The sequence below is a fragment of the Microtus pennsylvanicus genome, chromosome X (genome assembly GCF_037038515.1).
Source record: "Microtus pennsylvanicus isolate mMicPen1 chromosome X, mMicPen1.hap1, whole genome shotgun sequence".
In the NCBI taxonomy this organism is placed as follows: Eukaryota; Metazoa; Chordata; class Mammalia; order Rodentia; family Cricetidae; genus Microtus; species Microtus pennsylvanicus.
The window spans coordinates 56,267,956-56,412,134 of NC_134601.1; the positions used below are offsets into that span (position 1 = coordinate 56,267,956).

At 41.7% G+C, this 144,179-nt stretch overlaps 2 protein-coding genes across 4 annotated transcripts in view; both read right to left on the reverse strand.

Annotated features, from left to right (window-relative positions):
• Positions 1 to 4,972: 4,972 nt before the first annotated feature.
• Positions 4,973 to 66,075, reverse strand: Il13ra1 (interleukin 13 receptor subunit alpha 1). The gene is made up of 11 exons (XM_075957616.1): positions 65,759 to 66,075; positions 51,629 to 51,768; positions 47,552 to 47,690; positions 44,539 to 44,659; positions 36,408 to 36,592; positions 33,327 to 33,478; positions 26,671 to 26,718; positions 26,264 to 26,396; positions 22,201 to 22,297; positions 18,791 to 18,875; positions 4,973 to 5,609 (listed from the first exon to the last, which is right to left on the reverse strand). Exons 1-11 carry the CDS (start codon positions 65,835 to 65,837, stop codon positions 5,517 to 5,519), a joined length of 1,272 nt encoding a protein of 423 aa, XP_075813731.1. The 5' UTR covers positions 65,838 to 66,075; the 3' UTR covers positions 4,973 to 5,516.
• A 37,969-nt stretch (positions 66,076 to 104,044) lies between these two features.
• The window catches only part of Dock11 (dedicator of cytokinesis 11), a 195,427-nt gene continuing 155,292 nt past the window's right edge, over positions 104,045 to 144,179 (reverse strand). For 2 of the 3 annotated variants that reach the window (XM_075956582.1, XM_075956581.1), the window contains 12 exons: positions 142,166 to 142,279; positions 139,843 to 140,058; positions 139,702 to 139,759; positions 134,594 to 134,700; positions 122,976 to 123,098; positions 121,297 to 121,410; positions 119,735 to 119,881; positions 113,647 to 113,857; positions 113,113 to 113,303; positions 112,561 to 112,661; positions 110,463 to 110,601; positions 104,045 to 104,510 (listed from right to left, as the gene is read on the reverse strand). In XM_075956582.1, the coding sequence (XP_075812697.1) occupies positions 104,391 to 104,510; positions 110,463 to 110,601; positions 112,561 to 112,661; positions 113,113 to 113,303; positions 113,647 to 113,857; positions 119,735 to 119,881; positions 121,297 to 121,410; positions 122,976 to 123,098; positions 134,594 to 134,700; positions 139,702 to 139,759; positions 139,843 to 140,058; positions 142,166 to 142,279 (1,641 nt within the window). In that variant the 3' untranslated portion in view covers positions 104,045 to 104,390. Of the gene's footprint in view, positions 104,511 to 104,673; positions 104,692 to 110,462; positions 110,602 to 112,560; positions 112,662 to 113,112; positions 113,304 to 113,646; positions 113,858 to 119,734; positions 119,882 to 121,296; positions 121,411 to 122,975; positions 123,099 to 134,593; positions 134,701 to 139,701; positions 139,760 to 139,842; positions 140,059 to 142,165; positions 142,280 to 144,179 lie in introns of all 3 variants that reach the window. The other variant, XM_075956583.1, reaches the window with a different exon arrangement.

The window sequence follows — 144,179 nt, forward strand, 5'->3', positions numbered from 1 at the left end:
AATGTGTATTATACAGAGTCTGGTCTGTGCTTCAAAGAAATATGCTCTAAAATCATCTGACGGCTTTAAGAAACATTCGCTAGTCACAACCTTGGCTGGGCCCCAGCCAAAAGGCTTGACTTGGATGAACAACAGAGCTCCTCCAAGGTATCAATTCCTTTGTTCTTCACATTCCATTAAAGGGCCTGCTCCTCTGGTTGCTTTTGGCATTTCCCACTTATAGCAAGCTGGAGTAAATGATGATAAACATGTTTTCTTGATTTATAAGGCTACAATTGTATTAGTCCCTATTGCGTGTCAGAAGCAATATAGTAAATGTAGTGCAAGCTCTTAACTTCACAGACGAAAACACCGACTCTTCAGAAAGGAAGCAGATCCAGCCAGGGAGCACTATCTGCCCAGCATCCTTGGGAACTCCAAAACATTAATTCAGCTTATTTTTTTCTCACAGAAAGTAGCCTGTCCTTGACTAATCAGCTATGGACTACAGAGCCAAACATTATTCACTTCCAAATTCCTTTTCTTCAGCACACCCTACCTGGCACACTCATCAGTGATTGCACAATGAACCTTGAGATCTTGCAAATGCTCACTTTATAATGGAATGATCTGGATTCTCAAAGTCTTACAGCTAAAGAGCAATTAGGCAGTAACGTGAAATAAGGTGTCTCTTCTTTTAGTAGCTGCTGCTTAGGGACAAATCAGAGCACCACGGTTGCACCGTACAGCCTTACAAGTCGGGTGGACTTGTTTTCTTCTTCTGCCTCACTACCCCACAACCGTATGGGTTTCCAGAGCTCAATCAGCCTCGACTGTCTGCGTTGGGAAAGGGCAGGTCACGCAGCCAATCTCAGGAGACCGGTATGGGGAATCAGGGAAACAGCACTTGCGTTTATAACTTGAAACAAAGTAGAGACTACCGATTTTCTCTTTCATTTACTAGTCTACCGAACAAATGTTGAGAACCAGCAGTGAGACAGTTTCCTGCTGCTGAAGATGCAACCACTGGGAAAGATGGTTAGAAGCCAGAAAAGTCAAGGGAAAAAAAATCATCTTAAGGATTGATGTAAAAAAACAAATAGTGTATCAATATCAATGAAATTTCTCCCTTAGTGAAACCAAAAGCATTCCAAGATTTTAGTTGATATATATATATCTTTACACACACAGATATGTTAAGATTGTTTTGCCTAACCATAAGTGTGGAAGAAAAACATTTCTGAAATAAAAGGGTTTTTAAATTTTTATTATTCTTGCTGGGCAGTGGTGGTCCACGCCTTTAATTCCAGCACTCAGGAGGCAGAGGTAGGTAGATGAATTACTGTGAGTCCGACGCCAGCCTGGTCTACGAGAGCTAGTTCCAGGACAGACACCAAAACTACACAGAGAACCCCTGTCTCGAAAAAACAAAAGAAAACAAAATATCATTGGGTGGGGTGAGTGTGCATGCACACGGGCACATGTGTAGAATGTGGATATGGACATGCACACTACAAGATGTGTGGCAGTCAGAGAACAATGTTATGGAGCCAGTTTTCTCCTCCCACCTTTGATTGGGCTCTGGGAAGAGAACTCAGGTCTTCAAGTCTACAGGCACCTTTATTTTACATGCCGAGTTGTCTTTCCAGGCAAAATAAAAGTGTTTGTTTCCGTGTTTCCCTCTCAAGGTGCTAATACTTTCTAGTGAGTCTGACGTGGTAGTGCATGTCCATAATTCCAGCGATATGGAGGCTGAGGTAGGAGGATTGTGAGCTCTAGACAAGGCTGGGCTTTGTAATAAGCCCAAGCCACCCTGGGTAATATAACAAGATCTAATCTCATAAAAAAAACCACCACCCCCAATAAAAGAAAAAAATAAAATCACCAAACAAAGCAAAACGAAACCAAAAGCCTAGTAACACAATTCACAATTCACATAAGCACGACCGTGCACTGTTCAAAGAGCAGTTCATGGTCGCGATGAGATGGCAAACAAGCTGAAAAGCAAACATGCATAGGTCATTCTGGCTTCTCTCTCTCCGAGATGAGGTGAGCATGCTTGTGGCTACAGGAATTTATGATTTCCATGGATCTCATATAGATTTACAATCTCAACTCCAAATCGCCAGCCGTCATGTTAGAAAGCTAGGAAGGGTGGTGCCCCATGCCTCCAAACCCCAGCAATGTGAAGGCAGAGACAGGAGGATCTCTGCAGCCCATTGACTAGTTAGTCTTGCCCAGTTGGTGAGTTCTAGATTCAATGAGACCTAACAACAAAGGAGGAGGGCAGTAGAGAAAGACTCCCAGCACTTGACTTCTGGTCTCCAGATACATGTACACACACGTACACCCCTGCCCTAAGCATGCAGACATACATAAGCATGTACACACACACACACACACACACACACACGTACATCACAATACAAATAAAAGTTTAAAAAAGAAACTATGAAGCTTATAACTAAGCGGCTAGATAGATCTTTAGAGGTCAGCTACTGAAAAACAGTTTTCTTGGTCTCATATATAAGCAAATATTCATAACATAACTAGAGGTCTTCTATGACAAAGGCAATGATAGCTGTGTATAATATCATGTGCACATTACATCTAGGATGACAATAAGTCCACTGTGTTCTGTTTCCTGCTTAATATTGCAAAAGACCAGATCGGTTTCCATTAATTTTTTTTAGATAGCTTTTTATTTGTGTATGAGTGCACGCATACAGCTGTACGTGTAGGCACTGTATGTGTGGAGGTAATAGAATAACTTGAGGGAGTTGGCTCTCTCCTTCTACCATGTGGGGCTCGGGGAATCACACTCAGGTCATTAGACTTGGCAGCAAGCATCTTTACCTGGTGAGTCATCTTGCTGGACCACTATTCATCTTTGCCGTCACAATTTATCAAATACTTCCGTCTTTTAAGCTGACGCCTGGAAAGGCTGCCCTAACATAAAACTAATTTTACATGTGTGTCCTCTTCAGAAAACTGACACAACCAGACAACAGGGAAACTTGTAACAAATGTTTGTTAAGACGAAATAGCTGCCTTGGAATTAATGGTATAATGTTTATTGTTTCAAATGTCATTTTCTCTACCATCCACTCCCAACAACACGCTCCCAAAAACAAGGTCAAAAGAAAGCATTTAGGTGACATACAAAAAAAACAATATTTATTTTACTTTCTTATAAGAAGTTAAACAGAAAGACTCCTAGTTGAAGACATTACCAAAAACATTAACATTATTTCATGTATCCCTTCAGTGCCCAGATTCAGAAAAAGGTTATCTGAATGGAAGAAAAGAAATTGTTCTCCTTACACTGGGTTTACTTATATATGTAGGTGAAAACAATCCATATACCTTAGTCAAAATAATATATGAACCTACAAGTTTCCAATAAGCAATGTACTTATGAAGAGTTCCCAAGTCCTGGAGATTGCTCTTGTTCATTAAAACAAAGGTATTCCTATCATTTACTATCGCCTTTCCCCTCTGCTACTGAACTGCTTAAAGAGGAGGTTGGAAGCAAAATAAGATGTCCTTGTTCCCAGGCTGCATGACTATCAGAATGGGTGCTCTCGGGGCATTTCAAAGCACCGTCTTCATCACCATCCACATAGGCCAGCAGGAAAAGTGGCCCTGTGCAAGGCATTTAGGTGCTTTCCTTCCCAGAACTATGAAATCCTGGGGAAGGAGTGGTTTCACTCTTCTACAGGAAGCTAGGTCTTCATTCTAGTGGACAGTAGGAGAAACTCGGAGACCTCCGATGCCTGTAGCCCAGCAGCAATCTGACACCCAAAATAAAAGCACCGGGAGATGACACCCATGAGTCACATCACTCACCCTCATTTCCTAAAATGTGAGGGCACAGTGCTCCTCTACTGCCACTACTCCTACGGAAGCAAGACTCCCCTTTGTCCCGGCCTGTGGAGATCAGGGGTCTCTTATCTTCCCTGCTTAAGGACAAGAGATGCAAGAAGCATCATTTGATTGATACGAACTGGGAAATGCCTGAAGAATTTGTGATATGAAGTTCTTCAGTCCTTGCTAGTGATCTGTAGGTATGAGAAGAGAAGTGGGGTACCTCTCACTGTTTTGAATTTACGGGAAGCAGGCAGAATAGGGGATACACATATGCATATATCGAGGGAATGGGTCAGAATGGAAACCCAACATATGCAAAAATCTAGTACATAGTTGGAGCCCCACTTGGCTCCCTCTCAATAAAACACAGACCATTTGAGTGGACAGAACCATTTGCAGCATGGAAAATAGCCATCCTAAGGCCTGTCTTACAAACAAAGAAAAACAGACACTAATCTTTACCCCCTCAAGCAAATAGAGCCTAAATTCTAAGCGAAGAAAAGACATTATCTCTATTAGAAAATACACAAAGAAACACCAATTGCTCGAAACCCTCAACTAATTGCAGACTCACAGGGAAGTAACAAAACCTGTATGAATTAGTCGTTGTTGTTCAGAATACTCATCTTTTACCTGAGATGCAAATTATTCCCTGCTCCACTAGATAGTCTAAGCAAATCTGTACCCTCACTTTCACTAAAAGTCGAAAGGCTATACGAAATAGAATGCGGGAGTAGGCATAGCAGGGACTAAGCATAGACGATGAGAAGTTCAAAAGTCTGGGAAATGGCTGGCTATCTGAAGATAAAGAAAGTACTAAGAAATAAGGAGTCCCAAAATTATATAAACCCAGGAGTGGGGTCCCATCCCTCACACTAGATACAAGTACAAGCTAGATACATAGTCCATACTTGATTTGAGTAGCAGAAGTGACGGGGGGCAGACATATTTCCAGACTCCCTGACTTCAACTCTAATACTAGGTCATTCTGCCTCCACTATCCCACAAAATCCTGCAAGGACATAAACAGCCTTGGTGGAGAAGTTGCCTCTGCGTTTTTTTCTACATGTCATCACCGTGGCCACGATGACTTCTGGGAAATTCAAGGCAGAGGGATATGCTATTGAAGTGGATAATGATAGCACAGTTTAATCGCCACAAACATTACTCAGTAGGTTCCCGAACAATAGGCAGCAGATTGTATCAGTTTTGTTTGTTATATGTTCTCTGGGAATCAAGTTCAGCACTAGCATACACACCCCAAGTGAGTTTCCTCACAAGTAAAATTTCGTGGTGTTAATCCACACAAAGAATACAGAGCAAGCAGAGATTCTTTAAGGAAGTCATCATGACTCCTGATAAGATGAATCCATGCTCATTGTCCCCTTTTCTTTGTCATCCTAGTTTGGACACTTGGCAAAGGACATCTGCTTTTAAGAGTCAACGAGAACAAGAAAGGCTCTGCTCTCGTCTTGAAGAGCTCCATTAGTTTGGGTTTTTCGGTGCAAAACTGACATGAAAAAGCCATGGCTCTCTTAGGAGCTGCCTGCGCTTCAAGGGTCCAGTAGTTTCGATTTCTATTTAACAAGCCCTCGGGTAACAGATGGAGCGTGCAGTGGATCTTCACAGGGTCACATTGATAGAAGACCAGAAGTCAGTTCTCCCCATCACTGAGCTGCTTTCTTCAGGTTTTCGATCAGCACTACAGAATCCGTTTCCTCTTTGGATTGCTTCTCGTAGATGTCATACTTCTTCCAGTGCTGCAAGGAAGAACAAGAACACGCCCGGTGACTTCACAGCCACATTCTCTCCCCGGGCACTGGGAGTCAGCGCTTACTTTTAAGTTTGTACGCACAAGAAGAGTAAGAGCAATGCTTTCCTGCTTTGGGTCTTCTGATCTAAGAATACTCATCGAGTGGGACAATTAATGGAGCCAAACAATCAAGAATGAACATCAAAGACAGGAAAAACATGGGATTGTTACATAGCGTTTAGTGGCTGTCTGAAGAGATAAACAAATTGAGATATTTGCAGAACTAGAAACAGTCTTTGAGAAATAAACTAAAAGGTGGCCCACTTTTCCAACTGTCGTACTTGAGATTTTATTTTCTTACCACTCACATTGGACCGCTGCTCCAGAAACATCACAGGCTCCCAAAAGTTAATTACCGTCTAGTTAACAAGACCCTGGATATCTTGAAAGTCTGAGTCCTAGCAGATGTGAAAATCTTTATACTAACCCTTTATTTAACATCATTTGCCAGACGGACCGATTTGTTAGACATTATGTGTAATGGATTCATTATACAGAGCTTCTCCTGAATGGGATCCAAGCATATTTTCATAGTAAAATGCCAACATTCTGGTCCTTTGGCCATCTTTGGCAGTCTGGGGAAGGGATGAACTCTATTTATTTATTTATTTATTATGTATACAATAGTCTGTCTGTGTGTATGCCTGCAGGCCAGAAGAGGGCACCAGACCCCATTACAGATGGTTGTGAGCCATCATGTGGTTGCTGGGAATTGAACTCAGGACCTTTGGAAGAGCAGGCAATGCTCTTAACCACTGAGCCATCTCTCCAGCCCCAAAGAATGAACTCTAAACTCAGTTCTGTCATCTGTAAAAAAAAGCTGCCAGAGAAAAGTATAGGCAAAGTATGAGGCACAGACGAGCCTAGCTAACTGCCTGTGTGAGGAAATCAAGTTTTTATTGAAAGAGAATCACGTGTTTTTGTATTGCCTATAGATGTTTTCATTCTGTAAGCTTTAAATTGTTGCAGAGAGTGAAATACTTTATGAATAAAACAAGAACCCTTTGCAGAAATAAAGCCACACCACTCCCTGCACAGGCTTGGGACTGGGCTCCCTTTCTCCTTGGTGCTCTACCGTTCATTGAGCTTGCGGGAAGATGGGGAAGTCAGAGAGACAGAAACAAGAGCAGCCTGTTTAGCTGTGGCGGGCTGCGGCACTCAGGAAATAGGAGCAGTAGTAGTAATGGTAGTGTATGGAGCTAAAAACTGGGAGATGCTGTTTAAAATAGCCATTTTTTCCTAAATAAAATATTTAACGCTAGCATACCTGACAGAGTTGTGAAAGTTAAAGATATTGGTAAGTGAAGTGCTGCCGAGGATGCTGAGGAATCTGATTGGTCACGTATTTTTGGAGGGAATGTAAACTAGTGGTCACTCTGTGAAACAGCCTTGTAATTGTGTAACTCTGAGCATACACTTAGCATAGGACCCTAAAGTCCTGCTCCTGTGTATTTACCCAGAAGAAAGGAAAACACGTCCATACAGAGACTTTATTTACATTCACAGCACCTTAACCCCTAACAACCCAACGATGTGTAGTCCTGATGTCCTTATACAAGACAACGTTAAATAAACTATGGAGTATTTCTTAGCAATACAGAGAAGTAAACTGTTGTTGGCATATGCAATGATATGAATATTTTCTTACTACATCATTACTAAGTGAAAGAAGCCAGACTCAGAAATCTATGTATCTTAGGATTCCATTTGTTTGACACTATGGAAAAAGAAAGATTCTGGGAACGGAAAACAGATCAGTGGTTGCAAGGGACATGACCCGTGGTTTCCAACTTTGGTCATGCTTCAACCCTTTAGTACAGTTCCTCATGTTGTAGTGACCCCCGAATATTTTTCTTTGCTACTTCACAACTTTAATTCTGCTACTGTTATGAATCATAATGTAAATATCTAATATGCAGGATATTTGATATGGGACCCCTGTGAAAGGGTTGTTTGACTCCCAAAGGGGCTGAGATCCACAATTTGAGAACGACTGGTCTCAAGTGAGGGCTGGAGCTGACTCCAAAGGGACACATAAGGAAATGACAGAAATATTCTATATTTCTACTGGAGTGGAGACCACAAAATTGCATCTCCTTGCTAAAATTCTTCTAAGGGAACACTTTAAAAGGATACATTTGTTATTTGTAAATTGAACTTGAAAAATTCTATAGTTTAAAAAAATGTGAAATGTTCAGACTTCTAAGAAAAACAATCCAAAAAGTTAAGATAGCCTTAAAACAACGGTTTACTCAATAAATGGCACTATGCCAACTGGCTAAGCATTTGAAAAAACAAAGCTAAACACTCCCTCATAGACTTCACCAATAAAGCCCCAAGCATAAAACACAAAGTCAACTAAATACACAGGGAAGCAACTTTATAAGTTTCCCATGGTATAGACTTTCTGCACACAAAATATCATTTTTGAGAGCTAGTTTTACTGCAGAAAAAAATTTCTCTAGCTTTATATATTAAATAATCATCCTTTGGCTTGTTAGCCATTGTTGCCTTTTATTGTATTTATGGTGATTATCTAAATACAAATGATTTTATCAGAATTTGTAACATATGTTGCTAAACAAAACATCCATATTACTTAAGCATGAGAATTCAAAATAATTATATTCACAGGAAGTCTATATTAAAACTAGGGTATACAAATTTCTAGATTTACCAGTAGCAGTGTTCAAATACTTTAACTTCCAAAAGCAGTTTCACGCATGGATACACATAACTTATTCAAGCCACACGAGCTCCTTGGATAAAAATTTGTCACTTCAAATCTGCACATTTCTAAACTAAAAGCTACTTGAGGAGCAGGTCAGTAGTATAGCATGTGCAAAGTTCCATCAATAGTATTAAAAGAAAGAGAGCAAGAGAGATCCAAAAATCTATTTTTAGATTAAGGGGTATACAAAAACAAGTGGCAGCCAGCAGGATTTGGCTCATGGTTTGTAATTTGCAGAGACATGAAGGCAGGAAAGTAGTTTGTGGCAGCATGGTATGGTATTTGTCTCTCTATACAAATGCAATCATTAAAAAAATAAGAAAGGCAAACAGCGTTATTAGTAAAGCAAACAAATAATACCCCAAATAAGTGTTTATGGGGACGAAAAAGTGATGGTTATGTGGAAGAGTACACAGAAAGAATCCACATGTATCCAAGAGGCGAATTTCCGAACATTTCAAGGGTCTGCTAAATCACAAAAAGTCCAAGACACAAGCTCTCTAAACCGAGTCTCCCTTGCAGGATGAAGCTGCACTCTGAAGAGAAACTAGGGGGAATAGACTCCAAAGGATTTGCATGGCAGGAAAAAGAACTGGATAAAAAAGAAAGAAAATCCAGATAAATGTGGAGATGGAGATGAGGGAAGGAGAGATGGAGGAAGAAGTTATAAAGAGAAACGGCCAGGTATATTGGCACATGCCTGGAATCCCAGCACTTGGGAAGCAGAGGCAGAAGGATAACTACAAGTTCAAGGGAAGCCGGGATTACAGAGGAAGTTGCAGGACTACCTAGAGAGACTGATTCTCACCACTAAAGAGAAATAAAAGGAGGCAGATGGGAAGGCAGGACCTTCCAAAGTCATTTTTTATAATTTTCAAAACTTCTCAAAGCCATAGAAGAGAGGGCTGTATAATCATGAAATTAGTAAGGCAGACCCGAGTAAAGCCTCTCTCTCTTTTTTAAAGTTTAGGAAACCAAATTCACATAAAAATGAACAACAGAATAATATCTCCACAGAAGTAAAAGTCGCCAGAAATATGTCCATGAAAACTATACCCTAATATTTGAAAACTTGATGAAGAAAAATTTACACAGAATGAGATATTATAAATCCCACGAAGGAATGTAAAAATATTCAGAACAGGATTCAGAAAATTAGATGAGAAAAATTCAGAAATTAAATGAGAAAACTCAGTAAAGAATTAGAAATAAAGGAAAATAATAATTTCATTTCAGAAATGAAGACTAAGCTAGGGGACCATGGACGAGTAAACACAACAGATCGTTAGATGATGTCTTCAGAGAACTAGCACCTGAGATGGGGATTTAGACAATTATCACACAGAGGGCACAACAAATGGAGAAGGAAGGCAAAAAGCCAAGCGTAGACTAGGTCAGACATCCCTCACACAAAATGCTCAAGAGTAAAGGCGTTTGGGGCTTGGGAAAGTTTTTCAAAATTTGGAGATATATTGTAGATGGGACCCAAGTCTTAACTCAAAATTCTTTCATGCTTCACATACACTAAATAGTCATAACTCAAGAGAAGGTTGCATAGCACATAGAAGTTTTGTGCATAAAACAAAGTCCTAGGAAGCAGAATTTTCCATTTGTGGCCTCATATTGGCCCTTAAAATAGTTCAACTATTCCAGCATTCTGGACTTTAGATATTTACTTTAGAGGTATTCAACATGTACCTAACAAAAATCAACCCAGAATGGCCAACATCAAGAATGGATCTGGTAAGATTATTGGATTTTGTGGGCAAAATATTTTTGAAAATCCCGGGAGGGAAACTCAAGTATTTTAATATGGAACAATATTATATGGTCAGATGTCTTTAACAATATTTTATACCAGAATAACAGATTTAAGATAGTCAAAGCAGGACGTACATGTGTGTGTGTGTGTGTGTGTGTGTGTGTGTGTGTGTGTGCGCGCGCGCGCGTGCGCATGTGTGCATGCGGTGTTGCTTTTGGCTTTTGTTTTGTTTTAAACTCACTGTGAGTTCGTGTGTGCAGCAGGCCTGCTGTATCTGGAAGGCAGGTTTTCCTTTGATCACCAATCATCAGCTCTTACACTCTTGCTGCCCCCACCTCTGCAATGATCCTTGACCATTGGTAACCGTGTGCCAGAAAGACACACGTCACATGCGTGTTTCACTTGGAATACCCATAAGGGCAGGAACTTGCTAAAATCCCATGGGAAACAATGTTAAAGGGAAAGGAGACAGAATGCACTAGTATAAAGGGTTCAAAATTAATAATGGGACAGAAAGGGTTAATGCGGGCAGGGGATAGGAAAACAGGCTAAAGAAAGGAGTACATGGACGGAAAATTAACACTAAAGACATTTAGAAGTGGTTATAACCTACTACTGTAGAAGCTTCCTAAAATAAATACATATAAAATGCTATGTTGGATAAGAAAAAAAAGCAATTTGTAAGCCACTAGTGATGGTTCATGCCTATAATCCCAATGCTCAGGGAGGTGAGGCAGGAGGATTGCTAGGAATTCTAGGCTACCCTGGGCTATCTAGGGAGCTAAAGGTCAGCTGGGGCTGAGGATGAAATCCTGTTTTACACACACACACACACACACACACACACACACACAAACAAACAAAACTTTAATTGTTTCATACGAGGTCAGAAACAATCTGTAAGGACAATCTTTACAAATAACATTTTTATTCCAAAATAAAACTTGGATTACTCTTTAAAAAATTTTAGACTCATTTTATCTTATGTGTCTGTTTTCCCTGCATATATGTTGCCTATAGAAGCCAGAATATGGGATCCCCTGGAACTGGAGTTTCAGAGAGTTGTGATATTATGCCATGTGGTTGCTGGGAACCAAATCCATGTTCTCTGCAAGAGCAACAAGTGCTCTTAACCTTTGAGCCATCTCTCCAGTCCCAACACTCTTAATTTTTTTTTTATTGACTAATTTTATTCTTTGACAGTTTCATACATGTATATATGAAGGAAGGACTCAGGGGTTCTTACCCCCCACGGCTTACCATTTCCTACTGATAGATTCATGGAGAGGGGAGTGTCAATGCTTTTAATTGGCCACTCACCAGTGACCCTACCATGCTCTAATGAACAGTTCCAATCCACTGATCACACGGATAGCACTGGTTAGTTCAAATGGGTCACAAAACAACCCCCAAACTTACGAATCCAGGACAGGGAATGATAGGAAAAGCGGGGAGTGTAGTTGATTGAGATGGGAAGAAACATGGAGGATGAAGGGGGCTAACTGTAATACAGAGCACATGGGGCCCTTGTAATAGAGAAAACATTATGTACTCCTTTTTAAACCCTTTATCAGAACCATGGCCTTTCTCTCAGCACAGCATGGAATATGCCCACATAAAGGAGAAAGAATGAGCACAAAGCCTTAGTACCCAATCTTACGAATTTTCTGCCAGCCTAATTTTAAAACCCCCAAAATTACCAGTCCACAATTCAATCCTTAATCTGTCATTTAAAATAAAAGAAATGGGCCATCATCAACAATAGAATAGTGGCCAAAGAGAAAAAATACATCACGGGTTTTTATATTGTAAAGCAAAAAATTCAGGAGAATTATGGAAAATCAAGTCTCAATTTAACATTTTTTTCAAGTTTGATTACACTAGTCCCCACAGTGTCTAAAAGTGAAGTAAATTTCACGCAGCTAAGCACCATGCGAAAGCACTGGTCTTTTGGACAGAAATCAACCTATTTCTTGCCCCAGTCTTCTTCAGAATAGTAAAAAACAAAAGGCTGGACAGAACATATTGGAGACCCCACATCTAAGAGCCCTGTCAAGCATGTCTTGAAAGGGACTAATTTGAAACCATTTGTGGTAGCCATTAACCCAACGCCTCATTTTATAAGCCAATAAAGGGAAAAAAAAATAAGCATGCATTCTGTCCTTTTAGCAGGAACTGAATTTCAGAACAGCCAAAAAGCCTAGCTGACAACCAAAAAGCAATGCTTCACGGAAAGGTGCAGATTTATACACGGAACTGAAAGGACAAAAGGAGAAAGGAGCAAACTGCCCTTTAACAACACCTTAAGGCTGAAAAAGGCAATCTACTGGCGTAAAAGCATTAGCTGAAGGGTTGGCACGGTACCACACGATACCCAGCAAAGTATCTCCAGTGGCACGGGTCGTGGGTGGAGGGAGGACGTGAGTAACCAGAGGGAGTGAGTATGCTGCTGGCGTCTTAAACACAGGGGTCATTCTCAGCCTCACTAATGGTGGGCTTATTGGATGGTATCTGTCTCTAAAGAACTGGGATTACTGGCAAAATTCAAGCAGGACCTGAGCCTTAGATCATATTAGGAATTCTTAATCTTTCAATCACCGTGATGTGACGGTGTCTCAGTTGCAAAGGAAAACATATATACTGAAGGAATATATATATATATATATATATATATATACTGAAGGAATATATATATATATATATTTGGAAGTTTAAAAGGCTTTGTGATTGGGCATGTAAGAGGCACAGCACAGTTGCCTGCTGAGAAGTGTGGGGAGAATGTTGTGGTTTTTTTTTCTTTTTTAATGGATGCAAGAAATACAGATGCAGAAGAGAAGCAATTCCCTCTCCAGTCCCCTCCCCCACCCCTGCATGTGGCCAGCAGCCCAATTAGTCACATGGAAAAAGCAAAAAGCAAAGCAACAGGAAGAAACACTGGTGGCCAAACTGTTACTATGGTGATGAACAAAACAGCATCAAAACACTAGAAACCTTAAGGAAAACTACGCTGAAGATTTATTTTGTGGCCGCATCTAAATGCGTTTTTAAAGCAGCATTACTGATGGCGTTGGTGTGGAAGTAACAGGTGTTTCAAAAACACATGGCTTCTGTCTTCAGATTAGGAGGTGACATCTTTTGAGATACTGGGATCTAGTCCAAGTAGTTTTGTAGTCACCTCTCTACCTCTGGAGACTTCTCAGTGGCCCCCAAAGTCCCCATCTCTAAAGTGACGGTGTTAGGAAGAGCATCTAGGATTTTGCAAATTTGTAATTAAAGGCAAGAATTCGGCACATAATCCTGTGTCTCCTCAGCAGCATCCAAGACCACGCTCATTCTGTGACTAAAGGATTCTAGAAGGGAATGGCTGTCTCTCGAGTGCAGGTACATCACTTTCTGAGGACTACTTCTGTGTAAAGAAAGCAGATAACAGGGCCTATGAGATGGGCTCAGGGGGTGCTTGCTCTTGCTACTCAAGCCCCCAGACCTGGGTTCAAGCCCATAGAACCTACAGACTACTACAGGAAATAACTGACTCCCCAAAGTTGTGCGCTGCCACATGCACGTCCTCTCCCAACACACGGAGAATACTTTTTTAAAAAGTGGATTATTCATCTGCTTAAAAGCAGACAGAAAATTGTTCCCTGACCTTTGCCCACAGGCAGCATTATTTTATTCTACTTGTAGTTTGAAAGACCTGGTTTTGTTTAATGATCTGCAGCCATCATAGGCGAAAATGTCCCATGCTTTCAGCGGTCCATCTTGTCAATATATCCAGCTCACGAAATTACAGAATTATCTGACTCATTGGGACAAAAAACAACATATTATCCTCTAGACAGAAAATTGAAAAATCCCCCGCAATTTTCCCGTCTCTGAGAAAGATAATTGATCTGCTTTTTGTCGTCAGTGTTGCCGTCATTCACTCTATCACCCAGAACTGAAGACTCACAATTATTTTCTATTCTCCCTACCTTTCCTCACCCACACAGAGTCACCAAGTCAGAGGGCATTCCTTTAACAATGCGTCTTATTATCAGTCTCCTCTGCTACCATGTAAGTCCAAGTCTCCATTATCTCCCAGACCTGGATGACTACAATGGTCCTTCTTCCTTGTTAATGATTTGTACATGGTTTCTTTCATTGTAAAAGTAATGCATGCTTATTATAGGCAATTTGGAAATTTCAGGGAGATAGACAGAATATCAGCTACCCATAATTCCTCTGACCCAATTCCTTCTACTCATTGTTCTATGTGTATCTAATAGTTCTCTAAAAATTGGGATTGTGATTTACTAGATATTTATAATCTGTTTTGTACTCTTATAAGTGGGGTTTTCTTTCTTCTTCTTTTTGAGATACTATTCTTTGAAACCTAACTTTTTAAAAAAATCAATTCAAGATGTTATTCTCTAAGTGCTGTAGATAGAAAGCCTGTCGGCAGCAGTCTTCTTTTATAAGTAAACTATTATTCGGTCTGAAAGCTGTTAACTTTTTACCGTCCTTAGATGTGAGACACCCCCAGTTCACTTTAGATGCTTTAGCAAATTTTTCTGACACTTGGACAGTCATATATGAGATTCAGACAGTTTCATCTGCTCATGGAAAATTCTATTACTTTCATTAATTTTGCTTCTCATTTATCTGTTGATTTTTAATAAGTCATTATTCATATGTTGACTCAATTTATCTACTAATTGTCTTACAATTTTCCTCATAGCATATTTTTGTTCTAGAAAATAAAATCAATTCTTAATTGTTGGTAACTCACTGTTCTCTAGTTTTCATATTAGAACAAAATAAGACATGGGTCAGTCTTGTGCCATTGTTTGGTTATTTCCCGAGTGTTTATTTCCAAGAGCATGATTTTCATGATCAAAGATGTTTATTATATTGTTATCAAGAAAGGACATAGGTTAAATACCCCTGATCCAAAAAAACAACCCCAAGTTCTGAAATGAGCCAAAATCTGAGGCTGTTTGCACAGTGATAAGGTGCTTTAAAATTTCAGAATTTTATCTGGGTGTGGTATTATATGCCTTTAATCCTAACACTAAGGAGATAGGGCAGATGGATCTATATGAGTTCAAGAGTAGCCTGGTCTACCTAGTGAGTTCCAGGCTAGTCAAGGCACATACTGAGACCCGACCCTGTCAAAAAAAAAAAAAGAGTTTTGAAGTTTGGATTTCCAATTTTCAGGTCAAATAGTAAAATCTATGTAATATTCTAAAGCCTGAAAAAATACTTTTGTTCTCAAGCATTTTAGATAAGGGACACTCAGCCTGTACTGAGGGCCACCAGCACTGCATGACAAGGCCACTTTCTTAGCTACTTGTTAAGAACTAGTTATTGTTTCTTTTTAGAACTGCATTAGGTAGGCAGTTTATACCTTGTTAGTTACTTTCCTATTGCTGCAAAGAGACACCATGACCAAGGCAACTTACAGAAGAAAGTTTCGAGGAGGCTTACAGTTCCAGAGGATTAGAGTCATTTCCCATCATGTGGGGGAGCACAGCAGCAGACAGGTAGGCAGGCGCGGCACTAGAGCAGTAACTAAGAGCTCATATCTCATCCACAAACATAAGGCAGAGAGTTAACAGAGCCTGGTGTGGGCTTAGAAAACCCAATACACCCCCCCAATAAGGCCATACCTCATAATCCTTCCCAAACAGTTCCACCCTCTGGGGGCTGACTACTTATACATTTGAGCCTATAGGGCCCATTTTCATTCAGACTACCACATGGCTCACCAATGCTTGGTTGGCACATGCCTTTGGCCTTTGCCCACAGACACTGGGCATTTGTATTGCGGCATTTTAGGTAGTCTCCATCCTGCTGAAAAGAGAAGCAAACTCAAACGCCTTTCCATGGCTTGGCCTTGAGGCCAATGTGTGACAGCACGGTAGAACTGGAAATGGCAGAGCGCAGGTGAATGGGAGAATGCACACTCTGCTACTATTCCAAATGGAAAGATTGTAAGTAAGGCACACTGGACAAACGAAGGCATCTATGGTTGCAAAGCAGGCCTATTTCCAGTTTGATGGCAGGCATGGTTCTCTTTCTCAAATGCAGCCCCCTAGGATGAGAATGCCATTCCTCATTCCCGGTACTGTCTCACTGCATGCTAATCGTAATATGATCCCAAGTCCTTTGCTCTAAAATCTCACTCCCCACCAGATGTGTGACTATGGCCAAGTTCCTAGACCTCACTGAGTCTCTGTTTCCTCATCTGGAAAAAACTATACCAACAGCACCGTCTTAATTGCTTTCTTGCTGTTCTGATATACCCTGGACATAAGCAACTTAATGGAGAAAGGGGTATTTCAGCACAAGGTACAGTCCATCAGAGCAGAGAAATCAAGGCAATTGGGACTTGCAGCAGCTGATCGCCTCGCATCTGCAAACAGAAAGCAGATGAACGCATGCTAACACTCGCTCGGCATGCTTTCTCTACTCAATACAGTCCAGGATCCACGGCCCAGGAAATGGTCTCACCCACAATTAACAGGAGCCTTCTCACATCAATTAATATAATCAAGGTCATGCCCACAGGCATGTCCAAAGGCCTATCTCCCAGGGGACCCTAGATTCCATCAGGTTGACAGAAATGACCATCCCAAGCACTTACACTATGGGGGGGGGGGTTAAGACTCAATAAGGCAACAAAGGCCAAGCACTCACTGCCCTCCCTGACATACCCTAGATGCTCAGCAACTGCTTCCAGCATCTATTGAAGTAGTTGCTGAAATGAAGAACAGCATGCTGTACAGGTTGCTTTACCAGGACAGGAATCACGTCTGGCCTCTTTTTAGATATGCAGATTTATAGGATTCACTCCTGATTTGCTGCCAGAATTTCTGGAGACAGGGCCCAGGAACCTGTACTGACCTTACCTAAGTTACGCAATATCTGTTGTAGACTGCTGGACCTACCTGCCTGGTGGTACCCTGGCCTGGGCATTACCACCCTCTACAAAAGTGATCTGCTTTTAAAAATTAAAGTGCTCTACCAGAATCCTTCTCTGATAGCCTGTCAACCTCCCTCCTTCCTGTCCCTAGCTGAATCACATTATTGCCAATATGAGCAATCCGTTATTAGGAGAGTCAACAATAAATGTATATTACTGTCAAAAGCACTAATCCCTGCTAACATGAATTAAACATGTCTAAAGTGTGAAATATGTTAACTAGTTTTTATTATTACTGTGCTCTGTATGAATTTAATCCACAGGAGACAGGTGCTAGTCCTACTACTACTTTAGAAATGGAAAACCAAGTTACAGAAAGGCTAAGCCAGCGACCTAAGGTCAAAAAGACAGTAAATGACACGGCGGATATCTGAGTCCAGACATGGTGACTCCAGAAGTCAGGCTATTATCTAGTACACTTCAGTGTTTCTCTAAATGAACCGCCCTATGCCTGCTAGTACTAATTTAAGCTATCTACAGTGCTATTAATATTTATTTCATACATGTTCTTCATTATCTTATTACAGCGAAGGCATTTATCACAGAGATCTCGAACTCTTGTGCTCCAGTGTCTTAAATCTCCAGCCACAGCATGAAAGGCTGCGGGAGACCAACAGCTGGGTGGGTCTGGTCTCTTTCTATGTGCTTAGGGCCTATCTTTCTAGAGAAACTGGATGGACAACGTGCATCTTAACTGTTAGTCCTATCTATATTTTCCTCATCAACATTTGAAAGGTATCTAAACGTTCAAGGCCCCTCCATTAGCTTAATTTCCCAAAGGAGGCTCTTTCTGCTATGTGTTTAGACAAGATATCTCATTCCTCAGAAAGAGGATGGAGTCCAGTGACCCGAGACAGACAGGGTATTCTGAGAATTTCTTAGCTGGTATGCTTGGCCAGATATCCGACATTTTAAATCAACTCTTTCATCTTTTAGATCAAGTGTAGGCTAAAATAACCAATTTTGGCCCGGGGCAGGTGGTGAGACCATTTGCTGTGTAAACATGAGGATGTGAGTTTGAAATATCAGCATCTATTTTAAAAAAAATGGCCATGGCTGTTGAGACATGTAACCTCAGAGCTCTGGGGGAGGCAGGAACAGGGGGATCACCTACTGCCCACCCGCCTCACTTCAGGCTCAGTGGTGACCCCTTTTGCAAAGTAATAAGGCAGGGATTGACAGAGCAAGGCTACCCCCAACATCCTCCTTCTTTGGTCTCAACATTTGTAACCACTCCCACACATGCATGTATACATACAATAACCAATCTGAAGAATTCTGATACATGCTACATTATGATATACCTTGAAAACATGATGCCAAATAAAACAAGCCAAAATCAATGAGGCAAATATTGCATGATCCCATATATATGAGATAACCTAGAATAGACAAATGCATGGAGCAGAACATAGAGTAGTGGTTGCTGGGGGAACGGATAGAGAGCAAGAAGTTAGAGTTTGGTGAAGTACAGTTTCCACTGAGGATGATGAACAAGTTCTAGAAGTAGATACTGATGGTCGCTGTAAAACACGGAAAATATGCTGGGTATTGAACTATATACTTAACATGGTTGGAATAGTTAGTTTCATGTTATGTGTATCGTGCCATAAGTTTTCCAGTCTCATACCCTACACATCCCATTTCAACCCCCATGGAGGTAGTGCTTACCAGGGTATCATCATTCTGGTCTCCAAACATTTCTTTAAAAATCTTGCCAGGATCAGGAATTGGAGGAAATATAATGATCTTGAGCCTTTAAGAAAAGAGAGATTTGTTTGAATCAAACTTCCCAGTGCACAGGAGTCTCTCACATAAAGACAGCTCTTTCAAAAATAGGCATACAAAAGCCACAGTCACAAGTCACTTTTAGAAAGTCACCTTTAGTCATAACGGACTTGTGAAGGATAGGTTTAAATGGCTATGAGAAATCAGTGTCCCAAGACCACCAAATCTGCATAGAGGAAACAAGGCACCAACTTAAATTACTTACGTCATTTAAAAATAATGAGGGCCAGACATGATGACACACATCTTTAATCTCAGCACTCAAGAGGCAGAGGTAGGTGGATCTTTGTGAGTTCAAGGCCAGCCTGGTCACATAGGGAATTCTAGGCCAGCTATGGCTACACTGTGAGGCTTGTCTCAAAAATAAAATAAAATAATGGGGCATAATTTTAGCAAATAAGAAGCTTGCTTTTATAATTTTGATACACACACACACACACACACACACACACACGTAGTAGTCTAATTAGTCTAATGGCACAGGCCTGTAATCTGAGTTACTCAGGATCTTGGGGACAAGATGGTTGTAAATTCAAATCCTGGCTGAGCTATAGAGTAATTTTAAGGCCAGTCTAAATAACTTAGAGCCTGTCTTAAAAAGTGAGAAGTGGGTTGGGGGATATGGCTTAGTGCAAGAGCTTAGGGTCAATGCTCAGCACTGCCACACACACACAAAAAAAAAATCCCTTGTTTTTTGCGGGTGTTTTGTTTGTTTGGTTCATTGGTTTTTGTGTTTAAACAGCATATTATGTTGCTCAAGCTGTCCACAAACTTGTTATACAGTTAAGGATGGCCTTGAACTCCTTATTCTTTTGCCTTTACCTGCCAAGTGCTAGGATTACAGGCACACGCTGTTTCACACAGCCAAAAGTTGATCATTTCTCCTTTCTTCCTGCTGCTCTCCCATTGTTTTCAATCCTAGTGATGCACACGCCAGACAAGTCAGCTGCTGCCTAGCCACACCCTCAGCCCCCTCCTCTCTTTCTTGTGGGCCTGCCTCACCTCTCAGCGTGGGTCTCGAGGTGTACCCTCTGTCCTCCTGTGTCTTTATCTAATTGCTTGCTTTAATCATTTGAAACCTGGTCCATGACATGACTCCCCAAATGTTATCTCTATCTTAGAGCTCTTCCTTAAACTCCAGGTCTAGGTATACAGTTGTCTACTGTATACATCTACTTGGATGCTTACTAGACATCTCTTACAATAGATTAAAAACTTAAATCCTTCCCTTTCTCTTAAAGGTAGCACTCCTCATCGTTTTTCCTATCTTGGAAAATGTCACTGACACTCAGCTGTTGAAGGTCAAACTCTGGAATATTCGATTTCCCTCACACCTCCATAAGTAATTAACCACCAGCAAGTCTTGTTAATTTGGGCTTTTGGAATATACCTCAAATTTATCTAACCACTTCTTCCTCCTTATACAGACTGCTTTCAATAGGCATAGTGTTAAATGTCTTTAGCCCCAGCCCTCAGGAGGCAGAGATAATGGATCTCTGTGAGATGGAGGCCGACCTGATCCACATAAAGAATTCCAAGCCAGCCAAGACAACATAGTGAGACCCTGTCTCAAAATAAAAACCAACCAAACAAACAAAATGACCAAAAATAAAGACTGCTCTTTTCATGCTTCCTTCCATCTGCTTCTATTCTTGTCCAAACGAACTCTTTAATCGAGGCATGGGATCCTATATTTAACAGTACATGCATGACCACACAAATTCTCTGCTTAGGGTATTCCAAGATCTCTTCCATGGTTAGGATAAAAAGTCTCAGTTCCTTTTCACGCCGTACTTGATCCTATCTGCCAGTTCTACAGCCTTATCTCCGGCCACTCTCCCTCACCCCATCTCTTCCAGGCAGACACCACAAGCTCATTTTAGCCCCTAAGCCTTGGTACTTGCTTTTTCCTTAGTCTGGAAAAATAGTCGAATAGCTCAATGCCTTTATTTTATGAGTCTCTAATCCAATTATCATCTTCTCGGAGAGGGCTTCCCTGGCCTCCTTATGTGAAATGAGTCTTCTAGCATTGCCTTCCTCTACCTCCTGCCAACCTGAATTTCTGCTATGGATGTGTATTATCCCCTCTAAAAATATAGAGAGAGCCTGTGTTCTATTCAAGCCATAAGCCTGGCACTTTGAATTCTAGCTAGCATATAAATAGATATCTAACATATAATGTTGAAATAATGCTAAAGCATTGGTTTGGGGCCCAAATCAATACTTTCATTCCAATCTTGAGCATTTACTAGAAGAGCAGCAACTATCTCTACACTGCTAAAGAGAAATAAAGCATCCTTTCTCTTCTTTGACACATGGTCTCATGGAACTGAAGGTGGCACCATGCTCAGCAATAAAAGCATTCTTAAAGAATGAGTAGCATAGCCGGGTGGTGATGGCTCACGCCTTTAATCCCAGCACTCGGGTGGCAGAGGCAGGCGGATCTCTGTGAGTTCAAGGCCACCCTGGTCTACAAGAGCTAGTTCCAGGACAGGAACCAAAAAGCTACGGAGAAAACCTGTCTCGAAAATCAAAAAAAAAAAAAAAGAATGAGTAGCATATATTAGTGATAATCTGGCAGAGTTCTCTTTCCTGTGGCATCAAGTAGCGGCCTGCCTTTCATTAACACTAGATAAGTCATTTTATTAGCAATAGATTTCTTTTCTTATTTTCCTTTTCTGTTGGTGCTGGAAATTGAACCAGAGTCTCAAACATGCTAACTATGTGTCCTACCACCAAGCTCCACTCCCAGACCCAACTTCTTCTTTTTTTAAATTGTGCATGGAGTTTTGGAGGGAGCACACATGTGGGTGCCACTTGTGATCTTTATATGTGCACAAGACAATGCTGTGGAAATGATTCTTTCCTTAAACACTGACATGGGTTCCAGGGATCAAACTTGCATCACCAAGCTTATTCAGAAAGTGCCTTTACCCAGTGAGATGTCTTGTGAGCCCCCTTAATCCCCTATTTCTAAAAGCTCATTCCAAGAGTTGCCAACTAACTGTGGATAAAGCAGGTACTGAAAAGAGTCAATGAAAATAGCACAGGTGTCTTTAGCAATTCTAGACATGTACACAGAAAGCCATGCCAAAGCAGTGCTGTGGGAAACTCACTCGATGCTTCCTTTACCACAAAATGGGCATGATGATTTGCCCATCATTTCAGCATAAGTCATGTCTGATTGCAATTGTGCAAAAATTGTTGTGGCCAACAATACACCATCATGAAGAATAATAAGCATAACACACAGGCTAGCAGGAACTCTAAAATCTGCCTGGGCAGTGGCTTACCTTTTCAGGTAAAGAAGAAGGACAATGATCGCACCTGCAACAATGACCGGAATGATGAGTAACATCGTTATGTAGAATGTGGAGTTCGACTCCTTGCCTACAGAATAGAAAGTTAAGCACAAAGACATGAGAACTACAAATTCTTTTTTGTAATGAGCCAGGCAACAATTCCATTTGCTAGTAAGATCACAGCTATTTCTTTCCTATGTCACAACCCATTTTCCCCAAATTCTTCAATTATCTTAATAGTTTGAAAAATTATCCTATTCTGGTGCCTCAGCTTTCAAGATGAGCAAGTACCTTAAGGACTGTTAGCAACCAGGGCATCTTAACTTGTTTTAGACAGTATTAAATAAAAGACTGCATATCTGACAATGACTGTCCTTTCTTTTTTCTTCCTTCCTTTCTTTTTCTTCTTTCTTCTTTCTTTCTTTTCTTCTTTTTTTGGGGGGGGGGGGTTTCAAGGCAGGGTTTCTCTGTGTAGCCCTGGCTGTCTGGGAACTCACTTTGTAGACCAGGCCAACCTTAAATTCACAGAGATCTGCCTGCCTGTGCCTCCCAAGTGCTGGGAAGAGGTATGCACCACTACCACCAAGCTTGACTGCCCTTTATTACTATTTACTTAAAGACTTACTATCATACTTTCTTACTGCCACTATTGAATACTTAAATAAATCCTAACAACTACTACCATTATGATTCTTAAAGAGTGCCTCCCCTATATGTCTAGTACCATATCAGGTGCTCTGACATATTTATCTCTGAGCTATTCTATATGTTAGACAATATTATTGCAGAACTATGCAGGGATAAGGCTCAGGCAGGCTTCAAATATAGAACTGTCAAATTCCAAACTTTGTTTTTCTACACCTAAAACATGGAAAGCTAATTATATATTTCTATGTTCAACACAAGGGCATGGGATTCTAGAAAGCATCATCAGGACCTAATATCCTTGTCTTAGGGAACTTCAAAAATGACCCTAGATGATTCCTGTCTCCAGTGATCATACAATCCCCTGTCTAGACATGGGTTGCACTGATTGACTTTCTTCTAAATAACAAAACAGCACCAGTGCTGGTCTCTCATTTTCAAGATAAGTGATGACAGACCATAGTTTTTACAAGGCTGTTCTTGTAATGGTCTGTCCTATCCCTTTAAGAGACAAGCCCCTCCCACTACCTTCCCCACCTCTACCACCGAGGCAGGTGGATCTTCCTTTTGCTTCCAGTCTTAGCCCCTTCCTTTATGTCTCTCTTCCAAGAAGTAGCTGCTGCTGTGGCTCCTCTCCGCTCCCCTTTCCCTTTCTCTCTCTCTCTCTCTCTCTCTCTCTCTCTCTCTCTCTCTCTCCCCCCCTCCCTCTTTCTGCTCTTTCCCCTTCTCCTTTCCCTTTCCTTCCATAACCCACTAGATAAATACCCACTTTCTCTGCATGGCGTGCCTATCTATCTCAGTCTCCCTGCCTGGGACTGACTGCTTCTGTGGCCCGCCATGGTCTCAGGATCCACTGCCTACTACCGCCACTCGGGGACCTGCAGCGTTTCTGATGCTGTGCCCGCCGGGGAAACCACAGCTTTTATTTTTACCATAGCAGTTCTCTTATAAAGCCTTTCTTGCTAGGATTGCTCACCTGGGGGAGCCTATTTCTATGTCAGAAGGGAGCCCTGTAGACAGGCCTAAGGGGACAGGGAACTAAAAACATATATTTCTACTAGATTCCCATTGCAGATCACAGAAAGCTAGATACTTGAAAAAACAAAACTTGTCTTTCATGGTTCGGGAGATAAGAAGTTCAAATTCAAGATACTGGCAAAGCCATGCTCCTTTCTGAAGGCTATAGAAAACAGTCTCCCACTTTTCTCCAGCTTCTGGTAGCTGTCTTTGGAGTACCTTGGTTGTGGCTACCTTACTCCAGTATCTTCCTTCATCTTCATATGACTTTCCCCCTAGCAGCTCTCTGCACATCCTCTTCTTCTTTTTTCCCCTTCAGGATACCTAGAAGTAGACTCTTCAGTCCCTGCCAAGCCTTTGGATGAGATTATAATACCACTTGTGGTCCTGATGCAACCCTTGTGAAATCTCTAGCTAAACTCCACTAGACTCTTAGCCAGGTGGTAGTGGTGACACACACCTTTAATCCCAGCACTCGGGGGGCAGAGGCAGGCGGATCTCTGTGAATTCAAGGCCAGCCTGGTCTACAAGAGCTAGTTCCAGGACTGGCTCCAAAGCTACAGAGAAACCCTGTCTCAAAAATCCAAAAACCAAACAAACAAACTAAAACTACACTAGTCTCCTGACCTTGAGAAACTGGTATGTGGTTGGTAAGTGTCTACAATTATAAGCTATTGAACTTTGGTGTCATTTACTTTGTTTTTATGATTTTTTTTATTACTGAGACAGAGCTTCACACTGTAGCCCAGGCTGATTAATGATTCACTATGCAGCCATGGTTGGCCGCAAACATGCCAATCTTCCTGCCCAAAGCCCTTGAGTACTGGAATTATAGATCTTAGCCACCATTCTTAGATAATGTTGGTGTACTTTGTTCTGTAACAGCAGATAACTAATTCAACCACATCTGACACACAGCTTGTTGAGTCTCTCAATGAATAGGGGGTGACATTCTCCAAAAATCCATTCCTCTGACTCTTTTAACACTTTAAAGCCAGGCAGTGGTGGCACATGCCTTTAATCCCAGCACTCAGGAGGCAGGGGCAGGCGAATTTCTGTGAGTTCGAGGCCAGCCTTGTCTACAAGAGCTAGTTCCAGGGCTGGCTCCAAAGCTACAGAGAAACCCTGTCTTGAAAAACCAAAAAAAAACCCAAAAAACCACCACCACCACCAACAAAATCAGCCTTTGAAAAAGTCTCATATTGGTTTTATATTGCCCCTAGTGGCCACCAAAAGAAAAGCCAATTTCCTCTTCTACCCAGAAATGCCTTAAATTTAAGAATTTAACAGTTCTATCTTCTCAAATTTACTCCATGTACAGTTCCCTATTGAGTTTGAGGTTCTTCAGTATCCTCATTCCTCATTATCCTTCCAACGACAGATTCCAGGCAGTCACTGTATCTCTTCCAATGTGATGCTCCACACACAAATTGGGAAAGGTGTTGCCACAAACTAACTCTCTCTCTCTCTCTCTCTCTCTCTCTCTCTCTCTCTCTCTCTCTCTCTCTCTGTGTGTGTGTGTGTGTGTGTGTGTGTGTGTGTGTGTGTATGTGTTTGCATGTAAGTAAGTAAAAACCAGAGTTAATGTCAGGTATCTTCCTCTTTCTTTCTGCCTTATTTTTAAAGACGGAGTCCCTTCCTAAACCTGGAGCTCACCAATTCAACTAGATTAGCTGGCAAGCAAGCTTCAGAAATCCTCTTGCCCCTACCCCCTGAGTACTGGGATTACATGTGTATACCCCCATGCTAAGCTTTTTCTAAGGAGGTGCTAAGGACTGAACTTAGGTCCTCATGCTTACGCGGCAAGCACTTTACCAGATGAGCTATGTCCTTAGCCTGATTTCATATTTCCTATGGGGATGAACCATGGATGCCCTACCCTACAACACTATCTTGATGTGTGAGCTACACCAGCACTGTTAGCCAAGACTGTGCATGCATTTTTATCTGGCATCCAACTTAAACAGGTCTTTCTCATGCTTTATTTGAGCATGGCCTACTCAGCATAGCCACTAAAAAGGCTTATCTCTATTAAATACCATCAAGCTCATTGCTACCCTCCTGAGCCTATCAACCAGCATAAAGGACAGTCCTCTGGTCTGGGACAACCTGAAAATTTGATGGTGCTTGGCTTCTGTGTTTTTGTTTGGGTTTCTGATAAAGATGGAGATGGGGCAGAGGTGAGGATAACACCCTATGGATCGTGGTCTTCCAAAGAACTGTATGCTGTCTATCAACCCTGGGCGATTTGATAACAATTAGATGGAGAGGAAATGTGCATTTTAAATGCTCTCTGGCATCAAGAAAGAATGGCAATCACTTTCCTAATCTATTTTGTGTTTCAACTTAATTTCCCGCCATCAGTGTTTTAGCCTGTAATGGCTTCTCTTACCGATGCTCAGGGCTTCGCTCCAGTTACTCCACAGGTAGTTGTCATCAAAGCATAACCTGTTTGTTTTGACTCTTACTCTGACGGTGTAGACAGTGTCAGCAAGAACACCAGGGAGGATGAAACAGCCTGCACCCTTTGAGACAAAGCAGAAATGCACAAAAATATCATCAGTTAACTCCCCTTAGCTCTGCTGTTGAATGATAATCATTGGTCATATTCTGTATGTGATTAAGACTTGGGTTACAATTCAGATAATCTGACTTTGACTCCTGAAAAACATTGGCAATAATCCACAGAACAAAACAGTTTGCTTTTCACTAAGCATTTCAAATTTACGCTGTTCCTGACCTGCCCCACCCCCGTTACTTGGTGTCTAAGCCCAGATAACAAAAGCTGAATTAACTGACCTCCATGTTTTGATCAAATTCTGAATTCTGGCATTTGTCCTCTTCAACCTTGAAAAAAAATAGTTCCAAAATTAAAAAAAAATGTTTTATGCTTTTTCTTTATGCCACTTTTTTTTTTTTTTTTTTTTGGTTTTTCGAGACAGGGTTTCTCTGTGGCTTTTGAGCCTGTCCTGGAACTAGCTCTGTAGACCAGGCTGGTCTCGAACTCACAGAGATCCACCTGCCTCTGCCTCCCGAGTGCTGGGATTAAAGGTGTGCACCACCACCGCCCAGCTCTTTATGCCACTTCTAACAGGCTTTCCTCGCATCCTATTACAAGAACATGTGGGCTGCAGCGATGTGTCAAGCTAAGAGAACTTGCTTCTCTTCCAGAGGACCAAAGTTTGATTTTCAGCATCCATATTAGGCAGGTCACAACTGTCTACAACTCCAGTTACAGGAAATCTAACACCTCTGGCTTCCTCTGGCACCTTCATTCATATGCACATACCCGTACAGACACACACACCACATAAATAAAAATGATGCAAAATTTAAAGAAATAAAAGAGAAACATTCAGTGGAGAAATAAGCAGTGCTGTGTATATTACATATCCCTGTGAATAAAAAAAGTCTTTCCCTCTACCTCACACCGTTCACAAGACCATTTTCAAGTGTGCTGCAAATGGACCTATGGAAAGTCAAATAAATGAACAAAGGGACCGTAGAGATGGCTCAGTGGCTAAGTGCCCACCGTGCAGGCACAAGGACTAGAGTTCAGAGCAGTAGGACACATATGTAATACTGGGTGCGTGGGTGTGGCATTCACCTGTAAATCCAGCTCCAGAAAGATGGAGGCAAGAGGATTGCCCATAGCAATCTGGAGACCAGCTGTATCAGTGAGGCAGACAATTGCCCATAGCAATCTGGAGACTAGCTGTATCAGTGAGGCAGAGGATTGCCCATAGCAATCTGGAGACTAGCTGTATCAGTGAGGCAGAGGATTGCCCATAGCAATCTGGAGACCAGCTGTATCAGTGAGGCAGAGGATTGCCCATAGCAATCTGGAGACTAGCTGTATCAGTGAGGCAGAGGATTGCCCATAGCAATCTGGAGACCAGCTGTATCAGTGAGGCAGAGGATTGCCCATAGCAATCTGGAGACTAGCTGTATCAGTGAGGCAGAGGATTGCCCATAGCAATCTGGAGACCAGCTGTATCAGTGAGGCAGAGGATTGCCCATTGCAATCTGGAGACTAGCTGTATCCGTGAGGCAGAGGATTGCCCATTGCAATCTGGAGACTAGCTGTATCCGTGAGGCAGAGGATTGCCCATAGCAATCTAAAGGCTAGCTATATCAATGGGTTCCATGTTTGATTGAGAGATCTATCATTTTCAGTGAAGAAAGTTGAGGCGTGATAATGGCGGATTCTCAAAGTCAACCTTGAGCCTCCGCACACATGCAAACACACACCTACACCACACATAAGTGAGAGGAAAAAAATAAATGAACAGACATAAACACATAAATATAGCAAGCCATCAGAGGACCCATCTTTATAGCTTTGAAAGAGAAAAGGACGTGTCAGGCAGCACCTATGAACCATAAAGAAATATTTTATAAAATGTTAACACTAAAAAAAAAACCACAACCTATTAGGGAAACAAGCAGGCCATGTAAAGAAGACGAAAACATATTGTATAAACCCTAACGAAGGCTGTGAATATATTCTTCCTCTAAATATTAATGAAAGACAGCTCAATAATTGGAAAATGACCTGAAGAGGGAATTCACGAGAAAATATGTACAAGGGCAATCAATAAGAAAAAGTTCTTAACTTCACTGGACATCAGGGAAGTGCAAATGAAGTAAAAATAACAACACACAGACCTCCCAGAAACTATTAAATGTTGATGGGTCACAAGGTGCCTGCAACTCTCAATTTCTGCTAGATGTGCAAATTGGCACAAACATTTGGGAAATGTTTTCTATAGAGGCAATCATCTGTAACCTTTGGACATCTCACCCCCCACATAAATGGAGGCATGCCCACAGAGAGTTATGCACTTATGTACCAGGAGACAGGTATGCAAATGTCTGTAAACCGCTATTCATTGTAGCTTAGACTGGAAATTTGCCAAGTCAATGAGAAAATCCATTAGTAGAAAGCGATACAGTTGCACAATGGGATGCACATGATGAAAATTAAACATCTACGTGTACTGGGAAAGTCTTGTAAACTTTATGTTGAATCAAAGATGACAAACCCACAGAAAATATGCTGTGGCATTGATGGTATAATGGTGAACATAGCTGCTGTCCAAATAAGTCACTGATTGAGAGAGAGAAAGAGACATACAGAGACATAAACTTGTTCCATTTCCTGGGGGTGATCTCAACCCCCTGGGTAAGCTAGTCTCCTCTCAGCCCTCTAGACATGGCTAGAATGCCTGAGAAAGTTTAAATAGTAGCAACAAAACCAATCTACATGATTAGAAGTCCTGATCATAGTTTTCCTTTTGGGGTATAGCACCTAGAATAGATAAGGAGGGGCTTTTGCAGTGTTGGCTATACAGGTGAAAGGTAATTTGTAAAACTTATTTCTAAAGCTGTCTGCAGAAGCACATGCCTACAATTTCAGCACTTGGAAGGCAGAGGCTGGAGGGCCAGCAGTTCAAGGCCAGCTTTAGCTACCCAGTGAGCTTGAGACAAGCTCTATGAGAATCTCTTTCCTAAAAACAAAAACAAAGCAAAAACTCAAATAAATAAAAATCACTTATAAAAATCATTGGCATGTATATTATGACTTATGCAATATTTTTCTAGAGTGAATTATATTCTGTTACAAAAATATTTAAAATTGTTTATTTAATGTGTTTATCAGAATGGATGTATGTGCACATATATAGGCAGAAGTCAGAAGAGAGCATTGGATTCTCTAGAAGTTTCGACAGTTCTGATCCCTACCATGTCGGTGGTGGAAACTGAACACAGGTTCTCTACAAGAGCAATAGGTGGGCTGTATCACTGAGCCATTTCTTTAGCCCTCCACCACTAATTTTTAAGACACTCATCTTCCTTGTTGAATACCTAAGATATAAATTTGAATTCTTCAACAACAGTCAAACAAATCAAGCATGAAAATCTGTTGCTTAGTCTTAACAGTCAAACTTAGGTCAACAAACATTTTAAAAAGTTCCAATAATTTACTTTCATATTGTGTGCATTGGTATTTTGTCTGCATGTGTGTCTATGTGAGCGTGTGGGATTTCCTGGAACTGGAGTTACAGATGGTTGTGAGCCGCGGCTGCTAGAATTTGAACCCCAGGCCTCTGCAAGAGCAGCCAGTACTCTTAATCACTGTGAGCCATCTCTCCAGCCCCTGTCAAAGAAACATTTAAACATGGTGCAAGGACCACAACATACCTCCATTAATTTTGGCACTCAATGTCATTCACTAAATAGTCCATACCAGCATTTCTGAAGAGCTAAAAGGCCAACAGAACGAGAAAAGCCTATCATTCCTGTAGTGCACACACAGGCAGAGAAAAAGCAGGCAGCCTCAGTGTCCTATTGCTGGAACCACTGGCCTTCTGGGAAATGACAAGTGTCAAGTGCCACTTGAGGGATCAAGCTGTAGACTGATGTCACTTCTTTCCTGGACCATTTCCCAAACATACGAATGCCAAAGTCAGCAAATCACTGTGTAGATTAAGTCTAGGCTCTCATTCCACTGGAAATCCTCACGTATGGATCAGCAGCTGCTGCTGTCTCTGAGATGAGGAAAACGAGGGCACAGAACACCAAGTAGACAGTTGTCTAGGAAGGAGTGGGGATAAGAAAACAATTCCTATCTTATTTCACGATTCTGTTCCAAGCTCTCTCTGAATATAACAGCCCCCAGTATGATGGTAGGGGCCCATGATCCAGTTTACCCATTCCCAGACCTGCAACTCCAACAGACAACTACAACTCCTCAAGTAGTCTGTCCGAAAGAAAAAGAAGGGTCTCATCAGCAAAGCTCAAACTTTGCACACAAAAAGCTGATGTCATTCTAGGGTGGAAGCAGCTGGTGAACATCTGCTTGAAGAAAACATTAAACTCAAGCACAAACAGAGTCATTCCAGAGAGACTACAGTCCGGTCTATGTATATAACATCCACAGCATACATGGTTTCTTTAGTTCAGAAGCAACATATTTCTTAATATTTATTAATTCAACAAGACTTTAATTAGTATGTTTTTTTAAGGACTAGGGATTGAACCTAGGACCTCAAGCATGCTAGGCAAGGGTTCTACCACTAAGATATAGACTTAGCCCTCATTTATTGTACCAAGTAATCTTGGGCTAAGTCGAAGACACAGAGACTTGCCTCTGAGTTCATACTGACTTACAAGTTGTGTGAAAGTTCTTCAACTTTGGTTTCTCAAAAATATGGGTTCCCATACTACTAGCTTCATGGGTTATTACGAACTAGTCCATCAGACGCCCTTAGACCAGCGTCTCTGTAGTATGTTCTAGACAGCTAATAAATGGTAGGCATTAGTGTTAAGAGAAGTACTAAGGTGGTCTCCAGGGGCTAAAAACACAAACTTGGGGTTAAGACTTTTGCTTCAATCTCTTTGAGTTTTTATATTCCACATGAGCATTTTGCTGGCATGTATGCTCCATGGTGCCCTCAGAGGCCAGAAGATGGCATCAAATCCCTAGAACTGAAGTTACAGTCAGTCTTGGGCCACCATGTAGGAACTGAGAATCAAAGCCAAGTCTTCCAGCAAAGCAGCCAGTTCTCTTAACAACTGGACCATCCCTCTAGCCCCTTTTGCTTAAATAATGATTCTTTTACTAGAAATATGGCCTTAGGTGTAACGAAACTTTCCCAATGTAAGGCAGGGATCAAATAACGGGACATAGGTCCCTAGGCTTAGTGTGATCTCTAAATGAGAGAACTGAGAGAAAGTACTTAGTAATAAGCCTAAATAGTCACCATTTGGTGGATATAAGTTGTTAGTACCAAGGACAGAATGAAGTCGACACGACCGGCTATCTGTTGCCTACTTTCAACGGAGAGAAGAGGCCTAAATGTGGTCAAGCTTTAGAAAGCAAATGAGTTCAGAGAAGCAGTACTTGTTTTGGCATTTCCCACAGAAGCACCAGGGGAGAGTAAAGGCTGGAGTGTTCGGAATACTCACTTTGCTTTCAATCCCAACATTCTCCCCTCCTGCCCCCAGAAATAATTTCTTTTCGCATGGGGACAAGGTGCTTTCTAACACTCACAAGGACTGAACATTATTACACAGCTTCATTTGCAAACGCCCTGAAGGGCTCTGTCCTGCTGTGGAGCTGGGCACTCCCTGTGGAGTTAGAGAATGTCAACATTGACTTATTTTCGTAAGCATTTGGAGAGTTCCATAATGAGCGAAAACAAGTGGACCCAGAACTTTTAGCCGCATGCAAGATACTGGGTTCCTCTAAAAGCAATCTAACACGGTTTAGTACAGACCTTCTAAAATGAAACTGCACAAAGGACCCCGACCAGTAGCAAACAAGAGAGCAAGGTACTGTCGTGGTCTTGAGGCGCCACCTTATGGAAACATACACCTAGGATGGTCTGGCTTGAAATCTAGACCTACAAAGGGTTTTTAGTTATTACATTTAGTGTGTACCTGGGCATAGGTGCATGTGTGTGGGTGTGTGACTGATACGGCACACATGAGGAGGTCAGAGGAAAACTTTGCAGGAATTGCTTCCCTCCTTCCACCCCTGTGGATCCCACAGCTCATAAGGCTTAGCAGCAAACCACTGAGCAATCAGGCCAGCCTCCCCACTCCAACTGAAATTTTCTAAGCAAAGCAACAAAGTCCTCACAAGAATCTATAAAACATAATGGGACTGATGCCCTAAAGTTACACCATATTCTGATGAAGGCCCCACAGAGACTTTCAATTTGTATGTTTTGCATCGGTTTTTGGACAGCAGATATGAGTGTAATCCAACAGGCACTGACTATTTCAATTTGACTACATTCCTGCCACAAACTCCAAGAAAACAGAGTGTCCTCCCTAGGGCCTCTACACACCTGCACGGGTTTGCCTCTGCCTATTGCTGAAACACTGCTCCTGTCTTGTTCTGGCCACGCCCGCTCCCTCCGCTCTCAACCACATCAAGCCCACTCTTGACTCGGGTTTTCTTTCATCTGCTGCCCCTTCTAACCCCAATTCCGCACACAGCTAGCTCCTGCTAAGCACTCTGCTCTCATCTCAAATACCATTATTGCGTGTGACTTCCCTACCTAATATTTCCTCAGGCCCTTCTAGTCCTTCTACTTATCAGCCCATTTGCTTTTCCTTCATAATACACTGTGAAATTAGTTGACTAAGTCACATACTTATTTTCAACCAGCAATCTCCATGAGGTGAAAGAGAGAGCGAGAGATGTTTATCAACTGTCATTTTCATTGCTGTAGCAAGCAAAAGTGTCTGGTACATGGCAGACAATAGCAATGTTTTAAGCAATTTTAAACCCTGCACCCAATACTTCTGTAAACCTTCAAAACCTGCACTATGCCTTATTTTTAATTTTTTTTATTATCTGTTGACAAATGTTAAGAGCTACATTTAATTATTTTAGTAAAAGAAAACACTCCATAAAAGACCTATCATCTAACCAAACTTACAGAGAAAGGAGAATGTAGTCCATTTTGACTGTTTTTGACATCCACTTCAGAAGATAAGCATCTGCTGCTAAAATTCTGAGGATTCTTCCACTGCACAAATAAGACATCATTTTTGAAGAAAAGATGTTTAATATGTGGAGGACCAGGTTTCACTGAAAGATAGAAGAAAGAAAATTAGTTTCTACAAGTTCATTTAATTATGTGTATATAAGATATGATTATATATGTAAACTGGATAATGAAGGTTCACAAAGTGAAATCAAAATAGGGCTGATGGCTTTTAATGGCCTCACATGATCTGATATAGAGTTTGAGAATTTCTGATTACCCACAATTAGCAGAGGAAGTGTATTTAAAACTGCCCAGTAAAATGAATTTAAGGAGAGCCTTTGGGGTTATCTGGTAAATGACATGAACTCTGATCTGAGTCTAGTCAGAAAATGGTCAAAGCAGAACCAGGACATCTAGATGCCACACAGAGGATAGAGAAAATGAGTTCTTGGATGCACAGGTACTTCCACCACATGGGTAAGAAAATACTAGGTACCAGAGGCTTCTCGAGCTCTCCCTCGTTGATGCCACTCCAAGATCATGATTTAAAAAAAAATAGCCTGCTCTCCACTACAGGCTGTAACGTGTCTGTACCTTGAGAACATTTTGTTAAGCGAAGCAAGCTGACCTAAAACAAGAGGAGTGCAGTGATCCTGCTCCTGTGAAATACTAAGGGAGCTGTAGTCAAAGGAATCGACTGCAGAGGCGTGCTGCCAAGAGGGAAACAGAACTCCTGCTTAATAGGTAGAATTTCACTTGTGCATGACGAAAAACGTATAGATGCTGGGCAGTGGTGGCACACACCTTTAATCCCAGCACTTTGGAAGTGGAGGCAAGTGGGTCTCTGCAAGTTCGAGGCCAGCCTGGTCTACAGACCGAGTTCCAGGACAGCCAGGACTTTTATATAGAGAAATTCTGTCTCAAAACAAGAAAATAAAAGAAAAATCTCTTATAGAGATCTGCTGTACAACAATATGAATATACTTAGCACTACTGTGCGTGTACAATGATAATGATGATTAGAATCCCAATTAAGGAGGGGTGTGGAGGAGGATTTAGAGGGAGCATAGGGAATGATATTATAATGCAGACACATGAATATAGAGATATAAATATGCTCAGCATGGTGCCGCTCGCCTTTAATCTCAGCACTCGGGAGGCAACTACATATCAATCTCTGAAGGTCTGAGGTCACCCAGGGCTACACTGTGAGTCTCTAGTTCAAATAAACAAAAAGATTTGTATGCAAAAAAAAAAAGAATAAAATACTTTGCCGGGCGGTGGTGGCGCACACCTTTAATCCCAGCACTCAGGAGGCAGAGGCAGGCAGATCTCTGTGAGTTCGAAGCCAGCCTGGTCTACAAGAGCTAGTTCCAGGACAGGAACCAAAAAGCTACGGAGAAACCCTGTCTCGAAAAATAAAAAATAAAAAAAAGAATAAAATACTTTGAAAGCAATAGCTTTCAAAGGTCATATTACTTTTGCAGGAATGAACTGTACTTAAGAATAAGGAACAGAAAATAATGGGTAATTAACAGAAAACATATAGAGGCCAACTTCTTGTCAAGAATTATTCTTTATGTTACCATTAATTCCAAAACGACCAGTAAAATAAACCTTAAAACCCTACCTAAGATAGTCTGCCAAAGAAGTAAGAGGAAAAAGAGGACTTTACTTTGGCCAACCCCATGTGATAAACTATCCTGACCTCACTCTCTTGGCCTACAAACTAGGCTGCCTTTGGTCCCCTGCTACAGTTGGCTTCCAAGATTATCTGGAGGAGTGGTAAGTAGTGTTTTGCTTACAGATTTAGATAAGCCTTTGCCAAAAGATGCCTCTTTTCTATTAATCATTTAGCCAGAATCTGAGCTCCCTCATAGGTTACTGCAACAAGCAAACCAACATACTGACATTATTTTCCTTTGGAGATTTACAAAACGCCTTTTCATACCTCATGCCCTTTGGTGCTTACAATTCTTTGGAGTTGAAGTGGACTATATATTCCATTTTACAAATAAACACTCAAAAAGGGTCTATATGCTTTGACATGAGGAGGCACTAGGTCCTCAACCAAATATTGGTTGTTCAAGTTGAAGCCTTGTGCTGGTTAATTTTGTAATTGAAACGAACTGGAGTCCTGGGAAGAGCAAGCCTCAACTGAGGATGTGTCTCTATCAGACAGACCTGCAGCCATATCTGTAGGGCACTGTGTTGGCTGATGATTGATGTGGCAGGACCTAGGCAACTGTGAGCAATTCCACCTCCAAATAGGCTGAGCAAGCCAAAGGGAGCAGCTAGTAATCAGCCTTCATCTACGGTCTCTGCGTCAGTCTCTTCCTCCAGTCTCCCGCCTTGAGCTCCTTCCTCAGCATCCTTCAACAATGGTCCGTGACATGGAAATGTAAGACAAATAAACCCTTTCCTCCCCAAGTTGATTTGGACCAATGTTTTATCAAAGCAACAGAGAAGTAAACTACCACTTGCCTCTCTAACAAGTCGATACTTAGCCAATATGACCAGATCTGGGTGTCCTAGACCGTGCGCGTGCCTTGTGGAGTTCCGCAATTGGAATATAGTGGTGAGTGCATACGTTTAGTGGTAGAGCATTGCTCAGCATTCGCAAGGTCCTGCACTCAATCCCCAGCACTGTATCCCATCCAAGGCTTTCTAGCCAAAAGATTATTCAGAGACTATAACATCTCAAGAGCAGCTCTCCAGAGTACCAAAGTGAAACGAGATCTCTGAGTCAGGGAGCCCAGGTTCCAATCTTGGCTGCACAACTGGCTGCCCTAATAAATCTCTGCCTGTTTCTAAGTCAACGAGAAGAAAGCACATGGTACTCATGTTCCAGAAATACCATTTCTCATCTGCGTCTTAAAGCATCAATCAAAGAAAAGCGTGTGTGCATACAGTCTCTTGTTCCAGGAAGATCTTCAGACCGAAATTTATCATCTTCAATTATTTGCTTTAACCATTCAAAGACAGAACGACCTTTTATCCATGCTGTCCAAGGGGGCTTTGCAAACTTACCACGGGAAATTAAAGACACTATTTGGAAGGATGGCCTAATTTTCCCAGCAGTGTCCTTGACCATGATTTGAATGTTGTGCTGCTCAAAACTCGAATCTACTTTAGTCAGTTTAAAGGAACAGCTCATGCGTTGACCTTCTTTATAGATGTTTTCACACTGAAGAACTTTCCCCAGGCTGCTGTACCTACAAGATAAAATGAGACAATGCTCTGAGTTATTTTGAAGAAGGTCAAGAGACAAGGGTAGTTATTTAAAAAAAAATGGCAGAAAGAAATATCCATGAGAAACAATATATGCAATAAAGCATGATCGTTTTTAAGAGCCCGATTTCTAACATGGCTCATTTCATATTCTAGGAGAAAAGATTGTCCTTTGACAATGGGCATTAGTACTCACGATAGCCATAGGCACTGGAACCCTCCCATTGCTCTTCTGTATGAGGGGAGAAGTTCTGAAGCCAGAATGAGAAGGTTTACCCCTTCTGAAAAGGCAGATATACCGAACCTCAGTGGCTTCCCTCTGCTCCACTCTGTCTCTTTCTTCCCGGCTCCAGGAGTGGGGGGGGGTAGTCATAATGACATTCGTCTCTACTTCTGTTTTATGTGTGGATGTATCCATGGGTGTCTGCACATATGCATATAGAGGCAAGAGGGGAGTGTTGGTGTTTTCCTCCATGGCTCTCCACTTTGTAACTTGAGACAGGGTGGCTCACTGGTACTTGGCTTACATTTACTGATCAGCAAGCCACAGGGATCCTTCATTCTTCTCTATGTTAGTACTAGGATTAAAAGCACACATCTCTATACCCAGCTTTTTTTTTTTAAGAAAAAAACATGAGTGCTAAGGATGTGAATGAAGATCCTCATGGTTACAAAGTAAGCAGTATATGTACCAAAAAGGCCATCTCCTCAGCACCTCCCTTTCGCTACTTCTGATTTCCTTATCCATGCATTCTGCTGGTCACCCCATCCTTCTACTTTAATATGTATTCTGGGCAATTCCTAAACTTGACCATTCACCTCAGAATTCCTCCAAGATTTTGTAGGTTTTGTTTGTTTGTTTGTTTATTCCAGACAGGGTCTGTGTGGCCTGGAATTCACCAGGCTTGCCTGGAAATCACAGATACCCACCTGCCTCTGTCTCCTGAGTGCTGGGATTAAAGGTGTGCGCCACCACCCTGCTCATCCCAGACTTTAAGGATTCTTCCCGTTTGCCTCAGCCATTGACTGAAGACACCAAATGTACCTACCCTATCCCTCACCAAACTGCCATTTCTGCCACATTCCCATTTCTCCCACTCCGTGTTCATTTTCTTGATGTTCCTTAAATACTTTGAAATAATGAACCTTTTTTTTTCTTTTTTCTCCATATCCTAGCACCAAATTCTGTTTGCCAACTCTCTTGGAGTCTCATCTTCTGTGATATTCCCACTGGTCACCCCCTAATTCATGATCTCACAGCTTCAGACTTCATACTTGACCCCTCTAATCTTCATTACTAATGCCTTCTCATTACCGCCAGATCAGCATTTGAGCACACGATGACTTTCGCAGTGTTCACTCTACCGTCCAGCTTTAAGAATTAGTGCTGCTGGCATCCTAAATCCCATTTCATCTCTACCCATGCCTTCCCAAGTGACCATGAGCACCTAGACAATGTGTTTATTACACTCTCTCTGTCTCTCTTTCACATCAGCTATCAGAGAACTCTATTTTTTAGGAACTGGAACAAGACAAGGTCAAGTCTTACATCATCTGCCACAGTTGGAGTTGTGCAAAGGTTCTGTAGAAAAGGAAGATCACTTTTAAAAATGAGCAAAGAACAGAGAGTCTCAAACCCTTGACCTGTAACCTCAGAATTATCTGTAGTTCTTCCTGAGCTCAGAAAACGCAAAATCCTGCTGCAAACCAGGTTTGTTTTTTTTTTAATGAAAATGTAATATGTTTACTTACAAATACTACAAAGCAGTGTTTTGATATAGAATGTCTGTCAAGAGAAAGTTCATCCCTTTATGTTACTGTTGTTGAGACATGGGGTCTTGATGGCCAGACTGGCCTCAAACTCACTCTGTCGTCAAAAGATAAATTGAACTCCTAGGATTGTCCAGTCTCCCCCTCCAAAGTGCTACTATGATCATCTAAAAGCACGAAATCTTTCCTCTTAGTTGTAAGTCTCTATGGATCATAAAAGAAAACTTCTAGAATCTTAAATTATGGCCATGAGCAGTTTTGGGATTAGACAGTCCTGGAATGTTTTCCAACCAAAACAGAAACTAACACTACTAATGACAATGTCTTCTTACATAACAAAAGCTAGTGATAAATGTGACTTTTAAAATATAATGAGAGGAACTCCTGTGATGTATAGTCTTCTGGGTTCATTGTTCATTTTGTACCCCCGCCAACAGTTCATAGATAACTCGTGGACTCTGAAGGTGATTAATGTGTGTGGGGAAGATCCCTACAATTCATCAAGTTGACAGGACTGGAGCTCTTCAGGTCAGGCTCTTTCCAATCCCAAACGACTCTGCTATGATACAAGTCACCGCTCTGGCTTGACAAACCATGATTTTGAATTAAAAAAAAATAATCTCCCCATTTTCTGACTGGGGACTAGGGCAAACAGTCTGGCAATTAGTGCAATGTGATCTACATGGATACCTAGGCCATTGTTCGGGTTTGCTAACCAATAACATGTCTGGACTCCCTTGCCTTTGGGGTTTTGATTGAAAGGAATCCATCTAGGGAAGTGGAGGGGAGGAGGAAGCATGGGCTTGATGCCAATTCCATGTGGAAGGAGAAGTGAGAATCACTGAGTGGTGACTGTATCTGCAAGGGAGCACAAATAACCAACAAACATTGGTATCTCCAGCCCTCAGGAGCTGCCATGCTGACCGTCAATCACGATTCCAAACACTTTTTATATAGCAGCCCCCAACTTCAGAAGTAGTTAACATCACCATCCCCATTTTACAGATGATAAAACCAAGGCTCAGAGATAAGAAAGGCTCATTACAAGTAAGGATTTGAGCACACACATAGTCTGGCACCAGAATGAAGAAGTTGTGGAGTGGTGAGAGCAGACAACACAGGACAACACCGTCCAACAGAAATGGGCCATCCAATACAACAGTCACTTGTGACCTCTGGAACTGGCTGGTCAGACGGAGTCAGCGAGGTTTTAATTTCGTTGAAATTAAACTGTAAACAGCCTGTGGTGGTTTGAATGAGAATGGTCCCCATTAGACATATACTTGAATGCTCCATCCTTAGTTGGTAGAAACGTTTGGGAAGGATTCAGAGAGGTGGCCTTGTTGGAGAAGGTGTGTCCCTGGAGGTGGATTTGGAGTTTTGGAAAACCCATGCCACTCCCAGTTAGCTATCTTTCTGTCTCGTAGTTGAGGGTCAAGATGTGGGCTCTCAGCTACTGTTCCAATGCCATGCCTGGCTGGCTGCTGTCTCATCATGATAGTCATGAACTCTAACCTTCTGGAACTGTTAGCCCCAAATTAAACACTTTATTTTATGAGCTGTCTCAGTCATAAAGTCTTAGCACAGCAATAGAAAAGGAACTAAGGCAGAGTCATAAATAGCTAGCCTCTCCTGTACTGAGCAGCCAAGTCCACACTACGTAAACCATGGAAAGAGCCTTCTGTCAAATGACCAGCACTGGAAATACATTGACAAGAAGTAGTATCTTTGATAACTGACCACTGGGGTGTCAGCAAACCACCACTTTCCAGATCACTCCTTGAGCCATGTCCAGTTACAGATTGTGCTCTGCCAGAATGCTTCAACTTGGGGCCGAAGGCCAACTCAAACACTGTCTGTTGTCAACTGTGACAAGAGCCTGCACCATCTCAGAGAAGAATGCTTTGCCAGATTAATCCCAAGGAGACTGTCTTAGTCAGTTAGGGTTTTTATTGCTGTGAAGAGACACCATGACCATGTCAACTCTGATAAAGGAAAACATTTAATTGGGGCTAGCTTACAGTTCAGGGGTTTAGTCCTTTATCATCATGGCAGGGACATGGCGGAGTGCAGGCAGATAGGGTGCTGGAGAAGGAGCTGAGAGTTCTACATCTGAATCCCCAGGCAAGCAGAAGCAACTATGTGTCACACTGAGTATAGTTTGAGCAAGGAGACTTCAAAGCCTACCCCCACAGTGACACACTTCCTCCAACAAGGCTACACCTACTACAACAAAGCCACACCTCCTAATAGTGCCACTCCCTATGGGGGCATTTTCTTTCAAACCGCCTCAGGGACATTGCACGGCTTGCACTGAGTCTTGGTTTTTGCTAGCATATCTCCAGGGCGTGCGCACCTCCTCCTATTTTTTTATTTAATAGATCCTTAAAGACTAGTTCACCCCAACTGTAATAACTGGATTGCTTTCCTTCAGTCTGTTGTAAAATGAGGTCATTTTAAGACTCCCCCTCACTCTCTTTCTAATCCCCTCCTATAGACACATTTCTAAAGGCTTTCCCTGTGATAACTCTGGGGTTAACAACATAATAAACACAGGCATGCTACCAATTCCTAAGGTATCTTTCAAACCTATACTAACATCTCTCTATGCCTTTCACTGCAGCACAGAGCCAGGCGACTCCTAAAGGCTTAATTCTGTTTGTTACTCTGCTACCAAGTCTTGGGGGGGCAGATGTACTCTACCCTTCTTTTTCACTCCCGGACTATAGAGATCCTGCACCGCTTATACTTCTACGTCCTCATCCTATCCCCGACTGTTCTCTAGTTTTGGATCCTACCAAGAATTTCATAACTGATTTATGTAACACGTACCCCAAGTGTCGAGTGCTGGGGGAAGCAAAACACTGCCTCTGCTCGCAAAGGAGATTGCAGCCTGGAGAAGGGAACTACCACCAAGTAAACAGGAAATGATGATGCACTGTGCAGGGCATCGTGACACTCAAAGGTACTGCTGAGGATATGTCTCCAGACTTGAGAGGTACAGGAAGACAGTCTGAAGAGGAAATTGCATCTTAGCGGAGTGGAGGACAAACAGGATGCATTAGGTCAAAGGGGAAGGTATGGACTGTGAGAGAAGGTAGAATACGTTCCCACTGGTCTAGGTAAAGATCCCTGTTTGAGTACCACTATTCTGGGTATTGAAGAGACCGTGTAAAGAGCGGAAATAAATTCAGTGTAGGCTGTAAGAGGGGCAGAGGTCCAAGGAGGGGGATGAGACACGCTAGACAGGTTGCCAGTAGCCAGGCGATCAGGGGCTTTGTCTGTCATGTTGAAGAGTATAGGCTTTACCATAAAGGTACAAGAGCGCCACACGATGCATAAGAAAAGGTGATCCAGTGGGTACCAACAATGGGAACTTTTACATGGAGATGGGGGACTGGGAAAAAGAAGCCTACAGAGTTGACCACACAATCTTAGGACCACCTGGCTTTACCTGTGGTGTGTCTCAACCTTATCAGGCTGACCCTCCCAACCAATAGGGAGGAGGGTGATTGCAATGCCCCGGGACATTTAGGAGGATTTCACTCAACAATGAAAAAGTGATTTGAGGGATCTGACATGCCAAGCCTGGTTTATATAGTGCACACTTGCACGCACATATATATTGAAATATCATGTGATAGCCCATAAATATGCAATATTTTATGCATCATTTAAAAATAAATTTAAATGAAAATACCATATGGGGGTTTCGCACTCTGCTTCATGATCTGGCCATACCCATGAGTGTTTTAATATAGTACGAATATCTTCCATGATGTAAGCAGGCAAAATGGTCACTCTAAGAAGATTTTGCTTTCTTTCCCTAAGGTCTTGTGCATGTTGGGCAAATCCTCTACCCCTGAGCCACAGGCACAATCTGATATTCCAGAACATACATCTTCAGAGGCGCTAGACATGGTCCCGTGCCTTTCTCTCAGAGATGTTTTATGGAACAAGTGAGGAGAACAAGGCCATGGAGAGGACAGATTCCCAAGGTTGGACTCCTTTCTCCAGCCAGCTGTCACGGTGTCTCAATATCCTTGCCCTAGATAGATTTTGTTTTTTTGTCAACTTGACATAAACCTAGACATATCTGGAAAGAGGAAAGGAGTCTCTATTGAAGTATTGTTTCCATGGGATTGCTCTGTGGGCAAGGCTGTGAAGAAGCATTTTCTTCATTAGTGACTGGTGTGAGATAGCCCAGCCCATTGCGAGTGGGACCACCTCAGGGCGGGTGGTCCTAGCCTGTGGAAGAACACTGAGTATACCAGGGGGAGCAAGTAATTAGCACTCCTCCATGGCCTCTACTTCAGTTCCTGCCTCCAGGTTCCTGCTTGAGTTCTAGCCCTGAATTCTGCTCAAGAGGAGCTATAAACTTTAGGTTAAAAGAAACCCTCTCATCCCCTGGCTGCCTTTTTTTATCATTTTATAAAGAAATATAATCATGACTAATGCAATATTCATGATTGATAGGGAAATAGATAGAGGAGGGTGGGTAGTAGGTACGGTAAGAGGGTAAGGAGTAAGTTCAGTGTTCTACAGCTAGCAGGGCTAGCGCCTATAACAGCTAATTACAAAGATAAGAAATGAGTTTGAAGGCTTTCAGCATACAGAAACAACAGTTTTTGAGGAGAGAGATAGGTATTTAGCATGACTTTGTCACAGCATATAGCTTATAAAAACCAAATTATAATATCATATTCCACAAATATTTACAAATATCAAATCAATGAAGTCTTTTGGGCCTTTATAAAGCGTAAATAAACCTGCTTGTAAAAATCCCCCAGTTTCAGGCAGGCATGATGATCCCAGGAGTATTGCCACAGTCTGGGGCCAGCCTGGGATACACAGTGAGCTCCAGGCTAGCCTAAGCTACAGTGTGAGAACCTGTTTCAAAAACAGAGAAAGGAATGTAGTGTGTGTGTGTGTGTGTGTGTGTGTGTGTGTGTGTGTATGTGTGTGTGTGTGTGTGTGTGTGTATTATGGATCTTGGGAATTGTGCTGCTTTCTTTTGAAGCCCATTTTATATGGTATGTGATGTGTAGAATTTCATTCCAGTGACATTCTTGAAATAACAAAATTATATGGACGGAGGACAGATCAGTGAGTGGCTGCCAGAGGTTAGAGACTTGGGTGAGAGGAATGAAAAGGAGGACGGGAGGGCAGAGGCTATCAAAGAGCAACTGGCGGGAACGTTGTAGTGGTGGAGACATGTGGTGTGATAAAAGCTACATAGAACTCTACACACAAATACACACGAGACTGGTGTCATGTGACAAGGCCATAGACTGTCGATAGCAATTTCCTGGTGTTTAGATTGCTCTAGAGTTGACCACTGAGAGAAAAGGAGTGAAAGGAGTGTGGGGTCTTCCCAGATACTTGTCGCGCTAGTGTGGGAATGGGCATTTCAAACCAGGAAGTGCTTTTAAGTTGATGTATTTCCTAGTCAGCTGTCACTTCTTCTTGTGGTGTTTTTGGTGGTTTGGTTTTTGTTCTTTGTTTTTTTTAAGGGTGGACATTCTTTTACCTTTTTATACTTTTTAAACATCGTATTACATTTATTTATTCATAGGTATTTATTTAGTGGGAGGTACACATGTCATCAAGCATGTGAGGAGGTCAGAGAACAACTTACGAGACTCACCACGTGGGTTCCAGAGATCAAATTCAGGTCTCCAGGCCTGGCAGCAAGTGCCTTTGACCTGCTGGGCTTTCTTAATGTGTCTTTCCTTTTTTATTTTTTTTTCCAGATTAGTTTTTAAGTTCCCATACCAAATAATGTGTTTCATTACTAATTACTCATCTACTGCCTTCATAGATAAAGAATAGCCTCATCAGGCCATGACATTTGCAAGGCTCTGGTGGTTTGTTGCTTGTTTGTTTTGGAGGCAGGTTTCTCTGTGACGCCTTGGCTGTCTTTGAACTCACTCTGTAGACCAGGCTGGCCACGAACCCACAGAGATCTGCCTGGCTCTGTCTCCCAAGTGCTGGATTTAAATGTGTGTGCCACAACTGCCGGGCCAAGGCCCTGCAGTTTTATCCCCACCACCATATATGAAGAATAGGCTATTCCTCTTTAAAATAAGGCTGACCTCAAAGGCTCCCAACACAACCACAATGTTCCAGTTAGTCTGTTGCGCCTAGAGTGCATGCTCACCAGTAGTAAAGAGTATAGTTTGTGTCAGGACTTGTATTCCTTCCGGGAAGCCAGGAACACTTCATATAGCTCAGGTTGTGCGAAATACACTGGAGCTCAGTCACAGCAGACTCAGGATCACCTAGAATGTCCAGGTAAGAGTCCTTGTCATGGAAAGTAGTTATCGACCTAACCCCTAATCTCCACACCCATTGTGCCCAGAAGTCACTTAGGACAGTAAAAATGCAAATGTAATTCAGTCACAGCTTTCCTTCTCACCTCTTTATACAACAAAAGCATCTTTTGTGGGGCTTTTGTTGGTTTTTTTTCCTTTGTCTTAATTATTCATTCATTTATTTTTGTTTACATGCAAATTCCAGATCCTCCATCCTCTCCGCTCACTTCCCCCCACCCCACTCCCATCTGCTCCTCAGAGAGGGTAAGACCTCCCCTGGGAAGTCAACTTAGTTTGTCCCGTCCCCTTGTGGAGGCAGGACCAAGCCTCCCCACCCCCATGCCTAGGCTGAGCAAGGCATCTCTCCATAGAGAATGGGCTCCACAAGGTCAGGTCATGCATTAAGAAAGCATCTCTAAAGGAGCCTTACTCTTCTTCTAACTAGAGAAAATGGTGAAAAGTCAAATAATATTTCAGCCATATTGAGTGACTACGGAATAACTGAATGGATGTAAAAATACAAACAGCCCCTATATTCTATCATTTTTATTAGTTGTTTTAATTAAAATATAATTGTGTCACTCCCCCCTTCTCTTTCGTATCCCCATCACCCTCATATCCCCTTTCCTTCCCCTCAAATTGATGGCCTTTTTAAAGCTGGCATATGTATGCAGAAATATATAAATTCAACCAGCTGAGTCTGTTTTTGCTGTTTGCTGAGTATATGATTTCAGGGCTGACCAGCTGGTATTGTGTGTCTGTATATGGGTGTGTGCATGAGGGAACAGGTGCCTGCAGAGGTCAGAAGCATACAGCACCCTGGAGCTGGAGTGAGAGGTGGCTGTGAGCAATCTGACACGGATGCTTAGAACCTAAGTAGGGTCCTCTGGAAGAGGCAAGCCTTTTTATAAAGACAATTTACCTGCCTTTCTTCTCGTCAGTACTGACATCTAGGGAATTTCTAGGGGATCCGAAGCCTAACCTAAGCTTTAATAGTTGCTTGTTGTATGCTGTGGTTTTAGGTGTTCTCCTATCCCCCTTCTCTGACATGGTTTCCTAGGATGACCTGGAACTTGTCATGGAGCACAAACTGGCTCTGAACTTGTAATCTTCTTATCTCATTCCCTTGAGTACTTGGATTAGAGGTGTGGATCACTAAGATGGCCATCTTTATCTTTTGTTATTCTTTATTTTGTTACTCTTTGTTATTCTTGCTGGATTTTTTTCAAGAAACTGGCTCAATCTCCTGACTCCCAACAATTCTTCCTGTCTCAGCCTCACAAGGAATGTGACTACCGGCACTTGCCACCAGACGTGGCCTGAAATCTTCCTGATACACATCTTTCTTGATAAAGAGGTTTCATTTATCATGTCCCTACATTATTTAATGCCTGTGTTTAAAATGTCAGCCTTTAACCTTCATGCTTCTTGAAGGAATACTCTACTGAGCCATCATGAACCATTGTATGTCACAATATAACTGCTTTTCAAGTTAGTGAACTTCCAAAATTACAAATATGGTTGGCCAAGTTGGCTTTGTTTTGGTTTTTCAAGACAAGGTTTCTCTGTGTAGCCCTGGCTGTCCTGGGACTCACTCTGTAGACCAGGCTGGTCTTGAACTCACAGAGATCCACCTGCCTCTGCCTCCCGAGTGCTGGGATTAAAGGTGTGCGCCCATCATGGCCATGCTGGTTTAAATCATGATCTCAGTTACCTGGCAGTCGTAACTTTTTTTTTTTTTTTGGTTTTTCGAGACAGGGTTTCTCTGTGGCTTTGGAGCCTGTCCTGGAACTAGCTCTGTAGACCAGGCTGGTCTCGAACTCACAGAGATCTGCCTGCCTCTGCCTCCCGAGTGCTGGGATTGAAGGCGTGCGCTACCATCGCCCGGCCAGTCCTAACTTTTATACCTTTAAGAGCAGTGCCTCATACGGTTTTTCTTTTGCTCAGCGCAAATCAGAGAACGCCTTAAACAACAAGTCATGCAGTGCTAAGGTTTAGAGGCTGGAGATGGGACCTGAATCTGCCTAACAAAGGGCCAGGATAATATGAAAAGACAAAATGTGCAAAAATATTTATTGTCATCCTCTCAATCATTGTAGGAGGTAGGTGCTCCCATTTTATAGATGAGGAGAATAGGTGGGGGCAGTAATCTAACCAAGGTCACACAATCAGTAACTGGCAGAACTGGGATTTTTAAATGGTGGTGGGTTGTGTCAGGGAGCATTTCTTGTAATTAATGTAAGCTCTTCCCTGGACATAATAGAAGACACAGAAGGATTGTGGGTAAAGCGCAAGTAGGGACATTGATCCTCACCACCCAAGAGCTTTTCCTCTGACTAGTCATGTCCTGAAACTAGGCCAGCATACTTATTCTCCTTTGGCATTCTCCTCCAGATATACTTCTGCATAGCAGACTAATTTCCATATGGCACAACCACAAGAGTGCTATAGGTTCCCTAAAGTACTGAGCCTGAGACCTAGAGCACGCCACTCCAGCCTCTTCTCCATCGTGCAGCCCATCTGGAGAACAATGCACGCCTTACTTATTTCAGCTCAGTGTGTAAAGCACATTTTAGGGAGGAAGGGATGGGAGAGGGAGTGCGTGTCAATGTGTGTGTGTTAATTTTTCAAATTAAAGAAGAAAGCATTCTAACTATGTAAACATTACTATTATTCAAACTATCTGAGCTACTTGAAGCAGCAACATCCTCAAACTTATCAGCATCCGGTACAGGGCCTGACCCTTATTTGACTCAGCAAAACTTTGAGAATGAAATGAAGCCACCAACCATGAATGTGAGCACACCAAGCAACTGGCTATGCTCTTCACTCGCAAGGGAGAACATCTGGATCTGTTACCTTCAGGGGGCGAGATGCACTTTCTCCTCACCGCACTAGGCTTCTCGCTTTCATTGGTACTACATTGGGAGGCCACTTGCAGACAGATCTTTTCATTTAGGGGTACTTCCTTTAAACGACGAGTTTCTGGAGCAATTATCTGAGATTAGGAAGATAAAAAAAAAGTAACTTCTACAGCAAACAAACAAAAAAAGGACACTTAAATCACAAAGTCTTAGCAGACCCAAGTGTATAAGAAAACTAATCCATTCCTAGATAGTGTGGGTGAGTGGTTTTGAAAGGGTTATTCTCCTCTTCTGCCATGTCTGTAGACCTGCAATGAGGTCTCAGCCCTAGTTTCGGTGGTCATAACTTAGAAGCGGAGAAGCAAGACACTACTGACATTTAATAGACAGAGGCCAGGAATGATACCTGACACCCTGTAATGAACAGGTTAGCCCACCTTTCTCCTACAATAAATAATACGCCTGCATTAGGCACTAGTACTACCACCTGCCACTGAAAATCTCTAGTATAGATAGATTCCCACATTTAAGGGTATAGCCATCGTAAAATTTACTTAGACGTCTACCATGATAGCTAGCATCAACTCTCTACAAGCAAACTGACAGGAAGCAATTATCAAAATTCCATCAAGACCAGGCTTTAAATGGCCACATAAAACTCCAGTCATTGTGGTGATCTCTAGGGATCGAGGGCCAAAGAGACCCTTTTCATTAAACACCTTTCTGTAGTGTCTGAGCAAGTTTCGACTGTTTTGCTATATGCACTTACACGCTTCATCTGGAACACAGAAAAGGATAAATAAGCTTTGTGAAATTACAGATTCCCAGACATTGCAGAAATCTAAGAGTAAATCACAGAGCTGCTTATTATGACTTAGAGCAACGTTATTAAAGGGCTCTCTAGGAAATTGACATTGCCAGACGTGAGAGGAATAATTCAGAATGAAGCGGATTTTAATCAGAGTTCCAAAGAGCACTTCCTGTTTTGCAATAGTTCCTGACTCAAGTTTCCCATAGTATTTCCTTTCCTAATTTCCTGGTAGCCATGAAAAGAGGGGAAATGGTCACGTCGCTTAATCTACCACCTCAAGCAACTAGTGTGACATTTTGCATGCCTGCTGCTGGCTGGGCCTGAGGGAAACTCCAGTCACCTCTGAAACAAGGACATGAGGATGCTCTCAGGAAGTCGTCAACAAATCAGTGATGAATATACCAGAGGAAAGATGTATATGGACACCGAATAGTTCTTAACCACAATTAGGACAGGACTCCGAAAAAGTGGGGCCAGTAGGTCAGAAAAAAAAATAGATCTCTTCAAGTAAAATCCAGGCTCAGAGAAAGGAGGTGTTGACTTGATAGTGTGGACACGGAGAATCCAGCAAAATTATGGTTATCCTCAGCGGGGCCTCCGGCTATTCATAGCCAAGGACATTTTTTTTCACAAGGAATTCTTGATTCCTTGCCAAGAAATCTACTTATCATTTGGCTTCCCATATAAGCTGTCCCTACCGGGAAGAAAAGTACAGTGCTGACAGAAGTCTTCCTGGAATGCATCATCAGTTATGATTGTCCCCTTAGGAATGAATGCAGCCTGAGGAAGCAAGGTCTCTGACCGCGCCCATGGAGCTCAAGCCCAGCCCTCGAAAGTGCCATAAAGGTGGCAGGAGGACTTCCAATGTAACTCTCACCAACCTCACTCCCTTACTAAGTCCAAGCTGCTGAATGAGCCTGGCCGACTCGAGGATTCTTCCTAAGTTTCGCCTGGGAGATGCGGTCCACTCTCTGAGGACGCCAAGGGACAATGGATGGGCAAATATCATAAATGAGGGCACAGTACTTATCTCAAAAGTGGAACACTGGGTTCAATCCCCAGTATCTCAAGTTTCGATGTTTTTTGTTTAAAATAATTTTTCTAGTTTAAAAAGAATTTCTTAGAAATTATAAATTAGGATCATGGGGGAGTGGGGGATCTCAGTTGCCTCATTATCTTTAGATACTGCTTCAGCTAGAAAGCTAAAGAGTTTTATCAGCGCACGCCTTTAATCCCAGCACTCGGAAGGCAGAGGCAGGCGGATCTCTGTGAGTTCGAGGCCACTGGTCTACAAGAGGTAGTTCCAAGACAGGCTCTAAAACTACAGCAAAACCCTGTCTCCAAAAACCAAAAAAAAAAAGAGTTTTATTATACTCGCATTTTTAAATTAAAAAATGCTTTCAAACAAAGATTTGAAGATTATCTTCTAGGCATATGAATAATAAAACAGATATTTAAAGGTAATGGTTTTGAAGTCTCTTTCTATGGTGGTGCATGCCTGGATTCCCAGCACTTTGGATACACAGGCTGAGGAATCCGGAGCTCAAGGCTAGCCTCAGCTACATAAGGAGGCAGAAACCAGCCTGAGATACAGAAGACCCTGCCTCAAAAAGAAAAGCTCCAATTCCAAGCTATGTAATATTAAATTGCTACAAATAAAATAGGGGGCTTAATTAGTAATGATCACCAAGTGAAACATTCTTGCCTGTATCAGACAGGAAACGCACTTCTTCCCAGCAGAATTACTGCACTCTGGTAGCTGCTATGACAGTATGCTCCACCCCTCTGGGAATCCGGCCTTCTAGTAAACTGCATCCAAGCCCAAGGCTGCAGTCCTGGATTTGTCCATCTCCCTGACAATGAACACCCTCTTGGCTCCGTCACACCTTTCCGGCTAAAGAGTTCTTTCCCAACAGGAAAGGGAGCCAGCCTCAGCTTAGGCCTCTGTGCATGCCTGGACCCAAGAGCCTTTGATTTATTCTTCCAGCGGGACTTCCCTATCTCTCGGTGATGAAAGATAACCTAAAATGCATTGCCAGAGCTGCTTTCTACTTGCCAGATTGGAGACTTAAGGGACCTGGACAAAACAATGGTAGAGGGATACTAATGATATCAATCTTTGGCTTTTTTATATATATTAAAAACCCTGTCTGCATATCTCTATTGTCTCAATAAGCAAGACTTACTGAGCAGACTAAAAGCAAACTGCAGACTTGATATCATTTAGCAACTTGGAAACACTGGGCTTCTGTGTACAGTACCTGCTGTTCAATAGGTCGAGTGACTACATACAACTCTATAGATGTACTGAGGTTGCACCCAAAGGACAGGAAGAGAAGCGCTGCTCCTGCCACTCATCTGCAGCCTCCCAGTGGCAAACTCAAGTAGGTCTAGACACTAGTGCCTCTTCAAAATTCTGGACAAGCTCAAGCCTGAACACCTCTCTCACCAGACACAATGCAAGATTATTGAATAGATGTGCCACCAAGAACATAATCATCCCACCAGGCCATCCAAAATTTATTTAAGTCCTCAGCTGATTACTTCTAACAGGCAAGGTGTAATTTTTCCCCTGTTATTTTTCTCAGGCACCAGCAAATGTAAACCCACTGACCACTAACATCGCATCCTTCCATTCCCCGTGGCATTGACTTTTAGACCCAAAGTTCATGCATCTCTAGCGGTAGACGTGAACGAGGAGATGCTAAATGTGAAAATGCTCTGCGATGGAGGCCCATATCAATACAAGAAGAGCTGGGCGGTGGTGGCACACGCCTTTAATCCCAGCCTTCGGAAGGCAGAGGCAGGCAGAAATCTGTGGGCTCGAGGCCGGCCTGGTCTACAGTGCGAGTTCCAGGACTGGCTCCACAGTTACTGGGAAACCTTGTCTCAAAAAAAAATCAAAAAACAAGTAAGTAAGGAAATAAATAAATAAATAAATTCAAGAAGATAGAGCTACAGACAAGAACATAAGAGCAAACATCAGTAATGGAACTGATTACTTATTGGGTGCCAAATACATATGGCTATCCAGTATTTTCTCTCAGGACAATCAATTATATTCAATCATCAAGAATTAGCAAATATTTTCAAATGTTTGATTTTGTTGATGGTTGTTTCTACAAGTCTCCCCAGGAGACATCTGGGAACAACATAAAGTAACATTGCCATTTTGGAGATAAGAATTTGACTCATTCTTCGCTTTGCTCACAGTGTTTGCCCACTGCGCCTCAGCGGTGGCACAGGCTCTAGAACACTTACCTTATCCTGTTTGTCATCGAAATGACTAAGGTACCTGAGAGTACAGTTTGGGTTGGCTCCCTCGGGAGGACTCCACGTCCATACTATTGTGCAGAGGTTTTCAACAGAGACACTCAAATTCGTCACAGGTGGCTGAACTTCTGTTCAAATCAAACATAAGACAAACATAGATCAACACCAGATCAATTTTAATGGCTCATTTAATCCATTCTCCCACACCCTAGGGCCAAGACCAATAACAAGCTGAATTAACAACATCTAACATTTGCTGAGACAAACAAGGTTACACTTGACACATACTAATGAAAATGTGCACAGACAGTTTTGAAACAGGGACACTGTTGGCGTCATTTGAAAGATGCAGTGACTAGTTGGGTATGGTAGCTCACCTGTGCAACCCCGGCAATTGGGAGCCCAAGGCAAGATGATTGCTGTGAGTTTAAGGTCAGCCTGGGCTACATAGTAAGTTCCAGGCAAACATGAGCTACAGACTCAGACTGTAACAAAAAAAGAAAGAAAAAGGAAGGAAGGAAGGAAGGAAGGAAGGAAGGAAGGAAGGAAGGAAGGAAGGAAGGGAGGGAGGGAGGGAGAAAGGAAAAGAAAAAAAGGAAATCAGGCTGTCAAGGTAACCCAGTGTGTAAAGTCACCTGCACACAAGCCTGGTAACCTCAGGTTCAATCCCCAGGGTCTACATGGTGGAAGGAGAGAACACACCCTTGAAAATGCCTTCTGACTTCCACAAACGTGCAGTGGCATGCGTGTGCAAGCAAACACATATACCTACATTTTTAAAATTCAAAAGACTAGTAACAGCAAAAGTGACTGCGGCACAAGGAAGCCAGTCACTTTACCTCATACTCCATGATCAGTGACATAGCTGGGATTGCGACCTTGATAATGTGGCTTTAAAGTCACACTCGTTTTTGAGACTGTTTCCACTCAGATTGACCCCAAACGTCCTAGTATAGCTGGCCTCCCACTGCTGATCTACCTCCAGCTCTCCATTGGTATAGAAATAGCAATGCAGCAGTATGGCCTGTATCTTTTCTTTCTTTCTAGGGATAGAAAATAGGGCCTTGAGCTAGGAAGTATCTCTGTTGCTGACCTACATTCCAAAGCCATATACTTAATTAAATATAGCTAATATAAATATAATATATTCCTTCCATAGTATCCACAGGAGGCCTATTTCAGAAGCCTGTGTGAATAACAAAATTTGCAAAGGCTTCTTGCACGATTTGCATATAGTCCATCAACATCCTTCCATATACTCTAATGGTACATAGATCAACATTGTATTGTATTGTTTGGAAAAATAATGACAAGAAAAACAAACCTATAACATGTTCAGCACAGGTGTAATGTTTTTAGATTTTTCTTTTCTTCTTTTTTTAATCTACATGCAACTTGCCAGCAAAACAGGGCCTATTAGTGAGAAACTATGGACCTTTTGTTGAGATAGAATCTCACTATGTACCCTTGGCTAGCCTGGAACTTGCTATGGCTACATGGACCAGGCTGGTCTCGAACTCACAAATATCTACCTGCTTCTGCTCCCAAAAGCAGGCATAACCATGTCTGGACTATGGACTCTTAAATACTAGTATCCCCACACTCAGTCCAGCCAGTTTACTCAGCTGTTTTCTGAGTTTGCAAACCTCCTTTTCAATTGCACTCTCTTCAGTTGAGCTCAGGAACATGTTCTAGTCCTTGAAGTTTGTTTGTTTGTTTTTATAGCTTTTCCAAAGAAGTACTGAGAGAAATTTAGCACCCCAATTCCCCCTGGGATCTGACACTAAGCAGCTGGAGCTGGAGAGGGAAGGAAAAGTAGAGAAACAAAAAGTGTCTTGAACTTTCCTGAGAACTTCTAAGGCTAGGATTATCAAAGCCCCACACCGGAAGCAGGGCGGGCATGGAGAGGAATTCCCTGCCCTTCTTTACAAGACTTCTGCAAACATTGCAAAACAAAGTTTCCCAAAGCCACTTTAAAAGTCCAGCCAGACATGGTAGACTTACCTGCAATCCTAGCAGTGGGGAAGTGGAGGCAGAAGGGTGATGAGTTAATATTAGCCTGCACTGCATATGGAGACTTCCATGTCAAAAACAAGACCAAAGCCAACAACAACAACAAAAATAACAAGCTAAAGCAAAAATAGTCCTCTAGGAGCTAAGGGTACCACTCAGTGGTAGAGCGTTTGCCTATAATTTGCCAAGCTCTAGGTTCTAATCCAGCACTGCAAATAATAATAACTGATGTTATTAAAATGACGGTTCAAGAAACCTAGAGTGTTTTATCTGACTATTAAAAAAAAAAACTCCATCAGTCCCAAACATCAACCCAATGGACACTATGTAGTTGAGGTTTTCCCAAGAGTCAATTTCATGCGCAGCCAGTAATTGGGCAGCAGTCTACAAAAGCCCTTAAATTTTAACACTCCCTCCCTCCTGACAACTACTGATAAGCTCTTCCCATGGCCCAGTCTGCGGAGAGTGCAGCCCTGAGCATGCCAAGGCCTTTAGAAGCAGGGACTTCCTGGCCCAATGTATTAAACTGAGCTAGTAGCTGGCTGTGGTGAATCATAGAGAGAATTCCAGGTCTCAGAAGACTGGAGCAGAAGGATCACTTTTGAGTTTGAGGTCAGTCTGAGCTGCATGCTAAATTCCATCAATTAGGATTTTTGACACTGCAATCTACTTGAGGACTATCTCTCTCATTCTGCAGTTTCCAGAAACAAAGTTTAGCAGAAATCGTGGATCCCTGGCTTAGCAGGTTCCTGACACTTTAGTTACCCAGTTACCTACCCCCCAAAATTTAAGCCTTATAATAAAAACAACAAAACTATTACTTATTTTTACTTCTGTTGGATTCTAAAATTTAAGGTAATTTAAGATGTTTCAACCCCACCCCCTTTGCCGTTTTTTCTATTTGTTTTTGAGATAGTGTCTCACTCCAGTTCAGGCGCCTTGAACTCACTCTGCAGCCTAGGATGACCTAAAACTCACACCAATCCTTCTGCCTTGGCCTCTTATTTATACTTGAAATCAATCAAAACTCTTCCCTAGTTCTAATTTCCCAAATAAGATTCAATTTTCCCATCTGTTTGGAAATGCTATTTAGCCAGATGCAACTGGTTTGCACAGAAGCTACTTGGGGGTTATCAGGCATCTTTCCTTTTCTTTTCTTTTTTGTTTTTTCCCTGGTGGCTGCTTCATAGCTGCTGAAATTTTTGTACTCCCTATAATTGAAAAACTATACGTGGCTGCTGGTGGGGGGTGTCACAGTATAGGAAACATCCTATCTAGATAGAAACAGTATACAATCTGATAAACTGTAATCCCAGTACTCAGAAAGCTATGGTAAGAAAACTGCCATGATTTTGAGACCACACTGGGCTATGAAATCCAGGCAAGCCTGGGCTAAGAGCTAGATCCTGTCTAAAGCATATGTACCCCCCCCACAGAAACCATCGTGTTGACAGCATGCTGAATGGCAGAGTCCAGGCATACGAAGCCACAGCCTAACTAGGATCATGCACAGCACCTCAGCACTTGAGGAGCTGAGGGATGGGAATTTTCACAAATCCGAGGCCAGCTTCGATTACAGAATAAATCCTTCTCAGAAAGAAAGAAGGGAAGAAAAGAGGGAGGGAGAGAGAGAAATGAAAAGGAGTGGAACACATGAGCTAATAAGAATGAATATTGACAAACATAATGACGGTATTTTCTAATTGAATTATAAAATTAAGAAATATAACAAATTTTGTCATTTTTCCCACGGTAACTGAAATTTAGTTCAATTACCATGTGAACGACCATTGCTTAGTGCTCAATATTATTTTTCTAGGGAAAGAATATCTAGGTCAAACCATTACATCTCCTGGTAAAGTTGCTCTTCATGGCTAATCAGGTAAACCATCTGATTTTATTTTTAATGACGGATTTAAACTTAATAATAAAATCAAGACCCTAAAATTAAAGAAAAGGAAAAAAAGAAAAAGAATCTGTTTGATGTGACTATTTAGAGACCCTGGAGGTAACTGAAAGCTTCACACTTTCCAGATAAAGGAATTGACCAGGAAAACTGCAGTGACTTACAATCATTACAATCAAGTTTAGTGGTAACTGTCCACACAACAATGGTTAGCGAAAGTCGACCCTGGGCAGGAAAACATGACTGTGTTCCAGGGATAGTTGGCATAAAGCTTGTCAGAGTAGACAAAGAGGTCTCTGCCCTCCAAATATCTGAGACCTGTATTCTGATCACTGGTTGCTACTTCCGACGAAAGAGGCAAAGACAGAAAGGCCAGGACCAAGTTGTTGCATTGACCCTATCACTGCAAGTCCTTCCTCTTCTAGCAGACGTGGCTTTCAGGAAATTCACATTACTGGCACCCTTCTTCTCTTCCTCATTTTCTTCCCTTATTTTTTTCTTTTTGCACATTAAAGAGTCAAGACTTTTAAAAATAACTGCATACGGGAGGAAGATTAAAGAGAAAGCTTCCAAAAGACCTAAGAAAATCGCAAGTGAGAGACAGTCTCAATAATAAAAATAAACAGACACAGATGATCAAAACAGAAATCCCTGGACGAATACAAGGAAATAGCGTCCTCAGGACACAAGCCCGCAGCTGCACATACGAAGCTGCAGTGGTTGGGACAACGTGCACAAGCCCCATGCAAGCTCAAACCAGCCCAAATCGAAGCATTCAGAGAGTACAGGTGGCCATGGATCCCCATCCCTGGCTGGGGCACTATTGGCGACGGATGCTAGTTTCTGGCACAGGGAAGTCTTTAAGAATGTTGCCCTAGTATGCTGATCACAGTTTAGTGGAAGGCCGCACATCCATGTATGTATGGGCAGCAACAATTAGACTTGATGGGTGAAAAAAAAAAAGGACACAAAGCCGGTTAGGGAAGGGCGTGGATCTTGAAGGAGTTGAGGGGGAGAAGTGAATACAATCAAAACTCATAGCACAAAACTCTCAAAGAAACTAATAGAAAGGTGGGGGACAGAAAAACCCCGGAGCCAGGAAATAATCTGCTTTCTGGAATTACTATATCACTTATTCAAATACTCTCTTTTTGATAAAAGCCAATCACAATTCATAAATAGTAAAGTACGGGTATTCTTTTTTTTTCTGATATGGCGATGCTGAGGACAGAACCCAGAGCCTTATATATGCTAGGCAAGTGCTTCATTACTAAGCAACATCCCAGCATGTACGAGCCAGTCAAAGGAAAAACCATCAGGATAAACTGATCCTGAGAAGGGTGAGCGTGCCAGACAAAAGCTACAAAACAAAATCTCTTAAAGATGCTGAACGAACCAAAGAGAGATAAAACAGAAACAGCAGTAACCTAAAAAGAAACTAAAATCAAATTCTTGAGATGTACAATAAAATAACTGAACCAGTCATGGTGGTTCTTAGCTGAAATCCCAGTGTTAAGAAGACAGAGGCAGGAGAATGACTAGGAATTTGAGGTAGCCTGGGTTACAGAGTGCGTTCTGGGATCATCAGAGCTACATGAGTGAGGTATCCAAAAACCAAGAATAAATAAAGAAATAAATAAAACCTAAGTAAACAACTGAAATGAGGTATTTAAAAACAGATTGGATCAAGCAAATGAAATAATCAGCAAACTCAAATATAATGAATGCAATGGAAATTCCTGAGTCTTAATGACAGAAAGATCAGGCTAAAGAAACATGGATCTTAGCTAAGCACTGCGTGTGTTTGACTTGCAGTGTCTATAAAGAACAGGACTTCAGAAAGGACCTAGGATACAGAAGAGGGGAAGAGTCCTGAAGGTGAAAGCGGATTATAGAACATATGTAATATAAAAGTAAGTTGGGCAGGGGAATAGTAGGGGTGGAAGGCTTAACTAGAGATGGGAGCAAAGAGGGAAGAATTAACAAACACTTGGGATGTATGAAAAAACACTCCTGAAACCCACTGTTTCATAGGCAAGATATATATATATATATATATATATATATATATATATATGTATGTATGTATGTTTTTATATGACTTTTTTAAAGGAGGAGGGCTGGCCAGATGGCTCGGCAGGTTAAGGTACTTGTTGTCAAGTCTGACAACCTAAGTTCAAGCCCCAGAATCCACATGGTGGATGGAGAGAACTAATTTTTGCAAGTTGTCCTTTGACCTCCCTCACACGCTGCTTGGCCCCCCTCAATAAATAAATGTAAAAATAACATTTTTAAAAGGAGTCTGAGCAGAGGTACTCCACACAATGCTCCTCCCCAGGAGATGAGGGTTATTAAATTAAATTTCAGTCCCATTTATGGGACACCTTTCTGAGTTATTGGTCAAGGAAGCTTCAGAGGCCACCAACCACCCATTAACACAGACTATCACCATTGCTTTTCACTGCCCACTGCAGAAAGATGGTAAGACACAACATATATTGATCACAGCACATAGAGAAATCGAGATGGGAGTAATGGAGATACTTCCTTGGGGATGATAACCACCTTTCAAAGAGAGCTGTTATGAAAGGTGTTACGTGGGCTGCTGGGGGAGAAAATTCATCAGCTAACTTACACAGCACTGGACTTTGCATGCTATAGTACCAACCTTTCAGGCAAGGTGTTTCCACTGGTGCAAAAACAGCATGACCATTTTGGGGGTAACCAACTCTTCTCTGATGGGATTTGAGGTCTGTTTCACAGGAGGGAATTCATACCTAATGTAAAACTCGTCAAAAGCCCATAGCTAGGAAATCATATGCCTTCAGAATAAGGTACCCCTGTTGTTTTGCTAGACAGATTGTAGAACGGCCTTCTAAATACTTATGTTTATAGCTATCAATAGGTCCTGCTCTCAATCTCAGGGGATAAGGGCAAAGGGATGGAAAGAATTTCAAAGATGGAGGATGAGGAGAAAAGCTGTGAAGTTCTTCTAAACGTAGTACAGGTATTAAACTCATGAGCTCACTGTAGCCATGGTAACCTGCAGGGAGCAGAGAAAGCCCTAAATATGTGACATTCTGAGTGGCTGTGTGTTGTTGACATGGGCACAGCCATGCCACGGACCCAAGCCTCAGAGAGAAACGGCAAAGCCGTCCCTTTTGGTTCATGTGTAGATGCTGACAATGTGGACAGAAAATGTTTCCCATAGCTTTCTCCTGCCAGATCTTTACGGCCTGAAGCCTGATCCCCTCCGGAGCTCTTCTGCACTATACTGTACTTTACTGCTCCTGCTGAGACAGCTAAACCCATCTCCTTGATCTAGCTGCATACCATAAACCCTGACTCCTTGCTTATCTCTGTATAATAACTCCACCTCCCTGTTTAAGCTGTATGTAATAACTCTGCCTCCTTCCTCAGCTGTGTGCAGTAACTCCACCTTCCTAGTCAACTCTATATAATAAACAGCTTCTGGGATACTGTGCCTTCTCCATTAGAGGGCCCAGACCACTGATTCCTAGCTTTCTGTCCTTGTGTCAGTCTGTCTTTTCTTCATTCCCTCAAAGTCCCAGTCAGGTCTGTCCCTGGGGCTGCACACAAGAATTTACCTGTACAATGTCAAGCCAATCAATATTTTCAACATGGGTGGTGGAGGGGCTCGTGGGGCTCCACCCCTTGGCCACTGATAGCTGCTAGTGGAGGGAGAGCCATTTTTTTTGGCAGTATGGCCGTTGGTAGGTTGTTTATGTTTCTGCAGACAACATTAACAGGACTTAGTGGGTCATTTTTTAAGACGAAAGAAAAAATCAAGAGAACCTCAGGAACCTGTGGGACATCATCATTAGACTAGTGGCTGCATTGGGGAAGGGGCTAGAGGAGAACAGAAAAAGGAAGAAAGAGAAATTTTAGAAATAACGAGGAGCTGGGGAAATGGCTCAGATGGCAAAGCAAGCGTGATTGTAATCCTGGCACCGAGGAAGTGGACACAAGCGGCTCTCTGCGCCTCACTGGCCAGCCAACCTAGCCTACTTGGCAAGCTACAGGCAAGTAAGAGACCCACAAAAACAAATGGACAGTACCTGAGGACCAGCTCTCTAAGGCTGAGTAAAGGAGAGGGAGGAGGAATGGGAGGGACAGAGAAGGAAGGGGAGGGAAGGCCTGGTGCACACCTGTCCTCCCAGAAGCAGAAGCAGTTAGATCAGGAGTTCAAGGTTCCTCAGTGATGTTCCTCAGTTCAAGTTTCTCAGCTATGTTACATAACAAATTCAAAACCAGCCTGAGCTACACGAGACCTTGTCTGAAAATCAAATACGGGCAAACAAAGAAGTAATAACTGCAAGCTTCCCAAATTTATGAAAGATAGGATTACAAACATCCAAACAGAATCTAACTTCACAATTTACGGGACTTATAAAAAGAAAAGGACAGATCCAAATTTAGAAAAGTCAAGGAAATCATGAAGAAGATTAGCATAGAGATAAATGAAATAAGAAGCAGAGGAGTAAAGTAGTGTTAATAAAACAAAGGGCTTTGTTAAGGGCAATAACATTTCTAAATCCTTTTGTCAGTAAAGAAGACTGCACTTACTAAAATCAGAAACGAAAATGGGTATATTACTACTGATCCTAAGACATCAAAAAGAATTTCTTATAGAAAGAAGTATAAACGACTCAATACTAACAAATTTGATGCTTTAGATGAAATGCACAGATTCCTGGAAACACAAAACTTACTGAAACTAAATCACAAAGAAATATATAATCTGAATAGAGCTGTAATCAATAAGGGTATTAAATCAGTATTCAAATTTATCTCCTGACCAAAAAAAAAAAAATCCAACCTTGATGGCTTTATGGGGAAATTGAACCAAGTGTCTAACAAGCCAATACTATACATTTCCAAACATTTTCAAAGACCTTAAATAGTAAGAATGCTTCCTAATTTTTTTCTATGAGCCCTGTACTACCTGTTCCTAAATCCTAACAGACAAGTTATCCTCAAGAAAATGCCAACACGGGGCCTTCAGTAACATGCCGAAAGGATTGCACACCATGACCGAGTGGGATTTATTCCTGGAAGGATGACTCAACATACGAAAATTAATCCATATAATATATCACATTAACACAATGAAAGGGGAAAAACACGGCATTATCCCTCTTGATGCAGAACAAAGCACCTGACAAAACTCAGCAACTGGAGCTAAGGCGCGTAGCATGCACAGGGCCCTGGGTTCAATGTTCTGCAGGCGTTGCCACCCAAATAAATGCCTTTTCATAACAAAAACATTCAAGTTTGGGCATGGTGTCACATGCCTACAATCTTATCTACTCAGGAGACAGGCGCATGGGGAGTGGATGTTAGGGGCCAGGTTGGGTTACAGAGCAAATGTCAGGCTCGCCTGGACTACTTAGCAAAATGCTGTCTCAAAATTTAAAAAAAAAATTAAATAGGTTGGAAACACGGTCATAGAAAATTTGTCTTACATTTGTGAGGACCTAGGTACAATCCCTAGTTTTGAAAGAAGACATTGCTGAGAAAACATGATTCTTATAAATGGGAAAAATGCATTTCCTAACCTAACATTGAAGGCCAAGGCTGAAGCAGGTTCAGAGATCCCACCTTAGCACAACATCTAATGCTCAGCTTGTTTCCTGAATTCCTAGAGTTCCCAAGGCCTTGGGTTCAACCCCAAACATAGCAGAGTGCGTATGCTTTTTAAAAGATAACACGTAATCTCTAGATTGTAAGCACATATTAATACATGTGAATTTTGTAGTATGCATTGTAAGGCATATATGTAAATAAGTGGTTACTATACTTGAACTGTCTCTTGGGGATCTGAGTGACTGGTTTCACCACAGTGGAGAGATTAAGAACATCAGCTGCCGACCCTAGCTCAAATCCTAGCGCTGAAATTACTTAACCTCCCTGTTCCTCCTTAGCTTGCTCATCCATAACGTTAAGGATGAGAATCATAACCTAGCGCAAAGTGTGGCTATAAGTATTAAATAAGTTAAGATAGATAATGTCTCACACCTGCAATCCCAGCACTCAAGACGCTCGGGGAGGAAGGCTGCCAAGAGTTTGGAGTCAAGCTGGAATAAGTAACAAACACCAGGTCAATGGGGGCTATGTAATAAGACTTTGTCTCAAAAAAAAAAAACAAGCAAAAAACTAGGTGAAGCGCTACACCAGTTCCTGCACAGAGCAAGTATTTAGACCTGCTAAGAAAATCGACAGCTGCATTGGTTTTCTGTAAAAATGGACCTATGGGCTCAGTGGCATAACACAGGCTTCTTCTGCTTTCCTTCAGCATCAACTTCCAACAATTGCTGGAAGATGAACACTGCCTTTAGATGAGGAGGGAAGAACAGGACAAGAAGAAGCTTCTAAGAAGAAGCTTTTTTAGCTAAACCCCAAGTATGTCTGCTTATTGTTTATCCTCACATTCTGTGTGAATTAGTGGGTAACATGACCAGTAATCATTTTATTCTAAGGTGCTTCATTTGACTGATTGCTTTTGCTTTCTCTTTTCCAATCTCAGGAGTTGGCAGAGGCATGCAGATTTCGGGAAAAGTGAAGGAAATCGTAAGAGTCATACGTGAGTCATCTGCCTTTTTTCTTCACATGTAGTCATCAACTCCTGCCCCCCCCTCTTTGCTACATCTTTCATAATCATCCCCAGCTCTCCTAAACCCAACAAGGAGGAAAGACACCACTAAGCCATGATCTTCATTAGGACGAGCATACACACTGCATCTTTCTAATAGAGACTGGTGTCTGCCACCTTCCATTCCACTGAGCTCCACGCGCCAAGGGCTCCCTCTACCCAGACGAGTCTCCTTGCTTGCTTCTTCAGACAGTGCCCTGATCAGGATGCTTACGAGCAAATCAAGCTTCTTTGCACAGATTGACTTTGCCGCTCTTTCTTCTGACCACACAAGGCTCTTGACCGGCCACTTCCTCATCGCTGCTCCTGTTTAACTTCCACTACACACTTTCTCCAATCAAATCCCACCTTTTCTGAGGTCTAGCTCAAGTTTTTTTCCTATTCTGTGAAACTGCCAGCCTTCAGTTTCCTCTCTTCTGAATACCTATTGTTTGGACTACATGGTCTAACCATTATGAAGCCAGTCTCCAATATACGATTAGTCTGCCTCTCCTTTCACGGATGCCAACTAGTGCCTATACTGGTACCCTGGGAGGTGGCTAACTAGCTCTTCTGCATGCCAAGGACTCCCTCTTACTTCTTTTGAAAGAGGTACTGAATACAGTAATAGTGGTTAAAGGCATAGCCTCTGGAATCAAGTTGCTAGGGTTGGAAGCCTAGCTCCTCAACTTTATTTAGTTAAGAATTTCAGCCTCAGTGTGCCTCGACTTCCTTGTATACAAAAGGGAACCAATATTCACACCTGAAGTTTAGTCTGCTTGTAAAGGTTAAATGATATAGAAGTGAAACACTTCAAATTGGGGAAGGTGGCACACATCTATAGTATGAGCAAGGAGGAGGCAGAAACAGGAGGATTTCAGGGAGTTCATTCAAGGGTAGCCTGGGCTACAGAGCAAAACTCCAATTATGTGTCAAACTACAAGCCAGTCTCCAATATACTATTTTGTTTTGTTTTGTTTTTTAAGACAGGGTTTCTCTGTACTTTGGAGCCTGTCCTGGAACTCACTCTTGTAGACCAGGCTGGCATCGAACTCACAGAAATCCACCTGCCTCTCCTCCCGAGTGCTGGGATTAAAGGCATGTGCCACTACCACCTGGCAATATACTATTCTTACTGCACTGACTAGTCTGTATATACTTTCATGGATCCCAACTAGTCTTATACTGGTACCCTGAAAGGTACCTACCTAGCTCTTCTGCATGCCAGGAGTTTAAGACTAGTTGTTATTACACCATACCACAATGTGGGCTATCAAGATAAACAGACTGAACTAAACTAGTAAGTAAACTTGTAACCCCCTGCCCTGCCTTGTTTCTCTCCATAGTACTTTAGAAGTATTGGACATACTATATTTTCCTCAACACAAAGAAACACACAGCTTCTGCCAATAATGTAAACTAGCTTCATGGGACAGAGACGTGTCAAATACAACTTTAAACTAAATGAAGTAAAGTCCTTAGAAAACTGCTGGGCAGACAGTAGACAGGGAAATGCTAGCTGTTATTAAGCAATGCCACAGCTTAACTGCTGTGCTAAAGAGACTGAACTCAACTAGTAAGCTAATCGTTTTTTAAATATTCAGCAGGATCAAACCGAAAGGAGCACTTAAGATGAATGGAGTTCTCAACACCCAAACACAGACGTTACAATTAAAACAGTTCTTTAAAACACACACAGCTCAGTCTGTTCATTTCACCCACGAGAAAACCATCACCCACAGAGGGGAATAATGACAAACCCTGAGTCTCACAGCCAGTCCATGTCAGAGTCATACAAACGTCAACCTCTGAGTAACTAGAGATAGCAAAAGCTTTTTACGCCATCCCACAAATGCAGTTCTTTCGGCATTTCTAAAAGGGAGAGAAGTTTCTGTAGTCTAAGGTTCCAACAAATGACGGTGAAAAAATAAGCCCAGAAGTTGAGAGTTGACAGTCTTGTCTAAAGAGCCAGCTGTTGTTTCAGGTGTGTGTGTGTGTGTGGGAAGAAACCTGGAGGAGGGAATTGTGTTGGAATGACACTGTGAAAACCAGGACACTCGAGAGATAGGTGACCTTAGGTAAGTCTGTGGTCTTCAGCTTTCCTATATACCTACAGAGACTTGGTGTCCTCAACTGAAGTAGCGATGTTTCAGACAGATTATTCTGTGTACCCTAAGATCCTAAGTCAACCTTCCAGAGCCTGGCTCAGCGTAAAAGAAACAAGGCCAACATTCGAATAATTATCAAGGGCTGGAGTTGTGACTCAGCCCCAGAGCCCGCATGAAGCCCTCAGGTACCCTCTCCAGGAACCCAGGAAAAAAGGGTAATTACTGTCCAACAGACTTACTTGTACCTCAGGTCTCACTCAAATGCCATTTTTTTCAGGAAAGTCTTTCTGCTGTGTGCCATTTACAACGCTAACCCTCTACCCTGTCTTGTTTCTCTCCATAGTACATTAGTGGTATATTTTACTCAATACATAGAAACACACAGTCTCTGCCAATGGTGTAACTAGCTTCAGAGCTCAGGGTCTTGATCCGTTCTGCTCACTGTGACAGCCTCAGCCCCTAGAAATACCGCCCTTCACAGACACAACATATATTGTGTAGATCGCGCATTTGTTTCCTAATTACCATTTCAGCTTTCATTTCAAAGCACAACACACTCAGTAAACATTCGCTAAGCAAATTGGTTTTCGTGTGTGTGTGTGTGTGTGTGTGTGTGAGAGAGAGAATAAAATCTATTCTAAAAGGCCCAGATCTCTAGGCTTGCCAGGCCCAGTCCATGAGGAAATCACTCACCTTCGATTTTCAAGACAACTCTGCCAAGTTCATTAGTTAAAAGTTGCTTACAAGCACAAGGGCAATGGAGCGACTTCAGAAGCAATGTACAACTTTTTTTTTATAAATTTGAGATTTTTTCCCCCATGATATACGGTTTGTTAAAGATGGGAGGCATCGGATGCCTGTCAGGTCTTCTCAATGGATTTCTTAACGCCAGAGGAGGTCTTGACCCTTGTGCCCTTTTACTACTAAGTCTAAGATCTATTTTCAGAGGCTCCCTTTAACTTCCACCGCCAAATCCACACTTCCAAACTAAGCATCTGAGAGGCTCCGGGCAAGGAGCCCTGGGAAGTTCCCAGCTCACCAGGACTTGGTCGCCACCCCTGGATCCCTCATCCCTTCACAGGCAAGGCCACTAGTATGGGGTCATTTCAAGCAAAAATTAGAATCCCTTTAGTCCCCTTCCTCCAGACTCCAGCCTTCTTGGCTCTTCCTTAGAGCGCAAGGGAAGTGAGAGGGTCAGTCAGTCCGGCTTCCCCACCACCTCGCCTGGGAAATCCCCAGCACCGGAGTTCCCCCCAAATCCAGCAGGATCCGGGAGCCCCAACCCTGGGGGAAGGCTGACGGCCAGTACAGGGTGTCCAAGCAACAACCACTTCAGCGCGCACCCAGGCCACGACGATCAAGCCCCCTCCGCCCCAGGCTCCCTACCCACCGGTCCACGTCCCTACCCGCCACGTCCCCCAACCCGGGGCCACACTCACCTGTGGCCGCGGCTCCTGGGCTCATGGCGGCGCACAGCAGCAGCGCCCACAGCCCACACAGCCGCGCTGGCCGCGCCATGCAGCCCCTCGGCTCGGAGCGCGGCCGGGCTGGAGCCGCCGCAGTCTCCGCCTCCTTGCTTCTCGCTCCCACTTCCCGGCCGCGGCGCCCTGGACGCCAGAGCAGGCGTAGACGGGAAGGGCCGCCCCGCCCACGGCCGCAGGTAACCCGAGCGCGCGGGGGCGCCAGGGCGCGGGCAGCCGACGGGCGGGGCACGCGGCTCCCTGGCTCCCACCGAGTGACACCTGGCCTCCCTCCGCGCCACCACCTGTCACAGCTACAGAAACGTCCTGTTCAGGACCCAAGGCGACTTCCTCTGAAGCTTTGTGGCAAGGCTCCAGTCACTGCCTCTCCCTGCTCCCACTTCTATGAAGATGCCTGGTTGTCCCAGGTGCCAAAGACTGCACCCTGCTAGACACTAGGGCAGGGTCATGTAGGGAAAGAACCTTGGCCTGGGAGCTTGGAAACCTGGCTTCCAGCCTTAGGTCTCTGAGCCCTTGTTTCCTAAGCCCTGATTCCCCAGATTAGTAATGCCTTATTTATTTCTCTGGGAGGGCTTGGTAGTCCAAATAGGGGACTTTAGTGGCACCCTGTTTTGTGCAAGAGGGCAACAATGGTATATTTGAAAGCTGGTAATAACATTGAATGGGATTTGTAAAGTGACAGTCCCCAAACAATGGACAGTGCCACTATTCTATGTACCCGTATTTATTTAAACACACAATAAACTACTATAGATTCCGTTTTCAAGTTCCGTATTGTAGATAGGTATGATGTTTCACGGTGGCTTAGACTGAACAAGTTATTAACAATTCTAGGACTGAAGTACAAGTGCTGTCACCAATTGCACACCAGGCCTGCTGGCAGTGTAAGACCAAGTCTCGAATGAGGGACACAATTAACATAAAACAACAGGAGAGAGAGGAAGGAGGAGTAAAGGGGGGAGAGAGAGAAAAACTCAGTGAGTAACAGGATGATTGCTCCAAAGCCTGACAACCTGAGTTCAACACCCAAAACTCACATGTAGGAAGAAGAAAAATGACTCCTGCGAGTTGACCTCTGACCTCCATACGGGCACCATGGCATGTCCACACACACACAAATGCATGTGGTGAAAATGTAAATAATGTGCATTGAGAAGATCTCGAGTTGACAAAAGGCTCCACGTGGGAGTCACAATGCTGGGTGCTAATGAGGGTTCCTAAGACTGGGAAAGGAGAGAAAAGAGCTTTGTAAGTTTTGCGGTGCTGCTGTGAATGTCACCATGAATTTGGTGGCTTAAGTTTTGCTTTAGTACATTTCTGGAAATTAGAAGTCGCACTGCTCTGAACCTAAGTGGGGGCAGAGCCACTTTCCTCTTGGAGATTGTAGACACAAACTGTTTCCTTGACCTTTAATGCCGTGAGACATTGCTTGCTTTGTTGCTATAACACGCAAACCTCTGTTTCTGTGGTCAAAATATATCTCTTTCTCTTACTCTGGCCAATCTATCTCCATGTTCTTCTTACGAAGATCCTTGTGATAGAGCACTAGTCCACAATAATAACCCAAATTTCAGAGGGCTTGATTTGGGGATTAGGGGAATGGCTCAGTTGGTAAAGTGCTTATCACACAAGCGTGAGAACCTGAGTTCAGATCCCCAGAAGCCAAGGACAGAAGAGTGAACCTGTAATCCCAGCCCTGGGGAAATAGAGACAGGAATATTCTTTGGAATTTTGGACTTGCTAATCTGTCAGTATAGCTAAATTGGTGAGCTCCAGGTCCAGTGAGATACTCTGTCTCAAAGAAAAAGGTGGGGAGCAATTAGGAAAAACAAATGATAATTGATCTCTGACCTACACACACACAGACAGACAGACAGACACACACACACCAATCTATTGTTTTAATCACTTCTGCAAAGTCAAAATCATTTTTACTGTGTAAGGCAATATACTTATAAGTCTTAATTAAGCATTAGAGCATGGCTGGAAAAAAATCTCTCTTTTCCTGATAAAGATGTCTGAGTGGATGGTGAGACCCATTGAGACGTATTTTCATTAGATTAAGTCAATACCTGAAAGTAGCTATAAACAGTTATTAATAACCTATACCTAGTTATACTATATCTAGTCTCGACCTCACCCAGAGGCCATCAGAATGTTTGATCTAGCTAAACAAAGGCTCCACTCTGGAATGAAAGCTCTTGAGTTCAGTAAATATTTGTGAAGTCCAAGAACTGTGGCAGAAAATCATTGAAGACAGACCTTGGCTGGAAGTGTCTGATTCTGTGGTTAAATTTGTGCTTAGCACGCACAACACTCTTAAGTTCTGTCCTCAGCACCAAGCAATGGCATTTTTTGAAAAAGCAGGAAAGGTAGAACTTGTCAACAAAGCACTGCAAACAGTTTCTGAGGTCGTCACCAGAAACATGAACATGGAACTATGGGATGATGCAAAGGAACACATGTTATGATAGGGAAGAGGCAAGGAAGGTTTCTAGGAGTGGGGATTGCTTGCAGTGAATCTTGAGACACTGATTCTTACTGTTGAAGGTTCAGTATAAAGCCACACCTATATATGTATTATCAAATAAAATAATGATTCTGAAAACAATACCATCAAAGCCCATGGAACTGGTAGCTGGTTCTGCCCTTTTAAAATCTCTCTGTAAGTAGTTTGGCACTCTCTAGCCCAAGGCTCCCCTTTTCTCATCACCTCAAACATACACACTTGTTGACATGTTCTATAAACATTATACAATAAGTTTATGATAGCATTTCCAAAATGATTATGCCACCTGCCTTTTAAGGAGTCTCCAGTTGGAAAGAGAGTCCCTGGTGACTGGCTGTGTGCCATCGTGGGCACTGCCTAGCCTAGATTGAATGAGTGCTTTAAAACTTGCACAGCAATGGTAAAAATAAATGATTCTAAAAAGTTAAAGCAGTCATTTTCATTAACTTCCAGAAACGGCTTGAGAGTTTGAACATCTCAAGAGAAAAGGCAAAGGGTGGAACAGGCGAGGGGAGGGAACGTTTTCCTCTCACCCAGCTGAGTGAATCTATGAAGCCAGTTTCCTTTCTTTCTGACTCTAAACATCCATCAACATTTTTTTAATCTGAGGGGTGGAGTAAGAGAAGGTCTAGGGATGTTGCGTCTTCAAAATCCAACTCTTCTTTAGCGATTCTGTGTGCTCTATTTCAAAGGACACATTAGATTCAATGAGGCCACTCCTCTGGTGTGCAAGAAGAATAAGGACAAATGGAAAGCTTTCCAGGAACGGCAGTTAAAAAGAAACTCTCAGTTTGGCTTTGAACGATCCAAGTCATGATGAGGCAACACTGAGTTTCGTTTTGACCCTTCCAGCCCATGTGACTTGGGCCTGAGACTACTATCTACCTCTTTTGCACTTTGACTCCTGGGTGGCTGGAGCTCTGAGCTGATCTATGAACCTCATCCACTCTGGATGGGGAGGGAGTGAGGCCTGTTTTTTTGTTTCTTTCTATTCTTCCTCCTCTCCCTCCTACTTTTGGACATGGTCTTCCCGTGGAACCCAAACTAGCCTCCACAATGCTGCTCTCCCATCTCATCTTCCCGAATACTGGGATTGGCAGTGGGGCCCACCTCCGGTTCAATTAGTTTATTTTGTCTTATTTTCTGTAAAGGAGAGGATGTTTTTTCTCGACAGAGTCTTGTACTGTAGCCCAGACTTCCAGACTGGTCTGGAAGTCACCAGCTACTCTGTAGACTGGCCCCAAACCATCAGCCATTCTTCCGCTAAAGCCTCCAGAGTTCTGGAAAGACAGGCACAGCCTTTATGCCTAGCTTCAGTTAACTGTTTTCATTTTCACTTTCTCACGGAGGCACTCCTCCTACAGGAGTGGAAAAGGAGCAGACAAGACACCTCAGGGGAAAGAATGATGTCCCTCTTTTCCCTAAATCAGGTCTCGCTGGAGCCAGCTAGAAAGAACCTCACAAATTCGAAAAGGACATGGACAGCAGAGTATGTTATGGGCTTAGCTAAAAGTGCCCATCTCTTAGGAAAATATTCCACAGCATGTCCTCAACCTTTTATTAGGGAGGATCCAAACAGATACAGCATGAAGTACAAGGGACGAGCGGAAGTCACAAAGAATTTCCCTCTAATGACTCTAAAGTGATGGCTTTTAATCAGGACCATTCGGCCTCCCAGGTGACATTTTTTTCAGGACATTTCTGGTTGTCATGGCTGTCAGAGATTGTTGGGAAGAGAACATTCTTGACTTATACTAGATAAGGCCAGGGCTGCTGCTGGCCGTCCTTCAATGAACAGGACAGGCCCACCACTGAGATTTAGCCTGTTCAGAATGACACATTTGCGCCAAAATTGATAAATTCTAGACTAAGGGTTCTTTTCCTTCTCTTTTACACTTGGTTTTCATTCACCCGTTTTCCGGTGCTTGCCTGTATCAGATGAATGCTACAGTTGCCTGGTCTTGACAGACTCCTTCCCTACGTTACACGCAGCTCCTCCATCATACTGTCTAGCCAGGCAGTCAATTACTACATTAGGATAAGCATTTCTCAGATTCGATCCTGCCTAGACACGCAGAGTCCTGTTTTCTGTCCTTATCAGCTGGCCTTGAAAACCAACACAGAGCATCTCAGTGCTCAAATCTGACCGCTATACTCTTCCACATAACCTTCCTAAGTGACACCCTTTTCAAAGTGTCACATGAGACTCCAATTTCTTTGCCTGCAGGTTTTCCTCATCGGGGCAGGTTGATTCTCCAGACTTCCATCCAGCTACATCAGCAGCCCAGCCCCTCCCAGGGCACTTAGATCCCTGCCACTGCCAACCAGCTAAAAGGTGGTTGGTTACCTTTAGGCTGGATGTCCCCTGAAGAAAATTGACCTTTTTTTCTGTTCAGAGAATGGAACCTATTGTTTGACTCCTGCCACCCAAGTGTTCCCACAGGGGATTGCTCCGTGTCTGGGGATGTTTCTGGCTGTCTTGACTGTCAGGTAGATGGGAAGAAAATACTCCTGGCAAGGAGTAGATATTCACATAATGAGTACCAAGCCAGCCAAGGCTGCTTAACAAAATTGTCTTCTGAAAGGGGGGTGGGGACTTCAGAGGGGATCTCTGCGGTTGGCAGGTCATCCAGGCCAATCAGTGAGTTCCAGGCCAAGTGAAAGATTTTATTTCAACCAATGGAGTGGGTTTTAGAGAGACAACTCAGTCGTCAAGAGCCCTGGCTGTTCTTGCAGAGGACCTGGCTTTGGTTCTCAGCACTCACACCGTGGCTCAAAATTATCTGTAACTCCAGTTCCAAAGGATTCAGTTTCCCTTTGTGATCACTAGGGGCACCAGACATGTATGTGACACACATATATACATGTAGACAGAACATTCATATACATAAAATTAAGTAAAATTTTCTAAAGGAGGAAAAACAAACAAAAATCAGATCAGGGCAGGGAAGGGGGTGGAGAACAAAACTCATTCATGGCACAATCCCGAAAGTTGACCACTGGCTTCCACATGCACACACATGTCCCTCCAGATCTACAGTCCCCTAGTCCCCCCCTTTAAAAAAGTAAACTGGTTCATGCATTCCAGATTGTCTTCCAAATGGCTGTGTAAGCAAGACACAGCAGCACACACCTTTAATCCCAGCAGTCAAGACCACACAGAGAAACCGTATCTTGAAAAACCAAAAACAACACAAAACAAACAAAAATCCCAAGCCAAAAAAGGGCTACGGAGACAAGAATGACCTTGAACTCCCAATCCTCCTGCTGGGATTACGGGTCATCACATGCCATTTATTCTGAGTGGGGAATCTTCTGCCTTCTTCGTCTCACTGCACAGCCCTGCCTGTCCTGGAACTCACTCTGTAAAGCAGGCTTTCCTTGAACTACCAAAGGTCTGCCTGCCTCTACTTCCCGAGTGCTGGGATAGAGTCTAAGAGCCACCATGCTTAGTGAGCCCAGGGTTTCTTTCATTAAGTTAGGCAAGCACTCTGCTGACTGAATTGTAGCTCCCCGTCCTACAGCTTCTTTAAAGAAACCAAAAATACTGTTGTCTTATTAGACCTACAGCCAATTGTAGCAAGACTCAGGCCACCAAGCAGCCTTTGTGTCCTTGTGTCGCTCCGTTGCTCCCTGGCCAGGCCAGCTCCTGCCACTGCCTGGCTCCTGTTTGTTGTCTCCACACAAATGGTTTCCCTTTGCTTTTCTCCTTTTGCCAGATGTCACATTTGTTGGTAACTACTTCGCTCCCCCAAGCAAAATACTTTCCTGCCCTTCATAGCATTCAGTAAGTTCTGCAGTCATAGTTATAGAGGGGTATGGAGGGGAAGGATTATTTCTGCCGTGAGATTCACATCCATCCACGTGGCTCTAGAGAGGCTAGGAGAAGGCTGACTGAGAAGACAATCATCAGGGGGGCTTGTCCCTAAGCCATACCAAGAGAGCAAGCAGCCTGTTCTTGCTTAGATTCTGGGTTTCTCGGAGGTGGCTTCCAGAAGACATCCCCTGGCACCACAGAAAACACACAGATGACTGTAATGCGGTTAGCAGCACATGCAATGCCCTCATTGCTCATGTTTAATTGGATCGAAAGGCCTTGCTCCTTAGCAAGTGTTTTTCTGTTACAGGTTTGGCGAATGAGGCGTGACAGAACCCTTTCGGGGAAACCTAAGGCATAGGAGGCATGTCCCAGCAGGTGCTGCTGGGTCCATGTCCTGAAGCCCAGAGACTCCAAACTGAGGTCAGGTTTTAATTTATGAATAAATCACTCATTTTTAGGTGCTGTAAAAGGATACTAACCAACAAATGAAAGGCAATAGTTCCTGTGCTCCTAGCCTAAGCTTTGGAAGGTTACACGAAACAAAGATAAAATATTATTAAAAACAATTAATAATAATAATAAACAATAATAAGCAAATGACAAAAGTCTTTGTCCCTGGGTCAAGTTCAGAAAAAGTTGAGGCAGACAAATGTAGTCAGGTTTGCTTTTGAAGAGCTCATAAATTAGACAGGAGTTTTATAGGTCTCAAACCTGGGACAAATGGCTGAGGTGAGATTAATATAGCAAAGCAGACACTGGTTGCCAGATTCTCCCAGCATCCCTCAGTCTCTATTTGTCACAGGGCCCTCCTGGCTGGCATACCCCCTGCCTTACCCTAAACTCTCCAGCCAAGTTATTGGGCAGTGCATTCCTTTTCCTAGCTCTTCTGGCCCGTATATAACTCAGCCATTTTGGCGCTGCCGATTTCTTGGCCCAGGCCTCCCCTCTTGGTAAGCAGTTCCTCTCCCCTCTCTCCTCACATGACCCGCTCAGTCTAGTCACGTCCACTCTGGCCTCTCCCAGATGTCTGCCTCTGGCTATGTTCTCCCTTTCATCTCAATGACCCTTCTCCTCCACCATACCTCGGAGCAGTCCTGTTCTTCCTGTTGTTTTTTTCTGTTTTGGTTTTCCTAGACATGGTTTCTTCCATGTAGCCCTAGCTATCCCACTGTTCTGGAACTCACTCTGTAGACCAGGCTGGGCTCAAATTCACAGAGCTCTCCCTGCCTTTGCCCTCGAGTGCTGGAATTAAAGGCATGCACCACTGCCCAAATCTTTCCTTTTCTAATTCTTTTTTTTTTATTCAGAGCTGAATTAAACCTTCAAGAATGGAGGAGAGATGGGGGGCAGGAAGGAGAGGAAAGGAGGAGCTCAGCTTCGGTGGCTGCATCTGATAAGCAAGCTTTCCAAACAAAGCCGTGATGTAATAAAGAGTTGTTTAAGATCTAGATCTAAGATCTAGAGGTCTGAAAGTCTGGGGGTAATTGAGGGCTTGGCCAGCAGGCACTAATATCAAAGTGAACACCGTGATTTCCAGGAAAGCAAGCAGTGCTATTTTATATAAGAGTATGCCCCTGGGCCAGGAATCCCTCACCCCACAAGAAAACAGAACATTCCCGACTCCCTGGCCTCCATTTCTCAGGCTGTGAACACTGCTTCCCTATAGCCGGCCCTAGTCTGCTTTCCAACCCTCAGTGGCCAAAAGAGGAAGGACCTCGGAGTGTTAGCGTATAAAGAACTTCCTTTGGCTTCTGGTAGCAGCATCTCCGCCAGGACCCCCAGTAGCCTGCTCAGTGTCCCCTCTCCACTATAAATCAAAATCCTCTCCAGGCCCCACCCCCTTCCCTGCCCAATCTTTCTATTTTACTTTATTATTTTTTAAAAACCATATTTTCTCATTTTACATGCTAAATCCATTTCCCACTCCCTCTCCCTCCCGCTCCCCCACCTTCTTGCCCCACCACCCCCATCCACTCCTCAGAGAGGGTAAGGCTTTCGATGGGAGTCAGCAAAGTCTAACACATTGCTTTGAGACAGGACCAAGGCCATCCCCCCTATATCTAGGCTGAGCAAGATATCCTTCCAGAGAGAATGGGTTCAAAAAAGTCAGAACAAGCAGTAGGGATAAATCTTAGTCTCACTACCAGTGGCCCCACAGTCTGCCCCAAGAATCTTCACCAACGCCACATCAAACAGAGGACTGATCTCCAAAATATGTAAAGAACTCAAGAAATTAGACGTCAAACTATCAAATAATCTAATTAAAAATGGGGTACAGATCTAAACGGGGAATTCTCAACAAAAGAATTTCAAATGGTTGAAAGACACTTAAGAAAATGTTCAACATCCTTAGCCATCAGGGAAATGCAAATCAAAAGGAGTCTGAGATACCATCTTCCACCAGTCAGAATGGCTAAGATCAAAAACACCAATGATAGTGTATGCTGGAGAGGATGCGGAGTAAAGAGACCACTTCTGCATTGCTGGTGAGAATGCAAACCTGTACAACCAATCAGTGTGGTGGTTTCTCAGAAAATCGGGCATCAACCTACCTCAAGGCTGGCCCAATCTCACTACTGTCATATAAAGCTTTTTTTTTCTTTTATTAGTGAAACCTTTTTTATTTAGAGCCTGGGGTTAGCCTTGAACTTCAGGCAATCGTCCTTCCTCAGCTTTCCAAGCGGTGGGAAGTGCCAGTCCTGAACTACCATCCCTAGTTCAAGAGCAGCTTTTAACAGCCAGGTTACTGCAGCGGTGTATCCTCGTTGATCTCTAGCGTTACCTTAGTATTCCAGTCTCAGGGTCCTGGGTTGAAATATTCAAATATACCATTTGCACATTTGAGTCCAACCCCTGTACCTTGAAAGCTGTCCATTGTTTGCTTTGAAAGGCAAGGATAATAATATTTCCATTTAACCAAATCAAAGTCTAGTTTCAGACCTCAGTCCACAAAGGTTCTCTGAGTAGGAGGCTCTTAGTATACCAATAACTCTTCCCCAAGAGACAGGGCTCTGACTTGTATATCACCTTAACTGTATCCCCATGGGCCACTTTGTGTATCTACCTTTTGGATAGGTCCCTATGCAAACATGGAGTTGAGGCTTCACTTTTCACTTGAAAACAACAAGCTTGGAGACACACACACGCACACACACACACACACACACACACAGAGAGAGAGAGAGAGAGAGAGAGAGAGAGAGAGAGAACCCCTCCCAGTGCAGCTGCTGCCTTACTCCCTCTCGCCCACACCCCTTCAACGCATTGCCTCTTGGGATCCTGGGTAATAGAATGAAAAGACTTCCTCAAAGGCACCGTGGCACAGTGCTGTGGCTGCACCTGCTTAGCTATAAGAACTTCCAGTTCTCGCTCAGAAGCAAGGTTCAGTTACTCCACTTCTTTGCATCTGCAGCATCCATGATGGTGCCAGTCCTTGTGAATTTCATGACCTCTGCTTCATGGCACAATGTGTAATTTATTACCATAAATGGCCCATGAGTGTTTGACGAAAGTATCTACTCTCCACTCCTTGAGCCCAGTATTCTGGATGCATCCATTAAATCAAGTTCCTGGATTGTGCAGACCAAAACAACAGTGTATTTGCTGATTCTTTTGGTTCCTGTTTTCTTTTCTTTTTTTCTTTTTCCTCTCTCTCTCTCTCTCTCTCTCTCTCTCTCTCTCTCTCTCTCTCTCTCTCTCTCTCTTTCTGGTTTTCTGAGACAGAGACTCTCTATATAGACCTAGCTCTCCTGAAACTCATGATGTGTAGACCAATCTGGCTTCGAACTCGCAGTGTCCCACCTGCCTCTGTTTTTGTTTCCTTACGACAGAGTCTTCATGTGTTTAGCCCAAGGTCACCTCAAATATATCATGTATCCCAGACTGGTCTTCAGCTCAAAGTCCCCCTGCCTTGGCATCCACTGAGGGCTAAGATTATAGATTTCTGCCACCATATCTGGTTACTTGTGGTATTTATTTATTTATTTATTTATTTATTTTGTCTGCCAGACTTACTAATTATGAGGAGGCAAGTATTAAAATACCCTGCTGTGATAGTATAGTTATTTTTTCTTTTAAATGTGTACTTTCATCAGATACATACAAATCTTTAGAATTGTTATTCTTTTTAGTGAACCAAACTTTCATCATTTAGCTAAGTATTATTTTTTGCCTTAAAGTCGTTTCTGACTAATCTGAATAGACCTTTATAAGCTTTCTTTAGGCTAGTATGTGCCAGGGATATTTCTTTTCAGTGCTGTCACAATATAGGTTTGCTCTAAGAAACAGCATCAAGTGCAAAGTTTCTTTCTGTTTCCAGTAGGAAACCCTTGCCATTTAACTATGGAGTTTAGTTTGTTTACAATTAGCCTAACATTTTTATTTCAGTCATCTGATTTTATGCTTATTTTCATCCTTTCCTCTCTTGACTTCTTTTAAATGTGAGGGATTTTGTTAATTTTTACAAGATTTCATTGCTTTAATACCTTCCAAAAGGTTTATTGTATTAAATAAAATTTGGAAGAAAATAAAATCTCAAATAAATGTTTACCCAGTACCTAGTGTATCAAAGATACTAAAATGGGAACTATTATTAAAATTTTTAGCACTCTTTCATATTTCACTTTATAGTTCCCTCATTGCTTATGGTTCCCCATCTGGTGTTCTCCTTTCTGCTGGCATTGTCTTATGTGTTCTCCATCCTTTTTCTTTCATTTCTCCTTTGCTGCCACTCAGTTTCCTGTTTCTTCTTACCCTTCTATCCCCAGACCAGCTTATGTGTTCAGGCTGTTGTGATGAAGCCCTCTGGGAAAAGGGTCCCTGCGGTCCTGCACAGGAATGGGCAAGCCCTAGTCCCAGTGGTTTTCTGGCCACAGGTTGGCAGAGATTGGCCAGCACACACTCAATTGTGGAGGACGCTCAGTTGGCCATGATAAAGCTGGCTTAGTAGGGATCTTCAGTCTCTGTGAAGAACTAGAAAGGCAGTAGGGCTTCCTCCACAGGGATGCAGTTCAATTCCCTAGTGTGTTCCCTACTTAATGAAGGACAGCTCCATCCTTACTCTCCACTCCTAAGGAGTCCTGTTGCAGGAGAGTGGGTGTCACCCCACTGCCAATTTATTTATGCTCGGACCTGGGCCTGGAAAGAGGAACCATTTGGGCTCAAACACATTGCGGTCAGAGGAAAATTTCATCATCACTATTATAACAATGCTACAACTAAACTTAGCAAGCTGCGTAAATATGAATGTGTGTGTATGTGCGTGCACGCGCGTGTGTGTGAATTCATGTCAATTAGAGGAAACAAAGTGTTTTCTTTGCTAAAAAGCAAAAAGTTTCCAAGCTGGGAAAGGGTCTCGTCTCATTTGACATTGTTTGTTTTGAGATTCCTTACAAGAGTTGCTTCAAGTCTTGACTTTTTCTGTGTCCCGTGTAGCATGACATTCTTCTAAGACTTACCATGCTACTGTAGGAACACTGGCGCTCTGGTGGAGTTTTGGGTGCTTTTCTGGTCTCTGGTGGTTTCCACAATCAGACTGAAATAAATAGAGGTGCCAAACTTCCAGATTTCTAGTGGGTCTTACTCAGATTGGACAACTTAACCTTCTGCTGGCAATTATTTCATTCTTCGGGATAAGTTTTAACTAGATGCTGTTGTTATTTTTGAAGCTTTCTGGATTACAATGTGCAATGTCACCTTACAGTGTAGAAAAATGATTGTCAGAACAGTGAACAACACAATGCCTCTCTAGGTTTAGAAGTCCTAGAAACCAAACTGAATCTAAACTCTCCTAGCTGTCTTCATCCTACTGCTTACAAATTTATAGAAATTTCGGGAATGATCCATAGAAAAGATACAAGCATAGAACATGAAATGATACACGAATCCCAGAAGTGGTATAGAAAGAAATAAATCTGGGAATGTGACAGAGCCTGGGGAAAATACATGGAGGAAAGGGAGAGAGAATGAGAGCGAATATGAAAGGGGGAGATGAGACAAGAGAGTGGGCCTTTTGGTCTCACTAGCTTGAGAACTATTTGATTTGAAGTGACTCAGAGTTTTACCTCTTCTAGTGTGCTCTACTAGTCATTCTTAGGTGTTCTGATCCCAGGGTCAGAATGCCTAAAAAAGTTGAGGGTTGGGGAGATGGTTCAGTGGGTAAGAGCACTTGCTGTGTATGTGTAAGGACCTGAGGTTGAATCCCTAGCACCAACACAAAAACCTGGCCAAGTCTGCTTGTGCCTGTAACTCCAGTGTTGGCAAGTGAAAACCGGCAGATGAGAGAAGCTCACTGGCTGGCCAGCCTAGCTTCTGGTTCAGTGGGGGACCCTGTCTCAAGGAAATAGGGAGACAAGTGATAGAGGAAGGCACTGAATGTCCTTCTTTGGACTCTGCATGTGCAGTGCAGGGGTGTGAACCCACAAACTCACATGCATGCAATATGATGCAACACACATACTCACAAACATGCCCATGTGCACACACGTACACTCATGACCATGCACATGCGCACACACATACATGCACACTCATGACTATGACCATGTGTGCACACATGCACACTCATGACCGTGCACATGTGCACACACACATGTACACTCACTACCGTGCACATGTGTACACACATGTACATTCACGACCGTGCATGTGTACACACACATACATACATACTCATGACTATGCCCATGTGCACAGAAACATACACACACACTCATGACCATGTGCACATGCACACTCATGACCATGCATATGTGCACACACACATGCACACGCACGACCATGCACATGTGTGCACTCACACACGCATACACACTCAATGATGAGCACCTATATACTGCCTTCTTTTCTTCCTTCTCATAGGACTTTGTCCTCTGGTCACTCCTTAACAACTCGCCAGGGAGTAGACTTCTGGTTAACCTAACCTGTGACAAGTGTTTGGCAGTGTCTGCCATAGTAATGTTTAAAGTTTGGAAGCAATTAGTTTCTTCAGCCACAGGTGCACTTGACTTTAAACAAGCTAACTTTAGAAACTTGTAGATACTTGGGGGTATCTGTTTCATAAACAGAGTCTTTCATTCTTGTAAGGCATTTATTGATTATTTAAAATAAGAAAAAGCAGACAAACTGGGCAGGGGTGGTCCATGCTATTAATCCCAGCCCTTGGGAGGCAGAGGTAGGTGGATCTCTCTGAGTTCAAGGCCACCTTGGTCTACAAAAGGAGTTCTAGACAGCTAGAGTTGTCAAAAAAACAAACAAAAAAAATTTAAAAAAAAACCCCAAAGCAAGCAAACTATAAGGAATAAATCTTAAGACAGTGAAAATAAAGACTATAATAAGATACTACTTAATTTTTAGCTTGGACTGCATGAGACTCTGTCTCAACAACAACAAAGCAGAAATAATAAGTGTTAACTGGACTTGATAGTATATACATGTAATTCTATGACCTAGAAGGCAGAACCAAGATGATCTCAGCAAGTTAAAGGCCAGCTGTTTCTACAAAGCAATTTCTAGGACATTGAGGGCTGCATAGTAAGACCTTGCCCAAAAGGTCTCCTGCAAATTACCCCTTCCCTCAAAAAAACACAAGTGTTTGCAAAGACAAGGATGTATGTGATCCTATGATTCTCTACTGACAGGGATGTAAATGGTATAAATGTTACGGAAAACAGTATGGAGATTACTCTAAATAATGGGCACAGTGCTAGGGATGTAATTCAATTGTCGTACACCTGTTTCACATGAGTAAAGTATTGAGCTCAATCCCTGGGACTGGAAATAAGCTAGATGTGTTACTGTTTTGCTGTCCAACAAGTGTACTCCCAGGTATATACCCCAAAGAATTAAAAGCAGGCAATCAGAAATGTATTTGAACCAATGTTCTCAGCAGCACTGTTCACAATAGTGCGATTGTAGGAACAACCCAAATGTTCAGTAGTGAATGAATGGACGAAAAAACCATGGCTTGAAATTAAACAATGCTCACCATTGTTTATGTGTTGCTTTCATTGGTTAATCAATAAAGAATCTGGTTGGCCTGATAGGGCAGAACTTAAGTAGGCGGAGAAGACAGAACTGAATTTTGGGAAATAGAAAGCAGAATCAGAGAAAGAACCGCCATGGAGCTGCCAGAATCAGACATGCTAAAATTCCAGGTAAGCCATGACCTCGTGGTGAACACAGATTAATAGAAATGGGTTAAATTAAGATGTGAGAGTTAGCCAATAGGAGGCTAGAGCTAATAGACAATCGGTGTTTTAATTAATACAGTTTCTGTGTGATTATTTTGTGTGTAAGTTAGCTGAGCGGCCAAAACAAAGGGACCCCCCACGCTCCATTCAACAGTAGAACTCAATAGAATTAAAAAATAAAAATCAATAAAATTTAAAGAAAAGAAAAAACCCATGGCCCATACAAATAGTGGAACAGCATCCTGATCCATACTATAACGTGGAGGGATTATGAAGTCATTGTGATACATAGTAGGACATTTGCTCAATACAATAAAAAGTGTTAAGCTGGTCAATTTTGTCTTATTTGGTTTTATTACAATAAAATACAGGAGTTGGAGATGTAGCTCAGTTGATAGAAAGAGCTCAGGCTATGCCTTGCCTAGCATGTACAAGGCCCTAGGTTGATTCCTTCAGCACTGTATAAAGTGGGCGTGGCACACTCTAATCCCAGCACTTGGGAAGTGGAGGCAGGAGGAGCATAGGTTCAGCACTGTACTCAAATGTATATAGTTGGAGGCCAGCCTGGGCTACATGAGACCCTGTCTCAAAGAAAAAGTACAACAAAATGTATTTAGGGACTGGAGTGATAGTCCCATCAGTAAAATGCTTGAGTTATATCTCTAATTCATGAAAAAACATTCTGGACTTAGTGGCACACGTTTATAATCCTGGTACTATGGAGGAGGCAGAGACAGGGAAATCTGTGGTTTTGAGGCTAGCCTAGTCTACATAGAGACTTCCAGGCCAGCCAGGGATACCTAGTGAGAGTCTGTTTCAAAGAGGCAAAAACCTTAAAAAGATAAGAAAATGTGATAAATACGTTAGAATTAATTTTAAGAATGTTTTCTGTATATGGGTGTTTGCCTACATATATGTCTGAGTACCACTTGTTTGTCTGATGCTCATGCAAGGAAGAAGAGTGCTTCCCATTCCTGACAGTAGAGTTTTACATGGTTGCTGTATGGGTGCTGGGAACTGAACCCAGGCTCTCTGGAACTACAGCCAGTGCTTTTAACTGTCAAGCCATATCTACAGCCCAATATGTCTGAATTCTTGTGATATATCAGTAAATCAGTTGCATTAAATATTAATGATGAGCCTGGTGGTGGTGGCACACACCTTTAATCCCAATACCTGGAAGGCAGAGGCAGACAGATCTCTGTGAATTCAAGGTGTGATAATGCACACCTTTAATCCCAGCACTCAGGAGGCAGAGGCAGGTGTGATGGAGGAGGGTCATCTGTCTATCTGTTACTTTCATTGGTTAATAAAGAAACTGCCTTGGCCCTTTGATAGGACAGAACATTAGGTAGGTGGAGTAAACAGAACAGGATGCTTTGTAGAAGGAAGTGAGGTCAGACGCAATGGAGCCAGCTGCCAGGTCAGACATGATGAATTTTTCCTGGTAAGCTACCACCTCGTGGTGCTACACAGATTATTAGAAATGGGTTAATCAAGATGTGAGAATTAGCCAATAAGAGGCTGAAACTAATGGGCCAGGCAGTGTTTAAATAAATACAATTTGTGTGCTGTTATTTTGGGTGTAAAGCTAGCCATGCAGGAGCAGGGATGAAAAGCAGGCCTGCCCGCAGCTCCTCACTACACAGGTGGATCTCTGTGAGTTCGAGGGCATCCTGGTCTACAAGAGCTAGTTCCAGGATAGACTCCAAAGCTGCAGAGAAACCCTGACTTGAAAAATGAGGCAAAGAAAGAAAGAAAAAAAGAAAGAAAGAGAGAAAAAAAAGAAATGTTAATGATGACTTTGGTTGTAACTTACAAGTTGAACACTTACTTATCCAACATGCCCAAGCTCTCAGGTTTCATCCCCCAGTACCATAAAAAAAGGGTTAAATAATCATTTGTTTTTATTGTCCTACCACGAAAACATCATGTTAAGTGAAAGAAGCTATTCGAAAAAGGCTGCATACTATATTATTCCATTACAGAGATACTTAGAAAAGCTAATAAACAGGCAATAATTTAATAGTGACTTAAAGCTAAGTGAGGATGGTGGGAAGTGACTACCTGTGAGCACAAGAGAATGTTGAAAGCCCTTGAATTTCCTGTAGCCATATTTCATAGGGCTGGTTCTGAAGCTAGAACCCAGTGCATCAGGCATGCTAAGCAAATGCTCTACCACTAAGCTCTATCTCTAGCTCTGAACTCACTATGAATGAGTAAATCATACTAAAATAAATCTGCTATCACTGGCATGATGGCACAGTGCCTATAATGCCAGAACTCAGGAGATGTAGGCAGGCAGGGCAGGAGTTCAAAGCCAGTCTCTGCTACATAGTTAACTTGAAGGCAGTCTGGGCTACATGAAATCCAGCTTCAACCTTTATCCCTATCCTACCGACCAAGGGTGCTAATGACGAAAAGATTAATGGAAATGAAAACCATAGACAAGACTCCCTTGAGGACTGTCTTTCCTGTGGTTTCAGAAAGTAACCTTTTCAAGCCTCAGTGTGGGGGATTATCAGTCCTGAAAGCTATGGGCGGACAGCTCTACTAAAGTTATATTAATGGCATACTAAAAATAGTGTCTATCAGCTTTTGGCTATTTACTCATGCAAACAATCCTACTTATTGCACAGCAGCAACTCAAAGTACCATTGCTGTAAAATTACTAATACTGAAATAAGATTTCACCATAGTTAGATCAAGGGCTCTGTAGCCAGAATGTCTGGTGAGAATCCTTACTCCAACACTTGCTGTTAGTTTGGCTGCATTCAAGTTCCTTGAATTCTCAGTGTTTCTGCTTCCTCTTTCAGAAAATGGGGATGGTAGCCCAGCAGGGGCACACATGCCTTTAATCACCAGTACCCGGGGGCAGAGACAGGCAGATCTCTGAGTTCAAGGCCAGTCTGGTCTACAGAGTGAATTCCAGGACAGCCAGGGCTACACAGAGAAACCTTGTCTCAAAAACCAAACAAACAATTTAAGAAGACGAAGAGGTGGTGGAGGAGGAGGAGGAAGAGAAAGAAGAAGAAAGAAGAGGAGGAGGAGGAGGAGGAGGAGGAGGAGGAGGAGGAGGAGGAGGAGGAGGAGGAGAAGGAGGAGAAGGAGAAGGAGAAGGAGAAGGAGAAGGAGAAGGAGAAGGAGAAGGAGAAGGAGAAGGAGAAGAAGAAGAAGAAGAAGAAGAAGAAGAAGAAGAAGAAGAAGAAGAAGAAGAAGAAGAAGAAGAAGAAGAAGAAGAAGAAGAAAATGGGGAAGGTTATGGTGAGTATGGCCCTTACTTCAGATGTTATTGGATCAAATTGTTCAAACATAGGAAGTTTTCAGAACAGGACCTGGCACCTAGCAAACAACCAATAAAAGTATTGGCTACTGTTCTTTGCAGAAAATGGTGGGCAATCTCTTTGTCAAATATTGATTTCCAGTTCATTGTAAAACCTTAAACATACATTTTAAAGGTAACAGCATGAGTCTTTTGACTATAGTAGCTATTTTAGGGTGTCATTCAGGAGCTTCTCAGTATTATTGCTTCATGGAATATTTTTTTTTTATTTCGAGACAGCATGGAATATTTTTTAAGCCTTTGATTATAACATTTTTCAGATTGGCATGGCGATGCTCCCCTTTAATCACAGCACTTGGGAGGTAGAGACAGGAGGATCTCTGATTGTGAGTCCAGCCTGGTTTACATAGAGTTACAGGACAGCCAAGACTACATAGAGAAACCCTGTGTCAAAAAATGGAAAAGAAAAATATGTACATTTTCTTTGCTTTTCTCCTCCTTCTCTGCCTTCTTCTCCCTTCCTCCTCCTCTTCTTTATTTTTTGAGACAGGGTCTTATATAGCCCAGGTTGACATCATACTCACTATACTAGCTGAATATGATCTTAAACTTCTCATCCTGCCTCTACCTCCAAAATGCTAGGGTTACTGGGATGCATATGCCAGGCTAAATGGGATTTTCTCTTAAAAAATTAATTGTACAAAACAAAGGGCTTATTATTCCACTTCTCTATATATACATATATACATGCATACACATATAATACATACATACACATTTCACATATAAAGAAAGGGAGCAGGGACATTTTTCTCAGTGGGTAGAGGGGCTTGCTACCAAGCTTGGTGATCTTAGTTTGGTCCTTAGGATTCACATGTTGGAAGGAAAAAAAAATGACTCCTACAAGTTGTCCTGTGACCTCCGTATGTACACACTCCTGAGTGCATGCCCAGACATAAGCACACACATTAGCATACACACACAACACACCAAATAATTAATAGAATGTATGTTTTTTTTTAAATGCAGGCCATTCTATAGTATTCTTGGTTTCAAACTCATAGCGCCTCTCTCCATATGTGTATTGTATTGGTTAGTATTAGATTCATCCAAGAACAACAATGTTCCAAAATAATAGTGGCATCAACAGGAAGAAAACCCATCTTTCCATAACCAGACTATACCAGCCTGGAGCTGATATAAAGTGTTTGAACTTCCAGTGATCTCAGACACCTATGCTTCTTTCATTTCATTAGTCCATTGCTCATAGCTTCTATTTGTCAGGTAACCTCATGATCTAAGACAGCTGCTGTAGCTCTAGGTTTTATCTTCAAGGTCCAGCTATCTGGTCTCCAACTCATGGTAATGCTCACGCTTTGAACTCCTGAGTATCGAGACTGCAAGAATAAGCCACCATGTCTGCCTGGAAGCTGGCTCTTAAGGAAGAGCCCAAGTGGCTTTCACGTGGCATTTGCTTTTATAGCCCTTTGGTTAGAAATTAGTCATGCTAGTTGTTACTCTGAGTGATCTTGTGTCCAGTCAACAATGAGGTAATCCACTACTTTGGCAGACAGGAATAGCCATTGAAAGATAACCAAGTTTTGCATTGAATTTGAATCTCCCACCACTGAAGCACAAGCCACTTACTTAGTACTCCAAGGTTTGAAAAGTTTCCTCTTTATTTCTGACCTTAATTCCTGTAGTCTCACCTGTGCCTTTTATGCATCTATTTATTTTGCAAGTATTTATTGAGCATCTACTATGTGCTAGAAATTTCTTTAGGAGAAGATCTAGCAGCTAACAAGAAAAATGTCTTGCCCTCATATTTTATATTTATTTCAGGGAGACAGATCAGACACCAAAAAATCCAATGCTATGGAAAAAATGAAGTGGATTAAATAGATGAGTAGTCTTTGTCAAAATGCTATATGGGCTGGCTGGGTGGGTCCATTATTATAATCCTAGCATGCAGGAGGTGGAGGCAGACGGATAAGGAGTTCAAGACTAACCTCCTCAGCTATCTAACAAGTTTGAAAACAACCTGGGTTACATGAGATCCTCTCTCAAAACTAAATTTAAAAAATTCAATCCACTGGGCGATAGTGGTACAAGCCTTATTCCCAGCATTTGGGAGGCAGATGGATCTCTGTGACTTTGAATCCAGCCTGGTCTGCAGAGGGAGTTCCAGGACAGCCAGGGCTACACAAGAAAATCCTGTAGTGAAATACCAAAAAAAAAAGGACTAGAAAAGAGATGGTGTAGTGGATCACAATTGCATGACACTAGAGTACCAGGGGCTCCATACCTTCTTTGGTTTCCCTGGGCATTCAGGCAAAACACTCATACACCTAAAATCAAGTAAGGTAAAAAATACAGTTGACAGCTCCCAGGAACAATATCTGCGGCTTACCTGTGGCCTCCACATGCGTGTACAAACACACTCTCACATATGAATAAATTATACACATATACACGCGTATATACACATGTTCAAAGGTTTAAAATGAAATAAACAGATTATTTAACTGCCGAGTTGACTCAGGGTGGTAAAGGGTGGATGTTTAAGGCCATTGTGGTTTGACAGGCATGAGATGAGAGCTGTTTCAGCTAGGATGGTAGCATGAAAATGGGCAGGCTAGGCATGGAAAATTTAAAGGTGGAGACCAAAATGTTTACTAAAGGTTCAGAAGGTTCGAAACGGAGGGGGAGGTCACACATGAGACATCTACATTTCTGGTCTACGGACCTGGTTGAGTGTTGGTGCCACTTCTCCTGGGAACTCTTGGCAAACAATCTGCCTGGGAAACAAAAACTGATGTTTGAGCTGGGCTTGGCTGCGCCGGACTTGGCTGCACAGGCCTGTAATCCTAGCTTCTTGGAAGGCTACATCCTAGCTAGAGGAGGATCAAAATTTGCAGGCTACAATGGGCTAGAGAGTGACTTTAAGGCCACCGTGGGAAACTTAGTAAAGCCTTGTCTCAAACATAAAACACAAGAAGGAAGAGGAAGAAGAAGGCGGCTCAGAGGCTGTCTGCTTCCTGACAATGGGTACAAAGTTGTCACGGAACTCCTTTGGTATTTCCTCAGCACCTTCACACTGGGAAGCAATGTAAACTCTTCCTTCTTCTGATTGCTTTTGGGAAATGTTGTGTCATGTCACCGAGGATGATACAGCACTGCTTACTGCCCTATACCACAGCCTGGGGCTGCATAGCCAGATATAATCTCACAAATCCAAGAAACAAGAGCAAGATGAAAAGCTGGGAAGGACATGATCTGTGTGGATCTTTCCTTGCCGTCTGTATCTTTGCTTAGCTTGTCCATGTCAAAAAGAAAAACGAACAAAGATATGTACTAAAATGGTATAAATGGGGGGAAGATGGGGGCAGATATAACAACTACGTAGGAAATGTGTACCTAGGGTTTGCATGACTAGATCTAAGGAAGGAAGGTGAATGAGAATTCTAAGGCAGTGGTACATGTACCAAATGTGGGCCATCACTGTTTATTTGAGAGAGAGCCTTATGTAGCTCAGGTTGGCCACAAATATAATACATAGCCAGGCATGACCCTCAACTCTTGATCATCTTGCTTCTGTATCCCAAATACTGGGATTACTGGACTACTCCACGACACCCTCCTCACATTGCCTTTTATTGGAGCACAGCCCCATTCATTTGTTACATATTGTTTGTTTGTTTTTGATACAGGGTCCTCTACATAGTCATGGCTGTCCTGGAACTCTGTAGACCAGTTGGCCTTGAACTCACAGAGATCCTCTGCCTCTGCCCCAAGTGCTGGGATTAAAGGTGTTCACCAGGCATTTGTTAGATATCGTTGATGGCAACTCTTATCCTGCCATAGCAGAACTGAATATTTGTGACAGATTTTTCTCATTATTCACTAAAGAATGAAGTAAAGCAACCATTTATATAGATTTTCATTATAGGTAATTTAGAAATGATTTAAAATATATATGGGGTATGAAGACATTTCTCGGTGGTTAAGAACACTTATTCTTGTAGAAGACCTGGAGTGTGGTTTCTAGTGCTCACATGGTAGCTAACAACTGTATGTAACTCCAGCTCTAGGTGATCTGGCACCCTCTTATAATGTCTGTGGGCACCAGGCATGCACATAGTACACAGACATATATGCAGACAAAACATTAATACAAATAAATAAATAAATGATTGATTGAAGAAAATACATGAGGGCATATGTAGTTTATATGCAAATAGTACAAAATTTTAAATAAGGTCAATGAGCATCCCCAGATATCTGTGGGAAGTTCTGGAACCCATTTTGTGTGGATACTGAAAGAACCACTATACTTTTATATTTGACCTTGTATTGGGTTTTTGTTACCTGACATTATCTACTTGTGAAGAAAAGCTTTACTTTGGTCCAAAGTCTAAACAGTACCTAGCAGGCTCTGTAGTGTAGGGTTAACCCTTGGCTGATCACCTCATGGTACAGCTAGCAATGGCAGAAGCCCATTTGAGGAAGAGCCAGATTTCCCTTTAGTCAGGAAGCCGAGGAGACAGGAGGACTAGACTTGGTCTTTTATAATGCACCTCTCCTGAAAACTACCAAGGGATCACCAGAGAACTACTTCATGCCCTAATGACCAATGACCTAATGACCCAATGACCTCTCTCTGGACTCTATCTCTTGAAGGCCCACACTGCCTTCCAACTCCATCACTTTGTTCCCAACACATAAATTTATGCTGGAACACAAACTAAGTTCAAACCATAGCAAACCCTTTAGGAAGAAAGGACATGGACTGCTATTCTAGAGCACGTGTTGGCTTACGGCCTACAGAGCTGCATGGGAAGCATTGTGGCCACTGAGCTGGAGAGCACAGGAGGAAAAGCATGTGAAAAAGAAGAGACTTTGAGGCATAAGTGAGGATGGGGATAGAGAGGAAGAATAGAACAGTGGGTGGGTGGGGTAACCAAAACTAAGAATGTGTGAAGAAGCCTTATGGAAATATACTAGCTTATATGCTAAAATCTAGATCTGTGTAGTCTATCTATATCTTTATCTATATCTATATGTATCTATATATATGGTCTATGGAAATACCCTGCATTTGGCAGTCAACAAGGCTCCCAGAAGTCATTGGTCATTAAATGAAAAATTCGGCGCCAGGCCTGGGATGCATTCCTACAAGTTATTCATCAGAGAGGCTGCAGAGTCACCCTAAACAATAAAAGGTATTGCCATTGCTCCTGGTTGTACCTTCCCCCAACATCTAATGAATAAATTATAAATAACTATTCTTAACAATTAATTATTATTAACGATTGCTATTACTTAATAAATAAGTATTTATTGCAAACGGCAGATAAACACTGAGCCACCTAGTCTAATAAAAGATGGGGACAACTTGTACAACCTTCCCCTGGTTTCCTGCTTTTCTTCTCTTTGCTTCTTACCACAGGTAACTACTTCTCCCAACAGCAGGCCCCTCCTAGACTTCTTGCCATCTTGATCGAGTAGATCAGAGTCTCACTAGGCATGCTAAGAAAGCCATTACTATTATTATTATTTATTAACATTACTCAAACAGTTATTATTCTGGAATAAACATTTTATTTTAGTCATTTTGGATACAGAACAAAGAAATTGACCTCATTCGACTAGGAAATCCCATACTAGCTAGCTTACACGGTGCTGGAAGATGTTCTTCAGGTTGCTGAGGGAGAATAGACAGCAATGTTTTCAACCAGCACTGTACTTTGAATGCTACTGTCCTGAATGCCCTTCCTGGTAAGATGTACCCACTCGTGTAATACTGGCATGACACTTATTGGGAGAACCAACTGCTTTCTGATTGACTATGAGACCTGCTCCATAGGAGGGAATTTCATGCATGGCATTGTAAACCTGGTCAAAAGTTCATGACTTGGGAGGTCATAGCCCCTAAGAGGAACCTACTGTTGTTATTCGTAGTTGGTTTTCTCTTTCCTCTTTGGAGGCCCACCACTCAGTTCCCAAATAAATACTACACAAAGGCTTATTCTTGCTTATGAATGTCCAGCCTTAGCTTCTTTCTTTCTTTCTTTCTTTCTTTCTTTCTTTCTTTCTTTCTTCCTTCCTTCCTTCCTTCCTTCCTTCCTTCTTTCCTTTCTTTTCTTTCTTCCTTCCTTCCTTCCTTCCTTCCTTCCTTCCTTCCTTCCTTCCTTTCTACCTTTCTTCCTTTCTTCTTTCTGTCTGTCTGTCTGTCTGTCTTTTTGTCTTTCTTTCCTTTTCAAGATAGGGTTTCTCTGTGTAGCCTTAACTGTCCTGGAACTCACTTTGTAGACCAGACTGGCCTTGAACTCACAGAGCTCCACCTGCTTCTGTCTCCCAAGTGTTGGGAAGCTTGGCTTGTTTCTAGTTAGCTTTTCTAACTTAAATTATTCTATTTCTTTTTGACTATATTTTGTCTTTGGACTTTTTACCGTATTTTATTCCATATATATTTCTTCCTTCTTACTCTAGGGCTGGTTGTTCAGCTATGTGGCTGGCCCCAGCATCTTTCTCTCCTTCTTTTCTTGCCCCCCTCCTCTTTAGCCTAGATTTTACCTCTTATTTATTCTCTCTGCCTGCCTGCCCCACCTACCCTTTCTCCTGCCCTGCTATTGGCCTAGCCCATTCAGCTCTTTATTAGACCAATCAGGTGTTTTAGGCAGGCAAAATAACAAAGCTTCCCAGAGTTAAACAAATGCAATATAAAAGAATGTAACAATCTTTGCATTGTTAAACAAATATTTCACAGTATAAACAAGTATAACACATCTTAAACTAATATTCCACAACAGTTGTTTTGCTAAATGGTCATTCTGTCAAACTGCATTCTAAACATTTATATTTGTAGCTCTAGATTTATGTTGTTCCTAGTTTTGGTGAGAGAAGCCTCTATTTGGAATGGATGACAATGCAGAGACTGATAACTGGTCAAAGTGTGAAGAACTTTGGTGAATTAATCATCTATATTATCTTACCCCAATCCAAGGCTCAGGTAACATCTTGGAAGAGTGGGTAGAAAGAAAGTACAAACTGGCAGATGAGTGGAGAGCTGTGAAATGCTTATTTCTGGACTGGACATTACTGTTGCACACCTTAACTCAGAGCAAATATGGTGACCTGCATAGTAGAAAAGCCAGTGGATATTCCAACAGGAATCATGGAAACAATGTCTCACCCTTGGCAGAGATGCTGTTGAGTCACTTTCCTTTGGGAACATGTCTGCTAGTAAGTTGTTCACACCTCAATGGATAGCTCTTCATCCACACACATATGGGCAGTGCTAATTTGACTTGGGGGTAAATCATAACAACAACCAAGTGGAGAACATGAAGTTGGGTAGAAGATGGGAAGGGAGCATTAAGGAGAGTTGGAGGGAGGTAATGATGTATACAATCAAAATGCAATCTACATGAAAATTTCAAAGAATAAATAAAAATATAATTTTAAAGAGGGAAGAGGAGGAAGTTTGTGAGGGCATATCATTGGCAAGTGTCCCTGGGCCACCTGAGGAGAACAACTCAGAAAACAGTTGGGTATGTGGCTGTGGGGCTCATGAGATTGGACCTAGCTGGAGACAGAGATAGTGGATATTGACACACTTCTCCTTCTCCAGAAATAAGAATATAAACATCCAGAGTATCTTCCCACTAACTGCATGAAGGGTCCACTTACATCTTAAGTTTTGATGTTTGACTTAGAAATAAAGGTTTGATGTCTACAGAATTCCATGATGATTAATCTTGGTGGTCAACTTAACTGGATTTGGAGTCATGTAGGAAGCAGCTCTGGGAGTGTCTCTGAGGGAGTTTCCAGAGAAGTTTAACTAAGTATGGAATACTCACCCTAAATGGGGGTGACACATTTACATTGGCTGCAGTCTTAGAGAGAATAAAAAGGAAAAAAGGAAAAGGTGAGCTGATCACTGGCATTTGCTTCTTTCTGCTTCTGAGGATACAATGTGACCAGCTGCCTCACCCTCCTGTTGCCATAGCAGAGAGTCGTGGTCTCCAACTGTTGGGCAAAAATAAACCCTAGCTCTCTTAACTTGCTTCTTCTCAGGTCTTTGGTCCTAACAACGAGTAAAAGAACTAAAATAAATCCTAAGTTTTAGATACAAAGCGAATGAAGACTAGAGGACTCTTAAGGATTTATTTAAGGGGCTGGAAAAAAAAAGAAAAGAGAGGTCTAGTAGGGTCTGGAATAAATCTAAATTGGTTTGTATTAATTATGTGAATTCTGTTGTGGGAGGGGAAGTGTTAGTCACGTGGAACAATGTTGTGGCTAGACGGGAAGAATGGAGCCTGCCAATCTTCCTGACAGTGATCATAGACTAATGCATTATGTATTTCAAAATTACTAAAAGAGTGACTATTAATCAATCTTATCACAAAGAAATGATGAGTATGTGGAATGATAGGTAAGCTAATTTTTTATTCAGCTACAATAAGACACACATACACACACACACACACACACACACACACACACATATATATATATATAAAATCTCGCACTGTACCACAAAGCATGTGTAACTTTTGTTAGTTAGAAATGAAAAAAAAATACATATACGTTCAGAAGAATTAAATCAGCCAATGTCTTAGTTAGCTTTAAATAGCAGCAGACACATCACAGAATCATTTGAAAAGAGAAACAAATATCTCAATGGAAAAACTATATAAACCGGGCAGTGGTGGACATGCTTCAATCCCAGAACTAGGGAGGCAAAGGCAGGCAGATCTCTATGAGTTCAAGATCAGCTTGGCCTACAAAGGAATTCCAGGATAGCCAGGGCCACACAGAAAGCAAAGAAAACTGGATACATAAGATTGACCTGTGGGCATGTCTGTGGGGATTTACTTGATTGTTAACTGATATAAAAAGCCCAGACCATTGTGGGCCACACCTTTCCTGGGGAGGTGGTCCTGAGCTGTATAAAAACCTGGCTACGCTTTAGTCTGTGTGTGACCCAGCAAGCGTCATTTTTCCATGGTTTCTGCGTCACGGTTCTGCTCTGACTTGTCTCAGTGATGGACTATGATCTGTAAGTGTAGTCAGATAACCCCATTCCTCTCCTAAATTGCTTTGCTGAGTGTTTGGTCACAGCAACAGAAAGAAGAATAGGATAGGCCTTATAGGCAATAACAGTGTTGAAAATTTTTGTGTAAGGTTCTGGGAGTGTAGCTTCAGGGGTAGAGCACTTACTTAGCATGTATAGGCCTGGGTTCCCTTGTCAGCACCGTGGGGATAAACAAACAGAATGGAGTAAAGAAACTGAACACATCTTCAGTTTACTAAGATGCAATGGTTTCTTCCAGCTGGAAATCTGCAGTTTAGCCATGGTGTTGCCATGTGTAATCCCAGCACCCAGAAGGTATAGACAAGTCTTGATTACACAGAGAATTCTAGGCCATCCTGGACTACAAAGGATTCTGTCTCAAAGAGTTAACCAAATGACAAAGCTGCAATTTTATCCTTCCCTGTTAAATGTCAGCTAAATGCTGGGGAGTAGGGCACAGGGGATCTTTTCAATGGTCCTTGTCTAGGTTCTGCTTATGCAAACAGGAGGAAAAAGGACCCAGAGGCAGCACTTTGGTGTTACTAAACTCAATGGAATGCCTTCTGAAAACAACAGTTTTTCCTGGTGTGGAAACAGGGTTTATTTCTGTATGCAACATCTATTTCCCTAGACTGAAGCCCTCTGGCCAGATGGTTTCAGGAAGTTTTGGTTACAGAGCTCAAGGTGGAACATTGCAAGGGCTTGGGTTTAGTACTGCTAAGGAGAAGAGGCACCCTCTGACAACGGCTTTCCAGTGATTGAGAACTTGAGACTTCCTCCACCTTCCTTCTGTTTGTTCTTTCATGGCTCTTTTCTCTTTGATTCGCCTTAGAAGGAACCTGAGTGAAACTGTCCCATCAGCTTGCCTAGACCCAGCCCCCAGCTCTGCTACTCAGTAATCAATCTCAAACCAGTTAGTGAGTTTCACGGCCTCTTAGGTTCTCCATTAATAACAAAGGAACGATTAATAAGTTACCTTACAAAGTGATATCGAAGACTGAATCAGATGCTTTACTCCAACTTAAGATAGGGTCAGGTACTACGTGTATTTCTGGTGACATCATTTCTTTCCACGCCCTTTTCTTCTTCCCTCCTTCCTTACCCATCGGTAGCACTCCCGTGTGTATTGCTGCCTCAGCCTGAGTCCTCCCTCCTGAGTGCTGTGCTTGTGTTTTGTTCAGATAGTAATCAGTTGGGAGCCAATAGAAATGTGGAACCTTTGTGACTCAGGAGTGAGTCCTCATCTGGACAAGTTCAATCTTGGCATTAGTCATCTTGGTAAAAAGGTCTGTCTCTCAAATCAGAACATGAAAGCAACCAACTAATCGACCAGTCAAAAACAAATCAACAACAACAACAACAAAAAAAAAAACAACCTACGAAACAACAACAACATTTGAACAGATTTGTAATGGGAGGGAAAACCTTTCTTGGCATGTCTAGTGAGACTCTGACCTACTTTATCAAGACGGCAGGAAGTCTAAGAGGAAGAAAAAGCAAGAAAGCAGGGGAGGTGATAGAGGTTGTACCCATCTCTTAAAAGGTTAGGTGATTCAACGTTTATTCGCATTTGGGTTTTTCTTAGAGTGTAATAAATATGTCTCAGTCTCGCAACACTAATGTTTTAATTACATTTCTTCATTTCTTGTAGTTTGCCTATGAGGCTTAGCCTTTAATGGCTGAGCTCTCTCCAGCCCCGTATTTCTTTAATAATAAAGTTAAACATCTCTTCATCAGTTCAGTGGCCATGCGTACTGTTCTCCTGCAAATTGCCTATTCATCTTTACCTTTTACTGAGACTGTGACTTATGTGTCTGCAAACTCACATTGTAGCTCGGGATGACTTTGCAGTTTGGATCCTACTGCCTCTAATTGCCAAGTGCCGAGATTACAGGCGTGTACCACGATAACTGGACTCATATGGTACTGGGAATAAAACTCGGGGCTTAAGCATCCTATCAACTGAGTCACAACTCCAGCCCCCACTTATTTTCTTTATTGTGGATGGAAGCTGGGGTCTCACATAGGCTTCTCAAGCACTGTGCCCCTGAACTGTATATCCAGGTACACGTTACCTGTTTTCTTATTGAGAAATGTCATCCGATTGATTTGTAAGGACCCTTGTATTTATAGTTCATTTAAGTTTTTTTTTAATCTGTGATTAACTAAATCCTCAGATTTTGTGCAAATGCATAGTTAGTTGTTCTAATGTTACTTACTCAGCATTTCGAATAATTTATTAAAAGAGTCTTGTTCTAAAGCACAGGCTGGCCCAGAACTTGGCTTCCTCTTGCCTCAGCCTTTTGAGTGGAATAAAGTTATGCACCACCATACCTACCATCATTCATATATATATGATGGTATATTCATTTATTTATATCATATACATATATATAAAACGTTAAATCACTTTGTCAAGTTCAAATTTTTATTCTGGAACTTTTATTGGGATAATCTTGAAATCATAGACATTTGGGGGAGAAATTTCACCCTATGACTGACATCCAAAGGGTTTACGTATCTCTTGATTCCAGGCTCTATGCTTTTCGTTTCTTCCTTTCTTTTTCTTTTGTTCTTTCTTTCTTTTATTTTTATTTGTTTTTTTTAAGACAGGGTTTCTCTGTGTAGCCCTGGCTGTCCTGGAACTTACTCTGTAGACCAGGCTGGCCTCTAACTCAGTCCTCTGCCTGCCTCTGCTTCTGCTTCCCGAGTGCTGGGACCTCAGGCATGTGCCACCACTGCCGTTAGACTTTATGTTTTCTTTACCCTACCCCTACCTATTGCTTTCTGTTCAGGATTAAAAATCTTGGTTTTTCTTTTTCCTTTTTGGGGGACAGGATTTCTCTGTGTAGCCCTGACTGTCTTGGAACTCACTCTGTAGACCAGGCTGGTATGGAACCCACAGAGATCCTCCTGCCTCTGCCTCCTGAGTATTGGAATTAAAGACATATATCACCATGCCTGGTTTACGATGAATAATCTTAGAGACCCAGTTTTGTGTTTTTATTATTTTTATTAAAGAACTGCTCCTCAGGTGGCAACAAGGAATTGGAGTTGGTTGGCCTAGTTATTGCAGTAATGGTTACTAGTAGTGAGAAAGACTTCACTTTCCTGGAGAGTGGAAGGGGCAGCCATAGAGACTATGAAGCCTCTGGTCCCCAAGTTTGGCTAACTTGAAAGTGAAGTACTGAGTGCAGAAGAAAGGTCAGGCAGACCATTACTGCTTATGAGATGCAAGCATGTGATGAGATAGATAGCTGGAACAAGAGGCAGGAACAGCAATTAATGGGCAAGTGGGGCCTTGCATTGACTTACTGGTGAATGACCAACAAAAGGGTCCTTAAAGTCCAGTGAGGTGGGCAGTCCTTCCTAGACAATGTTTCTCATCTTCTGTACTGTTTACACCATCAATTATTCTAAAGATTTAATATTTTAAATTCTGTGTGTGTGTGTGTGTGTGTGTGTGTGTGTGTGTGTGTGTGTGTGGTATGTTCACGTTGAGTGAAGGTGCCTGCAGAGGCCAGAGGTCTCAGGTCCTCTAGAATTGGGGTTAGATGGCTGTGAGCCACCTGTTGGGGATGCTGAGAACTTAACTTGTATCCCCTGGGAGAGCAGCCAGTGCTCTAATCCACTGTGCCATCTCTCCAGGCCCAAGTCAGTGTTTTTGTTGTTGTTGAGGGGGACTGCCTGTTAAATATAGTAGGACGTTTAATAGTATTCCTAGCCATTGCCTGTTAGATGTTGGTAGCAACTCCTCTGCTGAGTTATGGCAACAGAAAATGTCTCTGGGTATTGCCAAATGCCTAGTGACTGGTAGTTAAGTACCACTGTTCCAAGATCTAAAGTGGTGGTTCTCAACCTTTATAAGGCTGTGACCCTCTACCACCGGTAGTTCCTCATGCTGTGGTGACCCCCTCCCAGCCAGAAAATGATTTTCATTGCTACTTCGTAACTTTAATTTTGCCACTGTTACAAATCCTAATGTAAATATCTGTGTTTTCCCGATGGACTTAGGTGACCCCTGTGAAAGGGTCGTTTGACCCCCCCAAAGTTGGGAACCACTGATCTAAAGTAACAATCATTACTGAGGAAAACCCATGAAAGTGAGCACTCCAGATCAACTAGCAGGATGTTGGTGGGAAGGATGGAGCAATTTTACAGTCAGTTGGCTTCCTGGAAAGAGGAAGTGCAAGGTACCCCACCCCCTACTCAGCCACATCCTGGTAGCCCAGTGGGTGGTGACATATCTGGTGTCCTAGGGATGTGTCATGATCACAGCAGGAGGGGGAAGAAATAGACCAGGCACCTAATTTGCTCAAAGCCATGTGAAAGAAATGCTTCCTGTAAGCATGGGGCAGGTAGGGGTAATGCTCTTAGAGAAACTAAATCTTTGCTGAAGGGGGACGTTATAGTCAGAACCACCTCAAGACCTCTACCCGAATCCTGTTAGGTGGTCCTAGCTGCAGCAGCTTTGGGGACTTGCTCAAATGCCATTAGGTGTAATTGGCTTGGAGTAATGGAATATCGTCGTGGGCCTGGGTTCAGCTGGACAGTGGAGGCTGAGAAAAACACACACGGCATGGGAATGTGGAAGTGGCCCTGGGGAGAAGAATGGGAGTGAAGGGGAAAATGCAGTTCAGCAATGTTCCGGGAGACAGAAGCTAGCGCTTCACCAGAAAGGGAAGGGGCAGATATACCCCAACCCTATGCACAGCACCTAAGGCTGGTACTACACATCTGCGAACCACATTGTTAGGCTGAGTTGCTTCCAAAGTGCCTGTTATACAGAGAAATGAATTGGGTGTGGTTGCTCATGCCTGAGGCAGGAGGATTGCTGTGACTTTGACGCCAGCATTGGCTACACAATGAGACCCTTCTCAAAACAAGCAAACAAAAAACAAGACAAAAAAAAAAAGACTCCAAACCCCCTAAACAAAACAACAATAATAAAACAAAACACGCACAAAGAGGAATGGGTAGGCCGGGGTGGGGGGGAAGGGGAAGTCTCAAAACCCTTCCCTGATTCAATTCAAGGGAGCCACAGACCAGTTAACTGTGTAGGTCTTGGCACGGTAATCTAAAGGAGAGGCATACATTCAACTTGCGACTGTCCGTGACAGTTTTCTATCCCAAACAGCTGCCGTATCTTCCTCCCAGTGGAAGGAAGCCAGCATAGCTTCCAGGAAGCAGTGAGGCAGGTAGAAGCGTGTCAGAGCAAATGAAAGATTCTTGACAGCGAGAGGCACCGGACTGTGCGTCAGCTAGGCTGTGCACCGTGGCCGTGCTGGTTGGTAACAGCTGGTGCCCATACACACACGAAATTACGTGCTTAAAATGGTGGCAAAACACCTTCCCTCATCCGGTGAGAGTGAGGGAAGCCACAGGGAACCTATGGAATATTAAAAATCAGAACAGTCTTACCTTAACCTAGTCATTGGCCATTCCACCTAGAATGCGGCGGCTAGAACCAGACAGAGGCTGTGATGGATGGCAAATTTTTCTTAAGCTTTGGGGACAAGATTAGAATTACAGCTAACATGTAATGCAATGATTATGTAGATGTAATGAGCATCATGCCTCTGTGTGTTCATGCAATGTTCCTATGTGGGTGGGCATACCTATTACATCAGTTACTGCGAAGGTCAGAATATGACCAGGATATGTAGGTGGCAGTTCCTTCGATACCTTCCACCTTTTGAGATGGGGGTCTCTTGTTGGCTTTGAACGTTTCCAAGAAGGGTATTCATGGGTAACCAGTGAGCTCTAGGGATCTGGCTCTAGCACTTTATCTCAGCATTCCTGGAATTACAAGCACGCACCACCCTGCCTGGCTTTCTACGTGGGTCCTGGGGTTCCACACTCAGGTTGTTGTGCTTGCAAAGGGCTTTAGCAACTGAGCCATTGCCCTAGCGCCTTTAGACATTATTTTTTATGGATTATACATGTTAACTTATTGAGCTTTTAGGGGTCTAGGTAGAATGAATATCTTCATTTTCCAGGTGAGGAAATGTAGGCATAAAAGGATTGAAGAATACGCTCAATGGAGAGTTGGGAATTCTGACACAGCCTGGCTTCAATCAGTGCACATACTAGCTATGCTCCCCAGAATACCAGAACCCTCAGAGGCCAGCCAAAGCCCCTAGTGGAGGCCATGGTGGGGGATCCGTAAGTGTGCTCCACACCAGACAAACTGTGTCATCTGGAATCACAGGGTTTAATGAAACCCATCCAGATGCTACTGTAGTGGGCGACAGTTCTAATCAGAAATGAGAAGAATCACAAGATGGTTCAACCTACTGGGAGAGGTGGATTTTTTTCCCTCCCAAATACTGTGTTTCCAGGGCGCTAAAACTCTAGAGAATCTCTCCCTCCCTCCCTCTCTCTCTCTCTAACACACACACTCACACACAAACACACACACATACACGGCACATCCTGTGTAGTGATAATTGAATTTAATAACAAGACCTCACATAGCAATTAAAATGAAGCTAAAAACTTTCCATTTCCCATTTAAAGTTCTGCCTAAGGTTTATTCAGTTCAAACAAGCTAGTTCTAAAAACAACAAAAAGAAAAATCTAGTTCTTTCCCAGTGCCCAGAGCTCTGTCCCGTCTGCCGTGAAGTCTGCTTTCGCTCTAGATTGCCTCTGTCTTGTCAAGTACCATGCCACTGATTTACGATTTCATCAGACCACAGTGCATTATCTTCTGTATGCAAATATTTCCTATCTCCTTGAACTACAACCTCTCTGAGGGCTAGGTTGTCTGTCCACATAATTTTGCTCATTGCAAACGCCTCCAGAGAGCCCAGTTCCTATAAATTAGCCTTCTTCTCTTGGGACTACTCCAGTGCCTCTTCTGTGCCAGGTGTTGGGTAAAGAGATGAAATTTTCAGGCACAAATTTCATGCTGGTGAAAAAGTAGAAGATGGGCTTGTTCTGGGTTTTCCTGGAAGGTTACAGCGTGTTGAAGCAGGATGTCACAGGAAGAAGTATAGAATAGTCTAAAACATGGAAGCAGATACCCTGGGGTCATATTTGATTACATAGAACTGGATTCTATTTCCTGAGCATTTGTGTGTAAATTTCTATGTGACCTATAGGGACCCTATGGATAATTAAAACAGATTAGGAAACAGAAGCAAACCATTTTGGAAGAAACTTCCTGAACTGCATTTAAAAAGACGTACTAAAACCCCACAACTAACACCAAACTAGAAAGTAATGATTCACACCCTGCTCTAAAAGATGAGGCATAAAATGTCTGCTCTCACTATTGTCATTTAAATTGTACAGGAAGTTCTAGCAAGGTGCTTGATAAGAATATAAAACAGAAGGCATCAAGAAGATAAAGGAGGAAGGAAAATGATAGGATATTAAATGGAGAGAATCCAAAAGTATCCATAGAATCCTCTTAAAGGTCATTCAAAAAAAAAACCCACCAAGGTTTCAGCTGAATATAGCACATAACTCAGTAAGATATAAGCTCGATGCACAAGCATCAAGCCTGAAGAGATGGCTCAACTGGTAAAGTGCTCATTGTGAATGCACGAGGAATGGCCTTGGATAGCCAGTGCCAATATTTAAAAAGACTCAGGCATGGTGGAACACGCCTAAAATTCCAGCACTGGGGAGGCAGAGACAGCAGAATACCTTGGGACTTGCTGATCAGCCCAAGCCAGTCTAGCAGAATTAACCAGCTCTAGCTTTGATGAGACCTTGTCTCTGCAGGGGACTGGAGAGATGACTCAATAGTTAAGAGCATTGACTGCTCTTGCAGAGCGGTCCTGGGTTCAATTCCAGCAACCACCTGGTGACTCACAACCATCTATAATGGGGTCTGATGCCCTCTTCTGGCATGCAGGTATATGTGCAGACAGAGCACTCATACATACATACATACATACACACACATATAATAAAAAAAACAGGGTGGATAAGCAATTGAGGCCAACATTGACCTTTGGCCTTCACGCATATATCACACATACAAAAGAATCAATTGTTTCTATGAACTCACAATGAACAATCTAAAAGTGAAATTAAGAAAATAATTTCCTTTTCAACGGCATCAAAAATTAAAAACAATTAAGGAATGAAGTAAAATAAAAATGTAAATGTAAGACTCTGACTTCAAAACTACATAAGAATTAAGAGGACAGCCGGGTGGTGGTGGCGCACGCCTTTAATCACAGCACTTGGGAGGCAGAGGCAGGCGGATCTCTGTGAGTTCGAGACCAGCCTGGTCTACAAGAGCTAGTTCCAGGACAGGCTCCAAAAACCACAGAGAAACCCTGTCTTGAAAAAGCAAAAAAAAAAAAAATTAAGGGGACATTAATGGCTCTTGCAGAGGACCTGAGTTCAATTCTCACTGCTGACAAGGTGGCTCACAACCATCTTTAACTTCAGATCCTGGGAATCTAATGCTACCTTCTAAAGCTTCAGGGTACCAGGAGGCACATGGTACATAGACATACATGTGGGCAAAACAGTCTTACATATAAAATAAATGCATCTAAACTTAAAAAATGATATAACATGGTTGAAAGACATTAAAAAGGAGATGAATACATGGAAAAACATCTTAAATATCAGGTCTTCATGTACCCTTAATATTTTAAGACTGCAAAATTTACAGCGATTGCTACACAAATTCCAGCTGCCTTTTTTCTTCTTATAGAAATCAATAAGCTTATCCTAACATTCATACAGCAGGACCAGAATAAATAGCCTTTGAAACCTTGAACATGAACAAATGTGGAGAGCTCATATTTCCCATTTTCAAAACTTGCAACAAAGAGAAAGGAATTAAGATACACACACACAGCGCGCGAGAGAGACAGAGACACACACACAGAGAGACTATCTTTAAAAAAAAATAAACAACAACTTTGTTTCATACTGACTCATCCTGAAATTCTGTCTTGCCGTGTAAATCAAGATATGGGCCACACCTGAGTGGAGCATTCTATAGCTGTCAGTCTTCAGCTTTCTCCCCGACTGCCACCGACAGGCTGGGACAGGAAGAGTGCTTCAACACATTTAGGGCCGGCCCAAGTGGACTAGCAACAGGAGCTATACATCCAAATAATATATGTGAGATGGAACGTCCAACTAGAAAGCATATTGAAAACAAAACCAAACAGCTTTGCAACGCAACAATGAAAAGACAACCTAATTATACCCGACTAATGAGGTAAACTGACATCTTCCCAGAGAGAATGGAAAAATGGTTGATACGTATGGGTGAGAATCCTCAACTTTGTCAGCCACCAGGGGAGTTCAAATACAAGCCACAGTTAGATACTCCACTCTTCCTGGGATGACAATAATCAAAGCGACAGATAATAGTGCTGGGGGAAGTTAGGAGAACTTGGAACTCATGTGTACTGCCAATGAGAATGCAAAGTGCTGTGGCTGCCTCTGTGGGAAAGTTTGGACACTCCTTCAAAGGTTAGAGTTACATTGTGAACCAGTCATGGTCATTCCATATCTATGCCCAGAAGAACTGAAAATATGTCTATTCAAGCACACATCAACTCAAGTTCATATTAACAGCATGCATATTACATTCAATCTGTAATGTAAATAGCCCAAATGTCCAAGGATGGCTAAAAGACAGTGTATGTCTATGAAAGAATATTATTGAGACATGGAAAAGAATGGATTAATGACTGATAATATGGCTATATGGATAAGCTATGGACATATCGTGCTATGTGAAATAAGCCAGGCACAAAAAGACACAGGTTTACAAGAGGCAGATGTGTGGAGGACGGGAGATTAATGGTTGCTTTGTGCTGAGGGCTGAATGGTGGAGATGGGGCAGTGACTGCTAATTCACGTGGGTCTCTTGGGGGTGAGAGAATGTCCTATGAGATGATGGTTGTACAACCCTGGGAATGTACTCAGACAGCAACTGAACTGTGCACTCAATCAAATGAATGTATACGGTATGTGAATTGTATCTTAATAAAGAGGACAACTCAGACGGAGGAAGCAGAGCATGCCGGAGAAGTTTTCAAATGACAACACACAGAGGCAAAGTCTTTGAAGAATTTAGCCTCGATTTCCATTAGGATTTGGGTAAACAGACATACCTCTTCCTTAGAGTGACCTTTTCATGTTTAGGGACTCGAAAAACCCACTAGATAAACAAAGTGGACTCTTACTGGCCAGCTCCCAGGGCAGGAGTGGAGCCTGTGCACGGACTTACTCCCCACATCTGTTGTTCTGTTCAGTTCCCTTCCTTTGTCTGGCCATAGTTGAAGTGCTATGCTGTTAGACCAAGATGGTCTGGGTTAAATGCTCAGTGGTATACTTCATGCTCACCAGATCGAAGCCCAAGGTTCAGGGCACACACAGATACACACACAGACACAGACACATTGGGAAGGAGAGAGATGGGGAGGGGAAGGGAGCAAGAGATATTAAATCAATCGTTCCGGTCATTCATCTCAGGTAAACCCGTATTTATACTAACAAGCCCGAGGTCTTATTATGATGACTTGTGTAGTTTATCAACTAGTGCCTCATCTTCAATTCTATGATATGTTGGTCACCGTTCAAAGGCCGTTGCTAACACTGCTTTCTATCTCAGTTTTTTTTTTTAAAAAAAGATGTTTATGCTACTTGTAGAGGGAGCCAAAGCATATAAATAATGTAACAATAACAATTCCATATATGGGCATGATGCCATTTGTGATGTGCTACTATGAAATCTTCCATGAAATGGGCCACTTTATCTATGCCTTCTCCCCAGCTCAGAAAGTCCTTTATACCTCCAGTTATCCCAAATCACTGAAGGGATCTGAGAGTCCTTCGTAGTCAGAAATGTAGTTCCAAACTTGCCATTGTTAAATCTGTGTTTCTACACTGACCCAAGCCATGCTCACGCAACCACCAAGTTCCCTCACAGTGCTTGCTAATCTTGCTACTGGAGAAAAGAGTCACCACTAAAGCCACCCCCAGGGAACCCTCAACAGCTTTGAAGCCCCATAGGATCTAAAGACTCCAGATTCCCAAGGATGTTTTATTTAGTTTCGCGGACATCCCCAGAAATCCCTCCCACTGTTTGAGCTAGAGAGAGCTAGTTGTGGAACTCCCTCAGATCAAATGGGAAGCAGGAAGCCTGGTGTTTCCAGGGCATCCTTTCCCAACTTTTCCTTTTAAAGTATGGGTTTGGTTCTTTTTCACCCTGGCCTTACCTACTAACAGGCAGCAATTCAAATTCTCTCCCCAATTTATCCATGTCCTGTGTGGGTTTTTAAAAAATGTTTCTTCCTCGTGGATTTATATGATAATGACTTCAAGTTCTTATCAAGAACAATGCTAAACTCCAAGCATTATTTCCTTCACTTCAAGTTACAAATAAGTTCTACCTTTTATTGGGTTCCATTATACAATTGTACAGAGTCTCGTGATTATGAAGCAGTCGTTAAGCACATTGAACGAATGGTTTTGAGCTCTACTTTTCAGCATATAGATTTTACCTAAAAAAGTACAAACCAAGCACAGTGGTGCAATTTTCCAGGCACTTCCAAGTTGCTTAAATATTTACAAATACGTAAGCACCCTGTATGAAAGCATGACGATTTTGGTGTCAGGAGAAAACACTCCCTACATATGAAATGTCTAAATTTTAACATTTGCACAGCTCCGAATATTCCTGAGAAAAGTCAGTCTCCTTGTCATTTCTCTGCAAATCTCTTCATACTTCAGCATATCTTGGGGAACCATAACCTCTGTCACTCGATGTACCACTAATTGCACAAAACACATGCAGCGTGTTGTTCATCCAGGGAGAATGCATTGTGTCTTCTGGTAATATCTGAAGGAAAAACAAACCAAGAAAACCGCAGCATTATCATCAGCTGAAGCGGCTACTGCCTAAAAAAGCCTGTGTGTATGAAATTACAGGCATGCTTTAATTTATCACTGACACTGGGCTATTTAAAATGACGGGAAGCAGAAAGAGCAAAGAATAACATTACCAGCATCAGTCTTCACAGCTGAGTTACAAAGGCAGCGTATCAAAAAAGCAGAAAAGATCTGGTTACTCATTAGGAAAAACAAAAGGTCAGGAAATGCAAAATTCAATTAAACTAGACAGGGTTCATCCTTTGGATTCCATTTTAATATGTCATCACAAAAGCTTCAAGCATGGATTCCCCTTGGGCAAGCGTTTATGGATCACCTATCCACTTTCTAACAGCCATTTTCCGAATCACCCAGGGACTTTTCTAATAGTCCTTCCTGCAGACTTGAGATAATACTGAATCAAGATAAAAATCAAAGTGCCTATTTGAAAAAAATTACGATGATATGAGCTAACTGATATAAAAATGAACTAAATATAAGATCCAAAGGTTATATTTTTTATGTATGTAAAGATATACATCCATGTTGGCATACATACTTTAAAAGTTAGTCTGTTAATGTGATCAAAGCCAAAGCAACAAAGGTTTTATGCTTAAATGAATTAGAGGAAAGGAATAGAACACACATTACATTGCCTCTCTTTGAGTCCTAACTCAGGTCTTAAGTTTTTGTTTGGCTCAGTTGGTTTTTTTTTTTTTTAGTATTGGGTTTTCGAGACTGGAAAGATATTGAGTGGTTAAGAGCACTCCTGTTCTTTCAAAGGACCTGAGTTTGGCTCCTAGTGCTCTGATTGGGAGGCTCACACTACCTCTAAGCTCCAGAGGATCCCACACCCTCCCTTTTCTTGCCGTCATACTGCATGCAGACATGCATGCATGCACGCACGCGCGCGTGCACGCGCGCGCGCACACACACACACACACAAACACAGAGTGAACAAATGAAAACATACACAAGTGAAAAGAAAAATCTAAAAAAATGGGTGTGTTGGTTAGGTTTTTTTTTTTTTTGTAAATTGAACACAGGCTAGAGTCATTTGTAAAGAGAGAACTTCAACTGAGAAATGTCCCCACTAGACTGGCCTGGAGGCAAGCCTGTGGGGCGTTTTCTTGATTAATGATTGATGGGGGGGGGGTCTGGCCCATTGGGCAAGCGAGCCTAGTTTGTATTAAGAAAGTAGACCAAAACTGGGTGGTGGTGCACATCTTTAATCCCAGCACCTAGGAGGCAGAGGCAGGTGGATCTTTGTGTGAGTTTGAGGCCAGCCTGGTCTACAGAGTGAATTCCAAGACAGGCTCCAAAGCTACACAGAGAAACCCTGTCCCGAAAAACAAAAACAAAACAAACAAAAAAAGTAGGCTGAGCAAGCCGTGGGGAGCCTGCCGTTAGGCAGCACTTGGCCATGGTTTCTCTCCTGACTTCCCTCACTAATAGACTGGGATAGGGACCGGTAAGTCAAATAAACCCTTTCCTTCCCATGTTGCTTTTGGTCAGAATGTTTTTTATCACAGCAACAGAAAGCAAACGAGGACATCAGGTTTTTAAATTGGCTTCGAGGCTTTAGTGTTAAGCCCTGGTCTACAATGACAATTCCCTGTGTGCTATCATTTCTGTTGTCATAAGTCTTAGACTTAAATCTTATAATAAAGGAATTTCGTTTTACAAAAATCTTAACTTGTGGCACTAATCTGAAAGCATGTTACTGAATTAACTGATGACTAATCAGTTACTCATGCCTGTCAGATGTGACAAACGGGGTGCTTATTGAGACCGTGGCTAAAACCCTACCATATGCTACAGTGGCTGCTGCCAGCTCTATCTAAATAAGAAATCTGCAATTAATAATCTTAAATTACGCTGGATTGCCTTGCCCAGACTTAATACAAGGGGAGGAGCTTAGTCCTACCTCAACTTGATATGCCATGTTTTGTGGATACCCATGGGAAGCCTACCCCTTTTTGAACAGAAACAGGGGAGGGGTGGTGATGTGGGAGTGATTTCTTATTAATAAAGAAACTGCCTAGACCCATTTGATAGGCCAACCCTTAGGTAGGCGGAGAAAACAGAACAGAATGCTGGGAGAAAGAAGCTGAATCAGGAGTCGCTATGATTCTCCCACTCCAGGCAGATGCAGGTTAAGATCATTCCTGGTAAGCCAGCTTGTGGGCTACACAGATTAATAGAAATGGGTTAGATCGATATGTAAGAGCTAGCCAATAAGAAACTGAAACTAATGGGTCAGGCAGTGTTTAAAAGAATACAGTTTCCGTGTAATTATTTCGGGTAAAGCTAGCCGTGCGGGCGGCCGGGTGCCGGGGATGCAGCCCCGCTGCTCTTATTTCAACAGGGTGGATTGCAAGGGAGGGCAGAGGGGAGGTGTGAGGAGGCAATGGAAGGAGAGGAGGGAGGGGAAACTGCAATTGGGATGTAAAATAAATGAAAAATGTAATTAATAAAAAATAATCTTCCAAAAAAACCCCAGCAAAAATGTTTGGTGGGGGGTGGCTCACACCTTTAGTCCCAGCACTTGGAAGGCAGAGACCAGAGGTTGAGGCCAGCCTGGTCTATAAGAGCTAGCTCCAGGACAGCTAGGATTGTTACACAGAGAAACCCTGTCTCAAAACAAACAAACAAACAAACAAACAAACAAACAAAAAACCCAGACTACAACAACAAAAAACCTTAAACTATTCTTTTAAATTTTTATGGTCAGAAGTAAAACAAAACTTAAATATATTTACTGTCTATAAGTATGAAAACTTAATGTATACTTTGGTATACTATAACAAACTACATTGAAAACAACCAAGAAATATTCAGGCCATTTCTTTTTTCAAGGAATAATTTATGGGGCTCAATGGAACAGCTCCTATTTCAGTATGTACTTACACTATGTCATATTTTGTGGGAGTATTATCAATCTTAACATATATGACTGAAAAAAATTCTTTTAGCCTAATATCTAATGGAAGATATCAATTGACTTATAAAAATCACTATAAGTTTAATGGTTTTCATAAACATGAAAAATAGCGATGGCTTAATGGAGTAATTGATATAGGCAGGTGGGTAAGCTAGCTGATCTGAAAAATTCATGCTTTAAAAAGGGGGGAAATGGCAAAATGACCATTCTAAATATCTTGATCATAGCAGCAATAAGAAATTGAATAATTTGCCTTGAATTTGAATAGACTAGGCAATGCAGCTGCATGCAAATGAAGTAACTGTCAGACAGTATACATGGGTTTAAAACAGCATGTGCAATTGTTTTCTATCTTTCATGAAGGAGTCATTGTTACTCTTTTTTTCCTCATGTATTACGAACGATGAGGTTATTAAGCAGACAGCCCCCGCCTCAGGGTTTCTCTATAGCTTTGGAGCCTGTCCTGGAACTAGCTCTTGTAGACCAGGCTGGCCTTGAACTCACAGAGATCCACCTGCCTCTGCTTCCCGAGTGCTTGAGATTAAAGGCATGCGCCACCACTGCCCAGCTCAGACAGCTTCTAAGAACGAGCTATGTACACTATTTAATAACAGAATGCACCCAGGACAATGATGCTGTAGAGATCTATGCTCCTGTTGTGCTAACAGGTGAGGGTGAGACGCAGACAGTAAGGGAAGCCAAAAGCTTCCCTGTCTTCTGAGTCTTCTCCCTTGACTACTCTGGGGAGGAAAAAGAAAGGGACCTCTGCATGCCCAGCAGAGATGCCTTGGTGTGTACGTTCAGTCCTAGATAGGCCAATAAGGCAAAAAAGAAGCCGAAGAACGTTGGAAGTTCTGCAAGCCTCCAAGGTTCCAACTACAAAGAATGGATGCTTAGGAGACTGGACCTGATCTCATTAACCACTTAATTCTGGCCCACCCTGGTTCTCCATAACGAGCAAATGGCAGTGATTAGAAAAGTAAACTCATGGTCACACCCAGCAATGAGATTTCTCAAAGCTCTTTAAGTCAAAGCATACCGAAGAAATGTGGGGACCTGGGAGGTTTAACTGAGAGTCAGCTAGCTTTTGTTGTCTGACAAGTCTTTCTACCAAGCACTGGGCCGAGCTATAAGGCAAGCTATGTGAGAGTCTCCCACAGGGAGTGGCTGCCTTCAAACACTCAAATCCAGATTCTAAAATAAATAAATGAACTTCTCTCTTTGCAGGACTAGTCTGTGTTTCTTTATTTCTCCTGTCTTGTTTATACATACCAAGCTGGCCTAGAAACTCCATAGTAGTCCAAGTTGGCCTTGAACTCACTATCCTGGAATTACCAATGTATACCACCATGCTAAACTTTAAGGGTCCGCTTTCAGAATATATTGTTTGAGCCTGGCATGATGACTCATGCCTATAATTCCAGCACTCAGAAGGCAGGGACAGGCAGGAAGAGCAGGAATTCAAAACTAGCTTTGGTTGTATGTAAGTTTGAGGCACATCTGGGCTAGAGGAAACCTTGTCTTAGAGGAAAAAAAAATAATTTGTTCCGTGTTTTCATTGAAGAGAAAATAAAGAAGGCTTTATGATAAGCTCAAACGCTCTGTCAGGGAGGAAGCAGATCACTCTGCCACAACTTTTACAACATGATAAAGACATTTTACTGGCAATCCATATGCAAAGTGGATGTAAACACAAATTCCAGGGCCTCAGCAGATAGTCTAGCAACACGACTCAGGATTTCTAGAAGGGTCAGTGGAGATGAAATGTGGGAAGTACTTAATGATGACAGAGTTTGGCTATGAGCAAGGCTCACTTTAATATTTTCAGGCTGTTTTCCTAAGGTAGTTCTAATTATTCCTAACACTTAGTGATTTAGCCTATCTCCTATGTAACTGTATCTAGTTAAAAAGGTCTTATTGTATTTGCATATATATGTGTGTGTGTGTGTGTGCGCGCGCGCGCGTGTGTGTATGTGTGTGTCTTTGTTTAGGTTCAGGAGTGTGCATGGGTTGCTGCAGGTGCACTGGATGTGTGTGTGCTCGTCTGCGGAAGTCCGAAGGATGACATTGGGTGTCCTCTTTGGGCTCCACTTTGTTTTTGGAAACAAGGTCTCTTACTGAACCCAGATTTCATAGACTTGGCGAGACAGGCTGACCAATGAGCCCCAGGTCCTCCTGTCTGCACTCCACCCCTAGCACTAAGGTTGTAGGCATGTACTGCCATGGCTCTGCTTTATGTAGGTGCTAGGGATCTGAACGCAGGTCCACATGCTCATGCAGCAGGTACTTTACTGACTTAGCCATCTCCCCAAGTGTCCAGGTCTACCTTCTTCTAATCAAGATAACTTCACATAGGAACTTGGCTACTGGCCCAGTCTTTTCACCTCTTTGGGCTGCTTCTTGAGAGACTCTTTTCAATGCTTACAGAAGATTAATTCGGATGTGCTTAGACAGTTGGTTTTAATGCCACGGCACAAAGAATAAAATGATCTCTTACTGATCACTACTTCTACAGCAGTTTTAGGTAACTGCTCCAAGGTACAGTCACATTACAAGACTAAAATGGTGGAAGATATGAGGTAAGCAAATTTTAAAGTATCAGCTAATGGGCCAGTAAAATGACTCACTAGTTAAAAATGCTTGCAGTCAAGCCTAAAGTCAATCCCTGGCCCCCACATGATGGAAGGAAAGAACCGAGTACTGCATGTTTTCCTCTATCTCCACATACACACCATGGCACACATGTGCCATATTACATGCGCACTGTGGCTTATATGCAACGCACACCTACAATCCACACATGCCCACATGGTAAATAAATGAACGTGCAATTTTAAAATTTCAATAAAAATTTAAATTTAAAAATTTAATATAAACTAAATAATTTAAGGGTAATACATTTCAAACTAATGTAGTTTGCTAAGTAGTACTTTCGGGACCCCAGATGCTGTCCTTATTTTGAAAAGTGTTAATACTTGCCTGCTCATGGATAATGTCAGACAATTCCTTTACCATGTCTCTGAAATTTGATTTTAGCCCTTCATGGTACTCGATTTGATCCTCTTTAATTAGCCGCTCATTTAGTTCAAGTGCAATGCTACATGCTTGTATAAATTTCCTGTGGATGAACATGAAAACAGAAGATTAAACTTTCGTTACTGATTCTTACAAAGTGCCACCCACCATCAGTTTGTCAGTTAACTTGGACTCTGACTTTCTTAAAGAAAGATTGGAATATTCCACTTTCTCATTATTAGCTATGGTCACTTCTTAAGTCTGAAACACATTTTATCTTTCTTCTTTAGTTTCTGATCTGCTTTTAAGACCTGGCTCGCTACCAGGCACATGCCTTTAATGCCATTATTCAGTAGGCAGACACAGGTGGGTCTCTGTGAGTTTGAGGTCAGTCTGGTCTACATAGCAAGCTGTGGGCTAGCTAAGGCTTTAGAGACAGAGCCTGTCTTGATACAAAACAAAAAGAAATCAATACCTGGCTCAAAACATATGCCTCCGGTGTTGCAAGGGGGAGGGCCGCTTGTTCGTCCAGGCTACCCAGCTAGCTTGGCCCGGAAATAACCACACAAAAACTGTGTTCATTAAATCACTGCTTGGCCTATTAGCTCTAACATCTTATTGGCTAACTCTTACACCTTGATTTAGCCCATTTCTATTAATCTATGTATCGCCACGTGGCAGTGGCTTATGGGCAAATATTCGGCACATCTGTCTCTGGCGGCTCCATGGTGTCTCTCTCTGACTCTGCTTTCTTCCTCCCAGAATTCAGTTCTGGCTTCCCTGCCTACCTAAGTTCTGCCCTATCAACTAGGCCAAGGCAGTTTCTTTATTCACTAACCAATGAAAGCAACACATGAACAGAAGGAACTCCTACAACACCCCAGGGAAGCTTAATGGAAATATTTACTGTCAAGCTTCAAACAGAATTCATTTGGGGCTCACTAGTAGGTCAATAGTGTTGTATATTACAGGTGCAAAGTACTTGGGCTGGTAGGAATATGGACAATGAGTAGAGGAAATACAAAAGTCTTTCCCTTGGTTATTTCCTATGTTTATATTAATGTTTCTCTCTCTCTCTCTCTCTCTCTCTCTCTCTCTCTCTCTCTCTCTCTCTCTCTCTCTCTCTCTCTCTCTCTCTCTCTCCGGTTTTTGGAGACAGGGTTTCTCTGTGTAACAGGCCTAGCTGTTCTGGAACTAGCTCTTGTAAACCAGGCTGGCCTCGAACTCAGAGAGATCCGCTTGCCTCTGTCTCCTGAGTGCTGGGATTAAAGGCGTGCGCCACCACCACCTAACCTTCATTCATTTTCATGTGCTTAATGCATACATTTAAGAATGGATGCATAAGGGGGTAAAGCATCCCATTGCATGCATGTTTTGTATTCCTGCCATAGAAACTAGTGGAGTCTCTTGCACATGCCAGGCAAATCCTATTCATAAATATTGATGAATGGCTGAATAGTGGCTACTCTGCATCTGTATAGGTTACCATCTTTCTTCTTAGTCTATTTTACTCTACTTGTCCTCATGTTCCATAGTTTAATTCTGTTTCCATATAAATCAGACTTTTCTCCTGGTGATTCAGACATGCCTTAACTTACAGGGCTACTCACTGCAAACAAGCTAAGGCATTCCCCAGACCTGTGGAGTCCCAGTGGAAGTGAGAACACAGAGACCAGAAGGAAGTCTGTGCAACCTTTTCAGCTCCACTTCACTCCTGCCCTAGATGGTCTGAAATGCTATAAGGCAAGGTCAATCGGGCAAAGAAGGAAATCGCGTAATGAATGGAGGGCTGTGTTTGTGTCACTTAAAATATCCAAAGCAATAAAGTAAGCTGGCATATTTAATCCCTTGGGTCACAGGAGCAGTGTTAGTACTTCAGAGCATGAAACAGATCATATGGTTCCTGACTACTTAAAGTGCCATTTGGAGGTCAATTAATCAGTGCAAACGCAGAACTCAGAGAATGCCCTTACTTGGCAAGCATTTCTACTGCTGTCTTTTTTTTTTCTTAAAGAAACTGGAAGAAAAAAAATAGAGGTATGATCTGAAAACTAACACTTACCTAAACATGTCTTTCAACTCATTCACTTTCTTAGGTGGATACTTGGTAGCTTGACTTTCATTTAAGAAGGCCCTCGCATAGGCTAAGGGACCAGCATTGACCTAAATTACAGAAGAGAAAAAAATGACAGTGTGGCCAGCATGTAAGCAGGAGGAAATTTTGCATTTTTCCTTCTCACTAAAACCTCCAAGGGCTGAGGGGAGAGCAGATGCACAATAAGATACAGAAGAAACCCAGACCTCACTATCAACTTACGTTTCTGAGACGTTTGTGTGAAAAATTATTAACTAAAGGGATTAGTCTGATAAAATGATACACCAATAAATTAGTTAATGATTCCTGATGCATTTGAGTACAGGGCTTGGCGCTTGGCTGGTCTCAGAGGTTTATGTTAAAGTCTCTGACATAATACACCATTCATATAAACTGAATGGGATTTATTTCTTACATGGAAAAAAAACCCACAGAATTGTTTTTCACAGCCAATATAAGAACATATCACACAACTGTATTCAATGCTTGCTCTGCGCCCTTATTGGACGAGCACCATACCTGCACAGAGACGCAGCCCTGCAGCTTCAGCTGAAGCTGAATCATGTCCACATCAGCCGAGGAGCAAAGCTTGTGCAGCTCTGCAGTTCTGTCTTTTATTTCATCAGTAGCAACATCTATTGGTTTTAGATTCACCTGTTGCTCACAGTGGATAGGAATCCTCTTTTTCACATAGGGAAATGAGTTGGAAGCTATGAAAAGGTAAAGACCAATTTTAGAAAATCATTTACTTGGTGGAATCCAAGGAAAACCAACACAATCGCCTTGTTTACACCTTCTGCTTTTTCTAGAAAAAAAATTCCTTAGGGTGCCAAATAGTTCCTTCTGCTTCGGGTTGAAAAGATAAATTATCTTTATGAGACACCTCTAAGCAATTAGGAGTGACATATGGGGAAACGATGGTTTATTACAAGGCCATGGTTATATAAACTTGTAAAATAAGAATGATTAAAATTTCAGTTACGTGTTCCTGCTGGCCAACTGGTAGCTGTGTGTATGAGAAAGTACCAAAGCAACATAAAGACTCCGACTCACTGGTCAAGATGCTCCGGCGTTTACACTGCTCTTCTATGCAGCCTTGCTTTTTGCCCGATAAGGTATAAGGGGCCTCAAAAACAAATCTGTTGATATTATGATTTCTTTCAAACTCTGTCTTCCTTTCTGTGAGTTCTTTGTCATCAAAATAGGGCTTCACATAAGTGACTTGTATATGAGCAAATTTTGGATCAAGTTCCTTGGCATTTACCTATAAAGAAAGTTGTTTGTCTTTTTTTAAATCGAAATCAATGGAAAGAAAATGAAAGTATACCTTACTGCTTTGAAACCACACGAGAAACACTGGCATTGCAATTGTGCCCCTGATTGACTGGAAAACTACCTGGGGGAGATCGTGGCTGGGTTTTATAGATAGCTTATTTATTACTAAAAGGAAGGTATATAAAACCTAGAGAGATTATAGAAATATAGAAAGAACAAAAAACACATTTTAGCCCTCAGCAATTAACACGATCCACATCCACATTTCACATATTTCTTTCCCTTCCTTTTTTTTTTTCCTGAGACAGGGTTTCTCTGTGGCTTTGGAGCCTGTCCTGGAACTAGCTCTTGTAGACCAGGCTGGCCTGGAACTCACAGAGATCCGCCTGCTTCTGCCTCCCGACTGCTGGGATTGAAGGCGTGCGCCACCACCCACCTCCAATTGTTTCTAGACACATATATTCTGAAAACTGAGATCACAATGAACAGTTTTATAACCCGAGTCCTTAAATATTTATTAAATATATAAATCTACTTCAATAAGAAGATATTATAACTAGTATAGTTTACACTGGAGCATTAACACAATTTATTTATATTATTTGAGACAGGGTTTCACGTTGTATTTCAGGCTGGCCTGAAATTCAGTAGGAACCCACAGCAGCTTTGATTTTACAGCTGTCTCCTCCTTTAGCCTCTTCAGTGCGTGGATTACGGGTGTGAATTCACGCGTGGCTTGATATGACTTTTAATGGCTGAATGAATACACATGAGTTACTGGTTCATTCCCTTACTAACAGACAATTTGGTAACTTTCTAACATTTCGCTATTGTAAGTCATACTTTGGTGAACAGCCTTGAATTTATAAGTGTTCTTTTTTTCTGATTGTTTGCCTTAGGATACACATTTGGTAGAAAAATATTGTTTAGTTCAAAGTTTTATATAGCTTTAAGGATTTTAACAAATTGCCTAATTATGCCACAAGGTAGCCTATCAATTTGGATGTCCACAAGCAATGTTTGATATGATGAGTAGTTTTAAAAAAGATTTTATTTTGATTTTATGTGTATGAGAGTTTGCCTACATGCATGTATATGCACCATGTGCATGCAATGTTCGCCATGATCGGAGTGAACATCAAAATCACTGGAACTGGAGTTAAAGATGGTTGTGAGTCATTATGTGGGTGCTGTGAACCGAGCCTGGGTTCTGTGCAAGAGCAGCAAGTGCACACAACAACTGAGACATCTCTTCAGCCTCCAAGAGTAGTATTCTCCCCTACATCAGTTTAATCCTAGCCAGCAGAGGAACAGAACACGAGGACATACAGCGATTTTATGTGGAAGACATAAGAGTTTAGTTGTAGGATTGGGGATATATTCAACTGGTAGAATGCTTGCCTAGCATGTACGAGGTACTTGGTTCAGTTGCCAGTAACAACCACCACCACCACCACCACCACCACCACCACCACCACCACCACCACCACCACCACCACCACCACCACTACCACCACCACCACCACCACCAAACACAAAAGCCTAGCACAGCTGCTGGTCATTTCGTGAGGCATCTCAATTCCATGACAAGCAGTGCTGCTGCTGTCCTTGCTGAAGGGTCCCCTGCCGACTCGCAAATTCTACCCTTTCTCCTTAATTCGAAACAAAACTCGGAATCTGCTTTCAGTATTTCCCAATGAAACCAGCCTTGTGTCCTGGGTGCTTACTATCTTTGTCATTTATCAGTCACGCCTGTCTGTGTTAAGTAAAAAATAAAAGAAACAAACAAAATCAACACAAATTTCCCTGCATACAGTCTCTGTATCTTTTTCCTCTCCACATTTGCAGGGGGGAAGTAATGTCTTAACACTGGGTAACCTCTTTAAACCCCTTCTATTTACTTGGCTCGCTGGGAAACATTAACCTTTCTTTCCTGTTACACTTATCTTAGCCAAAAGGCTCAGAAATAATTCTCTCACATTTAAAAGCTGGAATTTTCTAGAAAAACCTCAGTCAAAGTAATTATTTAGCTAAGAAGAAACATAAATAGGAAATAAAAGGTCAAGTAGTACACAGGGTATATATGAATAGCCAAAAAAAAAAAATCCTTTCTAGCAGAGTCTCTAGGTCCATTTCTCAGGGATAATCATAAGCAACATTTTTTCTATCTTTGACTCTATATATTTCCTAAACATATAGAGATAAGTTTATGTGGATTTGCAGTTTTGATACAAATGTACTTATCAACCCTACTGTCCTGAATCTTGCTTTCTATTATTTAATGACATATTTTGATATTGTCATACTGATATGATAAACCCTTTGTGCTGCCAGACATGGTGGCTAACAACACCTATACTCCTAGCACTGTGAAAAGCAAAGAGTTTGAAGCCAACCTGGACTACACAGGGAGTTTTAGCCTGCCTGAGCCACAAAGTGAGACTGTCTCAACACCCTCCCCCACCAAAAAAGCAACAATAAAAATATATCACTCTTTTCATTCCTAGGAGACTATACATTAAAATTATTAGCCAGGCAGTGGTGGTACATGCCTTTAATCCCAGCACTTGGGAGAGACAGAGACAGGTGGCTCTCTGCGAGTTCAAGGCCAGCCTGATCTACAGAGCAAGTTCCAAGACAGGCTCCAAAGCTACAAAGAAACCCTGTCTTGAAAAAAATATTACTATTATACTTTATTCCTCCCATGCAGGTAGCTATATGAGTATCAGGCTCTTTCCAGGCTTATATAGCGCTAAACTTCTTTAAACAAATAAACTTTTAAAATAAATATAATAGAAAACTTTAAACATGATATTTTTGGCCCAAAGGACACACACATTTAAGATAGTGGAAGACATTGCTAAACTTCATTCAAGTTGCCTGTGCCTTCAAGCAGATTTTGTTCTTTGGCAAGCACAGAAGAATGGTTTGTTTTGGGTTTTGTTTTGCTTGGCATGGTAGCTCAGGCTCATAATCTGCCTCCCCATCCTCCCAACAAAAACCACACATGCAAAACAATGTTTTCAATTTTACTTTTAAATATTAAAAATCGAATTCCTTGTAGAAAGTGGCAAAATAGTTGTACAGAACCGAGGAATTACCCTTCTGCAGCTTTTAAACCATCGCCGGATGACTTGCGACAGAAAATACAACATAAATGCTAGGCAATTGCTTGTTATACTCTATTAGTTAGGGAACAGTTAGAAGGAAAAAGTCTTCTTGCTTTGGTAGTGAAGACCTATAGTTTGAGCACTGAGGAGGTAGAGGCAGATCCTGCATTTTAGGCCTACCTATGTCAGATCCTGTCGAAAAAATGCTTGGCCAGCGTGAGTGTGTTGTGTGACAGTTTCCTACAGGCTAAAGCCCCCATCTTGGTCCCTAATATACAGGCTATTGTAAAGGGATTCTAAACAGTCCGTTCTTCAAGGTGGCTCATCAAGAGACACAATATTCTAGGACATAAAATACTTCATCTTACAGGAAAGCTTGCTTGAAGAAATAAGAAACCTTATAGGGTCCCTGAAACTGACCGTATTCACTAGGTCTGTCCTTTGCCAAGGCATACATAAGGACCGCTGAGAGACATTCACAGACAAGCAGCTGCCTGAAAGGGACACTTTCTAGTCCATGGAGCTGCCTCCTTTTGGGAGTAGTCATTTATGCTAGGGTGGCCTTTGGGTGACACAGCTGTCTTGGAGTTACGTCTAGTCTACTAACTAACCTCTTACCTATAGTCCTATAAATCACTCTGATCAAACTCACTGGTTTAACAAACTAAACTTTGGTGGCATCCTTACTTTGGCCTCTCATTGGTTTTCCATCTGGGATAAGTAGATGTTTGTTCATATCTCCCTGGGAATAGTGACATACAACACTGGGCTTCTTAGGGGATTCCAGACTAGCCTGAGCCCCAAAGTAATAGCTTGTCTCACAACAAAGTAAAACAAAACAACAAAACCCAAAGGTCTGTACGTACGCAGTACAGATACAGTATTTTCTGAACACTTCAGACCCGTGGTTGGTTGATTCCACGGCTGTAGAACCCCCAGCTTCGAAGGGATGACTGCAGTTTTTATACAACTAGGAACGGCCACTTCAGCATCATGTGAGGAGTTCCGACAGTGGTTCTGCAGCAGCACAATTGGGCTAGGTTTCCAGAGGCAGAATGAAAGAGAAAGACCAGAGTCTGGCTCACCCATCACTTCTACAGTGGTCATCATGGGCATGCGCCATGAGACTGTGACTTTGTTGTGAGACAAGCTCTTACTTTGGGGCTCAGGCTGGTCTGGAATTTCCTGTTATCCCCTCAATGACAAACCACAAAAACTAGGGAAACTTATGGAGCAGCAGAGAGCATTGCCAAATATTCATTTGGACCCTTTCATCACATCTACTTTGAAAGGTCTTAAGCCTGTGTTCAAGATAACACCATTCCCAGGGGATACAGGCATGTCTAGGAAGTGAAAAGGTGAGATAGGTGAGATTTTTCTCTCCATCAATGCTGTCTACTTGATTTCAGGTGCTTTGTTGGAAGTTGCTGAGTAAATGTAGCCACAAACTCTGCACAGGGGAAGCCCTTTCTCTTCCACCTCATGAACTCTCACCCTGGCAACTGTTAGGTCACAGGCATTCTGAGTTCCCAAGGCTGTCTAGAAGCAGCAGTACATTCCCTACAAAATAGCCTCTCCTGCTAGAATTTTTCACACCTCATTATGGTAGGGCCTAATGGGATGGATACTATTTGGGGCAAGACCAAAAATATCTCTCTGGAAACCGACTTCATTGGAAATGCGGCCACAACCCATGCTTGTAATCCCAGCACTAAGGAAGTTAAAGGGGAGCACAGTTGTTGAGTCTGAGATCAGCCAAAAACCAAAGCAAAACATTGGGGGTTGGGAACTGCAGTAAAACCCTTGAGAATCCAGGCATGAGGACCCGAATTTGAGCACCGGAACCATATGAAAAAGCTGGGTGTGGCACAGGACACCTGTAATCCTAGTCCCAGGGAGACAGAGACAACAGGATCCCTGGGTTTGCTGGCCAGCCAGCCAGCTAATTTAGAAAGTTCCAGGTTTAGGTGGAGAGTGGCTGAAGACATTCAACAGTGACGTCTACCTTCCACATGCATGTGCTCACATGTGCATATAAACATATATGCACACAAGCCAAATAAGAACAACAATAAAATGTAAGTATGGCCACTCTCGTTGAATTAGGACTATTTTAGCACAATATAACAGCCCTCTCTGTCTCCGGATGATTTTAGCCATACAGTAGCCAACTAAGAATCATGCTGTACTTAATATGAGGGTTTCTGCCTAGTCTTATGTAGCTTATTATGCTGTGTTTGGTTGGTATCTCTGGGAGGCCTGCTCTTTTTTTTGGAAGGGAAACGGGAGAAGTGGATCTGGGGGAGATGGGAGGGGGAGGGGAGAACTGAGAAGGGCAGAAGGAAGGGAAACTTCCTTTAGGATGTATGAGAGAAGAAACAAAGAGCCAGGCTGTAGAGCTGAATGTTCAGCAGCTGAACTGTATTAAAAACCCGTCTCTTCTATTATTATTAATGAATGCTTTTAATGTAACCGTATAGTCACTTTCTACATAGTAACTCATTTTATGTGCATAACAACCTCATGAGGAAGGTACAATTGACAAAAATCAAACACAGAGGGGCTAAGTGACATTCCTATCATCACACCGTTAACAGAGAATGGAGATTTGAGCCCTGGTCTCCCTGATTTCAAAGCCTCCATTCTTTCTGTCATCTGATAGATTCTACTTCCATGCGTCTATCCCATATATCAGGAGCAACACACTGGGCCTGAAATAAATTAACAACGATTTCCAAATGCATGGCACAGGTTACCTTGTCTGAATCTTGAATTATTTTGACATTTTCAGTACCAAATTTTTCACCATAAAGTTTCACAAGTCTCAAGGAAATCTCTGAAAGGCCTGTGAGCTTGGGTTCTTTATAGATGTATTCTTTTCCATCTTCTTCTTCAAAAAAAGACTATTAGAAAGGTAAATGAATAATAGTTTACAAATAGTATATGTAAAAAGCATTCAAGAAAAATCTGCATAGCTAGTGACAATATATTTGAATACACTTAATAGTTATTAATATTAGTTTTGACATATTTATGCTGACTAGTTTTATGTCACCTTGACATAGCTAGAATAATTTGGTAAGTTGCAACCTCAATAGAGAAAATGCCTTATCAGATAGGCCTGTGGGGCATTTTCTTAAGTAATGATTGATGTGTGAGGGCCCAACTCACCGAGAAATGGTATCAACCCTGGACCGGTGGGCCTGGGGTCTATAAGAAAGCAGGCTGAGCAAGCCATGGGGAGCAAGTAAGTAGTAAGTAACATTCCTCTATGGCCTCTGCATCAGCTCCTGCCTCCAGGTTCCTGCCTTGAGCTCCTGCTCCGGCTTTCTCAATAATGGAGCTGGCTTAATTAGCTGTAAGCTGAAATCAACCCTTTCCTTCAGAAGTTGTCTTTTGTCATGATGTCCATTATAGCAATAGAAACTCTAAGACAATATTAATATTTTAATTTTAGCATATTAGATATTATTAATATTTATAATATATTTATATTATAAAATTTATATTATTAATAATATAATGACATATTAAAGACAAAAGCACATATTCAACCTCCTAACTTCGAATAAGTGAGAACTGTCAAATGTACAAGTATACAAACATATTGTCTGGAAGAGGAAGGTGTCATTAGGAAGTATTTCTTATTTTTATTAAGTATTCCCATGTTAGATTTTCTTTCTTCTGTGTGTACTCAAATTCAAAAATATATGAACATATTATTGGTAGAAGGAATAAACCAAGAAGGATGTTGTTTTATTTTTGTGGGTTTTATTAAGAGTGGTTCCCATATATAAAGTCTTGTTTATTTTAACAGATTTTGTTTTTTAAATTTTTTAATTAATTATTTTATTTTATGTGCATTTGTTTCTGTCAGCACGTGTGTCTGTGTAAAGGTTGTCAGAACTGGAGTTGCAATTACAGACAGTGGTGAGCTGCCATGTGGGTGCTAAGAATTGAACCCAGATCTCCTAGAAGAGCAGCCAGCGCTCTTAACCGCTGAGTCATCTCTCCAGTCCCCTTCCATGTGTGCTTAATCTGTTTCGTATTACAAAGCTTTAACTACTAGATACTTAATGTATACTTCAGAAGCTTAACAGAGAATCAAACTGAGGGAGGAATTCATACTTTGCATCCCCAACCAAATTAGACAGCAGAACCAAAGTGAACGAGAACATTATGAAAGGGACTTTCCACTGTGCGAAAAGCAAGACAGAATTCCAGAAGCAACAACTATACAAAGGCCATCTAATAAGTCAAAGAAGAACATTTAAAAGCCAAACAGCGTGAAGAATGAACTTTACTAAAGCACACTTACCTGGCCATAAAAGGCAACTCTGAAGAAAGTACCTAAAAGTCGTTTTTTGGTGTGCATAACCTCCAAAATTTTTGTGTAAGCGCCATGAAGAGTCCTATAGACTTGAGTCAGTTTCTGAAAAATAAGAATATATATGTGTGTTTTTGTCAGTCACTGTATCACAACCAACATGCAAGAGTAAAAAACCACCAATGTTTAGTTTTTTCTAATGTGGATTTTTTTTTGCTTGTTTATTTTATTTTATTTTTGAGACAGGGTCTTGCTATATAGGCCAGGATGGCCTGGTACTCACTATGGGCCATTAGCAAGACCTCATCACAAAGTTGTGATGGCCTGGGTTCAATCCCCAAAGTACAAAACATATTACATTAGCTGAATATGAGTTTTACCTATTTATCTAAAGATTATACTTTTATTTTTTATTTAATTTTTATGTGTGTAAGTGTTTTGCCTGCATGTATGCCTATACACCACAGAGGTCAGAAAAGGGCATCAGATCCCCTAGAACTGGCTTTATAGTTGCTTGTGAGATGCCATATAGGTGCTGGAAACTGAACCCAGGTCCTCCGCAAGAGCAACAAGTGCTCTTACTTGCTGAGCTATTTCTCTGGACTGATTTTTAAATTCTTTCAAACTTATTTTCTGGTGAATCAATGAGCTTTATGGGGCTTGTTGACAAGAGTATGGGTGAGATAACCCCTTCCAGTAGCAAAAATGACTCAAAGACACCTGTGTCACCAAAGCCCACCCCAGTGTGGCTGCTTAAACGCTGGAGCATCCTGCACAATTTGCAGGCGGCTCAACAAGTTGAAGAGCATCTGTTTCAGGCAGCTCAGTTCATCTGAGACTCTTCTGGGCAGCTCAGATGGTCTGATCATTTACATTGGAGAAGGAGGGGCCTAGCACCTCTGGTTAGCTCCAGGGACTTCCTGAAGTCTTTGAGCTTCAAATAGTTTTTTTTTTCTTTGATACAGGGCCTTGCCATGCTGTCTAGGCTGGCCCCAAACTTGAGCCTGTTATCCTGTCCCAGCTCCATAAAGTGGCAGGATTATAGCTGTACGTCAGCACACTCATCTTGTTCCGACTCTCAAAATACGAATTCCAAGCCATCCTCTTCTCCTTTTTGTACAGTTGCAGTAGAGATTAGGATACGGACTCAAAGACTTGAATCAAAAAAAAAAACCGCTGTCTCATGCACATGGCAGCAGCTTTTCACTACTCTCCTGTAGGATTTACCAACAGTCTTCCCGGCAGGCCAAATCAATAAACAAAGCTGTTCCTGGTATCACGCTATCTTTCATCATCATGGTCAGCCAGCAATTTTAGTCACTGCACTCAAGTTCAAAGAATACAATTATGTTTCCAGGGCTTTCTTGGGCAATACGGAGGTTTGATAGTTTTTACAATCCAAGGGGGAAACTTCAAATCTAGACCTGGGGGGTATCTTGGCAATAGGGCATGTGTCTAGCATGCCCAAGATCCTGGGGTTCATCCCCAGCACCACAAGCTAAAAGGATATTTATTCTATGATAAAATTCCAATGCCATAATATAATAAATCACCTATTTTCTTCAGAAGACACCAGAGTATAAAAAGATAGGAACGACGCTATATTAGTGCTTTTGTCAAGACTGAAAATAAGTATACCAGGTAATGATGCGAGCGTGTCCATTGCTTACCTCAAACTCACGGCGTTTCTCATAAATTGGAATAATCAACTTGGAAATCTCAGAAATTACTTCATAACGTTCTGCTTTCCACAAGCCATCTACACACTGTTCTAACAGCTCCAGCAAAACCTCCTGCATTCAGAGAAATATTCAGCTGGGTATTAAAATAGCGTCAAATCAACTTCAAATCATTTTAACTTACTAAAGGACAAACAGAATGGGCTGAGTTCAAGCAAGTACACAGAAGTATATTTGTAAGACCACATCTTTCCCCCCTCCAACTCTGTCTTTGGAAACAGGACCTAGCTGTGAAGCCCAGGCTGTCTGTCCTCCAACTGGTGAGCTTTCCACTTTCAGCCTCACTGAATGCTGGGATTCTGGGCATGTGCCAGCAAATACAGAGCTGCATAACAGGATTTTCTGAATCAAATGCTATGAGTACTGGAAAACCAGAACAATTTCTAAAATATGAAATCAATAGCAACAGTAAATTATATATTTTTAAATGTTTTGTTTAAGTGAAAATAGAGACTTTACTTGCCGATAACATCATGTTGAATTGAATCTTTTGGTTGTTCCAAATTATGGACTAAGTTGACCTGAAAGTGGAAGAGTGATTTACTGGGGATGGAAAGCATGCCAGGATGGGACAGGGTGGGAGGTGAAGGTAGAAGGGCAGTTGGCTATCATCAATGATGCTGTATGCATACACAGAAGTATCATAATGAATCTCATATATGTATTATGTTTTAATAAAAATATGTAACCAAGTTGAGAATGTATAAATGCCTAACAAGGTAAATTTCACTAAGCTTGTACATGTCCATTGCTTCTCTTTCCTATCAAAACTATATTTGCATAGAACATTAGTCTAAATTGAATGTGACAACTTCTCAAGCTATTACAAGTGTTAGGAATGTGTTTTCCTTCAGATCCAGGGAACTGATTGGCAAAATGGTCTGTTTGTCTCTTAGACAACCAAACTCATTGTCCAGCTCTTATTCCTATGTAGCAGGTGGCAATAATCTATGAATTCTTGGCTGGAAAATTAGGTGCAGTTTGGACTTTATCCTGTTATGTGTTGAACTGTGTTCCCCTAAATGGGAAGCTGCCTCAGAACGTGACCTGATTTGGGGAAAGATTGTTATAGATACAATTGATTAAGTTGAATATACTGATACAAAGTGAGTCCTCAAGCCAATATGGCTGGCAATCTTTTAAGACACTGCAGGGAAAATACCAAGGGAAAACACCTTCTGCCATGTAAGGGCACAGTAAGCAGGGGTCATTTACAAACTGAGAAATTTGCCCTCCCTGGACACATTACCTGATGGTGGTTTGATTTTGGACTTCTCATTCTTTAGAACTCTGAGAAATTCATTTCTGCTATTAATCATCTATCTAGTCTATGGTATTATGTTATAGCAATTGGGTGTTAAAATAGCTTTTAGACAAATCCATTTCTAAGCATTTTAGCCCTGCCACTTTTACTTGCCCAGTATTTCTCAGAAATAACCCTTTCCCTCTATTTCTGCATTTACTGCTAAGGCTTAAGAGTTCACTACTTTTTTTCCCTGACTGATCTTCCTGACTCGAGCCTTGGTACTTTCCAGTACATCCTCTGTGGATACATCACAAGGTTCTGATCATGCCACTGAGAATCTGAAAACATGCCATCACTCACAAAACAAGGGGCAAGCTCCTTCGTGTGGCACACATGGCTTGCATGATATGGTTAGTGCTTCTATGATTCTTTATTCAACAAGACAAGAGCTCTAATAACAGGAAGGCTTACTAGCAATTCTCCTGAAAAACCCTCTACCCTTCTACCCCTCTTTAGAATAGCTTAGGTACTACCATTCTAGATGTTTTTCCTGGTCCAGATAAGGAAGACCAGGTACAAATACTTTGTTCCCCACTCTACCAATCAATGGTGTAAATATTTATAGTTCTACAATATTTGCACACTGTCTAGATAGTAACTGACATTCCGAATAAGCTGCGACTCTTTAAGGGTGGAAACAACCTTATTTCATTCACTGCCTTCTTTTGTAACTCACTATCAATGTGACTAATTGGATAAGTATGTTACTATGGTTAGCATTTCAGCAGGCTGGGCATGGTGGCACATACCTCTAATCTTAGAGCTCAGGAGGCAGAGGCCGATCAATCTCTATGAGTTCAAAGCCAGCCTGGTCTACATGGCAAGTTTCAGTCCAGCCACAGCTACATAGTGAGATCCTGTCTCAAAATACCAAAAACTCAGTTACAAACTAATGGTGTTTGTTTCAGAAAGTGATAGTTGTCTAAAAATGATAAAAAAGATAAGGGATATACCACTACATAAGCCTAATAGATTAACAAGTGCAGAAAAAGGTATTTAATCTGATACATACAAGTAACATTATACAACTTGAACGGATTATATATGCATTTAGAAATATACACACATAACAACAATGAAAAGAAATGAGGCCATGAATTTGAAAAAGAGTGTGGGGAACACGGGAAGGTTTGAAGGGAGGAAAGAAAAGGGGGAAGTGATGTAAATATATTATAACCTCAAAAATATTTAAAATAAATCTTTAAAATTATTATATATCTTTTTTTAAAAAGTCAGCATCTGTTCATGATAGTAAAAAAGAACAGCGGATGGAAATGAATAGAAGGGACGTTTCTTAATCTCAAAGAACATCCACTACACACTGAAGGCCAAACACTGTTATTCTAAAGCTGGGAACAATGCAAAGATGTACACTCTCGCCATTTCTGCTCAGCACCACCATAGAGGTCTGAGCTAGTGAAATATGGCAATCAAAAGGGAAAAGGCATACAGACTGACAAAAGTAAAATTGTGCTTCTGTGTAGATGGTATGACTGCCTATGCCCTAAATCATAGAGAATACGCAGATGATTATAGTAAGGATGACAAGCAAATTCTGTTAGAAAATAGAATGCCAGTGAGATTTCTATATCCTAGCAACAATACATATTGGAGAATAAAATAGAGCAATATCTAGTACGTAAAGGCCTATCATTCCAGCTGTTCAGAAGAATAAGAAACAAGGCTTACAAGTTTAAGGCCTGTCTGAACTCCAGAGTGAGTTCAAGGGAAGTTCATGTAAGTGGAATCCTATCTTAAAAAGTGAAAAAGGCTGGGGATATAGTTCAACACTTGCCTAGTATGTGTGAGGTCCTGGGTTCAATTCTTCCCCAACCCCTCATAAAAAGCAAAAACATGAAAAGTAAGCAGTAGTATTTATGACAGCATTAAAGCACCTGATATATCATTATAATATCGGATAATATCTCATAATAAATCTCACAACAACAAAAATTTACCCTGAAAACTGCAAAATAATGCTGAGATAAATTAAAAATAGCCTAAATGTTTACTAATTGGGTGTCATAGTGTTGTTACCTGCTCTGTTCTCTATATAGTAACATAAATTTAACATTCCAGCCACACCTTCAATTTCCAAAAGGTCATTTTTGAAAAAAACATGCCTATACATTTTATACGGCAATTCAAATTCTACAGCACTGTTTTTTAAAAAAAGAACACTGAGAAAGAATAAAGTTAGAGAGCTAACACTCCCTGAGCTTACAACGTCTCATAAAGCCATGGTAATAAAAAAGTATGGCCCCTGTACTCCAGCTCAAACTGAGGGGTGTAGCTACCATCCCTCAACAAAGAAGCTTATTTTTGTAACAGATACACTATTCTAGAAAGCCACAACTGGCAGAGAACGAGTGATAGTAGGGTACTCAGCCCAAAGTGATACCCAATGCTCTGGAAACATCGAAGAAGAGGGGGCAGAAAGACTGTAAGAGCCAGAGGACCAAGAAGTCTACTGTGTGATTGTGTCTTCCAGCTACGACAGTGAAGCTGCACCCATGAAAGCTCAGCAACATGGCTGCCTAAAGAAGAACTGGACAAATGGAAACCCCAACTATAGATGGAGGAAATCTCATAGGGCTCCATCCCTAGTTATGACTAATTAATGCCCGCTGAAAGAGAGAATCAGTCTTCTCCAGGGATGAGCTCCCTAATTGGTTATCCAATCCTAAATGGTCAGAACTAAGCACACAGGCATACACACAACTCTGAACAGAGTCAGCAGGTTACATTAATGTATTCTTGTGCATCTATGTTTATAACAATAATAATTAAATAAAAAGAGGCCATGAAGTTGAGAGGGAGTACAGGGAGTGGGGGATATATGAAAGAGGTTCTATGGAGGGAGGAAAGAGAAAAGGGGAATGATTGCTATATTAATTAAAAAGAAAAGAAAAAAGTATGATATTGATGTTGACTTGTACAACTGGCTGAGTGGTAGAGACAGGGACTAGAAATAGACCATATATGCAAAGAGGTGAGGTTTTGACCAATGTGCCGAAGGAAATTCAAGGACGCTAAAGGAAGCTTATATTTTTCTCTAAACGACATGGACTGCTTACGCTATGTCTATAAAAAGTGAACTGTAGGCCTGCGTGGGCGCCAGCCTAGCATGGGCAAGGTCGTGAGTTCAAATTCAGGAACTGAAAAAAAAATGAACCCCTTCCTTCAACTTTGACTGCTATCTTATTCCAAGCTCAAAACATAGTTTTAGAAAACAGAGGGTTAATGCTATCATATTCTTGAGGTAAAGACATTTTTAAACTATAGATAGAAAGAAAAATCATTAAAAACTTAAAGTTAGACTTTACACACACACACACACACACGAGAGAGAGAGAGAGAGAGAGAGAGAGAGAGAGAGAGAGAGAGAGAGAGAGAGAGTGTTCCTGGCACACATAGTGATATGCACCTGCAGTCCTAGCGATTGAAGGTTGAGGCAGGAAGACCATCCTGGAGTGAGATCATGCCTCCAAAAAGAAAAAAAGACCTTTCTGTTTAACTGGATTAAATTGAGAAAATTAAATAGACAAGCAAAGACTGGTAAATAAACACCCATAGACACGCATATGCTGTAAAGAGTTAACAGTCAGGATATAAAGAGGATTCCCACAAATCAGTCATAAGAATAGACAGTGCCACTTTTAATAGCTAGAAGGCATGTCAACAGAGAAGATACACAAGAGGCCAGGGGAAACATGAAAAAGTGCATTAGGGATCTGTAATGAAAAGTCACGATGTGACAGATACTAATTCATGCCTAATATAATGGTTTAAAAAAACTAGAAACATCAGATGTTAACGAAGATATGGAGCAAGTCATTCATCGAAAATGGTTTAACTACTTTGAGAAACACATTGGAATCCCTTTAAAAAGCTAAGTAAATTCGATCTGGGTATTCTGCTTCACTTTGGAGTATTACTGAAGAGCAATGAGGACATATGTCAACCAAAGAAGAACATCTCTAAACTGAAAACAATTCAATGTTTATCACCTGGAAAATGGGTTGAAAAATTATTATTATGGTGGAATATTATTTAGTAATTAAAACAAACTTTCAATATACTCTACATTATGGAGAAATCTCAACATTAAACTGAGGAAAGGAACACACACATACACACACTGAATAGTTCCATTTTTCTGTATTATTTTTAACAGGGTTTTTATTTATTTATATTTTATGTAAATGGGTATTTTGCTTACATGTAAGTCTGTGCACCATGTGCATGCCCCATGCCTGTCGAGGTCAGAAGAGGAATTTAGATCATCTAGGATTGGAGTCACAGAAGGTTGTGAGCTACCATGTGGGTGCTGGGAACAAATGAAACCTGTGTCCTCTGGAAGAGCAGCCAGGGCTCTTAACCACTGGCCTATCTCTCCAGCTCAATAATTTCACTTTAATGACGTGAAAGCTAATCTATGATGATGGGAACCATATGTCAGTGGCAAAGAGAAGCTCTTTTAGCATTTCATACTACGGTCCAGACAGGACTGGAAACTTACTTTATAGCCCAGGGCAGCCTTGAACTTATGTCAATCCCCCTGCTTCAGACCTCCGAGTGCTGGCTGTGATTACAGACATGAGCTATCCTGCCAGACCAGAGAGTGCTTTTAAGGGGCACAAGAGAACTTTATCTGTAGGAAAGTATGTGTTCTATTTCTTATTTCTGGTCGTAGACTACATTGGTGTATATAATTGTCAAAATTCATCAAACCATTCCCTTAACATGTGATATATTATATATTCTATATTTAAGCTATTAAAAATCAATACAGAAATAAATTTATAAAAATGAGATTCATATTAGTAGTTTAACTCACACATAGAAGGACTAAATGGAAAACTACTTTGGTTTTCACTTCAGTGTAATTCTCTCTCTCTCTCTCTCTCTCTCTCTCTCTCTCTCTCTCTCTCTCTCTCTCTCTCTGTGTGTGTGTGTGTGTGTGTGTGTTTGCATGTGCATATGTGAATTCAGAGATAAGAGGAGCATACACAATGTCATGTTGTATCACTCTCAACCCTAACACATTGATATGAGGTCTCTTATGAAACATGGCGCCAACAGCTTTTGGCTAGACTGTCAGGCCAGCAAGCTCTGGGGATCTATCTGTCTCTCTCAGCCAGTGCCAGGGTTTACAGCTACAAAGAGATGCACCTACTTTTCCTCTTGGTGCTAGGGCTCTAAGCTAACTTATCCAGTCCTTATGTCTATGTAGCAAACACCCATTGAATGATCTCTCCAGACCCAGAACTTAGCTGTGTTTTTGTAAGAGAAGGTCTTTCTTTATAGCCTAGGCTGACCCGGAACACACAACCATCTCCTTTCCTCTCCCTGCAGACTACTGGGATAACAGATGTGTACTGCCAAATATGGCTTATTTTAATGTGACTTCTAAATCATTGTCACCTTTTCCAAAGGTGAGAGTGAGCCCAGACAAACTATAACTTATAATCAAATAAAAGCATATATCGATTATTGCAAAAAAATCCAAAAAACAAGGCCATTTCTTTTTTTTTTGTTTTTTCACAACTTACATACTGTTTATTTAGTTAAGTCCCTAAAATCAATACCTTTGTCTGTACCTCTTTTGTTTAAAATACATCATGACATGGCAAACAGCCATACAAATGAATTTTTCTAAACCACATGCATTGCTAATGTTTCTCTCTTGCACATTAAAAAAAGAGTATCAGAAATCATAGCATTTGATAGATCAACCTAAATGTATCTTAATATTAAATTACTAAAGAATGTTAAGTTTTACATTTCTAAAATTATAAATTTTCTTTGAAAACGTCAGTCATTTTCCTGAGCAACATTTACTAACAGGAGGACATATTTCAACCATTGAAACGAGAGGGAAAGTGATTACATTCAATATTAAGAGAAAATAATAGTTAAAAATGTAGCTCTCCACCAAGCAAATAGCGATGAGCTCCCAAGAAGGTTTGCAGATGGAACCAATCCTGTTCTCAAGGATGAAAAGCTCACTGAGGGCTGATAAACCTTTGGAGTAGTCACCTTGTAGATGATTCTACAATTGATTCTTGCATACAAAGAGGAAAAGTAAGGCCTGTTTTGACTGCTACTGCTGAATCTCTTTCCTGAAGTTCCATGGTCTTATTAAGATTTGTTTGCACTGCGAGCTATGGATAGTTCCAAACCAATGGTCATACAGATGGCCTTGTTTAACCGCAGTGGGTCACAGAATAAAATGACGTACACTCTAGGAAGGGAATTTGTTGGGTGGAGGGGAAGTTGATGGGAGCTGAAGGGAGCTAAGAGAGGGTGGTGGGGTAGTGAGGGTAAATAGAACATATATACATACATGGAGTTGTCAAAGAATGCATTTAAAAACAAAATAATATTAAAATTGTGGGATGTCTATGCTTAGATCACAATTGTCAACTCTTTAGGAATAGCTATTTACACGTTAATTTTTGCATTTTGAAGGATATGTGGTTTTTATATTTTAATTTGTTCTTTAGAATAACTTTCTTCCTTCACAGTCTTGGGAATATAATCATAATTAGTAAGATTAAACAGGATGTATTAAGTGATAAATATATCTTGGTGAGGAGTGGTGATAGCGAAACAGTGACTATTTAAGCAAGCGTATATGAAGACTCCTATGGTCCCTTTTCAACTCACATTTTATTGTTTTGAATTAAAAAAAATTTGATGCTGTTTTTAACTCATCAAATCTAAAGGGCCTATATGTTTTCAATATATACTATTTTCATATTAAATACTGATTATTCAGTTTTCCAACTTCATTTTTTAGGAAAAATCAGAAATGATTTTAAATATGAAACACAAACAAGGCATAAGGACAAGCATTAAATCTAACTATATCAGTGTTCTGTTCACGAGAGGCAAGGGACAGAAGGACACTTGAGGAAGACAGCTTAGGTAGCACTGGGAACCAAATAAGAATTTCTAACAATATTTATCCTTAGATTTTAATTGCCTAACTTAGCACTTGAATTTGGTTATACTGCTCCTCTATGTTTTCACTGATTTGCTCAGGCTTCACAGTCTCTAGCCGTTTTCCTTAGAGACTTTAGATCTTGATGTTTAGGTTTCTGCCTCAGTGTTCAAGCAGTCTGCTGATTAATCTAGGTAAATCTTTTCTTTTATCAGCAAATATTTTTAAAATCTTGTCACCGCCACAGCTCATCTATGACTGTCTACTTGTATATTCATCTTCCTGTCCACTGTATATCCAATAAATATTGACTGCCAATTGGAAAAGTTGGAGATACCAAAGCTAAGAATTCTTTCTAAAGGCAAGGAGATAGTCATAAAACAACAACAACAGCAACAACAACAATAGAAAGACAGACAGACAGATAAAGAAAAAAGAAAGAAAGAAGAAAGAAAGAAGGAAGGAAGGCAGAAAAGGAAAAAAGCAATCCTAATATATTTGTTCCTAGGACAAGGCCATTTCTTAGAATAACTTGATGCTGCCATTTGGAAGACAAGGCTAAGATGAAGAATATATTTATATATTTGACTCTGTTGCCACATACTAAAAAACCAAAATTCTAAAGGACATTGAAGCCTCAGATAGAGAAAAGGGAAATTGTTTCCTCTCTTCTCCTTCCTCCTTTTCCCCTTGAGACAGAGTTGTTCTGTAGCCAGGTTATTCAGAAACTAAGTACCTGAGACAGTTCTCATGGCTCTATTTCTGCCTCAGTTCTCTGAGTACTTGGATTACAGGTCTGAGCCACAGTGCCTTGCATACTTCCTACAATTTCTTGGGAGGCAGAATCTCCTTCTGCTGCTCAGGGTAGCCTAGAACTTGAGATCCTTTCTCCCTCTGCCTTCTAAGAATTGGGATTAAAGCATTTGCTGCCATGCCAGGCTCAGCGTGGCTGCTATAAAAATAGAATTTTGTGGGATGGTACACTGCTTCAGTCTCTGCTTCTGTGTGTTTCTTTCCTTTGCTCATGCTCCCAGCCTTCACGAACTGCTGCCCATTTTCCATCTGTGTTGCTCTGGTCTTCACTTGCTGTTATATCTTCCAGATGTTTATTTCCAACCCAAGGTCCCTTTACATAGAATTCTGCATTTCAAGAAGTCTGATTATTTCCATTTTGATAACCTTTCACTTCAAGTTCTACTTTTTTCTAAAATAGCACTCATCAGTAACCCAAACCTCAAAAGACAAATATGGCATCTGTTTGCTTGTTTGTTGTATTAGCTGTCAAGTGTGATAAGAAGGCTACAATCCACATAACCACAGAGATTATGTATAGAGTAAGAGACTAGGGGTAGGATTGGATCACCTTAGGAAGGGGAGATAGAATAGTTATGGATTTATGAATGGATGGGGTTACTGAAATAGGAAGATCAAGAAGGAGGGGGAAGGAAAGGGGCTAATGGAGGGATATGGGGAGGGACAGCTAAAACCAAGGGTCATTTGAGGGTTGTATATTGAAACCTAATACAGTAGAAGCTTCTTAAAATATATACATAAATAGCCGGTCAGTGGTGACACACGCCTTTAATCCCAGCACTCGGGAGGCAGAGGCAGGCAGATCTCTGTGAGTTTAAGGCCAGCCTAGTCTACAGAGTGAATTCTAGGACAGGCTCCAAGGCTATACAGGGAAATCCTGTCTTGAAATAAAACAAAACAAACAAAAAAGCTCGGCATTTGGAATTTTATTTTATAAGCAATACCTTCCATTTTAAAATATTTTTATTTCGTCATGGAAGACAGTTTCTTTGTAGCATTGTCATGTGTACCTGTCATGATAATGATAGCCACTCCCCTCTTCTCTTATCCTCTAGCATACAAATACAAACTTTGGATAGTTCAATTATATAACGCTTTTAAAGATAATTGCTGGTGTCTAAGTCCAACACTATTTACTTATTGCATTATTTAATTATTGTCTGCATGTATCTTCCATGAAAATATATAATTCAAACTTTTTTACAGTTAAAAAATAAGTACTCATCACTTTTCCTGCAAAAAGCAGCTATTGTTTCCCCACAATTCCCAGACCTCTCCTAAGCAGCATTTTTCTTCTTCCATTCCTAATGGTATTTCCTAAGTTATTTTTTTTGTGTGTTTTTTTGGGGGAGGGGGCAGGGTTTCATGCAGCTCAGGCTGGCTTCCCATACTCTATGTAACTTAAGGTGGGCTTGAAATGAAACTTCTGATCCTCCTGCTTCTACCTTCCAAGTACTGAAGTATAGATGTGCACCATCCTATCCAGTTTATATGAAGCTGAGGATCAAACTCAGGACTTATGCATGCAAGGCAAGTACTCTGCCAACTGAGCTACATGTCTAACATGGATCTTTTGCTATTCTGGCTTAGACTGTGATAGTCCCACACCCGGACAACTGATTAGACTAGCCTCCTCCAGGACTCTGCCTCCAGTCCCTATCCAGCCTCCTGTAACCCACCTCTCATGTCACAACATGTTAACCGTTCTTGCTTTACACCTCTGACTCTGCAAGACACATACTTTTATTATTTTAATGATGATCTCCAGAGCCATTGGAGATCATAGTTCATCATTTTATAGCCCTTCTATTAGCAAGTCTGTAGATTTCCTCCTATGCTACTGCTTAATAGATCTTCACTGATGGACAACTAAAGCTGTTTTCTATTCATCTGAAGCAGGGAGCCGGCTATTTCCATTTGTACTACTTTGTTACATATGTTTTTGCCTATTTGAATTAGAAGACAATGTTAACTCTGGGTGGTGGAGTCCTTTTTCATATGCTGGATGGGTTCTTGTCACAGACACTGCATTTTAAGAATTAGTTCTATCTATTTTATCTTACACGTGTTTTGCTGCGTGTATTTATGTATACTATATGAGTGCCTGGTGTCCAAGAAGGCCAGAAGAGGGTACCAGAGCCCCTGAAACTGGAATTACAGGTGGTTATCAGTCACCATGTGAGTACTGGGAATCAAACCTGGGTCCCCAGAAAAATCAACAAACGCTGCTAACTGCTAAGTCATCTTTCCAGTCCTCTAAATGTTGCCTTTTAAAACAAGACAATGGGGAGAGTTGCAGAGACAAGATTCTACCCTGTCAAAAGGAATTCCTTTGCTTAGGAAGTTTTATGACTTAAAGTTCACCGATTCTTAGTCACTTTTGAAGTTAAGTCAGATCTAGTAACTTTTAATACAAACCAATCCTGAAATGGGAAATTTCTATAAATGACAAACAATAACAGTACAAGCCTGGGATCTTACTTCACTGTAATGAACATCCATCATTCCAGCATCTTCTTTCATGGCTCCTTCTTCATCTATATTGGGAGTAATTTTCTTGAAGGCTGAACAACCACTAGGGAATAATTCTGTGTGGAAAATCAGAAAGGGAGCATATTTATTACAAAAAATGTTTGGTAAATGACAGACACCCTTAAAAGGATACACTATTTTTATAACACAAATGACTTTGGGTCAAAGTCATAAGAACAAATTTCAGCCATAAAAATAATTTCATGTATTACTCAGAAATACTACCACTCTCCTCCCTGCCCCCAAAGAGACATAATTCATTGTAAGTTGTGTTTTTGGTACACCATCTTTAATAGCTAGTGTAGATGATTTCCTAGTGTAAAAATAATATAAAATACTTATCGTTTGTGCGTATTGTCTATCACCTAGACAAGAAGGCAAACACTTTGGGGGTAACAACTGAATGACCTCTAGTAATCATCTCTAGTGTTTAAATTTCACTGAGAGTTGGAAAGGGAAATCAGTCAGTTATTGGAAGACACTGTCCTAGGATTTACATGACAGGCAGGAAGCGAAACACATGGCAGAGAGAAAACACCCTTGGGGAGACTGGAGCATGAAAAAGCCCCACAGATTGGAAAGTTAGACAGACCTGACACTACCACTGCTTCGCTGTGGGAATTTGAATGTTTGTTTCCCTAATATTTATAATGTTTCTTCATCATCATCAGTACCGCCACTACTATAACAAGAATAATAATAAAGGTTAGTTTGTGACAATGACATGAACTCATGTTTGGAATAGAGCCTAGCATGTAAAAAGGACTGAATGCATTATTGGTGCTAAATAGGCCCATCAATGTCTTAAAGCCGATTTCTCAAGATAAATGCTGTCAGCTGGAGCCCTGGGAAGAGGGGGAGTAAACTCCACCTGAAAACAACTTTTTACAACTATGGCCCCAATTGTTATTTGTGGAGTGAGAAGACAGATAGAGAGAGCTACGTGTCTTCCTAGAGCCTGGGTTTTCTGGGATCTTGTGATTTAGAGAACAAACAAAGCGCACTTTAGATGCACCTAATATCAAACTTACATCTGTCTTCCTATCTCTGCCTCCCAAGCGCTGAGATTATGGGTGAGGTACCCTCCACCTAGCTTTGACTTGGATTCTTGATCTTAACGCTTCATAGCTACTGCTTTCGTATGCCCACATGCCATTCTAAAGATGGAACCAGTCCAGGTAGGTACAACCAGTTGGAGTTCAAGTTATCCCACGAAAAGAGTGGGTAGGATTTTGGAGGTGGGGGTAGTAGTGCCAATTCTTAATGAAATATGAGTGCCAGCCAGAAGAGTAAGTGGTAAGATCTTGAGGTGAGAGCAGAAAGGGGGATGACTAGGGACAAACAAAGAAATGAAGTGCTTTGTGGCATTTTAGCTATATGACACTGAGAACAAAGACTTGGGAATGGAAGCGGCATTACCCTATAAGGAATGGGAAGAGATGCTATGGGGAAGGACATTACATCTTATGGGCTTCCGAGGGAATCCAAACTCCTGAAGCTTTGCTTAAAGAGGATGCTATGTGGTGGTCCAAGAATGCAGAAAACTTGACTCTTGTCTTCCCTGGGGGAAAGAGTTGTGCCCTCTCTCAGGAAAAGAGCCAAGAATGCCAAAATCTCTTAGAGAGGGAGATCCAGAAAGGCTGAGGTTCTCAGACAAAATGAAAGACAGTCTGACTTATCTTGAAGATTATATTTGGGGACAAGAAAGAGTAACAACAAAGCCCCACTTTCACTCTTTCCACTTGACTTGGCTAAAGGGAAGGGCATGAGAATCTGTAAGGTGCCTCTGGTACAAAGAGCAAGTGGAAGGCTGGCTGTTTGAGGGTGGGGTGGGGAGTCTGGGGTGGGGAGGCTGGGGTGGGGTCAGGGTCAACTGTATACTCCTTCCACTTTCATTTTCTTTTCTTTTGTTCTTTCTTCTCACAGGGAGTGGCAAGAATGAGACAAGGTCTCCCACTGTAGCCAGGACTCCCTATGTGGCCCAGGCTAGCCTCAAACTTCTAACCTTCCCACTCCTGAATGCTGCAATTACAGGCATGATCCACCATTCTTGGCTTCCTTCTTCCCCCTTTTCCTGGCACTTCAGTGCCTGAAACAAGGAATGGAAGGTTCCAGCAGTGGTCTTTCACTTATGCAGATACCCCTCGGGGCCAGGAAACAACTGGATAGAACAAACTTTGTTTTTATTATTTTAAAAAAGTCTAAATGATAGAACATTTGCTTCCAATGTATCAGCTAATTGGCGTTCTATTCCATTGCAATTAAGAATATTTTTTGTAGCTCACTTCAAGAGAAATGGCTTAAGGGCCAGCCGAGGGCATAACTCAACAATGGAGGCCTTGTGTCCTACATATGCCACCCTGATTTCCATCCCAGAGGGAGGGGAGAGAAAGGGAGGAGGGGAAATGAGCTACAAGTACAGTGTTTAGACATTCCTGCTAGACACCTGTCAGGGATTTACAATGTAAACACGCCTTTTATATTCCGCATCAATGGACAATTACTTGAAAGTAAAGAACTCCAGAGTATTTTCATGGTCATCACTGAATGATATTTAAAGCATATTTTGCTTAAATATTGGGGTCTTTTCTAATAGTGCTGGGTTGTAGAGTTCTCACAATGGATAGCAGCTATCCCTTGGGGCCAGGAAACTGCCAGAGCGAACAAACTTAATTATTAAAAAAAAAACAGTCTACATGCTTCCAATGTGTCATCTAGGCAGCATTTTAGTCCATCTTGATTAAGAATATTTTTATAGTGCACTTAACTGTTTTAGATTAGCCATCTATCTTGATATCCTTCTCATAGTTTAAGCAGCTAATTGAAGAAAGAAGCTGTTTTGGAGATTTTTTTTTTTGAACCCCTGAAGCTGAGGTGGAAAAAACCCTGAGGAGTTTCTACTACTGCTACTCTTTTAGAATAAGGTTCTCTAGTTTAAGGAAGTAAAATTTTCCAGGCTCTAAAATAGACAGCACCCGTAAATAAATATATAAACAGCATTCAATTTTTTTGGGGGGGGGTCGAGACAGGATTTAACAGCATTCAAATTTAACATCTCTTTGTTTAAACTGAAAAACATCATTTTTCCTCCTTAGCTCTGTGATTTTAGTGAAGGATTAGTAAGTACCTTAAGGGTATTATGAAATACTTCAGTGACAAGTTTGGGCTGCATCCACTTGTTAAGACAGGTCAGATTGGTGATGAAGGTAGCTGCTTAATGTTTAAACAACTAGAGCAAAAAACGATCTTTCTAAAGTTAAGGATGGGCTAATGGAAAAGTCATTCTTGGTTTTACTTAGACTGAAGGTCTTTTACCTGTGAACAAAACAAGGTTCTTGGGAAGAATTTCTAATATAGTTACCTATTTTCAAAATCTGAAGCGTTTGTTCTTGATGGGCCTGGACCCCTCACTTCAACGCTAACTAGAAAGCTGGGCTAGCCAGAAGCCAGTTTCTTTGGAAAGCATTTAAAGTCACAGTACTGTGTTCAAGGTCTTCATGTCAATGGATTGGGAATTGTGAGTGTATGACATCAAGTTTTGTTTTTAGGGTAACTTGACAAACACATCAGTGTTACAATTTTAAAAAGATGAAATGAGTCTTATTTTCATAAACCCTTTCTCCATTTTAGAACTACTCGTAGAGACAGGGTGTATAGCTTGGTGCCAGAGTACATGCCTGTAGCCATCTGATCAATCCCTAGAACCAGAAAAAAAGAAAAAAAATGAAAGAAATATATGCACTAAAAGGAGAAAATTGGAATACACTAATTTTTTGTTTTTTTTAAATAAATCATTCTTAATTTTTGTTTAATTTAAAGTCTTTGTATTTGTGAGTGAAACAAGATTCTCAGGAAGAATTTCTAATATAATTACCTATTTTCAAAATCTATAGAGTTATTTGAAAACCTAGATTGTTCAGAACTACTACAGTCTCAAAATATTAATTTTAAAAAATGTAAAATGCTGGAGATATTGCTCAGATGGCAGTATGCTTGCTTTCTCAACATTCACACAGCTCTGGGTTTGATACCCAATGCTGCATGAACTGGGTGGGGACGGGGGTGCATGCCTGTAATACCAGCACTTGGGAGCAAGAGGCAAGAGAAGAAGTCCAAGGTCATCCTTGGTTACATAGCAAGTTTGAGGCCTGCTTGGGCTACACGCGATCCTACCCAGGCCCCAAATTTAAATGAAAGGAATGCATAATTTAATCTTTATCATTGCGTTTGGGAAGAATCTCCACAATGGCCATTATTTTATAGGAGGCAATGGAACACTGAACCTTAGATGTGAATGAAAAACACAGAAAATCTAGAGTTAAAAGACGAGGCTGTGTCCTCATAGTCAAAGCTTGAGTAACAGGACTCCCTTAAGCTGCTTTCGTTTTGCCCTCATGTTATTTGGTTGACTGGCTTGAAGGAAGCAGCAGCTTAAGCACTGTGATACATAGCAGATGTCTTGATTGCAATCGCCGCTGCAAGTTAACTTTTAAACCTTACTCAATTGTTTTGCTATCCCGTAGTTATAACACGCAGCAAGATTATTTGGGACAGAGAAGCACGGAGGCTGATCCCGGAATTGGAAATCTTGAATGAGGAATGCAGAGCCATTGATGTCCTCCGAGGGCCTGACGTCCCTTAGGTGTCACTGCGTAAAAATGGCTCTAGATACCTAGTCCAGGGACAGCTGTTGGTAAAAGATGAGGAAGGGGAACGAAGTGATCTGCCTGTATTACACAGAGCTTGTCATGAGCCCTAAGAAGAATTTAATTTGTGGCAGTCATCCAGGGAGATAGTCTTGGGAAATAAACACTGGGCATCAGGCCCAGTCATGTACTATTTAACTTATTCTTGTAACCTCCTACAGAAACCGAAGCCAAAATGAGCAATCCAGCTTTCTTTTATAACAACGTCTGTTCAGCACTCAATGAGGCTGAAGGTAAACACATTTTTTTTTCAAAAAGCCCCATTCTAGTCCATTCACAATTGGAAGCTGAAAAGATAAAAATTATTTTGCCAGCTGAGAGTCCTCCCATCTCAAAACAGGAAGGTCTTACTCTTTCGGTGAAGAAATTCTGCCACGAGAGCCGCGACATGGACATAGCACATTGCAGCCTGGAAACAGATGACAAAGAAGTGTCAGAGCGTGTTCAAAGGAGTTTGAGGAGTCCTAGGGGAACATGATTTTAAGTAGTCACCTCAGAAAAATCTCCATTTTTTATATGAATTTTGGCCATGCTGTCAAGCCAGGTTTTTCTCAGCTCTGGTGTGCTGGCATAGGATTTAGCTAAGCTATACTGGAGGTCAATCAGCATTTCCGGGTCTTTCTCATGCTCCTTCATTTGGGCAGTGGCCATAAGAACAGTTCGGATTCTCTTGGTCAAATCTTTGACTTCTGTGGGAAAAGCAGTTGCCTAATTTCAAAACAAAACAAAACAAGACCCATATATTTAGCAGCCTTATCAATAAGGTCTAAGCGTGATCATCCAATCCTGGGGAACATACTATGGTTTCTATTCCTTGTTAACTGTTCATGGTACTGCATTGGATGTGGCATGTCTAAAGGGGCTTTAATTAGTTATTTTAAAATATATGTAACCAGCTAGGCTTCAAAGGCTTTTGAACTTGAGGGCAATATACTTAAAGCACACGGAAAAACATGACCTTTGGAGCCACACTATCTGGCTTTAGATGCTGGCTCCTCCAACGTATATGCTGGATGTTTATGGTTTACTTATAACAGTAACTGACAGTTATTGGCAGCACATCGGTACCAGGTACTAAGATGGATACACTATATGTTTTCATTTCTACAAGAATCCTATATATTAAGTAGTCTTTCCTTGCACTTCTACCAACGGGAAAACCAAGGCACAGAGCAGTTGAGAGGTTCAGCCAATGTGCCCCGGTTGGTAAGTCATGGAGACAGAACTTCTCTCCAGGCGATCTGGCTCCAGAACTAGTGCTTGACAGACAATTTTCCGTACTGCTAAGTGTGCCTATCTTGCCCACCGACTATAATGCACACCGCAGTGAAAACCCTGCTGCCAATTTTCCATTTCCACAAATGAGAGGTTGTGAGTTACATCACACTCCAGAGAGATTCAACTCTGAAAGTGTTTCTGACCTCAAGACATGGATGGGGCAAGTACATGGTGGTGGGACTTAATATGAATATAATATACGGTTCTGCCTTTCTGTCTGCTTTAAAAATAATTACAATAATTAATAGACATGCATCTTAGCCCTTTCTGCTTACTAACAGAAACTCTACTCCCTGAAGGAAAGGCTTACCTTAATTTACCAGGGTTTGTTGGTAATGGTGGTCTTAGCAGATGCAACTAAGTCATTCACAAATGAATCAAGGGAAAGCAAAGGAGATAGTTCTTCTCAAGGAGAACCAACATCAGCCCTATTCGCTTGGAAAACGTCACTACCTACCTGTATAATATGGCATTGAGCATGGTAACAACTGGGAGGGACATGAATTATTGGAGCATGAGTAAAATAGCAGAAATAGTATACATTGCTTCTGTGCTCATGGGATTAGTTGGAGTGTATAATGATCCCCTGGGAAACCAGCATCGCTGCTTGAAAAGCAAACTTTCCCAGCCTGTGAGCAGCTGGCACAGCTTCGTGTTTTTCTCCCTGTGAGCAGCATTCCTATGGGAATGGGTTTTTGGTAGACAGATTCTACACGTCCCAAGCATCAAGTATGTTGTGACTGAGAGCTTTCGATTTTTTTTTCAGATTTTATACAGTATTGTCAAATATACTAGAATATGACCTTTCCCCAAGAATGAGGACAATTTATCTCCCTGGGAGGATATCAGGACCTGTCCTCTAGGCAACCCAACAAGAGATGCATTTTTACACTGCTCTAGTTTTTAGGCATGTGTGACGAGCCATGGTGGTCAGAATCTTAGGTGTGATTCTGACGAACTGGTGCTGAAGAATGACAGCTTTGGATTGTTCCAGCAAGCCACACAATCAGTCACCATAACTTTAGAAAGTCACAGAACTGACAAACAATGAAACCCTTTTGTGCCATTTCTCCTCTGCTGTCCGTGGATCTGTTAGCCATTCTGAGATTTTTCTTACATTTCAATCACGGGATTTAATTAGCCAGTATTACAAATGGTAACAATTGTTAAGAATGAAAAATACTTGTATCTTCTGAGTAAATTTAGAAGTCAAGCAGAGAAAATGACACCGATTCGATTACTACCAGATGCTCATTTGTTTAATCTACTCAGTTCATGCCGAATTATAACTGCTGGAAAGCCGGTGGCATGTAAAAGCCAGCAGCTCATAAAGCTCACATCCTATACATTCCACACGAACAGTAACTGTGAATTCCATGACAGTTCCATGGCATAAACTCCCTTTGTTAGTTAAAGGGGTTTATATTCATTATTTTGATGATGGGGATCAAACCCAGGGCATTCACCGTACAAGGTAAGCACACATTCTACCAGTGACTCACAATCCTGGCCAAAGTGGCTTCAGTTTACTCCATACCTTCATAGGTCTGTCGCTGTTTGCAAAATTATTGATAATGAATAAAGACTCCTGAAATCTTGATCCTCCACTTAGTGCAACATCAGCTATCAGCTGACTCACAGCAATTATTATCTGTGGGAAGAAATAAAGGTTGTTTTTTTTTAATTTTTTTTTTTAAAAAAATCCTGCTTTAGGAGGTGGCGAGGGGAATCATTACACTGTGTCCAGGCTAGCATCTAACTTCTTTGTCTTCCTGCAGACTTTTGCTGCCATGCTCAGCTTTCAAATGCTCCTTTGAAAGATTTTGCAAAGTCATGGGTTGTGGTGTGTGTTTGTAATCCCTGTACTCAGGAGGCAGAGGCAGAGAGGTGTAGAGGCAGAGGCAACGATAGGATCACTGTGAGTTTCGGGGCGCCAGGATTACATGGTGAAACCCGGTCTTTAAAAATAAAGAGTGATGCCAAGGACAAAGAGCTAGAGATTCTCCACCACACACCTGACACAATGGTGGCGATCAGGTCCTCCCTCTGAATGTGCTCACATGCTGGTGGTTAGGATGAGTTTGGGCGTGACCGACCTTTCTCTTTGACAGTTTCTCACTCTATATTACTTGTCTAGTTTATATAATGCACTAGTCTACAACCTTGGGTGAATGTCAAAAAAAGTCATGCTCAAACGTTAACGGCTCGATACCTTCCTCTCAATCCAAGAAGACAAGATACAGTAGTGACTATGAGCACAGGCTCTGGAGTCAAAGCGCCTGACATCCAAATTCTGACTTTAGTGGCTAGTTAAGGCTTTACATTTCTCTTACATTTGCTTATTTTATTTTATTTGCTTCCTTGCGTGTGGGGGTGCGCGATGCCACAGCATGCATTTACGGATCAGAAGACAACTTGTGGGATTTATTTTTCGCGTTCTACCACGAAGGGCCCAGGTATCAGATTCTGGCTATCAGGCTTGATAGCAAACACTTTTAGGCACTGGGCCATTTCTCTAGCCTATAGGTAACTCTTCACTGAGCACGTTCTGTATTCTAGCTGCTGTTCTAAGTCTTTATATTTATTAACTCATCTATATTAAATGAAGCACTGACAGAGCTGATAGTAGGGCCAGAGATGGACTCTAATAGAACATTTCAGGCACCCTGGTAAATTAATCAAAGCCATATATTAGGGGTGGTGGGTATTCAACTGACTTCACACAAAAGCAAACAGTAAAGGGCTGACAGCTAGTGCTGGCTAGCTCTAGTTTGCAACCATCACTCTCTAGACTTAGAGACTTGTTTTCTTGGAGGATGTCCTCCTGCAAGGCAGATGGGACGCTTAAGTCAGGGTCTTTACATGTGCTGTTCCTTTAAAAAATATTAATAATGGGTCCTTTGGAAAAGCAACCAGTGTTTTTAACCACTGAGCCATCTCTCCAGCTCCTTTATAGCAGATTTTTAAGGGAGTATTATTTTTCTATTAGAATTGTACTTTATTGATGGCATTTTCAAAAAAGCAGCCAATGGTTGTTTCCCTATAAATAACCTTTTCTCTAGTAAATTGCTCTAATGGGACACCAAGGAAGATCTGTAACTAGAGACTATATTATCAGTAGCCTACTGAGCCAAGAAGTCCCAGCTGGGCTTAGATTCTGAGTTGTTTCAGCAAATAATCACAACGCTAAGGAGATGTGGAATAATAATTACCGCACAGTGTATTCTCTGTGCTGTGCATGGTGCCAGCTGCTCTCTGTATCTCGTTTGTCACCCTCATACTAACCATGCAAGGTGGCCAATACTTGGCCTCATTTTACAGATGAGCAAACTGGTTCAGTCAGATTGAGCAACTTGCCTAGGGTCACACAGCACGTAAGTAGTTGAGCTATGTGTTAAACAGATAGTTATCTCTATAAGTTCTGAGATTTGCACAAAATCTTGAGACTAATCCATTATTTGTTGAGATAGGGCCTTGCCATGTTAGCCAGATTAATCTTGAACTTGTGGGCTCAAGTGATCCTCTTGCCTTGGCCTTTCAAGTAAATGGGA

Excerpts from the sequence above, each read along its gene's own strand:
- Il13ra1 (XM_075957616.1), bottom strand. The coding sequence starts at position 65,837 with ATGGCGCGGCCAGCGCGGCTGTGTGGGCTGTGGGCGCTGCTGCTGTGC. Across the intron at positions 22,298-26,263 it reads GAGCGAAGCCCTGAGCATCG|GCAAGGAGTCGAACTCCACA; the intron begins GTAAGAGAAGCC and ends TCTATTCTGTAG. Across the intron at positions 18,876-22,200 it reads CTTCTTCTTTACCTGAAAAG|GCTCAAGATCATTATATTTC; the intron begins GTAAGCCACTGC and ends CTTTTCTTAAAG.